The following is a 144179-nucleotide window of genomic DNA, read 5'->3' on the forward strand; positions in this document are numbered from 1 at the left end:
TGTGTGTAGGCATAGTTGGTAAAAATGTGTCCAGCCGGTGGCAGGGAATTTGCATTGGTAGTTGACATCACATTTCCATTGTGCGGACATCAGTACATTTGAAGGACAAGTCCCATGTTAACTCTGTCCATAAGACAGACATTTTCCTTACATTCCTCCAGAGTCAGAATAAGTCTAAGTTAACTTTTGGAAGAACCATGGAAAAGGATGAAAATGGATAAAATGTATCCGAAAAATAGTGCCTCGTCATGCAGGTAGAGTCCCCTGACAACTCCCCTTACATTCCTCCAGAGTCAGAATAAGTCTAAGTTAACTTTTGGAAGAACCAGAGAAAGGGGTGAAAATTGATAAAATGTATCCGAAAATAGTGTCTCATTATTCCGTGACAACTCCCCTTGAATTCCTCCAGAGACCAGTTCAAAAACTTAAAGTTTGGTAAGAACCATGATTGGGGGTCCTCCAGGCAACAATTGTATCCGATCCAAAGTGCTCATGCAGCGGATGCATTCCTCCATGATTTCTCCATCATGTGAAATAGGCCGTTTTTTTCTAAGTGCTCTCAAAAACCGGGTTTCCGATTTCGTGCAGATAGTAGCTTGGAAAAGATGAATGAATTTTTTGGACGGAGGAAGGGAGGTCTCGATTCCCCTCTCCGTTGTAAAATGCAACGGGGTAGTGCAAATGTCTCCGGGGCTTCCGCCGGAAGCGCCGAAGACTTGAGCTTGTTGCAGCCCCTTCTCCGTTGGCACTTAGCCGTTTTTTCGAGATTTTTTAAAAACTTCTTTTTTGATTATTTTAAGATATAATTGACCGTTTTATTTACATTTGTTTACTTTCCACGGGTGGGGGCGCATGGCAGGCCGCCTATGAGCTCCCAAATTCGGCCTGGAACCTCCGGGAATTGTGTCCATTTCATCCACATTTGACTACCCATTAAATGTACATGAAATGGACACGACCAAATGTACATGAAATGGACACGACCAAATGTACATGAAATGGACACGACCAAATGTACATGAAATGGACAGGAACTTCATTTTTGATTATTTTAAGATATAATTGACCGTTTTCTTTACTTTTTTTTGCTTTCCACGGGTGGGGGCGCATGGCAGGCCGCCGATGAGCTCCCAAATTTCGGCCTGGAACCTCCGGGAATTGTGGGCTAAGCTCCATAAACTGACAAAGTCACCCAGAAATGTCAATTTAATAGCCAAAAAATATATAATACAAATACATTTAAATAGTAAAAGGTACAATTGTGCTCCTAATTACCCGCAATTTGATTTATATAGCCCCATGATAGTGAATAGTGTTAAAATGCCTGATTAATATGTTTGTAATGCTGGCAGCAGGTTCACTGCTGTAAGCAGGGTCCCACACTCACAGGCAGAGATCCAGGGTGATGCACATGGCTTTCTTACCCCGGAATGAGTGTGTGAAAGCTGGGTAAAAGTACTGTGAATACATGGAGGGAGAGAGAGCAGCAGCAGCAGCAGCAGCAGCAGGATGTGACCCAGAGAGCTCCTTCCAGCACCTCGCTCTCCCACCACCCAGAGGACAGGCTGCTTCACAGCACTATGTAACCCAGGAAAGAAGCTTGAAACCTGTCCATTTCATCCACATTTTACTCATGAAATGTACAGGAATATGTCCATTTCTCATGAAATGTACAGCAGAGTCACTGCTGTGTCAGCAGGGTGTCAGCTTTGTGGACCCCAATTTAGCAGGAGATGTCCATGATATTGACAAACATATTTGTATACAGAATGATGATTATTTTACCCTCAGACATATGCATAGAGAACCCCCAAGTGTTGCATGTGTGTAGGCATAGTTGGTAAAATGTGTCCAGCCGGTGGCAGGGAATTTGCATTGGTAGTTGACATCACATTTCCATTGTGCGGACATCAGTACATTTGAAGGACAAGTCCCATGTTAACTCTGTCCATAAGACAGACATTTTCCTTGCATTCCTCCAGAGTCAGAATAAGTCTAAGTTAACTTTTGGAAGAACCATGGAAAAGGGTAAAAATGGATAAAATGTATCCGAAAATAGTGCCTCATCATGCAGGTAGAGTCCCCTGACAACTCCCCTTACATTCCTCCAGAGTCAGAATAAGTCTAAGTTAACTTTTGGAAGAACCATGGAAAAGGGTGAAAATTGATAAAAATGTATCCGAAAATAGTGCCTCATAATGCAGGTAGAGTCCCCTGACAACTCCCCTTACATTCCTCCAGAGTCAGAATAAGTCTAAGTTAACTTTTGGAAGAACCAGAGAAAGGGGTGAAAATGGATAAAATGTATCCGAAAATAGTGTCTCATTATTCCGTGACAACTCCCCTTGAATTCCTCCAGAGACCAGTTCAAAAACTTAAAGTTTGGTAAGAACCATGATTGGGGGTCCTCCAGGCAACAATTGTATCCGATCCAAAGTGCTCATGCAGCGGATGCATTCCTCCATGATTTCTCCATCATGTGAAATAGGCCGTTTTTTTCTAAGTGCTCTCAAAAACCGGGTTTCCGATTTCGTGGAGATAGTAGCTTGGAAAAGATGAATGAATTTTTTGGACGGAGGAAGGGAAGTCTCGATTCCCCTCTCCGTTGTAAAATGCAACGGGGTAGTGCAAATGTCTCCGGGGCTTCCGCCGGAAGCGCCGAAGACTTGAGCTTGTTGCAGCCCCTCCTCCGTTGGCACTTAGCCGTTTTTTCGAGATTTTTAAAAAACTTATATTTTGATTATTTTAAGATATAATTGACCGTTTTATTTACTTTTTTTTGCTTTCCACGGGTGGGGGCGCATGGCAGGCCGCCTATGAGCTCCCAAATTCGGCCTGGAACCTCCGGGAATTGTGTCCATTTCATCCACATTTGACTACCCATTACATGTACATGAAATGGACACGACCAAATGTACATGAAATGGACACGACCAAATGTACATGAAATGGACAGGAACTTCATTTTTGATTATTTTAAGATATAATTGACCGTTTTCTTTACTTTTTTTTGCTTTCCACGGGTGGGGGCGCATGGCAGGCCGCCGATGAGCTCCCAAATTCGGCCTGGAACCTCCGGGAATTGTGGGCTAAGCTCCATAAACTGACAAAGTCACCCAGAAATGTCAATTTAATAGCCAAAAAATATATAATACAAATACATTTAAATAGTAAAAGGTACAATTGTGGTCCTAATTACCCGCAATTTGATTTATATAGCCCCATGATAGTGAATAGTGTTAAAATGCCTGATTAATATGTTTGTAATGCTGGCAGCAGGTTCACTGCTGTAAGCAGGGTCCCACACTCACAGGCAGAGATCCAGGGTGATGCACATGGCTTTCTTACCCCGGAATGAGTGTGTGAAAGCTGGGTAAAAGTACTGTGAATACAGGGAGGGAGAGAGAGCAGCAGCAGCAGGATGTGACCCAGAGAGCTCCTTCCAGCATCTCGCTCTCCCAACACCCAGAGGACAGGCTGCTTCACAGCACTATGTAAACCAGGAAATAAGCTTGAAACCTGTCCATTTCATCCACATTTGACTCATGAAATGTACAGGAATATGTCCATTTCTCATGAAATGTACAGCAGAGTCACTGCTGTGTCAGCAGGGTGTCAGCTTTGTGGACCCCAATTTAGCAGGAGATGTCCATGATATTGACAAACATATTTATATACAGAATGATGATTATTTTACCCTCAGACATATGCATAGAGAACCCCCAAGTGTTGCATGTGTGTAGGCATAGTTGGTAAAAATGTGTCCAGCCGGTGGCAGGGAATTTGCATTGGTAGTTGACATCACATTTCCATTGTGCGGACATCAGTACATTTGAAGGACAAGTCCCATGTTAACTCTGTCCATAAGACAGACATTTTCCTTACATTCCTCCAGAGTCAGAATAAGTCTAAGTTAACTTTTGGAAGAACCATGGAAAAGGATGAAAATGGATAAAATGTATCCGAAAAATAGTGCCTCGTCATGCAGGTAGAGTCCCCTGACAACTCCCCTTACATTCCTCCAGAGTCAGAATAAGTCTAAGTTAACTTTTGGAAGAACCAGAGAAAGGGGTGAAAATGGATAAAATGTATCCGAAAATAGTGTCTCATTATTCCGTGACAACTCCCCTTGAATTCCTCCAGAGACCAATTCAAAAACTTAAAGTTTGGTAAGATCCATGATTGGGGGTCCTCCAGGCAACAATTGTATCCGATCCAAAGTGCTCATGCAGCGGATGCATTCCTCCATGATTTCTCCATCATGTGAAATAGGCCGTTTTTTTCTAAGTGCTCTCAAAAACCGGGTTTCCGATTTCGTGCAGATGGTAGCTTGGAAAAGATGAATGAATTTTTTGGACGGAGGAAGGGAGGTCTCGATTCCCCTCTCCGTTGTAAAATGCAATGGGGTAGTGCAAATGTCTCCGGGGCTTCCGCCGGAAGCGCCGAAGACTTGAGCTTGTTGCAGCCCCTCCTCCGTTGGCACTTAGCCGTTTTTTCGAGATTTTTTAAAAACTTCTTTTTTGATTATTTTAAGATATAATTGACCGTTTTATTTACATTTTTTTGCTTTCCACGGGTGGGGGCGCATGGCAGGCCGCCTATGAGCTCCCAAATTCGGCCTGGAACCTCCGGGAATTGTGTCCATTTCATCCACATTTGACTACCCATTAAATGTACATGAAATGGACACGACCAAATGTACATGAAATGGACACGACCAAATGTACATGAAATGGACACGACCAAATGTACATGAAATGGACAGGAACTTCATTTTTGATTATTTTAAGATATAATTGACCGTTTTCTTTACTTTTTTTTGCTTTCCACGGGTGGGGGCGCATGGCAGGCCGCCGATGAGCTCCCAAATTCGGCCTGGAACCTCCGGGAATTGTGGGCTAAGCTCCATAAACTGACAAAGTCACCCAGAAATGTCACTTTAATAGCCAAAAAATATATAATACAAATACATTTAAATAGTAAAAGGTACAATTGTGCTCCTAATTACCCGCAATTTGATTTATATAGCCCCATGATAGTGAATAGTGTTAAAATGCCTGATTAATATGTTTGTAATGCTGGCAGCAGGTTCACTGCTGTAAGCAGGGTCCCACACTCACAGGCAGAGATCCAGGGTGATGCACATGGCTTTCTTACCCCGGAATGAGTGTGTGAAAGCTGTGTAAAAGTACTGTGAATACATGGAGGGAGAGAGAGCAGCAGCAGCAGCAGCAGCAGCAGGATGTGACCCAGAGAGCTCCTTCCAGCACCTCGCTCTCCCACCACCCAGAGGACAGGCTGCTTCACAGCACTATGTAACCCAGGAAAGAAGCTTGAAACCTGTCCATTTCATCCACATTTGACTCATGAAATGTACAGGAATATGTCCATTTCTCATGAAATGTACAGCAGAGTCACTGCTGTGTCAGCAGGGTGTCAGCTTTGTGGACCCCAATTTAGCAGGAGATGTCCATGATATTGACAAACATATTTATATACAGAATGATGATTATTTTACCCTCAGACATATGCATAGAGAACCCCCAAATGTTGCATGTGTGTAGGCATAGTTGGTAAAATGTGTCCAGCCGGTGGCAGGGAATTTGCATGGGTAGTTGACATCACATTTCCATTGTGCGGACATCAGTACATTTGAAGGACAAGTCCCATGTTAACTCTGTCCATAAGACAGACATTTTCCTTGCATTCCTCCAGAGTCAGAATAAGTCTAAGTTAACTTTTGGAAGAACCATGGAAAAGGGTAAAAATGGATAAAATGTATCCGAAAATAGTGCCTCATCATGCAGGTAGAGTCCCCTGACAACTCCCCTTACATTCCTCCAGAGTCAGAATAAGTCTAAGTTAACTTTTGGAAGAACCATGGAAAAGGGTGAAAATTGATAAAAATGTATCCGAAAATAGTGCCTCATAATGCAGGTAGAGTCCCCTGACAACTCCCCTTACATTCCTCCAGAGTCAGAATAAGTCTAAGTTAACTTTTGGAAGAACCAGAGAAAGGGGTGAAAATGGATAAAATGTATCCGAAAATAGTGTCTCATTATTCCGTGACAACTCCCCTTGAATTCCTCCAGAGACCAGTTCAAAAACTTAAAGTTTGGTAAGAACCATGATTGGGGGTCCTCCAGGCAACAATTGTATCCGATCCAAAGGGCTCATGCAGCGGATGCATTCCTCCATGATTTCTCCATCATGTGAAATAGGCCGTTTTTTTCTAAGTGCTCTCAAAAACCGGGTTTCCGATTTCGTGGAGATAGTAGCTTGGAAAAGATGAATGAATTTTTTGGACGGAGGAAGGGAGGTCTCGATTCCCCTCTCCGTTGTAAAATGCAACGGGGTAGTGCAAATGTCTCCGGGGCTTCCGCCGGAAGCGCCGAAGACTTGAGCTTGTTGCAGCCCCTCCTCCGTTGGCACTTAGCCGTTTTTTCGATATTTTTTAAAAACTTCTTTTTTGATTATTTTAAGATATAATTGACCGTTTTATTTACTTTTTTTTGCTTTCCACGGGTGGGGGCGCATGGCAGGCCGCCTATGAGCTCCCAAATTCGGCCTGGAACCTCCGGGAATTGTGTCCATTTCATCCACATTTGACTACCCATTAAATGTACATGAAATGGACACGACCAAATGTACATGAAATGGACACGACCAAATGTACATGAAATGGACACGACCAAATGTACATGAAATGGACAGGAACTTCATTTTTGATTATTTTAAGATATAATTGACCGTTTTCTTTACTTTTTTTTTGCTTTCCACGGGTGGGGGCGCATGGCAGGCCGCCGATGAGCTCCCAAATTCGGCCTGGAACCTCCGGGAATTGTGGGCTAAGCTCCATAAACTGACAAAGTCACCCAGAAATGTCACTTTAATAGCCAAAAAATATATAATACAAATACATTTAAATAGTAAAAGGTACAATTGTGCTCCTAATTACCCGCAATTTGATTTATATAGCCCCATGATAGTGAATAGTGTTAAAATGCCTGATTAATATGTTTGTAATGCTGGCAGCAGGTTCACTGCTGTAAGCAGGGTCCCACACTCACAGGCAGAGATCCAGGGTGATGCACATGGCTTTCTTACCCCGGAATGAGTGTGTGAAAGCTGGGTAAAAGTACTGTGAATACATGGAGGGAGAGAGAGCAGCAGCAGCAGCAGCAGCAGCAGGATGTGACCCAGAGAGCTCCTTCCAGCACCTCGCTCTCCCACCACCCAGAGGACAGGCTGCTTCACAGCACTATGTAACCCAGGAAAGAAGCTTGAAACCTGTCCATTTCATCCACATTTTACTCATGAAATGTACAGGAATATGTCCATTTCTCATGAAATGTACAGCAGAGTCACTGCTGTGTCAGCAGGGTGTCAGCTTTGTGGACCCCAATTTAGCAGGAGATGTCCATGATATTGACAAACATATTTATATACAGAATGATGATTATTTTACCCTCAGACATATGCATAGAGAACCCCCAAGTGTTGCATGTGTGTAGGCATAGTTGGTAAAATGTGTCCAGCCGGTGGCAGGGAATTTGCATTGGTAGTTGACATCACATTTCCATTGTGCGGACATCAGTACATTTGAAGGACAAGTCCCATGTTAACTCTGTCCATAAGACAGACATTTTCCTTGCATTCCTCCAGAGTCAGAATAAGTCTAAGTTAACTTTTGGAAGAACCATGGAAAAGGGTAAAAATGGATAAAAATGTATCCGAAAATAGTGCCTCATCATGCAGGTAGAGTCCCCTGACAACTCCCCTTACATTCCTCCAGAGTCAGAATAAGTCTAAGTTAACTTTTGGAAGAACCATGGAAAAGGGTGAAAATTGATAAAAATGTATCCGAAAATAGTGCCTCATAATGCAGGTAGAGTCCCCTGACAACTCCCCTTACATTCCTCCAGAGTCAGAATAAGTCTAAGTTAACTTTTGGAAGAACCAGAGAAAGGGGTGAAAATGGATAAAATGTATCCGAAAATAGTGTCTCATTATTCCGTGACAACTCCCCTTGAATTCCTCCAGAGACCAGTTCAAAAACTTAAAGTTTGGTAAGAACCATGATTGGGGGTCCTCCAGGCAACAATTGTATCCGATCCAAAGTGCTCATGCAGCGGATGCATTCCTCCATGATTTCTCCATCATGTGAAATAGGCCGTTTTTTTCTAAGTGCTCTCAAAAACCGGGTTTCCGATTTCGTGGAGATAGTAGCTTGGAAAAGATGAATGAATTTTTTGGACGGAGGAAGGGAAGTCTCGATTCCCCTCTCCGTTGTAAAATGCAACGGGGTAGTGCAAATGTCTCCGGGGCTTCCGCCGGAAGCGCCGAAGACTTGAGCTTGTTGCAGCCCCTCCTCCGTTGGCACTTAGCCGTTTTTTCGAGATTTTTTAAAAACTTATTTTTTGATTATTTTAAGATATAATTGACCGTTTTATTTACTTTGTTTTGCTTTCCACGGGTGGGGGCGCATGGCAGACCGCCTATGAGCTCCCAAATTCGGCCTGGAACCTCCGGGAATTGTGTCCATTTCATCCACATTTGACTACCCATTAAATGTACATGAAATGGACACGACCAAATGTACATGAAATGGACACGACCAAATGTACATGAAATGGACAGGAACTTCATTTTTGATTATTTTAAGATATAATTGACCGTTTTCTTTACTTTTTTTTGCTTTCCACTGGTGGGGGCGCATGGCAGGCCACCTATGAACTCCCAAATTCGGCCTGGAACCTCCGGGAATTGTGGGCTAAGCTCCATAAACTGACAAAGTCACCCAGAAATGTCAATTTAATAGCCAAAAAATATATAATACAAATACATTTAAATAGTAAAAGGTACAATTGTGGTCCTAATTACCCAAAATTTGATTTATATAGCCCCATGATAGTGAATAAAAATCATTTTCATGGGAAAAAAGTGTTAAAATGCCTGATTAATATGTTTGTAATGCTGGCAGCAGGTTGACTGCTGTAAGCAGGGTCCCACACTCACAGGCACACAGGCAGAGATCCAGGGTGATGAACATGGCTTTCTTACCCAGGAATAACTGTGTGAAAGCTGGGTAAAAGTGCTGTGAATACAGGGAGAGAGGAGCAGCAGCAGCAGCAGCAGGCTGTGACCCAGAGAGCTCCTTCCAGCACCTCGCTCTATCCCACCCAGAGGACAGGCTGCTTCAGAGCAGGGTCACTGCTGTAAGCAGGGTCCCACAGGCACACAGGCAGAGATCCAGGCTCATGCACATGGCTTTCTTACCCATCAATAAGTGTGTGAAAGCTGGGTAAAAATGATGTGAATACAGGGGAGAGAGGAGCAGCAGCAGCAGCAGCAGCAGGCTGTGACCCAGAGAGCTCCTTCCAGCACCTCGCTCTCCCACCACCCAGAGGACAGGCTGCTTCAGAGCACTATTTAACCCAGGAAAGAAGCTTCAATACTGGGTATATCAGTGTTAAAAAGTGCATTAAACTGGTTTAATGACCCAGTAATAAGAATTGTGAAAGCTGGGTACAAATTATGTGAATACAGGGAGAGATGAGCAGCAGCAGCAGCAGGCTGTGACCCAGAGAGCTCCTTCCAGCACCTCACTCTCCCACCCAGAGGACAGGCTGCTTCACAGCAGAGTCACTGCTGTAAGCAGGGTCCCACGCGCACAGACAGAGATCCAGGGTGATGCACATGGGTCAGAAAAAGTCTAAGATAACTTTTGGAAGAACCAGAGAAAAGGGGTGAAAATGGAGAAATTGTATCCCAAAATAGTGTCTCTTAAGGCGGGTAGAGTATGGGGTGACGTATATGGACACTTGAGCACCATCAAGACCCCCACCTCCATAACCTTGTGCACCAGGCGAACCTGTGTACCCACACTTAAGCTCTCCCCCACGGACTAAACCAAGAGGGAACACGGTCAGAAGTTTGTGCCCCTGGTAACACTGAATAAAACCATTAAAACTGCTATGCATTGAGGATTTTAGTCCGAGATGAGTGCTTATCTGCGTGTATCTTGTGTCAGCTTTGTGAACCCCAATTTAAAAGGAAATGTCCATGATATTGACAAACATATTTATATACAGAATGATGATTATTTTACCCTCAGACACATGCATAGAGCACCCCCAAGTGTTGCATGTGTGTAGGCATAGTTGGTCAAATGTGTCCTGCCGGTGGCAGGGTCTTTTCATTGGAAGTTGACATCACATTTCCATTGTGCGGACATGTGTACATTTGAAGGACAAGTCCCATGTTAACTCTGTCCATAAGGCAGACATTTTCCTTACATGGCTTTATATATAAAAATGTACCAGTGACTGAGCCTCCGTACAGTTAGCGAAGGCAAACCAGCCCTTGCATACAGGGTACAGTGATGGGTTAATGCTTTACAGTTTGTCACAAATCTCAGTGCACTGTGATACGCATCATCTAACTTGACCAGGTGCATTCATATAAATCAGATCACCATAGTCCAGCACAGGTAAAAAGGTCACAGTGACTAGCCTTTTCCTGGCCTCAAGCGAGAAACAGGACTTGTTCCTGTAGAAGAAACCTAGCTGCACCCTCTGCTTTTTAAGCAGGTTATTGACATGAAGTTTAAAAGTGAGACAATCATCAAGCCAGATACCAAGGTATTTGTAACAGGTAACCACTTCAATCTTTATTCCTTGCGTATAGTTACAATATCTACAACAGGCTCTGGTGTCTTTTTAGCTTTAGAAAAGAGCATTACCTTGGTTTTATCAACATTTAAAAGAAGCTTAAGCTCAGCGAGCTGAGTCTGAATAATGTTAAAAACTGCTTGCAATTCAACAACAGCCAATCGAGGGACCTGCACAGTACATCACGTAGTGGACATTTCTTTACCTTAGCTTATATGCTAAAACCAAATGCTTCTAAAAGCATTGTCTAACACTACTGTACCATTTTCCTATTATGTGCTATTTTCTCTGCATACTCTAATGAGGGTTTTCATTCCCAAGCGCTTCAAGGCCACAGAGCTGATTTGGCAGACTAGGTTGAGACTACTCCTCTTCACACAAAGTCACACAAGAACTTGCCTATTCTGAGAACCGTTATACTATCTACAGCTCAAGGACAGGTGTCTAATAACAATATAAGAATATGAGACTGTGTGAAGACAGATGTCTGAGCTTCCCGCCCTTTCCTGTATATAAGCTTTGCTATTTTATTACTACTGCGCACACTCCTGCAGACTATCCTATACTCTGTGAGACCTGTGTCTATATATATATATATATTCAATAAATAACCAGAAAGACAACTCTGTTTGTTTCACCATTTATTGTTTGATCATTCTGACTCGTGTATCTCCAGTATTGACTAGGTCTAAGATTTCCATAACAAGTTGCTCCATCAACATTTTCACCTAAACTATTGATGTAGATGGAGAATAAAAGTGGACCTAAAACTGAACCTTGTGGTACACCATTAGAAATGTTTAACCACTCAGAAGACAGCCCATCAAAGTGAACACATTGGGACCTTTCAGAGAGGTAGTTCACAAACCACCCACTGCATGGCTGGATATGCCGATACTGAGTAGCCTCTGCTTTAAGATGCGATGATCGACGGTATCAAACGCTTTGGATAGGTCAACAAATAGAGCTGCACAACTCTGCTTATTATCTAAAATACTCGTAATGTCATTCACCACTTTCATTGTGGCAGTGATGGTGCTATGTTGCTTTCTGAAGCCTGACTGATGTTTAGACAGGATATTATTTGTACATAAAAACACCTTTACCTGTTCACTCACTAGGCGTTTAAGAACCTTAGCCAGAACTGATCATTTAGAGATGGGCCTATAATTATTTAATAAAGTGGCCTCCCCTCCTTTTAGTAGAGGCAGGACATACGCTGACTTCCACAATTTTGGAATTGTGTTAGTGCTGAGGGAGAGGTTAAAAAGAGTAGTGAGAGGAAGAGCAATACAATCTTCTTTAAAAAGAAAGGCTCTACGTTGTCCGGGCCAGCCGGTTTCTAAGGATCTAACTTGGTTAAGGCTTCATGAACAACATCAACAGTAAAAGGAGTAAAACTGAAAGGGTTTTCCAGACCACATTGTTCAGAGTCACGGATTGGGGTGTTCACAGAAGCAGAGTTAGTGACAGAATCAAATCAATTTCTTCTCACTACCAGCTAGAATGTTCCTTATGCCCATACCCTACATCTTAACCTGTATGTGAAAAGTATATTTATCAAACAATGGCATCCTTCTTTTAGGATATAACTCGTTCTTGAATTGTTATTTATTTCAATATAGTTGCAAAATCCATTCAAATCACAAATAAACTGAGCCATAAAATGATTTGAATATCTGAAAACAATTGTACAATTATAAAATTCCCAAAATAAAATAAAGATTCTCAGACTAACTGTTTTTTTCTTCAGACTTTCAAATGTGAGAATTCCCCGCTGTTGGAACTCCAAAAATCCCTGCCAAGTATTACTCAACAGTTTTTACCTTAGGACTTAGTGTGCATGTTCAATATGATTGACTATGTGTGCAGATCCAGCAGGTTCAGAATAAGAATTAAACATTAGTAACATTTCTCAAACAAGAAAAGAAGAACAAGTTGTCACATTTAAAAACAACATAAATGCAGAATAGTTATTTGGCAGTCATTTTGAACTGGTCATTCAACTTTATGCTCCAAAGTTAGTCAAACATGTTATTGTTACCCCTTATTGATTTTCTACTGTTTATCTTTTTCCACAAATTGGACCTCGTGTTTATCAGTTTCTCAACTGCTGCTGGGAAATGGTGTGTATGTGGTTGTGTTCGTACAGGTGGACAGAAAGACTAGGTGAGGTGAGGTGGTGGTGGGTCAGTGAGAGGATAAAAGGAGGGTGCTGCATAGCGACACTTCACTGACAGCGGACCAGGATCAGGTAGGAGGATGAGGAAGACTCTGCTGTGGCTGCTGGCCTCTCTGGCCTTCGTCTCCCTGACTTCTCTTGCTGATGGAGCTCCAATGTAAGTAGACATGTCGTACCTTTACCCACTCCAGCTCTGCTTGAATCATTTCTCAGAAAACAAAGATATATCTTTTTTAGTTTTTGGTCATCTTCCTGGTATCAGGGGTGCACATAACTGGTACGCAGGTACGGCAAACATCTGAAATGCGTATAACGTCACTTGTGTCACTATGCGCCTTTGCGTACCTGATAGGTCATCAAAACAAAACACTTATTTCATCTACACGTGTTTCTTGTCTACACTCAATGGAGTAAACTATAAGACATCATGTCCAATAAACCAAAAGACATTAAGCAGCCACTTCGGCTTTTTGCTCCCTGCAAAAAACGCCAGACATTCTTGGACTGATTAAAGTGGGTGCCGGCCGAGCCGTGCATCCGCAGGCCATAACCGACGGACCTGTGACGCTTTTACAGGAGGAAGAGGCTTAGAACACTGGACGACTAGGTTGGTTGCCGTGTGCACAGACAGGGTTGTTGTTAACGTCGTTACAGAATTGTACCAAAACTACACCAACTGGCTGCGGAGGGAGACACCCCTGTGCACATTCTGTGCCCCGCACACACTGGAGAACTGCGCAAAATCAGCTGATCACAACGTTCACGTTCTGTGAGACTTCTAATCGTTCTGTGGTCAAGCTGCTGCAATTTTATTTACAACAAGGTGGAGCAAAACACACAGCTGCAAACTTGTGTTAATGGAAGAGATTGAAATCAGACAGAGGTGGAAGAAGTACTCAGATATCTGTTACAAGTAAAGTCCAGCATTCAAAATGTTACTCAAGTAAAAGTAGAAAAGTATTATCATCACAATATAGTTAAAGCACTGATTTAAGAGTTGATTATATTTCAACTCATTCATCCAAAATCTGGAAAGTAACTAAAAGTATTAAATACATGTAGTGGAGTAAAAGTACACCATGTACCTCTGAACTGTAGAGGAGTAGAAGTACACAGTAGCATAAAATGGAAATACTCAAGTAAAGAAGTATACATGTACTGTCTTAGTTACTTCCCACCTCTGAAATCAGATATGAGATCAGAAGCAGATCAGATACGTCTGCATTCATATTATTACCTTAACTCGTGTCTTTCATAATGAGGAGCTACAGTCCACTCTGTGTTACACAATTCAAGGTCATGTGGTGTTTCAAATTATGCCAATAAGTTGGCATAATTTTTTGTTTAGAGTTTTCACAACGACGCAAAATGCCAGACAGAGCAAGGGTCTAGAGATATGATGAAATGTTGTGTTGATCCAGTGCTGGAGCTTTGTAATCAATAGATTACTCATTGTGTGTAATCCATGCTGGAGCTCATGATCCTTTGAAAAATAGATTTAGTTTGTTTCTGCAGTTTGGGGGAATTGAAACCTAAAGTTAAATGTTCTGCTCCGCCTCACTGTTCCCTTTAATTATGTTCTTACCAATTGGGTTCGGTTTATTTATTTGACCACTTTAAGCACAACTCATGCAGTATCCCATATATTTATTTGTATGCTCACAATTCCCAAAACACATGAATATTCTTTGAACTTTACTATTTGAAACACTTCAAACTCGTCCTGCGAATGGAAATAAACCATGGAGGCATCATTAATTCAAGATGAGTAGTTAATTTAAAAAAGGTTTTTGTGTGAATTCATATTTTGAACTCTTTTTTTTCAGTACATCCAAAACAGCATGTGGTTATTTCTGCTCGGTGACATCACATTCACATTAATATACATCTTCTTTTCCGCCCCCGCTTTGCAGCGAGGTGATGTCTGCCCCCAACTTGTTGAGGGTAGGAACAGCAGAAAACGTTTTTGTGGAGTGTCAAAACTGCACAGGTGCAGACATAAGGGTGGAAATCCATGTGTTGAACCATCCAACCAAAAACATAAGGCTGGCAACTGCATCTGTGACACTTACCAGTACAGATGACTTCCAGGCGCTGGTACAGATAATGGTAAATTATGCGCTATAACTCGACTGCATTTTCTAAGATGATCTATGAATTAAAAAATGCACATACTGTACACACCCTGCTCCTAATGAACTGTTTGTGTCTCTTCATAATGATTTCAGATCCCTGCTGGAGACTTCAGTAAGGATCCCAGCATCAAGCAGTATGTGTATCTGCAAGCTCAGTTCCCTGGCCGACTGCTTGAGAAGGTTGTCATGGTCTCCTTTCAGTCTGGGTATATCTTCATCCAAACTGACAAGACCCTCTACACCCCCAACAGCAGAGGTGAATTTATTCAATATCATTAAATCAAGCAATATTTGTTCATAAAGCCCCATATTACAAATGTGAAATGTGCCCAAAGGGGCTGATTAGGAAAATCAGTCCCAATTAATCAGTGAAAAAATTACTACTATAAAGATATGACTTAAAGGTCACCTATAAGGCAACATCCACAATGTATTGTATTATATACATTAATATGTGTTAAGAGTTTCAGGAAAAAATCATCTCTCTTTTTGTCCTGATCCAAAAACCGGTCTGAAAATGAGCTGATCAGATTTAGGCCACTTTGTGATGTCACAATGTTTGTTTTGGGTTGTGTAACCATTAGCCAATAACCAACCAAGGTGACACCCGCTCACCTGAATCTCATCCTAGAAGGTTTCCCATTCCTCAAATTTCCCTCCTCGACTCCTATCCTCGACTCATATATTTACTTTTAATTAATTGACTGTATAATGGGGCAAAAGCAGGCTACAGATGCGGGGGCACACACACACACACACACACACACACACACACGCACGCACACACACACACACACACACACACACACACACACACACACCTACACACACACACACACACACACACACACACACACACACACACACACACACACACACACACACACACACACACACCTACACACACAAACACACACACCTACAGCTGTTCTCACTCTAAACATTGCGTGATGAAAGCAGTTAATAAAATAATATCCAGGGGATGCATGCAGAGCTGTCATTGGCTGAGATAAGTCCGGCCGTGCGTCACGACTCTTTGAAACATCTCTGTTGCCGGAAATGCATCCATGAAGGAGCCGTGGAGGACCCATCAGTGTATCCTCGGTTATAGCTCCTCCAGAGAGCCTCCTCGACGCTCGATCCTTGGTCCTCAATGTTCATTTAGAGAAATGAGATGTCCTTCAACATGGCGCGCCGAAATCCATTTCCGGGTCACTACCGGAGGACCGAGTAGTCGAGGAGTGGAGATGAGAGAAATGGGAAACCTTCCTAGAGCACCATTGTGTTTTTTTGACCAAATATCCTGCAGAGGGGCGTGGCCAGCAGCAGCTCATTAGCATAAAGATAGAGGCAGGGGAAAAGAGAGGCAGTCTAAGCCTATAGCAGCATGACTAGGAGCTGGTCCAAAGTAAGGCTGAGCAAGCCCCAACTATAAGCTTTATCAAAAAGTAAAGTTTTAAGTCCACTCTTTTTCTGTCAGTTCATTACAGGATGTTTGCTGTGACACCCCGTATGGAGCCTGTGGAGAGGGATGATGCCAACCAAATGGATGTGTCTATTGCCATTGAGTTTGTGGTATTGTTTTCCAATCTTTGATAAGCACATACACCAAGCCTCTTATAACCTAAATAAAAGTAAAAACACAGCCAACCTGAGTTGTTGGGTTGTGTTACTTTAGGAACACCTGTCCTGTCACTTGCTACCCTCTAGTGGTTGATTTGCATAAACATAGCCACTTCTTTTAGTGGTAGATAAATACATTTTAGGAGTAGCTGGAAATTAAAAAAGTCTCAATGGAGACAATGACCAAGCTCATGGAGACATGCATAAAATAGTCTATAGCATGGATTTATAACATTAACTTGTTTCTGTTAATGTTTTACTTTTTTATTGTTCTTTTTTAGACCCCTGAAGGCATCTTCTTAGAACTTCATCTAGTCTCTTTGAAATCAGGGATCCACTCTGGAAATTACCAACTCGCTGAAATCGTCAGGTTAGTAGTTCATCTTGTTTATGTTGTGTTCTCTACAATGAATTTCCATGTTGCGAATGTAGTGTTTGGAAAAGAGCTAAGCAAAAAGTAATATCTTGTATGAAATGTGGAGACACAAAGAATTCTCAGTTCACACATCACCCCATACTTCCAAGATGATGAATGTAAGTGAAAAACACTGGATCAGAACAGGCGGGGGCGCGGGCGTGCGCGGGCTCGTGAACTGGCGCGCACAGCGTAAAGCAAAAACTCACAGACACTTCAATGATTTGTACGGCAGTACGGTTTGGAAACGATATCATTTCCTTTTTGGCGGGCATGCATAACACGGCAAAACACCGGAGCCTCGCTGCGGGGAAGCTTTGGCGCTGTTCTGGTTTGTTCTAATCCGTCAAAATGACAGTAGTTCCTGGGCTCTATAACACCTTACTGCACTTCATCTGGAAATTCATTTGTAAATTCATTCAGCGAATATGCTACTTTATTACATTCAGGGTCACATCTGAATGTAATAAAGTGGCTTTCTGGCCGAAATGATTAAGGATTAAAATAACTGTCTTCTTGTGGTCATTATATTTTCTCACTCTCAAATAAATAGTTTATTTATTCATTTCTTTATCTATAACAATGCAGCATTTTAATTGTAAATGCACAGATTCAATAGAAATAGGCCAACAGTTAATGCCTATGAATTGTACAGTAAAACTAATCAGCGTAAAAATAAATACAATCAAAGTACTAATACCTTGACTCCCTACTACGCTACTAACCTGAAAACGTTACATTTTAGTGTAGGGCACTAATAATTATATTCAGCAGCTAATTTTTATATATTTTATTTGTGAATTAACAAGATGTGAATACCTTCACAGAGTATGCAGCCTGATTCCTGTATTACTTTGTTACCTCTCTAAATTAGTGTTTAAATGTTGTGTTTTTGTGTGTTTCTATGTTTAGTACCGGACAGTGGGAGATCCGCGCAAAGTTCCACAGCAACCTACAGCAGAGCTTTAGTGCAGAGTTTGAGGTCAAAGAATATGGTGAGTCTCCCATTACCTGCACTTTCATTTAAAACCAATATCAACGTTTTTTAACTGGATTGGTTAAACCATAAATATATTTTTCAGTGCTTCCCAGTTTTGAGGTTAAACTGAATCCTACGAGCTCTTTCTTCTACATGAACGACCAGGAGCTCACAGTCCACATTAAAGCCACGTGAGAGAAAGTTCTTGTTCCGTGGCTTTAGAGGCTGTTTGATTGGTGGATTGATTGTAGCAATGAATACAGGTTGCTGTTTAGAGGTTGGGTTGACGCTCTTGCTCTTTTAGTTTCTTAATCATTTATTTTTACTTTGTTTAAAATGAACCTGTTTTGATTCATACATGTCCGTCTCTTCTGGATTTAGGTATTTGTTTGGTCAAGAGGTGAATGGGGTGGCCTACGTTGTGTTTGGGGTCATAAATGATGGTCACAAGAAGAGCTTTCCAAGTTCTCTTCAGAGAGTGCAGGTGAGCACATTCTACACTAACTATATTTTACATGTGTTTTGGAAGAGTCTCATACTCACAACATGCCTAGTATTTCTCCTCTAACTCCAAGATCTGCAGTTATTTCCAACAAGTCCTCCAACTCATACGACCAAATATGCCGATTGTTCAAGCGCTTATACGTCCTATAATTACGTTTTAAAGTTTTCACCCTCTAGTGCTCCCGTTGAATGCAAACGTTACAGATGTTTATTCACAAATAACCCTCTCTGTAAAATCCTAAATTGTAGGATAGTTTGGCCATTAAAACGCTTTTTGATTAGATTTCTAGCGAGAAGTGTATATTGTACTTTTAGAATCAACACGTTCTCACTCCCAACCCATCACATGTTGACGGACGGTCAGGGCCCCTCCCTGTCACCCTATTACGGACAGGGTACTCCTTGAGAGTCCGTTCTCAACGGGCAGGGCGTCCCATAGACCTTCATAGACCTCCCATAGCGTTGATAATAGACGCCATGAGAACGCTCCCCGACGGTCGGTTGTTATTGTCAATATTAATATAATAATTATTTATTTTTAAATAGGTTAATAGGTTGACACTTCTTTTAGCAGAAACAAAGGCTACATTAATGTATTAAATCCATGTTAATCCATGTGTGTGGTTGTGCTTGCCATGCAACGCCATAATTTACAAACTCTTCAACCACAACCCTAATTATATTTAAAAACATTTTAGAAGGCCTCACGAAATACTTTAATGTAAATTTAAATGTAAATGTGAAGGTATGTGTGTAATGTGGTGATTGACATTATTCACCCACGGATCTATGGGTTGGGGTATTGTTCCGCATGGACATTTTAGTTAACCGGACTTCCTGTTGATGTGAAATCCGAAAACATTTTTTAAAAATAAAATAATACTTTATTCCGAGTTTGCTTGCTTTTCTCTTTGGAGGTCATCACCTAACGGCATTGTAATACACGGTTCGGCTGCATTAAATATTACATATCTGCCGTAGTTCGCTATTTATAGAGCCCTGATGAGAAGACTTCTAGACAAACAGGAACAACTGCCGCCGAAACTGAATATGTGACGTGGATCATAAATATATATATCAGCAATTAAACAAAATCTTCAATTTCTCTTCACAATATAAGTCTCCTTGCAGTATCAACACTAATTCGGCTGACTTTTATACACTGAACAAAAATATAAACGCAACACTTTTTTTTCCTCCCATTTTTCATGAGATGAACTCAAAGATCTAAAACATTTTCTATTTACACAAAATAACCATTTCTCTCAAATATTGTTCACAAATCTGAAAGAATCTGTGATAGTGAGCACTTCTCCTTTGCCGAGATAATCCCTCCCACCTCACAGGTGTGGCATATCAAGATGCTGATTAGACAGCATGATTATTGCACAGGTGTGCCTTAGGCTGGCCACAATAAAAGGCCACTCTGAAACGTGCATTTTTGCTTTATTGGGGGGGTCTGGGGGGGTCCGAAAACCAGGCAGTATCTGGTGTGAGGGGTAGGGGTAGGGGTAGGGTTAGGGTAATGTTGTGAATCGAGTGGCCCATGGTGGTGGTGGGGTTATGGTATGGGCAGGCGTATGTTATAGACGGCGAACACAGGCCACTCGATTCACAACATTACCCTAACCCTACCCCTACCCGTCCAATTCCAGTTTTGGAAAGTCTGTCGTGGTTACATTCCATTTCATAGAGCTGTGACGCTCAGCGTAACCTTGTCGCACTGCCACTGCAACATCCAATCACAGGGCTTGATGACTAATCACGGGGTTTGTAAAGCAAGGCGGATGTTGTAGTCCCAAACGATAGCTGGGGATTCTGGGTAGTGTAGTGTCTTCGGAAACTGTAGTGTCTAAACTCCTAAAAAACTATTTGTTTCTCTGAATCGAAGGTTAAAACACAAAAGCATTGTACACAATGTAAACCAATCAATATTGTGTAATTAACAAGAATAAACTGATGTTTTTTAGTGGATGAGTAATGCAGATATCACTGTGTAATCATTTGACAGTGAGGGGAATATATCCGGTTTTATTATGAAAACTTCGAGACCCGAAAAACTGTTTTCACCCACGCTAACTTTACATGGAAGCTGCACACGTTATCCTGGCGAGACCTCAGATCATCTTCGTATATCTATCAAACTATAGATCCTACACATCCACTGGACGTGGATTCTAAGAGTACAATATACACTTCTCGCAGCATGTTGTTTCTTACACGACCACTAGAGGTGCTAGACTTTAAAACGTGGCTATGGGTCGTAATCGTCGTAATCTAAGCTGCTTAAACAATCGACCTATTTGGTCGTTTTTTGTAGGAGGACAGGCTGGTTATTTCAGTTTCATTTATATTCACAGATATTATGTATTTAGTGTGTTGAAAATGTAACATAACGATGGTGGTGACAAAACACAGTCTTTTCATATTGTTTTAATTGAGAGACCCTTAGCAGCAGGAAATACAATGTTGTATTAGCAACTGTTCACTGTAACACTAAACTACATTTTAAGACACATCTTTGAACTATGTTACATTAGATTGAAAAAGGTGTTGGAGCTGTCACGCTGAAGAGAGAGCACATCACAACGACCTTCCCAAACATTGAAGACCTGGTGACGAAATCCATATATGTAGCTGTCAGTGTGCTAACGGAGAACGGTAAGAAAGAGACTAAGACCTTTCCCAAACGACAGGGGGGAAACATAAATATATTGTATAAAGATAGGATAAGTGTTTTTGTATCAACTACAAAGTGACTGCATTTAAATAATATAATTACATTATAAACAAAAACATCTTTAATCTGTTTTGATTTGATTTGTTTCTGCATCTATTAACAGGTGGTGAAATGGTGGAGGCAGAGTTGAGAAATATTCAGATTGTTAAATCTCCCCTGTGTCCTATTCATGCACGCATTCCTTCACTGAGACTTCCCTATACGTAGCCGGCCCCCTGGGTGGGCCTACGTGAATGCGCGCGCATCCACCGCATAAGCGGCGGCCTCGCCCCCTCACTGCTATCCCTTTACTTTCTCTTCAGCTGAGTAGCATAGGGCAGCAATGCTGCATGAGTAGAGGGCTCAACTGTGCTTATATAACATGGGTTACCATACGTAACCCTACGTTATATCTCTCACAGGCTCCGCCCTCTACTGGACTCTATGGGCGCTCTGCTGTCCCGTGAGAACACCACTCCATCCCCCTGTTTCGGACCGGCTTTCTGTTTAGCAGCCGCTGCGCCTCCCTCACCTCTCCCTCGGCCGTAGCCAAGGAGAGAGAAAGAGGCTGCGGCAGGCCGCGCACACCCTGACGCGCTTACCCCCCGGAGGTGTGCCAAAACGTAGAGGATTTCCTCCTCCTGTCTTAATGTAGGGGAAAAGGAAATCCCCAGCCCCTATGGGCCCGTGTGCGCGTTACGCGTAAACGTCCCCCGGGTCCCCGGCCCCGGGGGACGTTTACATCCGGGGAGCGGGTCAGATGCCCACTGACCCACAGCCCCCCTCTCCTTCCTCACCAGTTGCCCCAGCAAGCACAGACGATGAAAAGGAGCCAGGCATGTCCAAGAGATAAAACTTAATGAAGGGACCTGGTGTTGACCAAGATGCCGCCGTGCATATGTCCTCCACACTTACTCCATTAAATAAGGCTGTTGATACAAGATACCTGCAAGATGATCACAGCGTGAGTAAGCGCATCTCAAGCTCGTCTGTTTGTCGCTGTTAAATTAGCTCTTTAAAGCTTATATCATTGATCCACATGATCTGAACTCATGAACATTTGAATAACTTAAGTACATAGTAAAGCGGCTCATTACGGTCTCTGGATTAGTGTATTTTTTTGCATTTGCAACTATGGAGGGAAACATGTCCCTGCAAACTTTGTGGGACGCGATTCAGCAGATCAAGACCGACATGCTGACTCACATTGACTCAAAAATGGATCCCATTCAAAGTAGCTTGAGTAGGATACACAATTCCCTGTCTAGTTTGGGAGACCAGGTCAATTTGTTGGAACAGCGTGTCGGAGCTAATGAGGACAATGTACACGAGTGTGTCGCTCGAGTCAAGCAGCTTGAGAAAGACAACTCCTTCCTGATGTCTAAAGTTGATGATTTGGAGAACCGGAGCCGACGTTCTAACCTTCGCTTCGTAGGAATCCAGGAGTCCGCTGAAGGCAGTGACATTATCGGCTTCATGTCTCGGCTCATCCCGCAGCTCCTGGGGCCAGATGCCATTTCAGTCCCGAGCTTACCAGAAGACGCCGGAGCTTCGATCCAGTCAAACGCAAGCTCCGTGAACTCAACATGAAGTACTTTCTCCTCTACCCGTGCACCCTCTGCGTTGTTGTTGATGGCACACAACAACGCTTCTCTACCCACAAAGACGTGGAGGCAATCTTCATGTCTACCTCAAACTCTCCTGGGTGACGAACATCCCCAGAGATGAGGCTGCTGCTAATGGTAGCATGTTGATCCACTTCGATGGTGCAGCTAAGTGACTTTCTCCTCGGTTTCCTCTCTTCTCTTCTCTTGTTTTTTATTTTTCTCATCTTCTCTAAAAACAGAGACCTGTTTACGTGACGTGTCATGACTGCTGAGATGTTGTTGACTCTCTTTTGTGTTTATTATAACTTAATATAACAGGTGGGCACCCGCCTGGCTCTTTCAGTTGTGTTGTTTGTTTACATTTTTCAGTTACGTTGACGTCACTACTTCTTCTTCTTAGAGCCCTCTACTATTGCAATACTGCCCCGAGTGGCTGTTATTGTTAAATAATGCTTGCGTTCATTCGGATGAATTTCTTTGAGCTACGACTTCTTTATCCTCTTCGTAATGCAGACTGAGCTCTGTGTAATTATTTATTATGTTTATGTTTAAGTTTACTCATGGTAATGCTCTGGGATTTGGTGTCCAGGGCTGCTGGGCCTTCTTACTGGTTGTTATGCGTTTTTCTGTCTTTTTCTTTTTGTGTTTGAATTTTGTGTATGTCTGTTTTAAATGAATGGTTGAATCTAGCAATCTTTACAATCATAAATCGCATTTATGCGTAACAAGTGACAGGAACATTATTTGCTATTATTTCCAGACTGGATGAATTAAAGGGTATACAAATCCTTCATTTGAATATCAGGAGTCTATTGCCCAAAATTGATTTACTTCGGATTTGGGTTGTTCTACATAAACCTAAAATCATCACACTCTCTGAAACTTGGCTTAGTAGTAACATTTCCGATAGTGAACTACAAATCACAAATTATTTGCTTTACAGATCTGATAGATGCAGCAGGGGTGGAGGTGTGGCTATATGTCTCTTCTGACCTTGTGACTGAGCTAATTGCTACTTCTATAGAGCCTCTACATTTTGAATGCATTTTTCTTAAAATAATTTTTCATGAAAATAAATGCTTGGTAGCATCTATAGGCCACCTTCTTCACCTGCAGAGTCTTTTAACCACATAATCAACACTATCAACTCCATTTCCTGCGGAAATGAAATAATCTTGCTTGGTGATTTCAACAAAAATTGGTTGGATAAATCATCTGATAGAGAGAATAAACTTTTCAGTAGTCTAAATGTTAAACAGCTAATTAATGAGCCAACTCGTATCACTCTTAGAACCCAATCTCTGCTTGACTGGATACTGGTGTCACATCCTGACAGAATCTTAAAAGCTGGTGTCATGTCGGATTGCTTCAGCGATCATTCAATTGTTTATTGCGTATGGAAAATCAAACTATCAGACAATATAAAAAATTGAATGTTGATTTATTAATTATGTTGTTGCCCTTAATTGGGACATATTTCAACTAATACCTTTTGTACAAGATGCTTGGGATTTTCTGCATAAAGAGCTCACTGATGTCATGAACAAACATTCACCTGTGAGAACGGTTAAGGTCAAAGGTCAACATCTCCCTTGGATCAATTCTGAACTCATCAGTCTCTTTAGGGAAAGGGATAAAGCATGGTCGATATATCGTCATTCAAGAACTATAGCCGATTGGGAAGTAGGCATCAGAAATCAGAGTAAAACCAAAACCCGAAATGCTAAATCCAACTACTGTAAAAAATCTCTCACATCAGACTTTAAGAATCCCAAGCAATTTTGGACTAAAATTAAATCTATTTTAAATAAATCAGGTAAACATTCTCTTAATAAAATAAGAACTGCTGATACAATAATTCATGACCCATTATCCATTGCCCAAATATTTAATCAGCATTTCTCTAATGTATGTCGTAAGTCGTACTTCCAAAATTAGAAAGTAGTTAAATAACAAAAACTAAGTCGTACATCAAAACAAAACTCCCTTGGCAAAAGGTATAATTCTCAAAGTAAAGTGTCAGGAGTCAAAAGGCCCAGGTTCTCACGACATGAAACATAATGAACTGACAAGGGAACAAAGAAACACAAGGGCTATTTATAGGTGAGGAGGATGGGCACAGGTGAAAACTATCAGGGCAGGGCCAAGCAATCTCAAGGGCGGGAAACACACAAAGGCAGGAAATGTGGGATCTGGAATGAGAGGGAAGGATTACTTTCAAAATAAAAACGTCCCATATTCTCATGTACCCACTTGCTGATTTGTTCAACCTGTCTTTGTCCACCCGTGAGTTGCCGACTATTTGGAAATGTGCACGCATCACTCCACTGCATAAAGGTGGTGATTTACTTGATACAAATAATTATAGACCAATCTCTATAATCGGTTCTATTTCCAAAGTTTTGGAGAAAATAATTTATAATCAACCGTCACATTATCTCAATACTTATAATGTTTTATCTCCGGTTCAATCTGGTTTCAGGCCTAATCACTCCACAACAACTGCCCTACTTACATTTTCGAATGACTTGTACTCTGCTGCAGATGATGGTGAACTCACAGGTGCCATTTTTATTGACTTGACAAAAGCCTTTGATTTTGTTGATCGATATCTGCTCTTGCATAAACGTCACGGCATTGGCCTTTCTAATAATTCTGCCAGGGTTGGGGAAAAATAGGACCCAAATGCAGAATGAGGAGGGAAGCAGGTTTCAAAATGGAACAAAAGGCGAGCTTTATTCACAAAAAGCTGAAAAAACAAGAATCCATGAACAGGTACAAGGCACGAGGTAGCATCCAAACAAAAAGGGACTGTGACCAACATGAAGGGAGACATGAATGACAAATAATGAACCAACACAGGAAGAGACAAGACTAAATACAGGGAGGGGTAATCACGAGACGAGAAACAGCCGGGCAGGGGAGGAGAAACACAAAGGTAACAGGTGAACACAATCAGACAATTAGACACATCAGGGAAACTAACGACAGGGAGGACAGAACAGCAAAATAACCCCAAAACTAGACACACAAAAACTCAAACCCTGACATAATCCCCCCCTCAAGGGATGGATTCCAGACGTCCCTACACAAAGTCAAACATTTCAAACTGGGTGGTTGGAGGGGGTCCGGAGGACGGGTCTGGATCAACAAAGCCAGCCTGCCAGGCGTTTCTTGGACAAAGCTTTTCCAGTTACCCCATCGCCGAAACACACAAACAGCTGTTCTGTGTGTCTAAGGCCAGCCGTGCGCTCTACATAACATGCCAGCGCACACACCGGGCAGAGGAGGTGCAATTTAGCCTCCCTCGCCCCACTATGGGGGATTTTTAAGATTTAGGGAAATATTCCAGAGAAATTAAGAAATATACCCGTAAAGCTTTGTGTCACCATAAACCATCTAAGTCATCATATTTAGTGAACAGAGCTAGATATTAGTACTGAGTTTTGACCTTTATAAGATGCGGTCTAATAAGACAGTAAAACTTTTTTCTGATTGTTGAACTGTTTGTGTCGGTGTTGGCAGGTCGAAGTTGTGAATCCTGACAACACTCCGGCACCAGGTGTTGCTGTTGTGGTTGAACCAGGCAGTGTGACTGGCATCACCGCAGAAAATGGCATCGCAAGGCTAACCATCAATACAGGAGGGAACCCACTACTACTGACGATCACTGTAAGTCTCTTAAAAATGCATACAGGCACCACAGGCCGCTTTTCAAATGTAAGCTTTGACCTGCAATCAATGAATAATCATTCTAAACATTTTTGATATTCATTTTTTAAGGTGAATTCAAGCAGAGCTATCAGCAGATGTTTTTGCTTCTTTATAGCTCATTGCTTTACTTCCGATTGTTTGCACATTTAATTTACAGTATGTGAAAGGTGAAGCTTATCTTAATCGTAGCCAGGATAAAGATGGAATAGGAAAGACTCAATATTTATTCAACCATATGTATGCTTATGTGTTTCTTTCATTTCAGGCAAAGACGAATGTTCCTCGTATTTCATCGGAAAGACAAGCATCAGCCACCATGACAGCTCTCCCATATATTACCCAAAGCAACAACTATATCCACATAAGTAAGAGACCAGGGGTGGGAATCGTTTTGTATACCACTATTTCATTTTGTATCTTTTGAATAACGGTTTTATTCTAAATTGATCCTCAATTCACTGCATAGAGGTGCTAATTTAGGAATAGACTCCAATCCGCCTTGCGCTTATTATGGCTGTTTGGCAAATTACGGAGTGAACGTAGAGTGAAGCGTGTATGAAATTTTGGATTTTTTATATTTGAGGAAATTATTCAAAGTTAAGATTTGCAAGACTTTGGATGGTATTGAGCCAAATACCTTTAGCCTGTTAAGCCCCATAGCCCCCGTCGGCGGGGGCAACGGGCTTTTTTTTCACGAAACTGTGTCTCAGGGCTTCTTAACATTTAATAAACTATGAATGTGTCATACTCACTTAAAGGGAAGAAACTCAGCTAACTGGCGATACGAACCATTTTCACCGAAACAAAACAGAAGTCTCACAAGAAGCGTCTAAATGAGTCCTGAGCGAAAAAATGCTTACGCACTTAGCACAGAACTCTAGGTATAAATAAATACTTTATTACTTATCGGATCTGCACAAAAAAGATATTAGCTAGCAATCTGGGATTGCACAGATTCTAGAGGTATAAGTACCATCACTGAGCGATCAGTTTTCGCGACATGGGAAGCAAACCCAGACAACACATAACGTAGCTTTAGGTAGCAAAAACGGGAGAAATGTCTTACCTGTTGCTGTTTCTGATCAAAAGTTGTGTTCAATGGCATTAAAACGAGAGAAACGTGTCTGAAGGTTAATCCAATGTGTCTGTGTCACTTTGAAATGATTACTGATAATCCATCATTCCATTCCATATTAGCTGCTATGATAGCTACCAGAGTGTATGACAGCTTCCTGTTTTGGGTATTCTGGCTACGCATCACTCTCACTCCTTATTTAGTAACGTGTAGGTGGATTTAGGAACTTCTCCTCGATTCTATTGGCTTAACAATTAAATAACGTGCTTTAACCACCAGGTGTCCCTTTATATCAGCTGTGCACGGTTATGGTGTAAATACAGCCTATCTACCAATTGGATCAAATATAAAAGTCAGCCGAATTAGTGTTGATACTGCAAGGAGACGTATTGTGTGAAAATAAATGTAAGATGTTGTTTAATTGCTGATATATTTATGATCCACGTCACGTATTCAGTTTTGGCGGCAGTTCTCCTGTTTGTCCAGAAGTCTTCTCATCAGGGCTCTATAAATAGAGAACTACGGCAGATATGTAATATTTAATGCAGCCGAACCGTGTATTACAATGCCGTTATGTGATGACCTTCAAAGAGAAAAGCAAGCACACTCGGAATAAAGAATTATTGTGTTTTTAAAAAACGTTTTCAGATTTCACATCAACAGGAAGTCCGGTTAACTAAAATAAAACCAAATCACCAGCATGCATTGCGGATAACCATCCAATCAGCGAGCTGAGGATCTTGCCTACGTCTGTTTCCGGTTTCGTTTAATGACCGATGTATTTTGTTATACACACATTCCTTCACATTTACATTTTAATGTGCATTAAAGTATTTCGTGAGGCCTTCTAACATGTTTTTAAATATAACTACGGTTGTAGTTGAATAGTTTGTAAATTAACATGAACCGAAGCTGTTGCTTGGCAACTCAATCGCACAACGTCACGTCCGTTAATTCCACATCCACACGCATGGATTAACATCGATTTAATACTTTAATGTAGCCTTTGTTTCTGCTAAAAGAGGTGTCGACCAGCTGGGGCAACAAGAAAATCGGCGTAATCGAGTGTGGCTATTAAAAAATAAATCATTACGTCGGGGTAGCATTTGCTTGGTATTTCCGGTTATTTATCCACTGGTTAACAATACCGTGTAGCTGTCACGTTTGAAGGGACGAAATCGTGACATCTTCACGTCTCCCAGCATGGTAAATCGTCACATGTTCACGTCTTGCCGTGATATCGGGTTGCATTCAACTGTAGTTTTCACTATAAGTAATGTTTTTTTTTTTTGGACGGACACTATAATTTACATTTTGTTACTATGTTCAATCTGAATTTACTTTAAAATAAAATAAATCTATATTGATTCTGACTTTTCTACATCCAACTCACAGGTTTAACATTACTTTGAGAAAAAAGATTATTAATTTGCCCCTTTTAAAAGTGAAGATAGAGTCATTCGTTCTGGGAATGTCATGTTCGAGCCTGAGACCTGAAAAACAAGCTCAGGGCTTAACAGGTTAAAATAATATGCCTGGAAAACATGCTCCTTTTATTATATTTTTCACTTTTATGCAACAAGTTAATATAGAACTCTCTTGCTCTAGAATTACTGTCCATCAGAAGCAATGTAAAATATCATTGTTGTATGGGGAGAAAATGTACTACAATGCTCTACTTTTGAAATACTTGAGATACTGCAATCACAACATGTCATGTTTGCAGGTGTGGATTCAGCTGATGTACGATTAGGAAATAACCTGAAAATCAGCCTCAACCTCGAAAGGCAGGAAAGTCATAACACTGACATCACATACCTGGTGAGAGATGTTTTAAATCTGTGCATGTGTGTTTATACTACCCTTTTTGTTGCGTCCATCAAGTTGTGTAGTGCAGTATACATGCTCATTAGTGCTGATATGTAAGTGTCCCTATAGATCATGAGCAGAGGTCAGCTGGTGCAAAAAGGCAGATACAACACAAGAGGTGAACGACTGATCTCCCTGATGGTTCTCATTACCAAAGACATGCTGCCATCGTTCCGCATCATAGCCTATTACCACACAAATGGGAATGAAGTGGTATCAGACTCTGTTTGGGTGGATGTAAAAGACTCCTGCATGGGCTCGGTGAGACACGCAATACAAAACACACACCAACTGATTTATTTATTACTGTATTCATCTGACATTTTTTAATGTAAGCAACTGGTGCAACAAATCCAAACTGTATGTGTAATTCATTGACCTCACCTTCACATTTAGCTGAAGCTAGAACCATTGAGATCCGCTCCATCCTATGAGCCTGGCATGATGTTTGGTCTGAAGGTTACAGGAGACCCAGGGGCCATGGTGGGACTGGTGGCAGTGGACAAAGGCGTCTATGTCCTTAACAACAAGCACCGCCTCACACAGAAAAAGGCAATTTATTTATATCATATTTTTCTTGCATTCATTGCATGAATACATTTCTAATGACATATCAGAACTTTAATGTGAGTTTCCAGATATGTCTACCTCTTGCCTTTAAGTCTAAGTCTATTTATTTGTGTGTGAATGACTTTCATATGCTCAGGTGTGGGACATTGTAGAGACGTACGACACAGGTTGCACACCAGGTGGAGGGAAGGACGGTATGAGTGTGTTCTTCGACGCTGGGCTGCTGTTTGAGTCCAAAACGGCTTCTGGGACTGCCTACAGACAAGGTGACACTACTTTACTCTCCCCTTCCCTGAACATAGTTCTAAAAAGTGAGCACATACACCTTTATTCATCACCATCAGTCAAGTGCTTCTTTAGAACTGAGCATATTGTGTTCAGTAGAAGAACTGCATCCTAAAGGGTATTTTTATGGCTTTTTATGGCTCCCATATCTGGGTATTTGTGTCTTTGGTTGAATTTGCCCTTTGAGGCATTTCCAAGTTTCCAAGAGCTGAATTGTCCTTATTATAAGGCGGTTTTAAAACACACCTTTAGCACTTATTCTAAAAAAGTTTATCATTTACATAAATCAGACGTTCAATATCACATGTTCTCACCCCTGTATGAGAAACTTCTGCAGCAATGGAGAGTCAGGACTCGGAGAGACACGAGGAGAGTTGGAGCTTTGATGGCAAACACTGGTGGTTTATTACAAGTATCAGCCGGAGAATTCACAAGACATGTCACGGGCCACGGTTTGACCACATGGTTGAGATGCCACAATCAATTCTGACGCGCCTCTCTCCTGCTAGACCTTTTAAATGGTTTACAGAGAGTAATCAACATATTGGGAGAGATAACGTAAACATCTGGAGACACTGAATCACTTGTCTGTGGTGCTTAGGCTCGAAGTCAGCATTCCCACAATCATAAACCATCTCGTGACCGAGAGTTGACCGGTCATAAACTGAGAAATATCAACATATGACTGCATTAGCACATTCCTTACAGGAGATAACAGAGCCAGGGTTGGTCATAAATGTCAACAGGCAAAAGGTTAAATATCTAGGAGTAAAGACAGAAATATTCCCTAACAACCCCCACACCCTGTTCACGTGTACCAGAGAAATCACCTCACTCTGATTTTAAAAGTTCCACATCAATTATACAATGCTAAAGGTAAGTTGAATATTGTTGAGTTCTGTAAAAGATTTTGTCTCTGTTGCTTTTTTTCCAGAATTGAAATGTCCGGCACCGAGCAGGAGGAAACGAGCCACCACATTCATGGATGTCAGAACCAGCTTACGTAAGAACCATAACTCTATACAAAACAATAGCCTAATTTCCTGTTATCTTCTGTCTGAAAAGTATTTCTTACAAGTTTATGTTCTCAATCCCTAGGTTCCCATTTAGAGTAAAATACATATCAAACCATGGTATGGTTTAGGTTGCGCCTATCTTTTGGTTGTCAAGTAGCTAGTATGCATTTTCCTTTGGTTTGATATTATCCAATTTCGGTTGACCATATGTTTTTGTTTTGAACTCTTTGTAAAAGTCTATTTTAAATCCATGAGTCCCTGTTCTAATTAACAGATGGCAACTGCCAACATGCCAGACCTTAGCTTTAAAGTTGTAGTTAACAAACTGATGGCCGAAATAATGGTAAATACATATATTTCTTATATACAGTCTATGCTTCCATCACACAGTTCATGTTAATCAGATACATCAATGTGTCCACCTCCTCCACTTCAGGAGGGACGGTTCAGGTAGAGTCGCACGAGAAGCCCCCTTTGTAGATGTGGAGAGCAATGGATGGTGGTGTGGAGCTCAAGCTTGAGTCTAGGTCTAGTGACAGCGGTGGATGAAGGCTTGAAACAGGGAGTACAGACAACAACTGGGAGGGGTCATGCTGTGCTGCAGGTCAATAGCACAGTTATATGGGTGGAGGAGGAGAGCTTGCCTTGACTCAACTGAAGACTTCTTTGAAGTCATCTAGGCTAGCGGGGTAAAGATGAGATAGGAAGGTCAGGGGCCGGCAGGATAGGCAACAAGGAAGCAGTCTGGAATAGTTTTGGAAAGTCCAGCATCAGTAGCATAGGACAATTTGTCAATGAGTTACTGAGCAAAAGAGGCTTTTATGCTGGCTTGAATAAGATGTGAGGTGGAGATGAGTGAAGTTACCATGGTGCAGATGGCAGGGAGAGAAGCAGACTGTGGCAGTGCAGGCTCTCCACATGTTTGTAGATGGTGTGGTTTCAGATTATTCTTCCATGCCATGCTAGAGTATGTATTGTGAAAGTCAAAAGGGAAAGCCATTTTTACTTTATTTTTCATTTAGTTAATAGTCAATGTGTTCCTTCATACTGCATATTGTTCCTTGAAAGAAAACAATGTTTTGTTTCAAGTTAACCCTTCCTGCACAAATCTTTATCTCTCCGTCTCTTCTTCAAAACCCTTTTCTTTATAGTGAGTAACTATAAAGAAAAACTGCAACGGGACTGTTGTTTGGATGGCATGAGGGACACCCTCCTCTCTTACACCTGTGAAAGGCGTGTAGAGTACATTGTTGATGGTGAAGCCTGTGCAGCAGCCTTCCTGCACTGCTGCAAGGACATGGAAAACCAGCGAGCTGACAGCAAGGTGGAGAGCCTTCAACTGGCTCGCAGTAAGAGACCGGGATAAGGGATGGGCTGAAGCCCTGGGTGATCATTTGTTGCCATAGTAGTAGTAACAAACCATTCTGAATGAAAATATGTTTGACACTCTAGGTGAGGAGGATGACGACAGTTACGCTGACAGCAATGAAATGACTTCTCGCACCAAGTTCCCTGAAAGTTGGCTGTGGTCAGATATCACACTTCCTAATTGCACTGGACGAGACGAATGGTAAGTCAACCGACATACACACACAAAACACACTAACTTCAATAGTGACGCCTACACTTACCTCCCAAAGATGTAACACTGTTCTTTGTTTTCAGTGAAACCACATCAATGACTAAAAATGTTCCACTGCAAGACTCAATCACCACCTGGCAGTTCACTGGCATTAGTCTGTCAACTACTCACGGTGAGGATTCAGTGACTGAAAGCTGTTTCGTTTAGGAATCTAAACTTGAACTTGTTTTATCCCTTAAATCTTCTCTCTCTCTTTCTCTTTGTAATCCCTTTTTATTGTCCCTCTCATCTTAAAGGAATCTGTGTTGGTGATTCGTTAGAGGTGATTGTCCAGAAGGAATTCTTCATTGATCTCAGGCTGCCATACTCTGCTGTCCGGGGAGAGCAGCTGGAAGTTAAGGCAATCCTGCACAACTACAGAGACAATCCTCGAACTGTAAGTCTGTGTTAAATACAGTATAAGAGGCAAGAGAACATTTTAGACTAAAGGGCAAAATCAACAGCAAATATTCAACTGACATACTGTATCAATAAAGAGAGTGAATAACCTTCCTACTCTAGACTTTTCATACCTGCTCACATAGTGGTTGGCCTGCGACTATCGTTTTTCCAACCCAGTTTAGATTTAATTTATAGGCCTACCTGCGTGATAAAAAGCATGACGTAGCTCTGAACAAATGCGTCATGGATGTTGTGAGACTGACCGTTGCGTGGCCCGACAAAGCAAGGAGGCAGAGAGTTCAAATATAACCCGGTGTGGGCATTTATTTCTCATGTGCACATAGTCACTAGCCTCAATATGACTGTATTCCCTGAACACAGTCAGCAGCCACAAGGATCTCACACACACTACCTGTCCACTGACAGGGAAAACAGAGCCTAAATACACACACTAATCAATCAACAAGACACAGGTGAGGGGGGAGGAGACAACGCAGGGCCCCAGGTGAACACAATCAACAACACTGAAGCTACACAACCCGTAACGGAGGCCGAGATCTATGGGCCCAGAGATCACCTCCGTGACAGATGTAAAAATAGAATATTGAGGTCCCCATCCAATCAATGCTCTAGTAATAAAAGCTTGGAAAAAAACTATAGGGCCGCTTAATCTGATCAATTCAGTGTTTATGAGAACACCAAGAAGTATTCAAAAATAGCTATTTCTATCTACTTTGAAAAGGACGCTGTCGTGGCTTCCTTCCTTGTCTTTCCACTAAGCCACTAGACGCCTTAAACAGACAGTTCTAACTCGTTTCTTTCCTTTAAATTACTCACAGTTTGAAGAGTTGCTCGGCCTCCGATGGTTTAGAAGTGTTTGCTCAAAATAACATAACAAACTTTTGCACATGCAACAAAGAAAATAGGTCTTTACAATATTCAAAAGAAATGGGCAAAACTCAAATAAAATAACAAACAACTTAGGTATTCTTTCTCTCTTGATAATACTTATAACTTCATAACTTAAAGAGTACTTGTACAATTTGTATGTACGTGTACGAGTATGGTTCAAAACTGTTCCTCGACGGCGTCTCTCAACAGGTTGCCCATCACTGTGGCTTTAGCCCAGGCGCCGTGGGAATTGTAGTCCTTTAAAGTGCGTTGACTACAGACGTCACAATTAGGTGGCCTTTCTTATAAAATCTAAATACTGGCTCTAACAGACGCTCTATGTAGCGACTGTAGCTATCAATTCCATATTTCGTGGGATGAAAATGCCACAGGTGACGCTCTGATGCTACATTAATGCTAGTGGGCACCATGTCTGAACTGGGATGGAAAAACGATAGATGCCTCAGCAGCGGGAAACCTTACTGCATTATCAACAGTGTGCCTTTTATTATTAAGATCAGATTGATCCTGTAAAAAACACTGGATATCATCAAATGTGAATTAAAATCAGGAAAGCATTATCGATGGATGAGCTAAAATAAAACTGATGTAATCCTATTGTGTCCTCAATAATAGTCTTTATCTTTGAGCAACTTCACGATCTCCAGTCCATCTTTGTCCTGTTCTCAAGGTGCGGGTTGATCTGATTGAGGAGGATAATGTGTGCAGTTCGGCTTCAAAGCGTGGAAAGTATCGCCAGGAGGTCCGAATTGGGGCTCAAACTACCCGATCTGTGCCCTTCATCATCATTCCCATGAAAGAAGGAGAATTCCACATTGAGGTCAAAGCTGCTGTTAAAGGTTCATCGATTAATGATGGAATTATGAAGATGCTGCGGGTGGTGGTAAGAAAAAGACTCCATGTCGTGTTTTTTCTTACACCATGTGGAATTGTTCTCTTATTGCAATAAAATGTTCAAGCTGCCATCAAAAAGTACTCATCCGAGGTCTGTAGCATTATGGATGTAATATTCTTGTTACTACTTTTAGTTTCAAGCAACACAGCTTGGAGCCAAGACCAAGTCGTTTTTATCTTTTAAAGACCTAGAAAGGGTTATTAACGCCTTTGTTACCTCGAGACTGGATCACTGCATCGCTCTGTATGTGGGTATGGATCAGGCGTCAATCAGACGCCTGCAGCTAGTTCAGAACGCAGCAGCTGCACGTCTTCTCACTGGCCACAAAAGCGTGGCCACATCACCCCAATTCTGGCCTCACTGCACTGGCTTCGAGTTCGGTTCAGAATTGATTTTAAACGTATTTTATTTGTTTTCAAAGCCCTAAATGGGCTGACTCCGGCCTATATAGCCGAACTCCTCCATCGCCACACCCCAGCCAGAGCCTTAAGGTCGGCTGACCAGCTGCTGCTGATAGTGCCCAAGACCAGGCTCAAAACCCGAGGGCACTGAGCCTTCGCAGCAGCTGGCACCAGGCTCTGGAACACTCTGCCCCTCCATGTGAGGTCGGCCCAGACCCTGGGGGTTTTTAAATCCACACTTAAAACACACTTCTTCTCCCTGGCCTTCTAGTCAGAGCGGAGCACGACTCCTGACTTTTCCCTGTGTGTGATTTTTTATTTTTGCTGTTGTATTTGTTGTAAAGTGTTTTTATTGTAAAGTGTTTTTATTGTAAAGTGTATTTATTGTAAAGTGTTTTTATTGTATGTACAGCACTTTGGCTCGACCACATTTTTTTTTTTTAAATGTGGTAGATAAATAAAATTTGATTTGAAAGCTACAGTTACAGGTATGAGAGATATAGTCTGGTAAAGTCAGTTTCGTAAACTGTCATGTTTATGAAATGCATCTTATTGATATATAAAAACCTTATTTAAATTTGGACCATACTTCACTTTGATAAACAACAGCAAACAAAGATTAGTCAAAAAGTTAAGCCAATAATTGTAATTTCTAATGTTTGTCCTAACTGTTGTTTTTCCAGCCTCAAGGTGTACTAGTAAAAGATCCTAAGATTATAATTCTAGACCCCTCTAATAAAGGTGTAGGTGAGTTGCCTTGATGAAGGACATAGCTGCATTTTACAGTATAGTGGTTTATCAACGTTATGTTTTTATCTGTTGCTAATTGATGCTGCAACTTGCTGCTGTTTCTCCCTTTAGATGGTGAACAAGTAGTAATTATCAACAGTGGAATTGCCAAAAAAGATTTGGTTCCAAACGCACCAACAAGCACACAGATCTCTGTGACAGGTGGGACATGATGCCATGTCAGTGCATGTACAATGGAAACTATTCATACAATTGGTATAAATTGTTATTGTTCTTATTGGAAATATCTACCTCACTGGTCGTTGGGGAACTTTGTTGTTTGCTTAGAGGTTTCTTCTTGTTGATTCATAACGTGTTGTGTTTATTTTCTGTCTGTCTGTGTTCATTCAGGGAGAGAACAAATGTCTGCCCTCGTGGAGAACGCTGTTAGCGGGAACTCTATGGGTACTCTAATCAAACAGCCCGGTGGCTGTGGAGAGCAGAACATGATCGGCATGACCCTACCTCTCATTGCAGCCACATATTTGGACAAAACCAACCAGTGGGAAGCTGTGGGCATTGAGAAACGTAATGAAGCCCTCCAACACATCAAGACTGGTAGGCTCACTGATGTATTTTTAGTACAGATAGCAGAATCTTATTAATGCCACTGTGATTTTAAATTGTCTGACATTGTAGAAGAGGTTTGAAAAAGAAAATCAATCCACACCACCCCTGTCCAGCCCTCATTTGGGTTTCCCTTTTTAAAACAAAAGCCTATGCCAGCAGAATCATTTGAAAGAAGCTCTAAGGACTGAAAAAGATTCAGGACTCCTTAAACTGGCTTCTAATCAATAAGATTAGGTAGAGCAATGATATTCACTTTTTAAAACGGTTGTATGTATATGTTTGTGTACAGGCTACAACACACAGCTTAACTACCGGAAAACAGATGGGTCTTTTGCTGTGTTTCCAAATCACCCAAGTAGCTCCTGGTGAGGCATTCAAACATCCTTGAACTCACACAATGATGTATGTCACGTATGAAACTATTACACCTTCTTCTCTCCTCTAAGGTTGACAGCCTATGTTGCCAAGGTGTTTGCCATGGCACACAATCTGGTGGCAGTGCAAAGTGCACACATCTGTGAGGCCATCACGTTTCTGATTCTCAACGCACAGCAACCTGATGGCTTATTTAGAGAAGTTGGAAAGGTGTTCCATGGAGAGATGATGGTGCGTTCACTGGTTTCATAGAAATCTGTTTTTCATCTATGTGCTACAAAAATTGCTAATCTGTTTGAAAACAATAACGTGTGTGTGTGTGTGTGTGTGTGTGTGTGTGTGTGTGTGTGTGTGTGTGTGTGTGTGTGTGTGTGTGTGTGTGTGTGTGTGTGTGTGTGTGGTGTGTGTGTGTGTGTGTGTGTGTGTGTGTGTGTGTGTGTGTGTGTGTGTGTGTGTGTGTGTGTGTGTGTGTGTGTGTGTGTGTGTGTGTGTGTGTGTGTGTGTGTGTGTGTGTGTGTAGGGTGATGTGCGTGGCTCAGATTCAGATGCCTCCATGACGGCCTTCTGCCTCATTGCTATGCAGGAGTCACGAACGCTATGTGCTGCCAGTATTAGTGTGAGTACTTTACCTCCACACAATGTTTTCTCTTTTTCCCTCATCTGTTTCATTTATTTATTTACCGTCTATCCAACATGCTCCGGGTCCATAAAGTGAAGCCAATCCGGATGTGCCTTTAAGCTGCATCTAATATCCAGCAGGGGGCGACTCCACTGGTGGCAGAATCAAGTCAGATTGTATAGAAGTCTAAGAGAAGATAAACCAACTAATTTTCCAAATTAGTTTATGGTCACAATCGCTAGATTTGAGTCTTCTTTATTGAAGCATGATGTTCATTTGATAAATGATGGTCCTATTTAGAGTAAATAGACTATTAATCAGTGTATATGCTTTATGGTGTGGCCACCATGAGATTGAATAGTAGCTAAAATAGCGTTATCCGGTTGGGATGTTGTCCATGTTTTAGTTTTCGACTCTCTAATAGTCTGTTTTTAGTTCAAGAAAGACATTTTTTTCTTTACGTTGCCTAAAAATGTCTATCTGACTGTTCTCGCCTTATTCTCTTTCCTCCCTTACTTTTTGTACAGAGTCTACCCCGCAGTATAGACAAAGCGGTGGCCTATCTGGAAAGGCGTCTGCCCAGCCTAACCAACCCATATGCTGTTGCCATGACATCATATGCCATGGCCAATGAAAACAAAATGAACCGCGAGATCCTCTACAAGTTTGCTTCCCCAGGTGCTGTTACTATTCTTAAACTATTATTTGGAAACATAGTCTATGTTTTGGTGATTAGATTCAAAACGATTTCTCATCCACAACTACTAAGAGCCGGACCAACACATTGGTATTATGGGATGATTTTTGCTCAGTACAGAAATGTCAAATGTTTGAACTAATTTAGAAACAGTCTCTAATGGACATAAATAGTCTTCCAGCCATACGATGTCCTGTAACAAATACTGTTAACACTTTTTGAATAACAGATATATGGGGATTTGTTAAAATTCTTAAGAGCGAGCACATTTTAATATTTCCTAATGTATTTTATTTATACATTATTTTCTAAGATGAAATATCCTGGATTTATAAGTAAATAGATTGATGTATAGAAAAGTAATGGGAAGATATTTCTTTGTCGTCATTAGAGTTGAACCACTGGTCGACACCTAAGGGAGGTATCTACACACTGGAGGCTACGGCGTACGCTCTTCTCGCTCTGGTCAAGGCCAAGGTGAGCATGTCGCATTTATGTGTGTTCCTTTCATGCTACAGACAACATTCAATTTAGTCCTTATCCATGCCACCTTAATATAAAGGTTTGTATTCAATTGTCAATGAAATGTGTCAGTCAGTAATGTCACAGCCTTAAAATATAAGTGAAATGTTACCCTTTTAAGTATCCAATATTTTAAAGGTGGGGTAGGTAATGTTGGAGAAACCAGCTCGAGTATTACAATTATTAAGTAACCAATTTGATTGTCTTTTTTTATATTTGTATGTTTTTTTTATAATTCTAATGAACAGTGAATGACAGAAAAGTTCAACCATGTACCTTCCTTCTGTGAATAAAGGCTTTTGAAGATGCCAGACCTGTTGTGAGATGGTTCAACAAACAGCAGAAAGTTGGCGGAGGCTATGGATCGACTCAGGTAAGAAGAGACTCCTCTCTCCATCTTGATCCCTCCATCCTGTTTTAGATTATCATTTATTTTGTTCTGATTCATTTCCCCCCACCTCCCTCTCTTAAGGCCACCATTATGGTGTACCAGGCAATATCAGAGTACTGGTCCAGTGCTAAAGAACCAGAGTACAATCTGAACGTGGATATTTTGTTGCCGGGCAGGTTAACGCCTGAGAAGTACAACTTCAACAGGGATAACCACTATGCCACAAGGACATCTAAAGTAAGCACAGACACACACTCACAAACAGTGGCTCATTAAGGTGGCATATGTTTGTCTCAACACAGTTTGTGTGAACAGATTGAAATCATGCATGTGTATAGTGTGGGTAGTCTCCTGGACTACAAACACATCTGTAAACTCTCAACAAATAAATTGAACAATAAAAGTGATTTGAAAATAGAGAAAAAAACTAATTTCAGTTTTACTAAAAATACTAAAGAAGCACATTTGAAAACCTATATTCTTAACATATTTAACTTTTGAACTGAATTTAGTTTTATTTATGAATTCTAGAGTCCCTTGAGGATCTCAATTCTTCCATGGAGATTTGCCAGATTAATCAGATATTTTTGAAAAAGTTGTAAATGTACAGATTGCATATTTACACACTGATCATTGATTTCATCACACAAATAATAAATACTTTAATATCTGCTTATCCCTGACTGCTTGTGTTTGTGTTCATATTTAAACTCTGACAGATCAATGAAATAAACCAGAATGTGACAGTGACTGCCAGGGGTTCAGGAGAAGCAACAGTGACAGTGAGTACAATATATTTGTATATGTTATACTCTGAGTTTAAATAACAGTTAATAACTGATCCGTCCTTTTTTTATTAAGATTTTACCTAATACCCTTTTAACCTTGTGAGGACTCATATCAAATATTACACCTTCTCTGTGACAGATGGTGTCGCTGTACTACGCTCTGCCTGAACAAAAGGAAAGTGATTGTCAGAAGTTTAACCTGTCAGTGCAGCTCATCCCAGGTGATTTAGTGCCTTCTGTCTCTTCTTCGGTTGTTGTACCTTACTCTTGAGAAACAAATGAACTAAATATGAATATAATATTTCACTCCTGCAGAAAAATTTTATGAGAACGAGAAGATCTACAAGCTGAGGATAGAAGTGTTGTAAGTACAACCAAGGCAACACACTGCCACATGGCTTTATTCATAACATTTTCTAACCAGCTATTTACAATATTATTATATTTCACAATCTGTATTAAATATTCTGCTTCTGTTCATTACCCTTTTCACTATGTTCTTAACACTTTCATTTCCTTCAATCTATTCTGTGTACAGGTATAAGGACAAGGAAAGAGATGCAGCAATGTCAATTTTGGATATTGGCTTGCTAACCGGCTTCACCGCTAACACAAAGGACTTGGACTCAGTAAGAACTCATACACAGTAACCCACAACAAATGCACTGTCACGGTTCCTGTTAAGAGAGAAAAGTGTGTGTGTGTGTGTGTGTGTGTGTGTGTGTGTGTGTGTGTGTGTGTGTGTGTGTGGGTGTGTGTGTGTGTGTGTGTGTGTGTGTGTGTGTGTGTGTGTGTGTGTGTGTGTGTGTGTGTGTGTGTGTGTGTGTGTGTGTGTGTGTGTGTGTGTGTGTGTGTGTGTGTGTGTGTGTGTGTGTGTGTGTGTGTGTGTGTGTGTGTGTGTGTGTGTGTGTGTGTGTGTGTGTGTGTGTGTGTGTGTGTGTGTGTAGTTGTCCACAGGACATGGGCGCACCATTGCAAAATATGAGATGAACAAAGTCCTGTCAGAAAGAGGCTCACTCATCCTCTACCTGGACAAGGTAAGATGTCGCTGTTTCCTTCCTCCATACTTTTCCTCTCTGCCTTGCTCTTTGTGTTTGTATCTCTATCTCACCTTTATCTACAGGTTTCTCACACACAACCAGAAGAAATCATTTTTAGGGTTCATCAGACAATGAAAGTGGGCGTCTTACAACCAGCGGCTGTATCTGTCTATGAATACTATGAGCGTGAGTCTTAGAGAAACCTCCATGTCTTTAGTTCCCAATAGATGTCAGAGAATATAACACTGTCTAAAAGCAGGCATTATTATTTGTTGAAGTATTTAATATATATTTTATAAAGTACCGGAAGAACCTGTTTCAATATCTTTCTCTTCTATTGCAGAAACACATTGTGTGCAGTTCTACCATCCAGAGAGGAAAGGTGGACAGCTACTGCGGCTCTGCAGAGGTGATGAGTGCACATGTGCTGAAGGTAAACAGGTCAAAGCAACCTTACCCATCAATTCTAAACTTGTATTTGTTCCATTTTTTATTCTAAATAACACAACACTTAAATTGTGCTTTGTAGAGGTAGACTGCAGGTCTGAGGTCTGTAAACTGCAGCAGTGTATCACCATACTTTGAAAACAAAGACTCAGAAGCTATACAGCAATGCTAGTAGCTGAGAGTCGTACCTATGGACAGCAGCACTAAATGCTATTCCCCAATCATAGTTGTTGAGATATTTCAGTGTTGACCCAAGTGTTGGAGCCACTAAACGACAGACAGACGTTGTCCCCATGAAAGCCACACTGCAAGCATCGAATCATAATGATATCACCAGGAATTGTCTCTCAGATTTACAACATAAATCATGGAGTTGTACTCCTTATGAGGAAAGCACTTAGTTTCACATCTGGTAAAGGAGAATGCTGTAGAATTGAGTTTGCAGTAAATCACCAGATTGAAACATAAGCACCTGAAGTCTAAAAGAAACCTCACTAATAATCTAAATGGTGACGTAAATACAGCTGCCTTCATCCATGCTCATGTACTACTATAAACATTTGATCGGATGTGTTATAACTTTATGCTAATTGTGTATTTCCAGAGAACTGCAGTATGCAGAAGAAGGAGAAAATCAGCAATGATCAGCGCAAAGATAAGGCTTGTGAGAGTACACCAACCAGCAAAATAGATTTTGGTAAGAGAGCATAAATGGATTGAATTTACTCAATATAGTACTTTTATACACCAAACATGCATTTGTTTGATTGTGTGTGTCTAAGAGGTTGGGAGAAGAAGTGAGCAATGAAACAGATGAGCTAACAATCTACAATGTGTCTGTCCTCAGTGTACAAAATGAAACTGGAAGTGTTTGAAGGTGGTTTGTCCACAGACATTTACACAATGCATGTTCTGGCTGTCATCAAAGAAGGTGGGTATCTATTAACTGCCTAAAATGGAGTAGCCCCTGATGTTTCTAGGGTGCCGTAAAGGGTTAGGTGACTTAGCAGTGGGTTTACCTCCTTTTACATTTTGTGTGCACATTTAAACTCAGTCAGACAATAACATACAACTTTTAAAATGTTGGTGAATGCATTTATGTCAGGCAGTTAGATGTCAACACCGGTCATTTTCATGTTTCTAGGCAAAATAAGATGTTCGACTTGTTTCATGTATTAGTGCAGCTAGCAGCTTGTTGGCTGGATAATTATTATACAGTCGTGAGTGGGATACATTGAAAGGGGCCCTATTATGCTCACTTTTATGATTCATATTTATATTTTGGGGCTCTACTGCGACATGTTTACATGCTTTAATGTCAAAAAAGTGCTTTTTTTAATATTCTCACTGCCTGAGCTGCTGCACCTCTTTTCACCCTCTGTCTGAAACCAGAGCCCAGTCTGCTCTGATTAGTTAGCTGGCCGGCTCTGTTGTGATTGGTCAACCACTTGGAGTTGTCCCGCCCCTTAGCCTCTCATGTAAGACGTGTTGGGGGCTAGACAATAGAAGCGCAAGTGTTATATGTAGTGATGTCACTATGTCGCAGTAAACAAGCCGTCCAATAGAAGAGTTTCGAGCAGGGGGTGGGAGTGTGTGTCTGAAACTCCCTCTGGAGGGAACACGGGGATTTCAGCCTTTGCAGACCATTTACATGCACAACAACCCATACAACTGCAGGAGAGGGAAACCCCAAAAAGCAGAATACAGCCCCTTTCACTTTTGGACAGAAGGCAAATAAGTGCGTTTCCAGAAACGTGTGTTCCTTTCAGAATGATTCCACTGGAAATATGTAATAATAAAGTGCTTTTGTTTTATGATGAATGATTAGCTATCCATTTGATCCTCACCTTTTCTTTGTTCTCCTCATTTTAAACAACAGGAACGTTTGATGTGGGTCCCCTGAATAACCTTCGCACATTCCTCAGTTATCCGCACTGCAGGGAGTCTTTAGATTTGGTTGTTGGCAATACGTACCTTATCATGGGAACATCAGATGATATTCGCAGAGATGAGGCACATCAAACGTAAGTTAGATCTTTCTGTTTCACCGCTTTTTATACTAAATCAAGTCAATATTTGTTGTACTCATTTACTGTTGCCATTGATCAAGTAATAAAGTATCCAGAAGGAGGAAGGAGGCTTTCTTATGTTATGTTTGAATGTTACAGATAGCTGTTCACATGATGAAGACCTAACGTGTTTTTCACTCTGCTCTCCTTAGGTATCAGTATGTACTTGGAGAAAGTACCTGGATCGAGTACTGGCCCACAGAAGCTGAGTGTAAAGCTGATGAACAACCTACCTGTTTGGGCATGGAGAAGATGACCGACCATGCCCTTGTATGTCAGCATTAGTGAAACTCAAGAAAATTAATTGTTTTTGGAATTGTTTATATTTGGACATTATTCCCATCTTGTACGACTTTCACTGCTATAAGATGTATGGGCTTACAATGTTGCAGTGTATTGATTACAATTAAATGATCTCAATCTCATTTTCTGTATCTTATATTCATATTCACTTTTAGTTAATGTAGAAAATTAGACAAATATGTAACTCTTGTGTTGGTTATAGTAAACGTTGATGAGTTCTTACCATTTAAACTGATAAATGATATTTTTTTTAAGTCTTTAAAGGTGGGGTAGGTAAAGTTGGAGAAACCAGCTCGAGTGCGCTAGAATTTGAAAATACACAGTCGGAAAAAATCTGCCCCTTCCTTACAGAGCCCCTCCTCCAACACACATGAACGCGCACATGACCAATGAGGGCACGAGATCAGTTTGTGCCCAGATGGAAGGCTGACAGGCAGGTAGGCCATCCAGTTACTTTAGCCGGCTCAGATGATTGGTCGTGCTTTTTACAGCGCCACGGCTTCCACTGATGAAATGTTGTTATAGAGCCAGGTGTGGTGATGTTGGTCCCCATAAATGCCATTTATTTGTAGTAGGACCTTTTTTAAACTGATCCGGGATATTCACAGACTCATGAAACTTTACTAAAACACACTACAGATTGAGGGCTTTCAGAGGCGTATTACTTCCCTTAGTGTAATGTCAATATAGTGCTTTTTGAGCAGTAAAAAAACACATTTCTTGAAGGAAACTCCACATTTTAGAAGTGTTTGAAGCCATACACAATATGATGTTTCCTTTAGGTTCTTGTTATTTTGTGAAGGGAATTTAAAGAGCAACTTGCAGGTTAGAGACACCAGTGAATAAATGTGTAGGAAAATGATGAATACACTAGATTTTCAAAAAATATATACAGAAATATACACCACAGTGACATCTGGCGTCGTTTTTGTAAGACATTTTTACTTCCACATAAAAAAAGCCTCCCCACGTGACCTCCCGCGTGTGACGTAACATGGGGGAGAGAGGCCGGTCTAACGTATGAATAAACATGGATCACAATGCTAGTTTTGACACAGAAGAGGTTGAAAATATATATTCGAATGCATATGATTATAATTATGAGCCTGCTAGGCGTCCAAGAGACCAGGAGCAGCCAAGGATTAGAAGAAATAACGGCCATCGGAGAGAAATGGAGCTGTGGTGTGAGGAGAACCAGTGGAGAACAGGGCAGCTGTCTTGGTGAGTGACCGGCGTTAGCTACAGTTAATGTTAGCTAATGTCAGTCACATCACAACATTGTAAAGTTAGCTATCATATACAGGGTCGGCTCTAGAACAAATCGAATGGGGGGGCAATCATTTACCAAGGGGGGGCACACACTGCCGTCAACAACCAACACACAAACACCAACGCAACTTCAATTTAAAAAAACATGCTGTAAAGTCTATTGTCTTTCACACACATTGCAGGGGTGTAGTGCTATTGTATAGTGCACCTATGACTTGTGCATACATGCACGGTTGTGGCACGACCACCAAAACAGAAACATATAAGGACAGAGGGTGTCGTTTTCTCATACTGATATTCTGCACAAACTGTGCTGTTGTATTTGTTGTAAAGTGTCTTTACTGTAGGTTATTTTTTATTATATGTACAGCACTTTGGCTCGACCAAAAATCGTTGAAAAATTTGCTATATAAATAAAACTTGATTTGATTTGATATGGACATAGGCCACCATATAAAAGTGTGCAAATGTATTTAGTATCCTATCCATGTGAACATGTTTTAGGTGGGAGTGGACCTAACCTCTAGGAGGGTCTGGGGGCATGCTCCCCCGGGAAGATTATTTTTAAAATATTGAAGTTAAAAGCATCAATCTGGTGCACTTTGAGAGCAAAATGAACAGATCTATGGATAGCCTACTTCTCTCAGCATCCATATGAAACAGAACTGTACACAGATTTACTTTTTCTTTATGGATATTTTACTAATCATTCCCCTTTTAAACTGTATTCTTGTGTTACTGTCCAATAGTATTTCATACCCGTTTTTCATGTATTCTCTCTTTAACAACTATAATGATCATATAAAGGTATTCCTCGAAAATACTTACATAAATGGTGACCAAACCGTTTGAGACCCACTGAGATAACTTAACCTACACTAAAGTGAACTATCTAAACACTGAGAGAGTCCTTACCTCACTGAGCTGACGTTATAAGATCCTCTCAGTCTGACAGGAGAGGACTCTCCTCCACCTTGGTGTAGAAACAGCCCTTTATATCCGTTAGCATAGCTAGCTAACCAGATGCTAACAACATTCCACGTTACCACTCGCACACTCACAAAATGCGCTCGTGCCACACAGAGAGCCGAGCTTGAATGAAACACAGAGACCCATGTACTTGTACTGTACTGTACTGTATATCATATTATTTTCGATGGCTTTACTGTATAATCAGTGTAACAGATGGACAGATCGCCACTGGGCTTTCATCTAAACACACAGCCACGTAATGATAACAAAAAAAAGGTCGGGGGTCATTGGTCAAGCAACACACCAATCAGAGAGCAGCAGTGAGCACACCTCAGGCTGTGTTTTATATTTGTATTCTTTATTTCTGATGTATTTCACACAAAAAACCTTTAGTTGAAACGTTTTCACTTATATGATTAAAAAAAGAAAAAACGGCAAAGTGGCAAGGCTTGCCAACCCTGCGTTGGGGGGGGCACAGTGACTCATTTGGGGGGGCATGGCCCGCGAATGACCCCCCATGAAGCCGACCCTGATCATATATCAGGCTATAACTAAAGTAGAATTGATAATATAGTAACGTTACTGGCAGGACTGTTGATACTGATCCATAACAGAAACTAATGCGCAAGTATCAGCCGTATCTCGCGTTACCTAATGCAACTCCACACTAGTGATGTTCAGTGGCGTTTTCTCCCGGAGGCCAAGGGAAGCCAAGCTTCCTCTGTTTTTTCGGATTGTAGTTATAATTTAAATAAATAAATAAAAACACTTTGTTTTGTTTCGATAATTCTCCTTTACTGTGTGTTGCTGCCGGCCCGTCTCTCCCCCATTCTCATTGAGTATTTTACAAAGAGTGAAACAAATAGCGCCCCTCTAGATGTTATGGTGAAACAGTAGATTGCACTCACTGTTGCGAGAGGAGGCCAGCCGAATCTGGCTTCCTTTGGTGAAAAAAAATGGAGGGATTGACCAATCAGATGAGGCCCACGTGATGCCCCTGCCAACCTGTGATTGGTCAGGGCCATGCCAAGGGAAGCCAGCCGCCTCTAGCTTCCCTTCAGGGGCGGCTGGCGGCTGGCGATTTGATTGGACACTGCCATCCAATCAAATCACATCAACATCAGTTTTAATACTGTAACTGTCATCACCGCCGTTAGAAATTATCAAGCAAATGAAGCATTATGGAGGGTGGAGATTTGGCGTACTTAATCAAACATAACTTTACTAAACTTCCGCTACAGCAGCAACTAAAAATTAAATCAGATGACAGGCCAATGCCCGCACTCGAGCTGTGTGTACACAGAGGAAAAAGGGAGAGAATCGGACGTTCAATGAGGACAATTATGTCCGCACAGAGTGGCTAACTGGAAGCGCTAAACTTCAGCGTCTATTTGGCTGGCCATGTCTTCTTTTTGACAAGGATTCGTGCTCCCTGAACAATACTTGGGCAACTTCAGGATTCATCGACCTTGCCAACCTGTCACGGGCAATTGAGAGGCACGGTAAATCCAAAAATCACATAGATTGTGTGATTGTCTGCATACATTAATAAGTAAAATGCTTAAATTAATAAGAAGAGAGTTTCAGCTGGAGAGTGCGTGCGGACCTGTCGGTTAGATAACAGGCGTGTGCAAGTCCTGCATCTGTGTGATACAAATGTGTGTAAAATGATACCGGGCGCTGTAATCACTCATCTGGTTACGTTATTGACCGCCCCCCGACCCAAAAAATGGGCTTCCCCTACATTTTTCCCCACGCCACGCTACTGGTGATGTTACGTATTGCGCCGAGGCTTCGGAGTGTGTGTCGAGTAATCCCCGAAGCTTTTTGTGAACCTTGTATCGAGGCTTGTATCGTTTTGGGCCAGTGACGTCATCGATGACAAACGAAGCCTTGCTGCCTGTCAATACCACGTGACTGCTTCACAAAGCCATTCAGATCGGTTGAACCACAACGCCCATATTACCAGTGGCGACTGGTCATTAGGGGCAGGTGGGGCACAGCCCCACCTAGTGTCAGCAGAAAGTATTACAAATAATGATTACAAACAAATGCAAAAAATAAACAACAAAATATATAAAATATATTTTAAGATCATGGTTAATCATCTGATTCGTCCGTACATTGCTGTTTTAGTCTGTGTTCTTCTAATTAGTGGCTACAGTGTGTGCTTATTGAGCTGTTTAGAGCCATGTGGGACAAAACCCGATCATGCCCCTCCCTCTCACTGTCTAAGTGAACGGTGACTATAAAAACTACACTGCGCATGCTCAGAGTATTGTCCTATTTAGGCCCAATCCCAAACCACCCCCTCGACCCTACCCCTCCGTGATGGAGTGAACTCCGTCTGTGGCCACACTCGCAGCTCAATGAGGCTCCCTCCTGTCAGATGGAGGGAGTAAATACAGCAGCAAGCTTTGGGACGGCCTCCCCTCTCTCCGGCAGAAACAGGAAATGCCGTAACTGTATGTAACAACGGTTTCAAATCAGCATCTCTTAGACAAAAAGTTTAAATGAATAACTCAAATAAAACTCCAAACATCTTTCATTGTGTTTCAAAGCTCTTTTAGTTTTAAACCTGATGTTTATAAGCTTCTTAGTTTTTGCAACGGTCTGTAAATATACACAACTTTATAATAAAATGCACACATTTACCTTTTTCTAGACTAAACACAGGTATGATCCTAAATTAAAAACAAAGTGAGGTTATCATGAGGTTGTTAACATCGCAATTTATCAGTGGATGTTTGCTGGAACTAGGCTACTTGTAAACAGCGTATTTCCTGACGGACACACACAGCGTGACTCCGGTCAGGTGGAGACCGGTCTCAAGTCAGCACCGCTGCAGACTCGCTGTTTGAGGGCTTGATAGCCCACTCCCCCTCCACACTCGTTGCTTTGGAACAGCCCTCAATATGGCAGACCCTCCGCGTGAACGCGCAAACGGAGGGGTAGGGGTAGGGTGTAGTGGTAGGGTGTAGGGGGCGGTTTGGGAATGGGCCTTAATGTGTGTGGCAAAAAAATAATGACCATAGGGGCATAGAGCTGCCATCCCCACCATACGTCATCTCACATAATTCAGAGCTGATTGGCTGTAAGTATGCGTGCCGCGAAAAGTGTGGTGTGTGAAGAGGAGGAGAGAGACGCGTCCTAAAACCAGGAAGTAAGCTGCGCATGGCTTCCCTCCACAAAAAAGCAATGATATTTCTCCATGGGATTTTAGAAAATAGCCCCAAATAAGAGAGAGATGTAATCCTGCATTAACTTTTTTAATTGTAATTTTCAGGCAAGGTTAAAAAAATAAACCTGCAAGCTGCTCTTTAAGGTAAACTAAATTACTTTCAGGACCTTTGGGGCATCATAATCCTGCATTATACATACTTATTGCGGGTAAAAAATACTATTAACTCATGTAAACTCATTGCACCACTTAAATAAACTAAATAGAATTCCATCACTATTTTTTTCAAGAAAGTATCTTGTGCCCATAACATTAAATTAGTATATATCTTTCAGGACCTTGTGTGCCGCATAGTCCTCCTGCATTATGACGAGTTCTCTTATTTTGAAATCTTTAAGTCTGTTTTGCTGTTAAAATAACTTTGACTGAAGTATTATTTTTTAATTATCTTGTGCTTCTGCTAATTGTGTTTGTATGAAAAGGTCTTGTTTTTCTACAATGAATTATCTGGTATGCATACGATTACATATAATACACCTCTTCCAGGACCTTGTGATAACACTGCGTTATGACTACTTTTATTTTGAAATCATTCAATTTTTTAATTGCAGGACTTTTCTTAAGGTATTTCTATCTCAGTACTTGTTTAGTAAATGGTGTTTAAAGGTGTACCATTTATATTACCACTCTGTTTCACAAGTCTTAACTGGTGTATTTACGACTTAAAAAATACATCTTCCAGGACCTTTTAACACTCCTGCAGTATTACGAGTACTTTTATTTTGAAATTGAAGACTTTTCTGTTTTTTAATTACTCTTAATCAATCATTTAATGAACCATTTTAAATCCTGGAATATGTAATGGTATTGCTATCTCAATACTTGTTTGATAAGCGTTGTTTAGTGCAAGAAAACAGATCATTTTGTAAGCTAGGCTAATTGTTTTGCTAGCTTTATTTATTTTGTATCAGTTGGTGACGTCAGACGGCCGGAGCGCGTGCGGCGGAGCTCCGTATCTTGAGCTCGCGACCCTGGGGCAAACCAGGCAAACCAACCGCTGAAGATCGTTGGAGAAACTATTCAGACGAACCAAACAAACGGATTTAAACTTAAAAACAGCGACTTTTTAACCCATTTAACGCATCGACAGCTCATTAAACACCGAGCCGAAGTGTGTAACTGAACCCTGGAGGTGTTTTCGGGCTGTAAAGTTGTCCTTGTCGGGGTGAACTGGATGGTAAAGACGGTGACACGGGAGGAGGAATGGTGGTGTTTCTGTTGTGACCCGGCTCCATTTTCTCCTCAAACAACCAGGAGGAGAAAGGAAAGTTAGAGGAGAAAGAAGGAGGTAAATAACAAGGAGAAATGGCCGAAGCAAGGTCAGAGGAAGAGGAGGAAAACATAATGAGGGAAAACCGGGAACAAGTGGTCCGACGGCAGCCCAACAGCTCCGGAGGTAAAAGAGCGAAATTACCAACTTAATGTGTGTATTATTAACTGTTTCCACTTGATTTAGCTTCACTATATTAATACCTGTGTGAATGATTAACTGTCATAAGATGTTACTGCAAATATAATCCTTAAACTGACTCTAAATGGTCAGATATCCGCACCCATTTCTTACGAGATAACTCAAAACACCTGTATCTAGCTGCCCAGTGGTGTAAAGTAACTAAGTAGATGTACTCACTTAAGTACACGTCTGAAGTACTAACACTTTACTTTAGTATTTACACACTTTTTTGCTACTTTGTACTTTTACTCCACTACAGTTCAGAGGTAAATGGTGTACTTCTACTCCACTACATGTATTTAATACTTTAGTTACTTCACAGATGTGGATGAATGATGTGAAATATAACCAAGTGTTGAATCAGACTTTAGTTCCACCTGGAGTAAATCCACCAGCTACCCTGCAGTATACAAAGTCATTCAAACTAGCTGCACCTTTACCAGCTTTGAGAACACTTTCATGATCAATCATTATAAAACATATCATATATATTATTCTGAAATGGTCCAATCAAACAACGACTACTTTCACTGTCTTTCACTATATTTTGATGAGAATACTTTCCTACTTTCACTTGAGGAACATTTTGAATGCAGGACTTTTACTGGAACAGAGTATTCCTACACTCTGGTACTTCTACTTTTACTCAAGTACAAGATCTGAGTACTTCTACTTTTACACAAGTACAATATCTGAGTACTTTTACTCAAGTACAAGATCTGAGTACTTCTACTTTTACTGAAGTACAAGATCTGAGTACTTCTACTTTTACACAAGTAAAGAAGAGTAGCCTACTTCTTTAACTTTTGGTCACAACCTTGTATATCTAAAGTATTTGAATACCTGTGGGAATGATAAACTATCCCAAGCTGTTATATAATCCCAGCTGACTCTAAATGGTCAGATATCCACACCCATTTCTGACAAGATAACTCAAAACACATGCAGCTAGCTTTCGTAATACTTTCTGTTGCATTGCAGTACTTTTGCTGAGCTCCATAATACTTCCACAGAGTGTTGATCTTCTGTGATATTTGCAGTGTCCCTGTTAAATCTCTCATAGGACTGATACAGCTGTTTGATCAAGTGTAAATACTGTACTGGCAGGACATACAAAGTACTAGTAAAACATGCAAAATATGAACTTTTAAGTATGTACCCTTTTAGAGCAGTGGTTCTCAACTGGTGGGTCGCGACCCAAAAGTGGGTCGCAGATGTGAGTGAAGAAGAAAACATTGGAAAAAGTTTGACTTTTTTCTTTGTTTGTTTGTAGCCTTTATTTAACCAGGTGAAAGCCCCTTGAGATCAAAAGATCTATTTTTCAAGGGTGACCTGCAGGACTTTAGTTACACATGTAACATAAAAACAACAGAACAACAATAAGGATGACATACAACATAATGTACAGGGTACAGTTTACAAACTCTATTTACAGTGACAGGTACCATGAGTATCAAACAGCATGTCACCCAGCTGAGTTTTAAAATGATGCAGGGGAACCAAAGTGCTCAGTTTTAAACATGTTTGCAGACTGTTCCAAGTTAGTGGAGCTGCACAACTAAAAGCTTTCTTCCCTAAGACAGTCCTAGCACTTGGCACATTTAATAAAACAACATCATGAGATCTCAGGCAATAAGTACTTTCAATTCGTTGAGAGATCAGGGAGCAGATATAAAAAGGTAGTTTACCCAACATGGCTTTGTAAATGAACATGTACCAATGACTGAGCCTCCGTACAGTTAGTGAAGGCAGACCTGCCCTAGCATACAGGGTACAGTGGTGAGTAATGGCGCGTTTCCACTGCAGGCCTCGCTCGCTTTGGTTAGGCCTTATTAGGCCCGGCTCACTTTAATGCTGCGCTTCCATTACAGTTTAGGAACTGGAGCAGTTACTATAGTAACGCAGTGTAGGCGGAGCCGTGACGTCATCTTCAATGAGAGCCCCAGAAAAACAACACAGCCGTTAGCTGTTAGCACTCAGAGCTCACAGCTCTTCATATCTGTTCAGAAACTAGATAAAAGTTAAACAAGTACAAACCACAGACTGCCTGTGTCATGGAGAATACAGTCGCTGGTTTATTTATGTCTGTAGGCCGTTGTTGTGAGTGTGGACGGTCGGAGCATTTACAACGTTAGCTTAGCCGATCTCCATTCAGAAAACACGCATTTTAAAAGGGTTTTTCGCCTGCCGTCTGTCTGCAGACTTGTCAAAGCATTAATTCATGGTTTTTACTAACCAGTATCAGTATGTTGTTACTTCGGCATCATTTTGAAACGTGTATTACAATTAAATCACGGTCAAATATGTTCATTGTGTTGTAGTTGTAGCCCCCTTGCCAGCGATTCTCTCTCTAGTTTAGCATACTCAGCCCGACTCAGCCTGGTTGTTCCTGGCCCTAGAACCACGATTTTATGGGGCCAGAACAACTGTGAATTAGGACCCGCTAGCCGGTACTAAGCCAAGTGGAAACGCAACCAAAAACGGGCCCAGCACGGCTCGGCACGCTTAAAGCGAGCTACCCGCTGCAGTGGAAACGCGCCATAAGTGCTTTACAGTAACAAATCTCAGAGCACTGTGATAGGCGGCATCTAACTTTTCCAGGCAATGGTCAGGTGTATTCATATAGATCAAATCACCATAGTCCAGCACAGGTAAAAAGGTCACAGAGCCTTTTCCTGGCTTCAAATGAGAAACAGGACTTGTTCCTGAAAAAGAAACATAGCCTAACCCTCAGCTTTTTAAGCAGATTAATGACCTGAAGTTTAAAAGTAAGACAATCATCAAGCCAGATACCTAGGTATTTATAACAGGTAACCACTTTGAGTACTCATCCTTGCATAGTAACAATATCCAAAGCAGTGTCTGTAGTCTTTTTAGCTTTAGAAAAGAGCATTACCTTGGTTTTATCAACATTTAAAAGAAGCTTAAGTTCAGAGAGCTGAGTCTGAATAATGTTAAAAACAGCCTGTAATTTAACACCAGCCTCCTGAATGGAGGGACCTGCACAATACATCATGGTATCATCAGCATAAAAATGAAAAGTAGCTTCATCCACATTTTCACCTAAACTGTTGATATATATGGAGAATAAAAGTGGACCTAAAACAGAACCTTGAGGAACACCATTTGCAATGTTTAACCACTCAGAAGACAGCCCATCAAAGTGAACACATTGGGACCTTTCAGAGAGGTAGTTCACAAACCACCCACTGCATGGCTGGACATGCCGATTCTGGCTAGCCTCTGCTTTAAGATGCGATGATCGACGTTATCAAACGCTTTGGATAGGTCAACAAATAGAGCTGCACAACTCTGCTTATTATCTAAAGTACTCGTAATGTCATTCACCACTTTCATTGTGGCAGTGATGGTGCTGTGTTGCTTTCTGAAGCCTGACTGATGTTTAGACAGGATGTCATTGTTACATAAAAACTCCTTTACCTGTTCACTCACTAGGCGTTTAAGAACCTTGGCCAGAACTGATCATTTAGAGATTGGCCTATAGTTATTTAAAATAGTTGCCTCCCCTCCTTTTAGCAAAGGCAGGACATACGCTGACTTCCACCATTTTGGAATTGTATTTTAGCTGAGGGAGAGGTTAAAAAGAGTAGTAAGAGGAAGAGCAATACAATCTGCTATCTTTAAAAAGAAAGGCTCTACGTTGTCCGGGCCAGCCGGTTTCTTAGGATCTAACTTAGTTAAGGCTTCATGAACAACATTAACAGTAAAAGGAGTAAAACTAAAAGGGTTTTCAGGGCTCGACATTAACGATGGCCCGGGGCCATCTAGTATTTAGCTCGGGCAATGAAGCCTCACCTGCTGGTTGCCCGATCGGGCAATCTATTATGCCAGTATCATGCAGCTCGTGGATCCAGTAATGAGTGACCCGACAGTAAAACTAAACATATCTATAACTAGTTACGGTAGTTTGAGAGGTCATTAAAATAGCTACGTGTGATATTCTAACCTGAAGTGTGTGTTTTGTTCCGCTCACCGCTGCATGTGATCATGCAGAGCTGCGTGTCGACTCGTCAGCAGCAGCTGATCTCTCCCGTCAGATTAGACTCGCGTTTATGTCCATATCGATCAGATCCAGCTAGTTCTAGCTAATGATAGGACTACCTGCTTATTAAAAGACACCTAAACAATAAGTGTCGCTATGCAACCGGGTGAGGCCGCAAAGTATAGCGCAGCATTATGCATTTGTTTACATGCCCACTGGAACCCCGAGGCATTACCAACAGATCAACGCACAATCAACCCATACAGGACATCTCTTTCTCCACATTAAGTGTTAGACATTAGAATCGACTCTTCTTGTCTGTCACATACTCTTCTTGTCTGTCACATACTCTTCTTGTCTGTCACATACTCTTCTTGTCTGTCACATACTCTTCTTGTCTGTCACATACTCTTCTTGTCTGTCACATACTCTTCTTGTCTGTCACATACTCTTCTTGTCTGTCACATACTCTTCTTGTCTGTCACATACTCTTCTTGTCTGTCACATAAGTGGCGCAACTGAAGCGGTATTGCGCTAAAGGGAAATTATTTTGACCGAAGAGTTTTAGATTTGCCGGCTAACAGGAACTCTGACGTCGCCATTTTGTGTGCTTCGCGGATGCGCTCGGCTTCTCTCGACTGCTGCTCGGTCGGCTTCCGGATGAGGAGGCATTCGACCAACTTACAGTAGATAACATTACAAACATTTTTAACAGGGGCCATAATAGTGTAAATAATGTTTGTTTTGGCAGTTATAACTGAATGTATGTTTTCTACTTTTTTACATCTGGGATGGCATTTGCCTTCATCAGATGGAAAGTGTCTTCACCAACAACTTAAGTATTTCTTAAAGCTATGCAGGGCGTGCAAGCGAGCAAACACAAACAAGAACAAACAAACAAACAAGTGAAATGAAGAATACAATTGAAATTGTACAATATAATATTGTGGTGGTTCATTTTATAATTTCAGGGCAATCTCTATTGGGCTCAGGGCCATCTGTAAATTAGCTTTGATGGCCCACAGGGCCATCTCCCAAAATCCTTAATGTCATGCAATCAATCAATCAATCAATCAATCAATCAATCAATGTTTATTTATATAGCCCAATATCACAAATGTTACATTTGTCTCAGTGGTCTTCACAGTGTGTACAGAATATCAGTATGACAATACGACATCCTCTGTCCTTAGACCCTCTGTCCTTAGACCCTCTGTCCTTAGACCCTCACATCGTACAAGGAAACACTTCCGGAGAAAACCCACAGTTTAAAGGGAAAAATGGGAGAAACCTCAGGGAGAGCAACAGAGGAGGGATCCCTCTCCCAGGACGGACAGACGTGCAATAGATGCCGTGTGTAAATTGAAAAGATAATACATTTGCAACATAGGTAGTCCAAATGTTTGGAAATGCATGTGTGTATAATAGGAAGATGAATCCACGAGGATATCCATCCAGGACCTATGATCCAGGACCACAGCCACGACTCAAGATCCAGGGCTCGCGATCCAGGACAGAGGAGCGCAGGATCATCCATGACTCCGGATCCCGGCGTATACAGACACCAAAAAGAAAGACATTTAGGGAAGCTGGGTTAATCGGAACATGAGAGTACACAGGTATAGACAGAGAGAAGGAAGAAGTAAGATGTCCCCCGACAAACTAAGCCTATATCAGCAAAACTAGGGGCTGGATCTAATCAGCCCTAACTATAAGCTTTATCAAAAAGGAAGGTCTTAAGCGCACTCTTAAAAACGGATAGGGTGTCTGCCGCCCGAACACAAACTGGAAGCTGATTCCACAAATGTGGAGCTTGATAAGAAAAGGCTCTGGCTCCCATTTTACTTTTAGAGCAGTGGTTCTCAAACTTTTTTCAATAATGTACCCCCTTTGAAAAAAAATGCAGCCACGTACCCCCTGATCAGCGCAAAAACAATTTGTTAAGGAAAAAAAGCCTATATAAAGAGGTACAGTACATCGCTGCACCATCAGTGTCTGATTTATTAAAACAACAACATTGTAACTGAGAAACACTTAAATGCTACATTTCAAATGTTTACAATCCATCACTAAATTCATGGCAAACCAATTTTAACATCAAGCAATAACACTGAGACGACATTAGTTGCATTGAACTGATCTTTTGAATAAGTTGTACTTAATGTAGTGAAACATGGGCTTGAGCTTCACTGAGGATCTTTGTCATTCTGACAGGGAGGCAAACTGCAGTTATTACACTTCGCGTTTTGGAAATATGTGAAACTCTGTTCATATAAAACCCACACTGCTCAAACTTTGTTACTTTTCCTAAAATTGGTATATTTATTTATTTATTTTGGGGCTTGGGGAACGAAGAGAACAAAATATATGAGCATTTTATGAGCATGGGATTTTGACCCCTCATATAAACACATGCATAATGCTGCGCTATACTTTGCAGCCACACGCCGTTGCCAAGCAACGCTTATTGTTTAGGTGTCCTTTGATAAGCAGGCAGTCAAATAATAAACTAGAACTAGCTAGATCTGATAGATTTGGACATAAACGCGAGTGAAGTCTAACCGGACGCGAGAGAGATCAGATCTGCTGCTGACGGAGAACACGCAGCTCTGCATGATCACAGCTCCCCCGCTGTGACGGACCGTTGAGCTGAGCAAAATACACTAAGAGTTAGACCTAACACACTTAGCTAGTTTATCTACTCTGGAACTAGCTAAACTAGTTATAAATATATGTATTCTTTACTGTCGGGTCACTTATTACTGGTTCAGCGAGCTGCACGAGACTGACGGGCTGTAAACCTTTGAATAAAGTTGTTAATCTACTATTAGTAGTTTGTTTAAATGCATTACGTATGTTGTTTTTTTTCATTAACATCAAAATAAATCTCACGTACCCCCACCAGTACTCCAACGTACCCCTAGGGGTCCGCGTACCCCCATTTGAGAACCACTGTTTTAGAGACTCTAGGAACAACCAACAACCCTGCATTCTTGGAACGCAATGCCCTAGTAGGACAGTAGGGTATAATGAGTTCTTTAAGGTAAGATGGCGCCTGCCCATTAAGGGCTTTGTAGGCGAGAAGAAGAATTTTAAATTCTATCCTGTGTTCTATAGGGAGCCAGTGTAAGGCAGCCAGAACAGGAGTAATGTGGTCCCTTTTCCTAACTCTGGTTAGTACACGAGCCGCAGCATTTTGAATCAGCTGAAGCGACTTGACTGACTTCTTGGTACACCCTGATAATAAGGAGTTACAATAATCCAGCCTTGAAGTAACAAATGCATGGACTAGTTTCTCTGCATCGTTTTGAGGCAAGATATGCCTGATTTTTACAATGTTACGTAGATGGAAGTAGGCGGTCCTTGAAATTGATTTTATGTGGGCGTTAAAGGATAAATCCTGATCAAATATAACACCAAGATTCCTTACAGTCTCACTGGAGGCCAAATTATTGCCATCCATAGTTAGTATATCCTTAGATAATTTGTTTCGTAGATTCTTCGGGCCAAGTACAATAACTTCAGTTTTGGTCGTGTTTAACATCAAAAAGTTTAAGGTCATCCACGTGTTTAAGTCCTTAAGGCAGTCTTGAATTTTATTTAGATGATTAATTTCATCAGGCTTGATTGATAAATATAGTTGAGTATCATCCGCATAACAATGAAAGTTTACAGAATGATTCCTTATAATATTGCCTAACGGAAGCATATATAATGTGAACAGAATAGGTCCGAGCACTGAGCCCTGTGGCACTCCATGGCTAACTTTGGTTTGCGTGGAAGATTCATCATTGACACGTACAAACTGAGAGCGTTCAGATAGATAGGACCTAAACCAGCCTAAAGCAGTTACCTGTATGCCAACTAAGTGCTCTAGTCTTTGCAATAAGATATCATGGTCGATAGTATCAAATGCAGCACTGAGATCGAGCAAAACAAGAATAGAGACAAGTCCCTTGTCTGAGGCTATTAGAATGTCATTTGTGACTTTAACCAGAGCTGTCTCTGTGCTATGATGTGTTCTAAAGCCAGACTGAAAAGCTTCAAATAAATCATTGTTTTTTAAGTAATCACACAACTGTTTTGCGACCGCTTTCTCAAGAATTTTTGAGAGGAACGGAAGATTAGAAATAGGTCTATAGTTGGCTAAAACCTCTGGATCGAGGTTGTGCTTTTTAAGAAGCGGTTTTATCACTGCTACTTTGAATGATTGTGGAACATAGCCTGATAATAAAGACATATTCATAATATTTAATAAATAAGTGCTAATTAATGGAAAAACTTCCTTCAACAGCTTAGTTGGAATTGGGTCTAACATACACGTTGATGGTTTAGAAGAGAGAATCATTGAATTTAATTGTTCAAGGTTTATGGCTGAAAAGCATTCTAGTTTACTATCTAGTGTAATATTAGAACTTACGTTTCCGGGAGCTGTTGATAACACTATACTGGTCAAAGGCAAGAGGTCATTAATTTTGTTTCTAAGAGTAACAATTTTATCGTTAAAAAAGCACATCAAATCATTACTACTGAGTGCTATGGGAATAGAAGGCTCAATCGAGCTGTGGCTTTCTGTCAGCCTGGCTACAGTGCTGAAAAGAAATCTTGCATTATTCTTATTCTCATCTATTAATGAAGAGTAGTAGGCTGCTCTCACTTTACGCAGTGCTTTCTTATATTCATTGAGAGTAATATGCCAAATTAAACGAGATTCTTCAAGTTTAGTGGAACGCCATATCCTTTCAAGTTGTCTCGACTTTTGCTTTATTTTGCAGGTTTCGGCATTATGCCATGGAGCTAATCTATGTTGTTTTATTTTCTTCTTTTTCAAAGGAGCAACAGCAGTGCATGACATTAAGGATTTTGGGAGATGGCCCTGTGGGCCATCTAAGCTAATTTACAGATGGCCCTGAGCCCAATAGAGATTGCCCTGAAAAATGCGCGCTGACGAAATGACGCACGAAGGGTTTGGGGGGCCTCCCCCTAGAACATTTAGATTTGTGCAGGTCTTAGATGTTGTCTGGTGCATTCTCTAGACTGAATTATAAGATGAACCACCACAATACTATATTGTACAATTTCAATTGTATTCTTCATTTCACTTGTTTGTTTGTTTGTTCTTGTTTGTGTTTGCTCGCTTGCACGCCCTGCATAGCTTTAAGAAATACTTAAGTTGTTGGTGAAGACACTTTCCATCTGATGAAGGCAAATGCCATCCCAGATGTAAAAAAGTAGAAAACATTACATTCAGTTATAACTGCCAAAACAAACATTATTTACACTATTATGGCCCCTGTTAAAAATGTTTGTAATGTTATCTACTGTAAGTTGGTCGAATGCCTCCTCATCCGGAAGCTGACCGAGCAGCAGTCGAGAGAAGCCGAGCGCATCCGCGAAGCACACAAAATGGCGACGTCAGAGTTCCCGTTAGCCGGCAAATCTAAAACTCTTCGGTCAAAATAATTTCCCTTTAGCGCAATACCGCTTCAGTTGCGCCACTTATGTGACAGACAAGAAGAGTATGTGACAGACAAGAAGAGTATGTGACAGACAAGAAGAGTATGTGACAGACAAGAAGAGTATGTGACAGACAAGAAGAGTATGTGACAGACAAGAAGAGTATGTGACAGACAAGAAGAGTATGTGACAGACAAGAAGAGCATGTGACAGACAAGAAGAGTCGATTCTAATGTCTAACACTTAATGTGGAGAAAGAGATGTCCTGTATGGGTTGATTGTGCGTTGATCTGTTGGTAATGCCTCGGGGTTCCAGTGGGCATGTAAACAAATGCATAATGCTGCGCTATACTTTGCGGCCTCACCCGGTTGCATAGCGACACTTATTGTTTAGGTGTCTTTTAATAAGCAGGTAGTCATATCATTAGCTAGAACTAGCTGGATCTGATCGATATGGACATAAACGCGAGTCTAATCTGACGGGAGAGATCAGCTGCTGCTGACGAGTCGACACGCAGCTCTGCATGATCACATGCAGCGGTGAGCGGAACAAAACACACACTTCAGGTTAGAATATCACACGTAGCTATTTTAATGACCTCTCAAACTACCGTAACTAGTTATAGATATGTTTAGTTTTACTGTCGGGTCACTCATTACTGGATCCACGAGCTGCATGATACTGGCATAATAGATTGCCCGATCGGGCAACCAGCAGGTGAGGCTTCATTGCCCGAGCTAAATACTAGATGGCCCCGGGCCATCGGGCAGTCCTTAATGTCGAGCCCTGAACAGAGTGCACTGGTTTTCCAGACCACATTGTTCAGAGTCACAGACTGTGGTGTTCACAGCAGCAGAGTTAGTGACAGAATCAAACAGAGAGCCACAGGACACAAAATGCTCATTAAAGCAATTTAACATGGTAGCCCTGTCCGATATAGAGCCAGATGCTGTGGTAAGGCACGGAGGCAGCTCATTACGGATATCACCGGTGGATATCGATTTTATGGCTTTCCAACATTTCCTTGGATTATTCAGGTTTTCTGTGGAAACTGACAAATAGAACTTCGACTTAGCACTTTTGACATTTGATGTGAAGCTATTTCTTAGCTGCCTAAAACGCAGCCATTCTACCTCTGAGCCTGATTTCCTAGCCTTTGCCCAGGCCGTGTTTCTCTCATGCAGGAGACTAGACAGCTCAGCAGAAAACCAAGGATTGTCTCGTCCCTTCACTCTAAATGTACGCAGAGGTGCATGTCTATCTATGATCTCCATAAAACCAAGATAAAAATAAGACCATGCGGTTTCTACATCAGCACACAGATCGATTCTTCCCCAATCAAACCCAAACAGATCATGAACAAAACCCTGCTCCACAAAATGTGTTATGTCTCTCTTAATGATAATACCAGGTTTAACCTTTTGAACCTTAGTGTCCCTAATTGTGGCTACAACACAGTGATCACTCACATAATTTGCAAATACTCCCACAGATGAGTATTTATGGGGAACATTAGTTAAAATGAGATCAATTAGGGAGGATTTATTAGGGGACTTAATGTTAGGGCGAGTAGGACTGTCAACAATCTGAGTAACATTTAAAGAGATACAAAGGTTTTTAAAATCCTCTGACACTGCAGTTAACCAGTCCCAGTTAAAATCACCAAGTACTATTTCCTTGTAGTCTAGTTGTGATAAAAGATTTGCTAGCTAAGACAAGGAGTCCTTGACAGCTGTCTGTAACAGCCCACCACCATGACCTGTTGACCCTTTGCCACTTCTATATTTAAGGCTAAAAATTCAAATTGCTTACTGATCGATTTGGAAACTAATTTGGTTACACTGAACTTATTCTTAACATAAATGGCAACGCCACCACCTTTTATTAGGCCGGTCGGAACGATACACATTATAACCATTTAAGGCAATGTCAGAGGCCAAAATAGATTTGTTTAGCCATGTTTCTGATAAAACAATGACGTCAGAGTCAGTCGAGCTCGCCCAGATGCGAACAAAATCTAGTTTACCTAACAGACTGCGCACATTCAAGTGGATGAAACCCAACCCAGATCTAGCTTTAAAATCAGCAGGAGTAGCGATCTGACTACTACTACTGGGCGGACCAGGGTTAGGTTGTACATTTGACCGATTATCGGTATTGGCCTTTTTTTTATCAAATTGCCGATAAAACCTTGGCTCTGATGCGGCCGTTTCTCTGGCTGCAGTCACCACTCTCTGTACACGAGCAATGTCCCGCCCACAGCGCTATCTGATGAAGATTTTCCGGGCGGGAGCCAGCCAGAGAGGCGGGACCTTCTCAGATTACAGGCAGGTGCGAAGAACACAGACAGAGGCGAGCAGCAGCGCTGAGCGGCAGAGCCATACATGTGTTTCGAAGGTAAATCAGTTGAAAGCCGAAGTTCAATAAACATCCCAATCCCCTATGCTGAAGTTGCAAAAACACCACGATCTTATGATCCAATTCTATCAGTTTCCCAGTTACACAGGGACGCGGGAAGTCAGTCAGAGTTGGGGGTGCGTGCAGCGTCTCACAGCGGAGTAATAACTGTGGGGGGGGGGGGGGGTGCGAGTGGAGCCTCGCAGTTTTTCAGATTGATATGTGAAGCTCATTAGCTAGCCAACATGTATCTAGCAAATGTTTAGCAAAATATTAGAAGTGAGGCTACTACACTAACGTTAGGTCTACTGTAATAGCGTTTTACAGTTGCTAGCAGCTTATTGGGATGTTATGCTAGATAGACAGGCATTGTTTTGATATAATAAATTAAGCATTATTGTTAGTTAAGCATGTTAGCCTGCAGCCCCACTTTTAACTCTCTGTCTCTCTCTAACTCATTGCAGATGACTGCACTAAAGAAAAGGGCACGGAGAGGAAACCAGTTGAAAGATGTTTAAAAGTGCATTAAACATAATATATGCTTAAATGCATTTCAAAGAAATTGTGTTAGAGTTTATGTTATTCTACATTTTGACACCAAGATTTTCTGATTTTACTGCAAATGTATATCGGTTCCAAATATCGGTTATCGGTCTCCTTGATTACTACACTGAACAAAAATATAAATGCAACACTTTTGTTTTTGCTCCCATTTTTCATGAGATGAACTCAAAGATCTAAAACATTTTCTATAAACACAATATAACCATTTCTCTCAAATATTGTTCACAAATCTGAAAGAATCTGTGATAGTGAGCACTTCTCCTTTGCCGAATTCTCTGAAACGCCTTTGGAGACGGCTTATGGTCGAGAAATGAACATTCAATTCACGGGCAACAGCTCTGGTGGACATTCCTGCTGTCAGCATGCCAATGGCACGCTCCCTCAAAACTTGCGACGTCTGTGGCATTGTGCTGTGTGATAAAACTGAACGTTTCAGAGTGGCCTTTTATTGTGGCCAGCCTAAGGCACACCTGTGCAATAATCATGCTGTCTAATCAGCATCTTGATATGCCACACCTGTGAGGTGGGATGGATTATCTCGGCAAAGGAGAAGTGCTCACTATCACAGATTCTTTCAGATTTGTGAACAATATTTGAGAGAAATGATTATTTTGTGTTTATAGAAAATGTTTTAGATCTTTGAGTTCATCTCATGAAAAATGGGAGCAAAAACAAAAGTGTTGCGTTTATATTTTTGTTCAGTGTAATAATCGGTATCGGTATTGGTCGATCCCGTGTGTGTGTGTGTGTGTGTGTGTGTGTGTGTGTGTGTGTGTGTGTGTGTGTGTGTGTGTGTGTGTGTGTGTGTGTGTGTGTGTGTGTGTGTGTGTGTGTGTGTGTGTGTGTGTGTGTGTGTGGTGTGTGTGTGTGTGTGTGTGTGTGTGTGTGTGTGTGTGTGTGTGTGTGTGTGTGTGTGTGTGTGTGTGTGTGTGTGTGTGTGTGTGTGTGTGTGTGTGTGTGTGTGTGTGTGTGTGTGTGTGTGTGTGTGTGTGTGTGTGTGTGTGTGTGTGTGTGTCATAACTTCATGCATCAACATGTGTGTCAAAGTTTACACACGCAGGCGTAAATACATAATGGGGTTTCAGTGAGACTAGCTGTTTGTAGTGTTAGCTTTTAAGATGTGACTGTCACAAATACTCTCGTGATAAAAGCATAAAATAACTTGAATTAATAGTCCAAATAATGAGACAAAATCTACATTTTAGTATCTATTTTACAAGCCAAATCTAACTGGTTTCTGAATATTCAACCCTTTTTTTATAGCTTTCGATGCATTATAATGATCCTTTGTTCCAAATATTTGTCTCCTTTCTTTTAAGGGTTTCTATAAGGGAGATTTGTTCTTTGCATTTTGGATGTTTGGAAACCAAAACTACGGGCAATTATTAGCTTTCTGTCAATTAATAAATCCTCCGTCAGCTTTCATAAAAAGGCAAAACGTTCCCAGATAAAAAGTTCCTTGACTAGATGTCTTCAATATGTGCTATATCATGATTTAATTAGCTTTAATTGATATTAAATGACATTTATAAGTTGTATCTGTATCTCCCACTTATTTCCAACTTATTTAGAATAAACAAAAGTAGTAGAAATGGGAAGTTCAAATTCAATCAATAGGAGACAGTTAATCTGACGGGGAAGTGCGTTACAGAAACACATTTTAAAAACATCCAACATCACAAATAACATCTGTCCTTCTCTGTGGCAAACAATAAACACATGTTCATATGTAAAGAAAGAGTGTTAAAACATTACATTACATGTCACTTGTTAGACGCTTTTATCCAAAGCGACTTACATACTCAGTACTGTGGGCAATCCCCACTGGAGCACTTTGGGGTGAAGGGTCTCAGGGACACAACGACATGCTGACTGCAGTGGGGTTTGAACCTGTGACTCCCTGATCCCAACACCAACGCACTAGTCCACTGCGCCACACGTCAAGATTAGGAGCATGTGTTGATTTGTCAGCTGTGGTTGTGTAATAGATGGGATCATTTGGAGTGACTTTTCATCAGTTCATCTTTAAAAATTGGACATCCAATAGTCTTTGATTGGAACCATTTGGAAGCATTTAATGAAGCCTCACATGGGAAAGTATTTAGTTTTTGTGCAGCGCTCCAGCTCTGTGGTTCATGACTTAACCCCCCGGTATCACTGTGGACGTTTTTGTCCATATGGGTCATTTTTCACTTTTCATTTTGCAATAACTTTGGTTGTGTTGGTGCAAATGGCCTGATTTTTTGTAACAAGGCTATTTTCTCGATCTATTTTGGAATTCCAATTTCAATTTTTCAAATCGGTCTTTAATTCACTGTGTAACAAATCGACTACGCAGATTAGTCATTCGAGACAAAAATGTCCAAAACACATTTCCCATTATAACCACATCTTTTGATCTCTCCGCCATACCGGTATAAAATCATGCATTTTGTAATGTCAGGGGATTGGAGGAAAATAGTTACATTTGTCCTTGTGTGAGTTTTTTGTTTAATCCGATTTTGTGCAAAAACTAATAATCAACCAAAATCAATGTTGTTGCTAATCTTTGACATATCCAAGACTGTGTTCAAAAAAAAAAGCCGACCCCCCCCCCCCAACATTTATTATATGGAAAATAACTGCCTTTTTGTGCATGTTTTTCATAGAAAATGCAAATTCATGTTTTCAAACTGGCAGTTCAAGGGTTAAAATCCTGAACATAATTTAACATGTGGTGTTTTTGATCAGGACTGAAGTTGATTGAAAGATTTAACCCCAAAAAGTGTTACAAAATATTAATCTGTCATTTTAGAACAGTTTTTGGAAGTGGACATTTTTGTCCCGAATGACTAATTTGTAACTTTTTTGTTTAATCTGATTTTGTGCAAAAACTAATAATGCAAAAAAATCAATTTTGTTGCTAATCTTTGACATATCCAAGACTGTGTTAAAAAAAAGAGCCAATCCCCAGATATGTATGTTTTGGAAAATAACTCATTTCCTCTGTTTTCATCATGAATAAAAACAGCGGTTTCATGTATTCAAAATGGCATTTAAAGGGTTAAAATCCTGAAAATGATTACATTTTTGGTATTTTCTATTAGGGCGGAAGTTGCTTTAAAGATTGAACCCAAAAAAGTTGTGAAAAAAACCTTTTAATATAATGTTTTTATCAAAGTCTTTTGCAGTGGACATTTTTGTCTCGAATGACTAATTTGCGTAGTCCAATCGAATGATACCGGAGGGTTAAATGTAGTGGTGCACGATAATTATCGGTCAAATATTAGGAATTATGACGTCATCCCGATAAACCCGATACCAGTATTAATAGCGCCGATAATATACAATATATTTTTTGGGTAAAAACAAAGAAAAAAATACTGCGGTGGGTGGATTGGGATGAGGGGCGCTTGTTTTTCACTCGGCTCCTCCCGTTTTGCCAGTACTGTGGTATTAGTGGTTTAGGAAGAGGGGAGTTCTTCACAAATCCAGCGCTCCCTAACTCATGCCTGGCTGTGACGTAAATGGTGTGCGGCCGTGAAGCCAGGACAGTAAACAAACATGTCGCCGGTAGTATGGGACTATTTCAAAGTTTCAGAGTTAGATAGTTCGCTTGCTATTTGTATTAACAAATGCAGAAGTTCCACGAGGAGGGAAAAAGGCAACGAGCTATAATACTTCCAACCTGATTAGTCACCTGAAACATCGCCATCGCTACGATGGTGTGTTAAAAGCGTACGAAGACGCCTGCGCTGCTAAACTAGCGGCGAATCCAAAGCCAGCTGCAAAGGCACCGGGGCTTTTACCTATCCACGAGGCTTTTGGAAAAGGCAAGCAGTTTGCCAGAGACGACCCCAGGGCTAAAACGATCTCTAACTTCATCATAGAAATGATGGCGCTTGACGAGAGTCAAAACTGTTCTTGGCTTTGTTTTGTTCATAGTAGTAATGCTCATGTCATTTGCTCACTACTAGTCTTTTTTTTACCACTAGGTGTGCAAAAACTACAAGTACATTTAATATATATATATATATTATATTATTATCGGTTATCGGTATCGGTCTTGAGAAGCAGGAAGTTATCGGTATCGGTTTAAAAAAAACAATATCGTGCATCCCTAGTTAAATGCAATGTGTTCGCCCCTCCCTGTTGCAGTTGGGAAATGCAGTTCAGCTTTGTTGTTATTTAAATATTTACATTTTTATGAGTCAACAGAAAATATGTTCTCAGGTTTAAAGGAAGGAGAAAGATGTTTTGGCTCGTGGACATTTTGAATGAATTATACAGCTTTCATTTTCAAATCAGTTGTAAAGGTTTTATTATAATAGTACCTCATAGTATTTTTCATATTTTTGGTGTTATCTCCTATTTTATTTATGTTTTAGGACTTTTACACTTCTTGGTTTTTATCTATTTTTGTATCAACTCTTTCTGTTCCAAAACGGACAAACACAAACTTACATTTCTCTAAAAATGAGTATTTATGTTTTGAATAGTCATGTCAAAAGTTGTGTCTTGACGGCACAAGCAGAGAAATATTAGCCTTGACATGAAGTGGCGTTACGTGCTAAAACAATAAGGTTAGCATATATAATAATGAAGTTATTTATTGAAGTAAAAACACTGCTTTTCTTGTTTGTAAGTCGTAATCATCTCAGTGTCTTTGGGTAAGGAAGTGTAGGGTTAAGAACATTTTTAGGACATTTTGATGGTCAGTTTTTCATTATTTTCCACCCTTTTTACAGACAAATCAATAATGAAAATAACCATAAAGCCCGAGCGGTGTACCTGTCCACCTGATACATGCTTAACTCCAATATTCACAATCTTTTTGCTCCGTTTCAGTCCCTTCCTACATCCATAAACGTCTCTTTAGCTGCTAAATGTCCAATTTCATCATCTTTGTACAGCTTTGTTCTTGTAACCATCTGGAAACCAGTCTAAAAAGTCAAGTGAAGAGGAGTTGAAAGACATTTAAACCCTTTTTGAGTTGATAGCCGCGTACTCTTTGGACCCATTACTCATATAAAGTGCCGAAAAAGAAACCCAACCGATGACGTTGAGCGTTAAAGGAAAATCTGCTGCGCTGTGCATTTGCTTGTTTGAACGCTGCTCCAGCCTGCAGCAGAGCAAACATCTGGAAGTGTTAAAAACTCCTGATGACTGCAGCAGAATCCCTCAGCAGCCAATCACAGCGCCACTTCCTGGGTGCTCTCGGCCAATCGGGAGGCTGGGACGGAACACAGGAGGTCCAGTCAGAGTTTATAGAGACGGAGAGAGACTGGAGGCAGAGAAGAAGGACTTTTTTGCTTTTTTAACAAAAAGACGTGTTATTTTCCAAAACCGTTCGTATTTTGTTTCTCTGGAGACTACAGGACGTAAAGCCGACCTGATTATCACTAAAAGAAAAGAGGTAGGAGATGACTAAATGCACACGGATGCAGAAAAACAGCTTAAACTATTTACTTATGCATCTATTTTCTCACTATGAGGCGAGGTTGAAGACAAAGTAATTTACCTTTGACTTTTTGATTGTCGCTTCTTAATGATACTGTTAAACTACACTTCCCAGAAGTCACCTGTGATTCAGTGCCAACATGGACAGTGGCATCGTTCTCTCCTGGGATTATTTTTGGATTGTAGGTGGTGCTATTTTGCACCACGACTCTTACTGTAAATTAGAACAAACTGGAAACACAGGACGCATCACTTCCTGTCCGCAGAGGACAGGAACAAACAGAAGGGACACGTTGCTTACAAACCTTCCTTCAAACAACATTAAAGACAAATTCTCATTTTATTATGTGTATTATGTCATTTCAATTGTAAACTATATAGATTTTGATGTTTTGTTTACTTATTTGTTATAATAATAATACATTTAATTTGTATAGCGCTTCTGGTGCTCAAAGCGCTTTATTTATTATTTATTTATTATGTCTTGCTTTTATTTGTACTGGTGCCTCTTGTTGTTGCACGATCCCCTATTTGACTCTGATTGAATAAGTATTTGATCTGTGTAACCATCTCTTGTGCATAGCACAGAACATATATTAAATAGTTGGAAAACAAGATGGATCAAAATACAAGTAAAAAAGTCCAGGAAAATTGCATTTGTAAGTCCTTGAAGCATTTTTACACCAAAACAACCACATTTAAAAAAACATAATGTTCAGGCCTTTTATTAACAATCTCTTTCTATTCCCAGGTCGACGTAAACCAGAGCATCGTCTCAGGTACGTTTCTCATCTTCTCTCCTCTGACTCACCTGGCACTCGATGCGAGTTTAATTTGACGCACATGGACAGAGCGAGGTTGAGCCAGCGAGATGCGCTTGATGTTGAAACTCCTCGTGATTCAGAAAGAAGCAAGTTTACTGACGGATAAATCAGCTGTTCTGTTAGAGTTTAAACATGTGAAAGAACACAGAGTAGGTGAACTGGTTCTGCTCGTACAGTCCAGCTTGGGACTATTTTCTGCCGGATCTACTTTCCTCCCGTCTGACACACTCCTCTCTCTCTCTGTGTGTGTGTGTGTGTGTGTGTGTGTGTGTGTGTGTGTGTGTGTGTGGTGTGTGTGTGTGTGTGTGTGTGTGTGTGTGTGTGTGTGGTGTGTGTGTGTGTGTGTGTGTGTGTGTGTGTGTGTGGGTGTGTGTGTGTGTGTGTGTGTGTGTGTGTGTGTGTGTGTGTTGTGTGGTGTGTGTGTGTGTGTGTGTGTGTGTGTGTGTGTGTGTGTGTGTGTGTGTGTGTGTGTGTGTGTGTGTGTGTGTGTGTGTGTGTGTGTGTGTGTGTGTGTGTGTGTGTGTGTGTGTGTGTGTGTGTGTGTGTGTGTGTGTGTGTGTGTGTGTGTGTGTGTGTGTGTGTGTGTGTGTGTGTGTGTGGTGTGTGTGTGTGTGTGTGTGTGTGTGTGTGTGTGTGTGTGTGTGTGTGTGTGTGTGTGTGTGTGTGTGTGTGTGTGTGTGTGTTAAAAGAGAGTCAGAGACGATTTAAAAGACAGAAAGTCAAAGCCTTCTGTCTCCTGGGTGAGTCTCTTGATTCCTATCCTGCCTAGCAACTGCTGGACACGTTCGGGTAGTAGGCAGCAGGGAATTTCAGGGCAGTTTTCCAAAAAATCTCTCTGAGGATTCAGCTAAAGATGCTAGCAACAGATGCTATCCAGGAGGGGGTTAACTGCATGTAGCAAGCGATACAAAACAGTTAAACCATTCATAATATATCTTACAAAAAGGCCATGAGATGTGCTTATCTTCGAACAGTTAACATCTTTCAAAGCTCGGTAATCCTCTTCATTAGCCCACTACATGTTTGTCTTCAGAAATCTTGTACGTCAAAAGCTTTTATTTCTGGACGTGTGATTGTCTCTCTGGTCTCAACATGTACATTGTTGTTATCAGATGATATATAAAGGTATTAAGGGTGCTTCTGTACCACTCTATGAATATATATTTGTGAAGATACTGTCTATGAGTGTCTCCTCTGGGATGGAAAAGGATGTTCACAGCAGTTGTTTGTGAAAAGGATCGGTCCTTTTTCCAAGAGAGCTAGAAATAAACATATCGGGTTTCATTAAACTGCAGTCGGGTCGGCTGAGGTTAAACAACGTGACTCATGTTTTCCTCTTTCTCTTTCTCTGCAGTCAGGGTCCTCTGTCGTCCATCAGAGCGGCCATCAAGAGAAGTGAGTATATGCGTTTTGAGTTCTTGTTCTTTATCTTGTTCGTCTTTGTGTGCTTTAGTGCAGATTTAAACACAAAGAGAACCATGTCGCTGAAAATCACACTGTAATCACGGTGCAGATTACTTTAGGGGTTTACAAGTACATAAAGACAATCTGGGAAACTAAACGGAAACTATGATGGCATCGGGGTTTAATCAGAGACGCTGCGCCCTCTTACTCAAACCAAAAATGCCGATTTCCCCGTTAAAGTGATTCCAGAAAACAATATTTCTGTTCCTCAAAAAACGGTGTAATGACTCCAGGAATCTGAGTATAGAGCGTCAGACGGCGGAGACAGCTTTGTCGCTTACGTCCGCGCCACCATCTTGTCTCTCTCGAATGTATACATCTTATAAACAAGATCAGCGCCTCAGTACTCAGACTATATCTTTCTATTAAGACACAGTCCTAGAAAGACACAGGTCAACTTAGCTAAAGTACTTTTAAATAGTTTGTGGGTCAAACTAGAGGCCAGTTTTATTAGTTTCGGAAAAAACTAAAGGGTCTTATAGTTCGAGGACTTTTGGGTACATTTTCTTAACTATTGTGAGCTTTATAGTAGGATACAAGGTACGACTATTTTATAGTGGGTTACTAGGTACGACTGGGTATTTTCTTAGTTTCGGGGAAAACTTTCTTTTAATATCTTTTACTGTTTTTAAATGCCTTTGTCTGAATGTCTTTCATTGTTGTAAAGCACCTTGAATGGCCTTGTGCTGAAAGGTGCTATATAAATAAACTTGCCTATTAAAAAAACCCTGATGAGCGTCAGACTCTTTCTGTACCAAAATATTACAAGAACATGCACTGCGGAAACTCAGGAGAGCAATCTGATAGCGGCACTTTTTTTAACTTATTAAAGGCTTTATCTGTAAGTATTTGTTTGTCAGTATTGTTTTATATGAACTGTTTCCTGTGTGTCTCTCAGCCTCCACCAGGACGACGTCTCTCTCTGAGTCGTCCAGAGACAGAGAGAGGGAGAGAGACAGAGAGAGAGAGAGAGAGAGAGAGAGAGACAGGAGGTGAGATACACACACACACACACACACACACACACACACACACACACACTGAAGCTAAAAGTCCATAGGGAGCATTTTCCCTAAAATCGTATGAGATTACTGTTTGATTTTGTATCTTTGCTTTTTAAATATAGCACAGATATCTAGTTGTCTCCTCTGTCGTATGTTGATGCTCTTTAAGTTATTTGTCAAGTCAGGAAAACGGGATATTTTAGTAAACAAGCAAGCGTGATGTTTGGTGTTTACAGTCCATATCTTCGTGCGAGGAGTTTTAATGGATTCAATATCAACCTCCTGCTGGATTTGGAAGCTTTTATAAACTTATTTTTAAATAGTTTTACAAAGTCTGAACTAAATTCCCTTTTCAGAAACTACCCGTGTGCATCACTCAGGGCAGAGTTGGGCTTTTTGTTTGTGTCGTTTCATCCTTTTAGCTGCATCAGATCCTGTGATAAAGGGTGCACTAGGGGTGCAACAACTAATCCACTTAATCGATTCAAATCGATGACCAAATTAGTTGCCAACTAATTCAGTCGTCGATTCCTTGGTGACGTCATCACGTGGTTTACGCCGTTAAGCTCCGACGTTATCGGTCTTTTTATCGGTACTGGAGACATTTAAAAAAGATATGTCATGTCTTAGTGTCGCCAACTCGTTTCTAATACGCAAAAAGACAAACAAATGCGTCTATGATGTATTTTCGATCTTTCCAATCCAGACGACAGAGCTCTCTCCCCCGTCTGTGTGCGACACACACACTCTGCTACATGCATGCAACACACACACTCTGCTACATGCATGCAACACACACACTCTGCTACATGCATGCAACACACACACTCTGCTACATGCATGCAACACACACACTCTGCTACATGCATACAACACACACACTCTGCTACATGCATGCATTTTTGAATCAAGTATTCATCTTTATTGTCTTCATTGTTAGTTTCCACATGCCTAAAACACCCTCAAGCTAAATCTAAAAGTTGATGGCTAAATAAGAGCGTTTGAGAAAGGCGTAATAGTCGATTAATCGTTTCCTTAATCGATAGATTCATCGATTATCAAATGAGTCGTTTGTTGCAGGCAAAAAACATAAAGTACAAAAACATTGGGTAAAGAAAAAGGTGATTTCCCTGGTTTCCTGCACAAAGAAATCACAATGCATCACACATAACATGTTGATTCTCACTGACTTATATGTCCGACTGGTTACAAATATCCCTTTTCGCATTAAAGTACACAGAAAATAATACTTTTTGGTGGTTTTAAGCTAAAAGGATTAAAAGTCAGAAAACTAGAAAATATCTACTAGTTATGTTTAGAAATGTGTCATGTCATGAATTTCTCAGTCGCTGTTATTGTCATTTGTAGTTATGTCAATAAAGATCTGAGGTCCCAGGCTCCCCCAACAGTGCAACACAATAAAACTAATACAATAGAATAGAAATATGTTGTAGCTAGGCGTGAATTTAAACCAGGGGTCGGCAACCCCTGGCACGCGGCACCGTAACCAGTGGCACACTAGGTAAGTGTGCAAAATATTTAAATTGTATTTTCGGATCCTGAACGAGACAGAGAGCGTCTCCCCATTACCTGCAGAAGGAAGCCATGCACGCAGCGCAGCCCCGCTCTCTTTAACTCCAGGTGACTTTCTGCCGCTTTCCTCCGTGGTGCTGGTCGTTACGAGGAAAGCACTTCACTAACTGCAGTACCCACAAGGAGCTGTACAAATGCTGCAGTGTTTGCGTGGCTGTGTCTTTAGTGGAAAGCCCAGGGGCGATCTGCTCATCTCTCATCGAAATCACATGCTACAAAGGGGCGGACTGGCCGTCTGTGTGTTGAACTTCCCTGTCGGCTCCCAGACCGTAGTCGAGGAGGGCAGAAGCAACAAGCTTCAGGTTCAATAACCCACTTTAGCTTCAATGACTGGAGAGAGGCGAGCTCTTCTTGGGAGGCCGTCGCATTTATTCAGCTGTTCTTCTGTTTCACAAAATACATCACAGACCTCTGTTTTTCTGCTTCCTCGTTTCACTTCCAGAAACATCCACACGTTCCCTCCCTGTCGCTCTACCATCCACACACACACACACACACATGCACACGCCACACCCCTCTCTCTCTCCCTTAAAGGGGCAGCGATCTCATCTCACTCTGCGTGACCCTAATATCATAACATGTGTGTTCTGGAGAATCACAGAACGGACGATCGTCATTATTATGCCGTTTAAACCAATTATTTAAATGTGTTAAATTCGGCATCATACGTTGCGCTGACAGGTCCACACACTGCTTCCCCGCAGCGAGGCTCCCCCGCCCTCCTGCTAATAGTTTAATAGTTGACGAGCGTCAAGCTCCTCAACCCCCCCCCCCCCCCCCGTTGATAATTCTCGATCGTTGGCACGCTAATAACAATTTTTTTTTTAATGGCACTTCATATCAAAAAGGTTGCCGACCCCTGATTTAAACTGACAGTGACATATATATATAATTCAATTAGACTTACCTTATATTTCTCAGTCGCTGACTTCCTGTTGTTGTTGTTGTTGGTGCTTGTTTCTAGACGCCCGGAGATCACCATCCTGTGTGCGGAGCCTCTGTCCTCCACTTCCTGGTTCCCCGGGGCCTCTGCAGGATTCCCCCCGCCCCCCCCTCCTGCCGCTCAGATCTGGGGTCCCACCATCCCTCCGTCCATTCAGGTGAGTCTGTGATCTGGAACTAAACAAAGGAGGCGTTTCAGACAGAGATGATTGCCTTCGCAGACCATTCACATGCACTACAACCTATTGAACACATGCATTTCTCCTTCTCAGCCTCCTCCATCCTATGAGGAGGTGATCAGGGAGAAGACACAGGAGCAGACCCTTCCTCTTCCTCCTCTTCCATCCAGCTCTTCATCATCATCATTATCATCACGTCTAGCTTCTACAATAACCATCGCCACGCAGACTGACCCAGGATCTGCCCCCGACCCCCAGGGTGAGAGGAAGCTCAATTATTTTCTAGTAAATATATACAAGTAAAGTTCATTTAACGCTTTAAGAGATCAAGAAGAAACATGTTCACTTATTACTAGATAGCTTCGGGGTTTTTTTCACGAAACTGTGTCTCAGGGCTTCTTAACATTGAACAAACTATGAATGTGTCATACCCACCTAACGGGAAGAAACTCAGCTAACTGATGATATTAACCATTTTTACTGAAACAAAATACAAGTCTCACAAGAAGCGTCTAAATGAGCCCTCGTGTTCAATGGCATTAAAACGATAACAACGCTGCTGAAGGTTAATCCAATGTGTCTGTCACGTTAAAATGATTACTGATAATCCATCATCATATTTACTAGTTTTCAGATTTCAGAGCGTAACATAGCTTTCGGTTCATCACTCTCACTCCTTATTTGATAACGTGTAGGTGGATTTAGGAACTTCCCTTCGATTCCATTGGCTCTAACGGTTCAAAAGAGGTGTCAATCATCAAAATCGACCAATGGGTTCCAGAGAAACGGCAGATGCACCCAAATGACCCCAGAGTTTATTTTTGTTGCTAAACCTCTCTAAAAAGGTCAAATGTCACTTGTTTTGCATCAATCTTGATACAGGGTACTTATTATATGTTGTACTTTGGATTCCTAAAGCTTGAGTCTACCATCCCATCATCCAAGGTTAGTTTTCACTACAAGTAATTTTTATTTTGGACGGACACTATAATTTACATGTCGTTACTATGTTCAATCTGAATTTACTTTAAAATAAAAACATCTATATTGATTCTGACACTTCTACATCCAACTCACAGGTTTATCCTTTGAGAAAAAAGATTATTAATTGACCCCTTTTAGAAGGAAAGGAATTTGTTCTGGGAATGTCATTTTCGAGCCTGAGACCTGAAAAATCAGTTAGGTAAACAACACATAACATCAATCACCCTCAGAATAGTAATACACATAGTAATTATATATATTCTTGTAGATTTAACTGTATCTCATTTGATGTGTGTGCCAGTTTCTGAAAATGCAAATAAGATAAGATAGGGCTTTATTTATCCCAAAGGAAATTGTTGTGCCAGAGTTACAAAAATCCAACACAACAGCGTAATAATAAAACTGTACACTAACAATTATAAATAATAATGTGTCTACAGTGAGACGACCAGTAAGACCACAACGACCGCCTTTCCCCAGCCCTCCCAAACAGTCTCACATTGATGACATCACCATCTCAGCCAGCCAATCAGCACTCAGCGTGGCACCAAGCACACACCTTCCCTCCACTCCTGATTCTCAAACGGACCAATGGGATCGGCCTGTTGAAGTAGAAGCTCCTCCTCCTTCCACTTCTTCTTCTTCTCGCATCCCATTGGAGCGTCCTAAGCCCCGCCCCCGCTCCAGGCTCAGCGCTCCTCCTCCAATCAGCAGTGAGGTCAGAGTTCAGACTCTGGTGAAGCTACGAGACGACGGCGCGGCTACGCTAGCTGCTCGCACAGGAAGTGACCCGGCTAAACAGGAAGTGAGTCAAGGGAAATACCTTCAGGAGCTTCTCGAGGCGTTCAGCGCCGACGATTGGGGTTTCCCCGATCACCGTAGCGACAGCGGCAGCGGCAGCCAATCGGAGAGCGAGGAGGAAGAGGAGGAGGGAGAAGACGACATGGCGGCGCTAAAAGCGAGGATACAAGCCTTTGAGCAGCAACAACAGGTGGCTGATGGGAGCTGTGGAGATTTTCCCGCCACAAAAAGACCTGAAACCCGACCTGAACTTCGACCTGAACCCAAGCCACGTCCTCGTCTCGAAAAAAACAAATCCGCGCCCCCTACTGTCGCCCCGAAACCCAAAAATGTTGCACAAGCAGCAAAACCGTCCTGCAAGCGATTCTGGGAGGAGGGTGCCGAGACAGATTTAACCCCTGAACCTGATTCCTGTGTCCTGAAATCTGGACCTGTTGTGGTTCCTGTGAGAAACACGGAGAAACCTTCAATTTCCCCAAAACCTCAGACCACTACGGACCCCCCTCCACCTTCTGCTGGTCCTGTTCCCGCCCCTAGACCTCCTCCTCACCCCAAACTCACCCCTTCTGTCAGTGAGACGGCAGCCAAACCTCCACCCAGACCTCCAGTCGCCCCCAGGGCCAGCGTCGGAGCTCCTCCGCAGGAAAAGAGCTCCTCGACTGGGCAAAGAACCCCGACTTTACCCCCCAGACCCTCTGTGGAGCTCAGCAGTGGATCTCACTCTGAGACAGGAAGTGAGGAGACGCAGGACGCTGCGAAACAAACTGGTGAGGGTTATTAACGTCAAAGTCAACTTTATTGTCAATCTTTACGTTTGTGTGTACAGACAGAGAGATCGAAAACCGTTTTCCACAATCCCCAATACAAAAAATACATATATATATATATATATATACAAATAAGTATAAGAAGATGAATATATACACAGTCAACAGACACATTTATACATATGCACACATTAAGACATAAATAAAAGCACAACAATCAATATACAAAATAACAGTCACTTATAATAATACATTGGATTTTTATAGCGCTGTTTAAGCGTGCCGTGCAAACCCGGCCCGTTTTTGGTTGCGTTTCCACTAGTCGTAGTTCCGGCTAACGGGTACCGTTTCACAGTTTTTCTGGCTCTCCAAAATCGTGGTTCTTTCTGGGCCAACAACCGGGCTGAGTCAGGCTGAGTATGCTAAACTAGAGAGAGAATCGCTGGCAAGGGGGCTACAACTACAACAAGATGAACATATTTGACCGTGATTGAATTGTAACACACGTTTCAAAATGATGCCGAAGTACCAACATACTGACACCGGTTAGTAAAAACCATGAACAAGTCTGCAGACAGACGGCAGAGAAAAACCCTTTTAAAATGCATGTTTTCTGAATGGACATCGGCTAAGCTAACGTTATATATGCTCCGACCGTCCACACTCACAACAACGGCCTACAGACATAAATAAAGCAGCGACTGTATTCGCCATGACACAGGCAGTCTGTGGTTTGTACTTGTTTCACTTCTGTCTAGTTTCTGAACAGATATGAGGAGCTGTGAGCTCTGAGGGCTAACAGCTAACGGCTGTGTTGGTTTCGCATTGAAGATGACGTCACGGCTCCGCCTACACTGCGTTGCTATAGTTACTGCCCCAGCTATTAAACTGTAATGGAACTGCAGCATGAAGTGAGCCTGGCCTACCAAGGCCTAACTATACCGTACTAAGCCGTGCGAGGCCCTGCAGTGGAAATGCGCCATAAGAGGGAGGGAAACAAAAGCATATAAGTCAGGTAGCTAGCTGCTCTCAAAAACAGACCCTCCAACCGAGAGAGCGAGCACGACTCTGGCTGGAGCCTGTCACTCTTCAGTTACCGGCGGCCAGGTGCCATCAGTCAGTGCTGATAGGGAGGAAGGGAGAATCCTTAAAGGGACATACACATAACAGGGACACGGGGGTCGTCACAGCGGCTCATTTTACAAATATTTACTCGAGGCAGGGGAAAACGTGCTGCTTATCTCCCAGTTAATAAAGATAAGCTCTCTGTTTAGTTTGGAGTCATTGACTGAACTTCAGACTTGCTCACAGCTGATATGCCGGATATTAGTTTGATGGATTTCTCAATGGGAGGCTTTGTAGTTCCTTTACCAGCTACTGATATCAAACTGACACTCAGATCAGATTCTGATAAACTAGGTTTAATAGGCTGGAAGTAACATGTGGAAAATAAAAACTGTTTTAATGTATACGCTTGTGGTTCTATAACAGTGGGGAACATATTTTATATTATATTATTCTATTTAAATGTGTTTATTTAGCAAGATGCAACAATGATCAATTGTAGGTCACAATTACAGAAAAAAAAAAAGTTTTTAAAAAATGTCTTTTTGATAATTCTTTTAATTTGTAAAGCAAAAACGAGTGCTGTAAAGTCTAATAAAATATAAATACAAATAAATACAAAAACTACAAACTAATGAAATAGTAGTGAGTAGTAGTCTAAAAAAAAAAATGATAATCTTAATTTCTTCTGAATTTTGTTGTTATAGTGAAAGTAGGAAGTCTCCGTCCAGACGTCCCGACCAAACCAGCAACTCTGACCGCACCACGCAGAGCCAGCGGTAAGTGTGTGAGAGTGTGTGTGTGTGAGAGAGAGGGAACACTAGCTCCATGTAGCTTTAGTACAATTAAGTGTTTGAGAGCTCAGTGACACACATCGTGCTCATGTTGTTGCAAAAAATATGCAAACGTGTGTGTGTGTGTTCCATGTAGCTTTAGTACAATGAAGTGTTTGAGAGCTCAGTGACACACATCGTGCTCATGTTGTTGCAGAAAATATGCAAACATGGAGGGTGTGTGTGTGTGTGTGTGTGTGTGTGTGTGTGTGTGTGTGTGTGTGTGTGTGTGTGTGTGTGTGTGTGTGTGGTGTGTGTGTGTGTGTGTGTGTGTGTGTGTGTGTGTGTGTGTGTGTGTGTGTGTGTGTGTGTGTGTGTGTGTGTGTGTGTGTGTGTGTGTGTGTGTGTGTGTGTGTGTGTGTGTGTGTGTGTGTGTGTGTGTGTGTGTGTGTGTGTGTGTGTGTGTGTGTGTGTGTGTGTGTGTGTGTGTGTGTGTGTGTGTGTCAAAGAGAGAAAAATGCAGTGATTGTGCCAGAAGAAAAAAGGCTCCACTGTTGTTGTGTGCTCTCAGCTGTTGCTTAATGTGTGTGTTTGTTTGTGTGTGTTCAGCCTAGCCATGTGATTGGTCGACTTCTTCAGAGAGAATTCCCATTATGCAACTATCCAGGCTTATTTTGGCTGCTTTATGAACATGTGGGAACCAGGGAGCTTGTCCAGTTGTTTTTTAATTAGATTTATGTTCGTCACAGCTCTTGGGTGTGAGTTTACAAAATCAGCCAATTTATTTTAATGCTTTGTCGCAAAGAAAGAAAATCTGCAGGCTGTGCAATAGTTACCCTGTTAAGTACATCTGACACCAACAAAGAAGAAGAGACGATAACTACATATCAGAATCAAGTGTATTGCCAGGTACATTTACACATACGATTAATTTGCTTTGGTGTCTGGTGGTGCGAACATAAACAACAGCAAAGTAGGTAAACAAAGAAATGTATAGGATAATAAACAACAAGTATTTTTAAGAAACAATTATCATTAAAATAAGATGCTAAAGACAAGTATTTACACCAAATGTAAATGTAACAAATAACCTTAAAAGCTAAAAAACAAAAACTCTTAGGACAATGAGTGGATAAGATAAGACGAGAAGTATTGATCCCAATTTGGGAAATGTTTGCGTTGCAGCAGCATCAAAAGACATGACATTGTACAATAGAGAAATTAAAAGACTAGAAATAAACAATCCAAAATGTAAACATCTCAAATAGAAATAAAATAGCATTTCAAAGTAAAAAATGTACATGTGGAAATACAAATGTACAGTAACGGCAAAGTGTAGCTCCGTCTAATCCAAACATTTATATTATATATCCACATAAGCTTGACTCCAACACAAATACGTCTCAGGTAAGTTTGGTTGACCCTTTACTTAAAGAAAAGGTATCGGTACAAAACACATATTTTCAAAGTTCAAAAAACGATATTGCTCCGTGATTCTTTTCTCCTTCTCATTGCAGCAGCTGCGGTCGGCTACGACGTCAATTTTACAACAGCTGGTTTAAATAAATGATATAATGATACTAATAACAAAGAAATTCAATGTTCAAATATATCACACATAATATATCAAATTATACATTTTAACATATGGCTTCTACAGTTATTGTCTACCTTTAACCTCTGATATGAACACTAAGAAATAACAATATATTCTGGGATCTACTCTCCACCTCTAGCTCCAAATCTGGCCCCGAGACCCTCAGGACCTTCACCGGTTCCAACTCCCGCGATAAAACCTCCAACTCCCGCTCCCGCTCTGAGGAAAGGCCCTGTGATCCAAAGCAAACCAGAAACCAGCGTTACTGCAACGTCTGACCCCCCTCGTCCTCCACGGTAAGAAGCACATTTGTGATCAACAGTCAAACTGAACTCCACGGTACAGATACAAGTGAAATTAAATGAGTTTTCTTTATATTGTTTATTTAAGATTAGAGAAGAAGTACTTTATTGACCCCAAATTGGGTTATGTTTGCGTTGCAGCAGCATAAAAAAACATGGCATTGTACAATAAAAATTAAAAGAAATAGAAAAAACATCTCAATAGAAAATACGATGGCATTAAAGAAAGTAGAAAATATATATGTTGAATTACAAATGTACAGTAACAAGAGAAGCTATGGAGCATAATAATAATTCTCACTCTTTCCCGTCAGGCCTTCTGGTGTGAAGCTCCTCCCCCTTCGTCCTCCACCAATCAAATCCACCCCCGGGCGTCCGCCGCCTCCAGCCGTCAGCTCCTCGGCCAATCAGACTCCTCCCGCGTCCAAAACTAGTCCCGCCCCCTCTGTTTCCACCGCCAACCAGTCAACCAATCAGGTGCCGCCTCAACGAGCGTCAAAGAGAGGACCGCCTCTTCCCCCCCGCCCTAAACCTGGACACCCTCTATACAACAGCTACGAGGTATACACACACACACATATGCACACACACACACAAAACACCATCATAGATCTTCGTTATAACGTCTTAATTTTCAGAAACAGGAAGTGCTGATCGTCCTGGACGACCCGAGCCCCTCAGAGGACCAATCAGATGAGGGAAAGAGTCAAACCGCCGTCATCGACCAATCACAGAGTCTCCTGGACCTGGACAGCCAACCAGAGCCTGCGCTGGATCAGGAGAGCCAATCAAAATCTGACCTGGAGGACCTCAGCCTATCAGACTCACAGGTACTAAAACACACTTTGTTTATTAGAACTAATATAGAAAAATAAAATGTGTTTTCCACAATTGTTTTACAAGACTTAATTTTCCTTTGTCCGATAGTCCATTATTCCTGTGGAGTCTTCGGAGCAGAAAGAACAACTCAACCCTCCTCCTGTCAGGTAACACACAATATTGATACACTACTATATCATAAGTAAAGGAAACTACTAATTTATAACTAAATATGAACTATTTGTATCTAATTTTGTGTTTATAATCCTCTCTCTGTGCAGCGGTCCTCGGTGCGTCGCCCTGTTTGACTACGAGGGAGAGGAGGAGGACGAGCTCACCTTCTCTCAGGGTGATGTCATTGCCCTCTTGGAGCTGATTGGTCAGGACTGGGGGCGGGGCCAGATCCATGGACGAATCGGAATCTTCCCACTGAACTTCGCCGAAGTGTTGGAGCCTCCAGAGAAGAAACCGACGACAACAGAGAGCACCGTGACAGGAAGTACTGGTGAGCCTTTATAGCCCAACATTAGCCGCCTTTAGCTTAGCGGTGGTGACGTGAAGTCATGTGACCGTGCTGTAGTTCCTTTATAGCCCAACATTAGCCACCTTTAGCTTAGCGGTGGTGACGTGAAGTCATGTGACCGTGCTGTAGTTCCTTTATAGCCCAACATTAGCCACCTTTAGATTAGCGGTGGTGACGTGAAGTCGTGTGACCGTGCTGTAGTTCCTTTATAGCCCAACATTAGCCACCTTTAGCGTAGCGGTGGTGACGTGAAGTCATGTGACCGTGCTGTAGTTCCTTTATAGCCCAACATTAGCCACCTTTAGCGTAGCGGTGGTGACGTGAAGTAATGTGACCGTGCTGTAGTTCCTTTATAGCCCAACATTAGCTTTAATGTGTTAATATGTGGAGATTATCCTGCTGAACTAAACCTATAAGTATCATAAACGTTTGAATAGAGATTATTTTCTGCTATATTTTTATGTTCCAACACAGAAATACGTCATCCCTGCACCACCATGTATATTTCATGGTTAAAGTACTCTGTAAATAGTAGTTTTATTTATTATTTACTGTGTCCTCAGCAGCACCAGAGACCTCCTTGGATCCAGACTCTCAGACTGCAGTAAGAAAGATCCCTTCTGTTCAAAAGTTGTTTTTATTTAGGATTAGTGATCATTTATGTTTTAAATATTACACATTATCACACAATTTTGTATTTTGTAATAAATAGATTTTATGTCAGATTTGCACATGTTTCCTGTCCAAATGTCACTAATAGATCCATTTTGTGTGTGTGTTGAGGTGGAGGAGTGGGGCGAGGCTCTGTTTGATTTCCCCGGTCAGACTGCAGAGGACCTGTCCTTCCAGCAGGGGGCGCTCATCCTGGTGATGGAGCACATCGATGCGGATTGGAGGAGAGGGAAGCTGGGGGGGAAGGAGGGGGTCTACCCTGCTGCCTTCACACAGCCCTGCAATGGTAACACACACACACACATTCCCATCAATATAATTAATATATGACTAAATTAATAGACAAATGAATACAAAATTAAATCTATCCAGATCAGAGAATCAATTATAAATACTTCCTCATCACACACACGTTCCCATCAGTAGACATAATATATTAAAATGTTGAATGCTTTCTGTTTCCAGCTCAGCCAATCACAGGCCAGCAGGCAGAGGTTAGAGGCGTGGCCAAGTTCGACTTCACAGCAGAGGGCGAAGGCGAGCTCTTCTTAAAGGTGTGTGACTGACTGTGTGTGTGTGTGTGTGTGTGTTTGACTGTGTGTGTTACTGTGTTGTTAGGAAGTATATGTGTGTGTGTTGATTCTCTGCTCAGAATAGATGCTATTTTGTATTCATTTGTCTATTATTTTAGGCGAATTAATCAGTTAAAAGACAACAATACATTTGTGTTTATTGGGTTTTGATTAAAATGTTTGTTGCCTTTAACAATAACTTAATTTCTTACCAAAATTAAAACAAAAATAGCCTCATATTTTTGTTTTGTTTACTAAATAATGTGCTCTCTTTGTGTCTCCCCCGCTGCAGGTCGGTGACGTCATAACGCAGGTGGAGTTTGTGGATGAGCAGTGGATTCTGGGAGATGTGGGCGGGAAGCGTGGGATTGTTCCTAAAAACTACATTTCCCTTCTCTGATGAGGAAAAAGGGAAATCCTGAAAACTAGGAATACTTTATTTTTTTTTCTTGAATTTTTCTGACAGCTGAAAACGTATGGAGTAATGTTCCAGTGTTTCAACATTTTCCCAAAACTTTTCAGGCGGTTTTTAATTTAAAAAAAGCCGCCTGTTCAGTTTTTATTGGCATTTTTGGGAAAGTGGATATCGTCACGTTAACAGGATGGACTTTTGCCGCCAGAGTAAATCTGATTTAATGCTTTGTGTTTTCAAATGTTTGACTCCGTGGACTATTTCCCACCTGGACTGGATTTGACTTGTTACTCCTCTCACTGGCTTTTGTCCAATATTCCTGCAAAAAAAACAACTTTTAAAGCTCCTACGGCCTCAAACGCATCTCCCTGCATCCGTTTCAAAGCTTAAAATCGATCTCCATATCGGGAATATGATCTCTGTCGGACTTCTGCTTCTAAGAACAACCGTTAGATGACATTTCCTCCTTTGTATCTGCATCGAGAGACATTTTCAACCTGCAGTATTTAAACGGGAAAGTAGTAGAAAGACACTTTACTGTAGTATCCAAATGACTTATTTGAAACTATCTGAATGAAGTAAGAGATGAACAGTATTTTACTTAATTAAAACCCTAGTTTGGTTCAGATCCACCTAAAAAAATCACACCATTATCATTTTAATATATAATTGAGATGATGATTTAATTAAAATAATTCCCTTTTTTATATCATGCGTCAAATCGTTGTTGCAATATCAGTCAAAATATTCACAATTTAGTTATGTTTGCCCAAATAGTGCAGCCTTACTGGAAGATTAATTAACTTTAACTAACTCAGTTTAAACTTGTATTTAAATATGCTCATCATGGGGCGGAGACGACGAGAAAACTGGATAGAAACTGAAAAAAATGTATTAAAAACTGAATAATGTGGAGCTTTACGAAGAGGCGAGTCAAATTGTAGTCAGGCAGCCATTTTGTTTTTGTTGTCCTCATGAACGTTTTTAACTCGTAGCGCTCGTTGCCACTTTAGTGAGGAAATAACGACGAGTTTTATTTCATAACGGTAGGTACCTTTTTAGTTATTTATAAATGTTTCTTTTGTTGCACACGTTTCCACTGGTAGACTCTTGAAAGCTTTGTAACACTATCACATGCCTTAAATGCATTGTAAAAATACCTATAATGTGCTTTTATCACTGTATAATATTAGTTATAAGCACTCTTAAATATTCAGAGCCTTTTTGATCATAACTATAAGGTCAGTTACCATAACACTTAATAATCACTGCGGGTATCATCGTTTAAATGCATTTTAATTAGGGATGCACGATAATTATCGGCCCGATAATCCCGTTTTGCCAGTACTGTGGTATTAGTGGTTTAGGAAGAGGGGAGTTCTTCACAAATCCAGCGTTCCCTAACTCATGCCTGGCTGTGACGTAAATGGTGTGCGGCCGTGAAGCCAGGACAGTAAACAAACATGTCGTCGGTGGTATGGGCGTTGGAGCTATGTGCAACTCAAGGCATATGCTCGAACCGGAGCTGCCTGGACGCTGCAATCATGTTGTGCACTATCCGTGCTGAGTGTGCTGACTTCTCGTACAATGTCCCACTGTCTGGCTTCCTGCATAAAGTCAAGTGCTCGGCGCAGTTGTGGCGAAATGTCGCTCCTCTGTTTTCATTTAAGCAGCTCCTTATATCCGTTAGCGCAGCTAGCTAGCACCAGATGCAACAACAACAATGCACGTAAGGTCTCTCTCTCGCTCACTCGGGCCACACATACACACACCCTCCCGGTCCTCCAGATGGCCAGTCGGTGCCTGCCGGTGAGCGTGGAAGTGTGGTCTGCCACAAGCGGGCGGCAGGAGCGGGGCTGTCAGCATCAGCTTGTAGATGGTATTTTAAACTCGATGCGCTCTGAAACTACGGGGCGGCCGAGGAAAAAAAATACACATGCGTTAATCGCGTTAAAATAATTAGTGGCGTAAACATTTTTTTTATTATCGGTCTTGAGAAGCAGGAAGTTATCGGTATCGGTATCGGTTTCAAAAAACCAATATCGTGCATCCCTAATTTTGATCACATTATATTGCATCAAAAGCACTGTTTTTAATGCAATATTTGTAGGTGAATTGGTCACTGGGTGCTGTTAAGAAATGTTTGTGTGTTTGAAGGGATTTAAGGATAATTTTCACTCATATCTTTGAATAAACACATTAAAATGCATTGTAAAAATATTAAATGTAACTATAACAATTCAAATTCACAATGATCTCTGCGGGAGTGACCGGTAATTATAACGTTATATGATATTTGACCTTATATGTTATTATAAAATGCTTTAAAATGTGTAACACTAATGTGTGTGTTTTAAATTAGACACACACACTGAAATATTTAGGAATCGCTTTGTGAGAAACACTTAACTAAAACATTCCAGCTTTTTATTACAAATAAAACTCAGACATTTCAATATTTTAATTTGTATTTGTATTCTTTGTTTTCTTTTTAATTGTTGCTCTGACATACACCTGATCATCAGCAGGAGAGGACTCTTTAAAGTAGAGACACTACATACTGATATACACCTGAACATCAGCAGGAGAGGACTCTATAAAGTAGAGACACTACATACTGATATACACCTGAACATCAGCAGGAGAGGACTCTTTAAAGTAGAGACACTACATACTGATATACACCTGAACATCAGCAGGAGAGGACTCTTTAAAGTAGAGACACTACATACTGATATACACCTGAACATCAGCAGGAGAGGACTCTTTAAAGTAGAGACACTACATACTGATATACACCTGAACATCAGCAGGAGAGGACTCTTTAAAGTAGAGACACTAAATACTGATATACACCTGAACATCAGCAGGAGAGGACTCTTTAAAGTAGAGACACTACATACTGATATACACCTGAACATCAGCAGGAGAGGACTCTTTAAAGTAGAGACACTACATACTGATATACACCTGAACATCAGCAGGAGAGGACTCTTTAAAGTAGAGACACTACATACTGATATACACCTGAACATCAGCAGGAGGGGACTCTTTAAAGTAGAGACACTACTTACTGATATACACCTGAACATCAGCAGGAGAGGACTCTTTAAAGTAGAGACACTACATACTGATATACACCTGAACATCAGCAGGAGAGGACTCTTTAAAGTAGAGACACTACATACTGATATACACCTGAACATCAGCAGGAGAGGACTCTTTAAAGTAGAGACACTACATACTGATATACACCTGAACATCAGCAGGAGAAGACTCTTTAAAGTAGAGACACTACATACTGATATACACCTGGACATCAGCAGGAGAGGACTCTTTAAAGTAGAGACACTACATACTGATATACACCTGAACATCAGCAGGAGAGGACTCTTTAAAGTAGAGACACTACATACTGATATACACCTGAACATCAGCAGGAGAGGACTCTTTAAAGTAGAGACTCTACATACTGATATACACCTGAACATCAGCAGGAGAGGACTCTTTAAAGTAGAGACACTACATACTGATATACACCTGAACATCAGCAGGAGAGGACTCTTTAAAGTAGAGACACTACATACTGATATACACCTGAACATCAGCAGGAGAGGACTCTTTAAAGTAGAGACACTACATACTGATATACACCTGAACATCAGCAGGAGAAGACTCTTTAAAGTAGAGACACTACATACTGATATACACCTGAACATCAGCAGGAGAAGACTCTTTAAAGTAGAGACACTACATACTGATATACACCGGAACATCAGCAGAAGAGGACTCTTTAAAGTAGAGACACTACATACTGATATACACCTGAACATCAGCAGGAGAGGACTCTTTAAAGTAGAGACACTACATACTGATATACACCTGAACATCAGCAGGAGAGGACTCTTTAAAGTAGAGACTCTACATACTGATATACACCTGAACATCAGCAGGAGAGGACTCTTTAAAGTAGAGACACTACATACTGATATACACCTGAACATCAGCAGGAGAGGACTCTTTAAATTAGAGACACTACATACTGATACACACCTGAACATCAGCAACAGAGGACTCTTTAAAGTAGAAACACTACATACTGATATACACCTGAACATCAGCAGGAGAGGACTCTTTAAAGTAGAGACACTACATACTGATATACACCTGAACATCAGCAGGAGAGGACTCTTTAAAGTAGAGACACTACATACTGATATACACCTTAACATCAGCAGGAGAGGACTCTTTAAAGTAGAGACACTACATACTGATATACACCTGAACATTAGCAGGAGAGGACTCTTTAAAGTAGAGACACTACATACTGATATACACCTGAACATCAGCAGGAGAGGACTCTTTAAAGTAGAGACACTACATACTGATATACACCTGAACATCAGCAGGAGAGGACTCTTTAAAGTAGAGACACTGCATACTGATATACACCTGAACACCAGCAGGAGAGGACTCTTTAAAGTAGAGACACTACATACTGATATTCACCTGAACATCAGTAGGAGAGGACTCTTTAAAGTAGAGGCACTACATACTGATATACACCTGAACATCAGCAGGAGAGGACTCTTTAAAGTAGAGACACTACATACTGATATACACCTGAACATCAGCAGGAGAGGACTCTTTAAAGTAGAGACACTACATACTGATATACACCTGAACACCAGCAGGAGAGGACTCTTTAAAGTAGAGACACTACATACTGATATACACCTGAACACCAGCAGGAGAGGACTCTTTAAAGTAAATACACTACATATACACCTGAACATCAGCAGGAGAGGACTCTTTAAAGTAGAGACACTACATACTGATATACACCTGAACATCAGCAGCAGAGGACTCTTTAAAGTAGAGACACTACATACTGATATACACCTGAACACCAGCAGGAGAGGACTCTTTAAAGTAGAGTAAAGGACAGCAACACACACACACACACACTTCAGGATAACATGATGCCTCTGCACCAGTTTTTATTTTCACAGTTGAATTCATCGTTTCTCCACATCAGGGTTTTTATTTTTCTGTGAATGCCGTCACCCTGATCCCACAAACACACGTTTCATATCAACACACGTTACACATCATCGTTAAAACATCTCCTTCCACTGCAACACGGGACTAGTTTTCCTAAAATGATCCCACAACAAACACTCAATTTAAATGTTAAAATACTCAGAGCATCCTTGCTTCATTTTCCAGATGAAATAACACTTTTTAAAGCAGCAAAACTTCAGTCTTTAAAAGTTCACATTTTATTATATTTTGATCATATTGAGAATCCCTTTAGGAAAACCAGCCCCGTTTAGGTTTGAAACCCTATCTCGCAATTCATTTAAAAAATCAGTTCTCGTCTAAAATGAGGCATGATATGAAATGATCGCACACACACACACATCCTGCATTTAATAAAAACACACAAAGGACCAAATAACTGCAGCCCCCCCCCCCCCGGGTCAAAACACCCTGAAATATACCCAATAATTCAAGTTTATGCTTAAAAGACAATGGCAATAAATGGATTGTCTCTGAAATTATTCATTAATCCAAGTTACCTGTAAATTAAAGCTGCATTCAAGTACCAGGAAAGATAATTGGAAATATCTTGGGACGTTTTTCCTTTACTTTTGTCAACAATTGAATGTTAATTAATACAGTCAATTCTGATTTCCCAGAATCATTGCAACCTGGATAATAAACAAAAATGTCACTTAAATAAGCATAATTATTTGTATGGGACTTGAATGCAGCACGTAACGGGAAAAAAGTTTGCATGGTGCGTTCAATGACCATCGTTAGGTAGTTTAATGAATTTTTTCTTACCATTTTTTTTAAAGGGAATTTGGAAACACTTTGCTAAATCTTTGTATTTTCTTGGATACAAACCCTACATGTAAGAAAAGAAACAGTTACTTGCATATTTAGCATTATTTAATTGACGTAAAGTGATGTTTTTAAACAATTCTTTGCCAGAAATCAACCAAATGATATGTCGAAAGCCAGTTTAAAAACATTTGGATGTGTTTTTAGTATAACTGCCAGCCACTTCTATCTTATCTAAAACATATTTTTAGAAGTGCAGAACAGAGATATTTCAGCTGTGTGTTGACCCGGGTGTTGCAGTGCATCAACAGAAGGCTCCTCATGGTTTGGTTTAAAGCAAAGAGAAATTAATTAAGACTAAAGGGTTCATCACAGGCAAGAAGGTGGAGGCTGAGCCGCTGATTAACAGAGCTTTACCGGAACATTTTGTAACATTAAGTGTTTCTTTTTTATTCAAACTAATCATATATATATATATATATATATATATATATATATATATATATATATACACACAAGCCCAGTGCTCTGTTGTGATTGGTCAACCGCTTAGAGATGTCGTGCCCCCTTATCACCTGACCTACAATGTGTTTGAATTTGGACTGTTTACCTCGCTAGCATCCCAAAAATAAGCTCATTATTTATCAGTGTCATAAGTATAACGCTCCCTCTGTGATTTGGTGTTTAATACATATTTAAATGCATTAATTTGAACTTTTTTGATAACAATTTGACTGAACAAAATATAATTTGTGATGCTAATCTTAGTTTTGTTTTTTAAAGATTTGTTATATTTTGTGGATTTAAGTGACAGAATTCCTGTGAAAACTCTTAATCAGCGGCTGTGGCCATAAGGTCAAGGCCATGGAGAGGTCGTGCTAAGGTCAAAGGTCACGGTAAGGTCACAGCACTGCATCGAGTCGACGCATTTATCCCAAAAAAAAGACAAATCATTTCATGTCTTTGAAGTAATATTCAAACTCATACAAGTTAATTAATTCACACACTTATTTACTCACACACACACACACACCTTTCTCTCCTCCAACAGACAGCATGACGGATGTGTGGATGGATGATTGACATTGTGACCATATAAGGAAAGAGATCCATCCCATAATGCCATAACATTCCTTTGTTGCCGGGCAACGGTTGCTACAGGATGGACTTCACAGGTAAGAACTCTTTCATCACGGCTGGTCAGCATCCCTCAGAAACCTTGATTTTTTAATATTTAAATTAGGAGATAAAGTACTTTTTCCACATGTCGAGTATTCAGACACTCTTACAACAGTAAAAGTACTAATAGAAATAATAAAAATACTCCATTACAAGTTAATTTGTTAGTTTAGGAAGTAAGTGTATTTAGGAAGTACTTAAAGCAGTAAATTGTTCCCTGTGAGTTAATATAGTATATTTAATGATATGCTATTATGTCATTTAATATATACTATTGTCAAACACTCAAAACTTCAAATTTATTTAGGTTTCTGTAATTCAAGACAAAGAAAAGCAGCAAATTGTCACTTTTTTAAAGCTGATATCAGTAAATATTTGGCAGAAAAATACCTAAACATACACTGATTAATATTTGTTAAATTAAAATTCATTCGGAAATGTTCTTCAAAGTTTGGTAGGTAGATTTATTTTGTGTTTTATTAGCATTTGTACTTAAAATTCTACTGAAATACAGCTGTCCGAAACACGTAATGGAGCAAAAAGTATAATATTTCTCTCTGAAATGTAGTAGAAGTATCCCATTCTACTACTCAAGTGAATGTACTTAAATAACTTCCGATATGTACATTTTAAAACGCTATAAATGTGAGTTTTTTGGGGGGTATAAACAAGGCTTTCTTCAGGTTGCTGACACACGTTTATGATGAGATTGTTTATTTTCATTGTAGTATTTTTTGTTTTCAGAACTGCTACTGTTTCCCTACTTCAACACGGACTCACACAGACAGACACCAACAGACAGAGAGATATTTACAGTATTTACAACATGTTTTATCCCCCGCTCGCTGCAGGAGGGACGAGCCGTCAGACTGCAGCTAAAAACCTTTAAAAGGTCTGTTTTTTTTAAAGTGTGAGGTTTAGAAGTCACTCATTAATCTGAGTTACAGTACGAGGACAGGTGATAAGAGTGGAGTCTATGTAGAGGAGGCTCATTATTTTTAGGTTTTTTTCTGACGTATTTCCCCCAAAACACATCCTTTAAATATCAGTTTTTGGACTAATCTTTACAACCATAAACCAAGTGTAAATTTGTCTGTAAAAACCCTTTTTTTGTTAAATGTTGGGCACATGTTTTGGGGAAATACAGCACAATTTGCCAATTTGTTATGCCTTTAAGTCTTTTGATTAAACCAATGAACCTAAAAGCAATAATTAGTGACCCTTAGACATTTCCGGAGCTTTGGATATAGTCTTCTTTAGTCTTTTGGCAGACATTTTCCTATATAACTCTTTACAAATGGCAAAAATCCCAAAACTATCCCATTAAACCAATGGTTTACCTTTTCAAAAGACAGCAAAATTATGAAAAATCCATAAAAACAATGGGCCTTATCTGTCTATACAGCCAATGACGAATGCTAGTGTCTGAATGGGTGAACTTATGGAAGGTAAGAGCTGAGATTTAGGATATTTTATCAGCAGCGTAAACAGGCACAGTACTCAGAAATCTCCTCAGGTAAAGGCAGGATAAATGGGACGTTTTCCAGAACAAATGGAAGACATCCTGGTCATACTGGGAATGTGATCCCTAAACCAGAGGGAACGTTTGTCAGTAAATCAGTGGTTCATATCCCAGAAGTAAGGGCCATTTTTTCAGGAAATGGGTCCAGTCCCAAGAGACACTGGGTATTAAAACAGGAAGTGTCCAAAAGCACCTTCATGGTGTCCCAAAGTTAATATGGAGTTATCCTTCAAGTACCCGTTAGTGTCCAGACAGAAGAAAATAGGCCCCTATTCCATGATAGAGAAGTGATTCAAATAAATACTTTCCAGTACAGCAGCAGAGACGGGACTTGTGAAAGTCTTCAGGAGATTAAAAGAGAGTCTACACCAGAGGCAGTTTCCACAAGATGAACTGGAAATAGCAACTGAGACCTTGGTTTTGTTTCCAGTTGAGCGATATGCGTCCTAGACGAGAGGTGAAGAAACCTGTTGATAGTGGAACGTCTTTAGGGATACTTGAGTTTAGCTTAAGGTGAATGAAGAGAATGAGCTCTAGACCAAATTTGCTCATTGTCCAGGAGATGAAACGGGAATTTTTCCTGACCAAAATCATGGATTTCATGGGTTCAGGAGTTCGATTGGTTTCCTTGACCTAAAACCGGATGGATTACAACAGCAGAATTGGGGAAACTTGCTATTTATTACATTTATAGAGGAATGTTGGAATATGTTTCCCAGTATAAGAAACAGGGAGATGTTCTAGTTCAGATTTAAGGGTAATGGGACTAGTTCTAGATTTCTCTGGTTTTCTGGAACATTCATAACTAGAAATGGGGATGATTTGGGGTTTTCTAGTTGAGATTCAAGAGAAGTCATTGGGGTAAAGACATATCCTAAAAAGGTGGTCGTGGGATTGTTTGGGTTCCAGAAGAAACACTTATTTAGTTTCCAAAACAGGACGAGATGTTTCCTGGACAAGTCTTAACCAGAACTGGGAATCTTTTTAGGGTTTCCAGTAGAAGAAACGGGGACTTGTTCTAGTTCAGATTGAATAGCAATCATTGGGTTCCCATCAGGGGTAAACTGGTCCTTTCCTAGACCGATAATGGACTTGTCAGTCTTCCAGAATATAAAACTCCTTTAGTTTCCAAAACAGGACAATTTCTAAACCAGATTTGTTCGAAATCCTCTGGTTTCCTGGACGAGTCTTGACCAGAACTGGGAATCTTTGTGGGGGTTTCCAGTAGAAACAGGGAGTTGTTCTAGTTCAGATTAAGGAGAACGCATTGGGTTCCCATCAGGGGTAAACCGGTCCTTTCCTAGACCGATAATGGACTTGTGAGTCTTCCAGAAGATAAAACTCCTTTTAGTTTCCAAAACAGGACAATTTCTAAACCAGATTTGTTCGAAATTCTCTGGTTCCTGGACGAGTCTTGACCAGAACTGGGAATCTTTTTGGGGGTTTCCAGTAGAAACAGGGAGTTGTTCAGATTGAAGAGAAATCATTGGGTTTCCAGTTAGGGTAAACCGGTCCTATCCTAGACCGATGATGGACTTGTGAGTCTTCCAGAACATACAACTCCTTTATTTTCCAAAACGGGACGATTTCTAGACCAAATGTGTTGGAAACCCTCTGGTTTCCTGGACGAGTCTTGACCAGAACTGGGAATCTTTTGGGTTTCCAGTCGACCCATCAAGTGGTGTTTCGTGTGGTTCCAGTCGATGAGATGTGGTGTGTTTTCAGACCAGAGGGGAGGGAACCTGTTTGGTTTCCAGTTCGGCGGATTCCTGCTCTGGTTCCAGTGGTTCCAGAGCGTCTCCACTGGCTTGTTCTTCAGCAGTGTGAGGGTCATCCTGAACAAACACACCAATCACAAGGAACAAGAGTGAGTACTCGGATTACTTTTTTGCAGTTGACTTTACATTTCAACAATGTACGCTAGAGGGGGTCGGACCAGAAATGTTTTTAAGCTTCTTCTTGCCCCTTTTGAACATGACAGAAACTATTTGAGAATTATTATTTTTTATATCTTGAAAGTTTTATTTTTATTTTGCTTCTGTTTGAGATAATTATTATTATTACTATTATTATTGTTTGTTTTGTTTCGAACATGTTCAATAAATTGACAAATAAATACATTAAATGTTTTGCACTGTTACTTTTTAATGAGTAACTTGATTAGAGACAACAATTTCCCATTATTTTCGTCGTTAACAAAGTTTTTATAAGCTGCCGAAATGAATGACTGACAGGCAAGTAGACAAAAGTGCAGCAAGCATTTTGTCCACATGTCAGTTTTTGTTTTACTATCCTGTATTTCTGATTGTGTGTTTTAGCCCTTAGTTGCATATTATGGCACGGATTGATATCTCCTACAGTTTCCACAAATGTAGCTTGCTTTCAAAATAAGCTCCAGCTTTTTTTAGGAACAGAATTTTCTGACATTCATTGAGAAGAACTCCCTTTAAACTCACCTTTAAAGGCTGAATTGAACGTGTTTAACATCATGTGCTGCTCTTTAATAAGTCATTGCACCTGTAGTATTAAGCTCTGCTGTCTAACTGAGAGAAACAGCCGTTAAACCAGAGTCCGTTCATAAAATTAGTCGTTTTAATCCCGATATTTAACATCAGATACAAAGAAATAAACTGGCGATTAAAATGATTTCACAGCTTCTTTATAATCAGGAGGAGGTAAAGTTAACTTTGGCTTTATTTAAATCACTCAGAGCTTTTAGATGTGTTGAGTTCTGACAGATAAACGCGTTAATGTCTGAAATCAACGGGATTTTCACAGCATGTTAGTTCCCCTCTTGCAGTTTGTGTGTGTGTAAAATGTGTGTGTGGGTCTTACCGTCACCCAGGGGTGAGAGAGGACTTCCTCTGCGGTGAATCGAGTGTCAACGTTCACCTGCAGCATCTGACTAATCAGCATCTGAGGAACAGGTCATGTGACTGTTACCAGGAAGCAGTAAATGTTGAAGCAACTAATTTATTACTCGAAAAACACCATTCAACCTTTATTACTCAGGGTTTTTAGTCAACCAGACCAACCTACAGTACAGCATTATTTATTAACATAAACGTTGACTTTATTTAACTTTCTGTCTGTTTGAGTGATCCGTACCTTGGCTGGGAGGCTGATGTCGTCCCAGTCCGGAGACGGAAACTCCAGCTTCCCTCGGAGGATCTGATCAAACAACTCCTCCTGCACGTTGTTCTCACTGAGGAGCGGACGTGGAAAAATAACAACCAAATAATTAGTCAGCAGCATTAGAAACACATCACATTTGTTTTAATATATCAAGGTTACATTCTGGGGGAAAGCAAACCAGAGCTGAACCAATTTCTAACAAAATAACTGTAAATTATCAACGTCTATTATAGCTAGACGATATGGATTATCAATTATCACAATATTTTTGACCAAATACTTGATTTTGTAAAGATATTATAGGGTTGACTATAAGTGCTTTTGTAAATATTTAGACCCAGAGAATTGTTATCAATCGTCATCAGTAACGCGGAGAAAATAACAATAAATATAAGAAAATGACATACTTTTACTGCAATTCAGCTTTAAAAACCAGAAGAATACAACACTTATGATTAGGGATGCACGATATTGGTTTTTTGAAACCGATACCGATAACTTCCTGCTTCTCAAGACCAATACCGATAACAAAAAATGTTTTACGCCACTAATTATTTTAACGCGATTAACGCATGTGTATTTTTTTTCCTCGGCCGCCCCGTAGTTTCAGAGCGCATCGAGTTTAAAATACCATCTACAAGCTGATGCTGACAGCCCCGCTCCTGCCGCCCGCTTGTGGCAGACCACACTTCCACGCTCACCGGCAGGCACCGACTGGCTGTTGGGAGGACCGGGAGGGTGTGTGTATGTGTGGCCCGAGGGAGCGAGAGAGAGACCTTACGTGCATTGTTGTTGTTAGCATCTGGTGCTAGCTAGCTGCGCTAACGGATATAAGGAGCTGTTTAAATGAAAACGGAGGAGCGACATTTCGCCACAACTGCGCCGAGCACTTGACTTTATGCAGGAAGCCAGACAGTGGGACATTGTACGAGAAGTCAGCACACTCAGCACGGATAGTGCCCCTCATCCCAATCCACCCACACTGCAGTATTTTTTTTCTTTTTTTTACCCAAAAAATATATTGTATATTATCGGGGCTATTAATACTGTTATCGGGTTTATCGGGATGACGTCATAATTCCTAATATCGGACCGATAATTATCTGGCCGATAATTATCGTGCATCCCTACTTATGATACATACGTTTTAAGACCTATGTAGTTTACTCCCGGAACACGGTGACATCACTATGTAACACTTGCGCTCCTATTGGCTATAGCGCTCCAACACATTGTACGTGATAGGCTAAGGGGTGGGACATCTCTTAGGTGTTAACCAATCACAACAGAGTCGGCCAGCTAACCAATCAGAGCAGACTGGTTTCAGACAGAGGGTGAAAAGAGGTGCTGCAGCACAGGCAGTATGAGAACAAGAGCTTTTTGAACATTAAAGCATGGAGACATGTCACAGTAGAGACACTGACTTTATTTAAACTGACCTTCTGAAAGGAGGGAATCCACACAGCAGGATGTAGGTGATGATCCCCGCCGCCCATATATCCACCTTCAGACCATAACTACACACACACACATACAAGATGTGATATTTAATTTATAAACCTTTATTTCCACACACTAACAAACACTAACATCTGTCTCTGTCTCACCCGGTCTCTGCGATGATCTCTGGAGCGACGTACGTTGGCGTCCCGCACACCGTGAAGAGCGGCCCCTCCAGGACCGTCGCTAACCCGAAGTCCCCGAGCTTCAGAGACTTAGTGCCGTCTGGGTACTCACACACCTGAGGCACACACACACACACACACACACACACACACACACACACACACACACACACACACACTGTAAGCACACAGTACACGCACACTGACGCTGAAGCAGATAAACAACCTCAAAGAAAACAGCTGAACAGGATTTACTATGCTAATGCTCAAAGAGTGTGTGTGTACCAGCAGGTTCTCTGGCTTGATGTCTCGGTGCACGATGTTCATGCGGTGCAGGTACTTCACGGCTCCTGAGAGATTAAACACCATCGCACTGGAATCCCTCTCGCTGTACTTAGTGGAGGAAGTGATGGCGTCGAACAGATCCCCGCCCTGAGAGAGAGGAGGAGTTTAAATAATGTAATTTTAATGTTGGGCTATAAAGGAACTACAGTACGGTCACATGACTTCACGTCACCACCGCTAAGCTAAAGGCGGCTAATGTTGGGCTATAAAGGAACTACAGCACGGTCACATGACTGCACGTCACCACCGCTAAGCTAAAGGTGGCTAATGTTGGGCTATAAAGGAACTACAGCAAGGTCACATTACTTCACGTCACCACCGCTAAGCTAAAGGTGGCTAATGTTGGGCTATAAAGGAACTACAGCACAGTCACATGACTTCACGTCACCACCGCTAAGCTAAAGGTGGCTAATGTTGGGCTATAAAGGAACTACAGCACGGTCACATGACTTCACGTCACCACCGCTAAGCTAAAGGTGGCTAATGTTGGGCTATAAAGGAACTACAGCACGGTCACATGACTTCACGTCACCACCGCTAAGCTAAAGGTGGCTAATGTTGTGCTATAAAGGAACTACAGTACGGTCACATGACTTCACGTCACCACCGCTAAGCTAAAGGCGGCTAATGTTGGGCTATAAAGGAACTACAGCATGGTCACATGACTGCACGTCACCACCGCTAAGCTAAAGGTGGCTAATGTTGGGCTATAAAGGAACTACAGCAAGGTCACATTACTTCACGTCACCACCGCTAAGCTAAAGGTGGCTAATGTTGGGCTATAAAGGAACTACAGCACAGTCACATGACTTCACGTCACCACCGCTAAGCTAAAGGTGGCTAATGTTGGGCTATAAAGGAACTACAGCACGGTCACATGACTTCACGTCACCACCGCTAAGCTAAAGGTGGCTAATGTTGGGCTATAAAGGAACTACAGCACGGTCACATGACTTCACGTCACCACCGCTAAGCTAAAGGTGGCTAATGTTGGGCGTGATGACGTTTAGGGAGTCATTCCCTGGTTTTAGGACTCATTCCTGCACCACTCTATTCCCTAAAGGTAAACAGGAAGTAGAAGAGGACGCACCTTAACGAGCTCCATGACGAGGAACAGCTGACTCGGCGTTTCGTCCACCTCGATTAACTCGATGATGCTCGGGTGGCGAACTCGCCGCAACACCGACACCTCGTTTTCTATCAGGTGCTCCTGAACACACACACACACACACACAGTTATAGTGACATTTACTCTGTCTTATTTTGAAATACAATCAAATATATAAACATATTAATATAAATGAGTGTTACCTTCCCGCAGCAGCGAGCTTTATCAATAATCTTCAGGGCGTACTCCTGTCCCGTCGCCCTGAAAATCAAACAAATGTACATCAATCTTTACAAAAATTCAATTTACATTAAAGTCACTAGGGTGATATCAACTCATTTATCACATATCTGTTGAATTTTTAATAATAATTTGTACAGAAATGGAACGATGCGATTATTACCGTCTACTTTCATTTTGTGTTTGAATGAAAAATGTGAATTTAAGTGTTAAAACATTGACTATAACACAAGTTACGTTAATCCTCTGCATCTGATTTCGAAATGTGTTTTTGCTTTTATCACCTACCATATGTTAGGCGAGTCAGTGTAACCTTTTTTTACAGATAAACAACGACTTCCTGGTAAAACACCTCTGATTTCACGTGTTTTTAATAACAAATTGAAAAGCCATAAATGAATACAGTAAGTTGGATGTTTATTTATTTTTAAACGCCCCTCTTGTTGCTCTCACCTCTCGACACACTCCTTCACCACGGCGAAGTTTCCGTCTCCGATCACTTTCCCCACTTTGTACTTGTCGTTGATGACGGACGAGGAAACGGAGCGATTACCGTTCACTGTGAGGAAGAGACGGCGACATTTTCAGTCTTTAATATCTACTTTTATATTCCAGATTTTAAAAAACACACTAATATTGAACACTGGCTTCCAACACACTTCAGATTCAGGATCATTCAAGGTCATTGAATACAGATTTTCAAGGCCCCCATCTACACTTACGGAGCGTCCACACAGCAGCGTGCGTTGACGCTTGGAGGTGGGCGTATCTGAAGCTTGGGGATTTTTTGCGAGCAACACGACCAACAACCAATCACATGAATCTCCCGCCCCCGACATACAAAGCAATAGCAATGTTAAAACGAAGTAAACTGGATATAAAATCCCCAAACAGGCGAAAACCTACCAGATTCACCCACTGTCTCTGCCACCTCCCTCCATGCCTCGCTCCTCCGGTTTGTATCCCGGTAGATGAACAGAGACTGATCATACAGCACCGGGTGATTCTCTACCGCTATAATGAATTTTCCCTCAATTTTTTTGAATATGAGGAAATGACCTGCGTAGTCTCTCCCAGCATACACGCGGTTTGATTGGCTAGCGCTTGTACTGTCAGATTTGAATAAACGGGATTTCATTGGCTGACGCCTCCGTCGAGGCGTCAAAAGTTGAACATTGCTCAACTTTTGACGCCAGCTACGCTCCACGTCGCTTCCCAAAATGAATTTCGGCTAAAAGTGACGTCACCCCATTCAAAGTGAATGGGCAGAAGCGTTGGAAGCTTCAACGCACGCCGCTGTGTGGACGGGCCGTTACTGATTGTAAGAAATCACCAAACACACACACTCAGATGAACACACACACACTCGCACACACACCTTCCAAAGTGTTGTCTTCAGGCTGCTCAGATTCTCCGTTAACGTCTGTGGAGGAAGAACGACGAGGCGAGACCTGGAGAGGAACATCAAGAAGATTTTTTTTTGAGTGAATTTTGATGATAGAAAATAGTGTATTTTTATAGCTTAGACGTCTAAAAATGTATGATTTTACACCAATTAATAATAAGTAAATGACCTTGAGGCTGCGTCGGGCCCCGGGGCTCGTGGGGGAGGGGCTTGTTCTGGAGGACCGCCCACTTGGCGCCTCATTGGCTACACACGAGAAGAGGAAGCATCTGATTGGTTAACATAATCTTTAATATATAAACAAACGGAGCATTTTAGGAGTTTATAAGAGAAGTGTTTGGTACCTGGAGACGTAGCCCTGGGGAGGCCTCCTCTGGGGGGGGTCTTAGGGGAGAAGCCCGAACTGCTAGGGGTCTTGGGAGTTGTAGTTTTTGGAGGGACAGGGGGACGTGACACCTTTGTTTTGCACTCTGGGGAGAAAGAGAGTTATCATATTGAATGGTGGTTAGTTTCTGTTATTAAAAGTATAAAGTAAAGTGTGTGTGTGTGCGTGTGTGTGTACGTGTGTGTCTCACCGTTTACAAACGCTGGTGTTTTGATGCAGTGTGTGAGCACAAAGTCGTCCTGAGCGTAACGAAACTTCTCCGGCCCGCAGGCCATGAACACATCGTCGTCCCCGAAGAAATCCTGCAGACAGGTCAGCTACACACACACACACACACACATATTTGAGTACATGTGACATTTACTATTTTCTCCTTCATCTCGCACTTTAGTTTGTCCTTGTCTTCACCTCTCACTCCTCACATATTTACTCAGCGCTTCCAGAACGTGTGTGTGTGTGTGTGTGTGTGTGTGTGTGTGTGTGTGTGTGTGTGTGTGTGTGTGTGTGTGTGTGTGTGTGTGTGTGTGTGTGTGTGTGTGTGTGTGTGTGTGTGTGTGTGTGTGTGTGTGTGTGTGTGTGTGTGTGTGTGTGTGTGTGTGTGTGTGTGTGTGGTGTGTGTGTGTGTGTGTGTGTGTGTGTGTGTGTGTGTGTGTGTGTGTGTGTGTGTGTGTGTGTGTGTGTGTGTGTGTGTGTGTGTGTGTGTGTGTGTGTGTGTGTGTGTGTGTGTGTGTGACGAAAGATCTTGTTACTAGATGGCTTGTTACCATGGTAATTACACTGAATGCAATGTCAATGTGTAAGTGTGTGTCCTCCCTTCGTCCTTTCAGTTTGTGCAGCCACTTCAAGCAGCGGGACAGAAACCCCATCACACACACACACACACACATTGTTTCATTCATTGAGTCTGAAAGCCGTCAGAGGAAGACAGACAGAATAAAAGCCCTCGTTCTGATGCACTGCCTTCAAAATAAGAGCCTTTATTTAGAGTACACCCTTTTTTTTACACGGTCTGTTCTAATAATTAATGTTGTTCTTAATTAAATATTAAAAGGGTGGAAAGATAACATTTTCATGCATGTGTTGAAGATAAAAAGATTGTAATACACTCAAATTAATGTTATAATGTAATGAATGCTTTTATTTTGAAGGCAGTCTATGCTAAAAATGTCTTTCACTTTTTCAAGGCCGATTACACGGCAACATCCGACATATGCAAACAGGATTATTGTGTATTTGTGTGTGTCTCTCTGTGTGTGTGTGTGTGTGTGTGTGTGTGTGTGTGTGTGTGTGTGTGTGTGTGTGTGTGTGTGTGTGTGTGTTTTAATCTGCGATGCATTCACTGCAACAGCCAAAAATCAGTCACACCGATGCCCGAACAAGCGCTCTGCTGTCTCTTCTTCAGCTCAACACCGTCATTGTGTCACAGCCGACAGCCTTATCTGTAACTTCAAAGAGTTTGTGTGTGTGTGTGTGTGTGTGTGTGTGTGTGTGTGTGTGTGTGTGTGTGTGTGTGTGTGTGTGTGTGTGTGTGTGTGTGTGTGTGTGTGTGTGTGTGTGTGTGTGTGTGTGTGTGTGTGTGTGTGTGTGTGTGTGTGTGTGTGTGTGTGTGTGTGTGTGTGTGTGTGTGTGTGTGTGTGTGTGTGTGTGTGTGTGTGTGTGTGTGTGTGTGTGTGTGTGTGTGTGTGACGTTTAAATCCACAGTCCTTTTTACAGCTTTAAAGACACGTTTCACTAAAAGTACCAAAGATTAATCTTCAAAAGAGACTGAACTCAGTGTCCGAACACTTCAAGATGAAAATTACATCTTAAACTCTTTTAAGGAAATCAGCCTGATATTTACAAATAATCCAGTAGGAACTTTTCAAAAAGTGAATTTATATGTAATTGATTTGCATACCTATTGTGTGTTGTCTGATTCTACTTCACGGTCTACTGTGTATTTTCTACTTTTAATTCTATTTTGTGATGTTTAAATTCTAGTATTGTTTATTTCTACTCTTTAATGTCTACGTATGTGCAATGCCTGGTTTTGTTTTGTTGTTTTTTTTGCTGCTGCAGCGCAAACATTTCCCAAATTGAGATCAATGAAGGTTATTAGTCGTATTGCCTGCTTCCCGTCCAGCGTGTAGAGCCTCTTCACGGTGCCAGAGTCCAGTTTGATGGCCTCTGTGATGTCGGCGAGGACCTGATTGAAGCTGTGCGCCGTCTTCTTGTTCAGGAGGATCCTCACGGCCTTACGAGGCTTCACTCCGCTCCGGATCACCGTCACCAGCTTGGGTTTGATGAAGTCTTTGCTCTCTCTGCTCTCTCGGCTCTCTCTGCCCTCACGGACATCCGGACGGTCCCTGGAGGGGCCGGCGCCGCCCGCTGAGACCCCCGCGGACACAGTGGAGGGTCGAGAGGAAGAGGAGGAGGGGCCGGTGGCCACGCCCGGTTTCCAGCTCTGGACGGAGATCTTGGTGTAGTCCACTTTGCGGTACGGCTCGTTGGAGGCGCACACGTAGCACTCGCCTGAGGGAAGGGGGAAGACGTTGTATTAGTGGAGATTTGAAAAAAGTAGAAAGACATAGACTAAACAAAAAGGTGATAAATGTATCAAATGGCAAAAGAATTGTAAAATAAACAAAAAAGGGTACAATTTGCAATAAATATTGTAAAAATGTAATACAAAAAATAACAAATAATATTCAAATGATACTGTAAACCAAAGAGGTAAAACTTTAATACATATTTAAAAAAAGAACATATGTTATAAATAGCATAACATATAAAGAAATATGGTAAAAATAAGTTCATTTTCTTTTATTACAAATAAAACACAAACTGTATAAATGAAGTTAACAAAAATAGGTTAGAAATTATACATATTAATACATTGAAAGCTGAATATTGTAAACCGGTAAATTAACTAAAAATCCGCGAAATATGGAAATAAAATGGACCAAAATCTTGAGTTTCATAGCCCCAAAGATGTCTTTTAATTACCTCTTGTAAATGTATTACCAAAACATTTGCTTTTAATCTCCTTTGAACGATAGCAGTGGTGCCTCTTTAATATATAATAAATGATGTATATTATTAAAACTATAAATCATGAGATTTCCCTGCAGCCGATCACGCGCACAGTAACTCAGTCATTTCCTGTTTTACCTTATATGGTTACAACGGCTCACCTTCAGTCGTTCCTCTTTTCACCTCACACTAACCTGTCAGCCTGTGTAAACCTCAAAAACACACACACACACACACACTCTTTATCCCTCACACACACTCTGCAGGTAATGTGTGTGTGACCTTGTCTCTCCATGAGCTGACTTTCACTTTGCTATTCAAAACAGCAGGACGGCACTGCTCTGGGTTTTCATTCAAATACCTGACCGACTAGATAAAACACGTTCTGTGTCGACAAGCAACGTGGATACAGGTTCAAAGACAAAGATTGCATTACAAAATGTCCCCAACAATAACACCAGGTATTCAAAAGGGCTGCAACTCAATCTTAGTTTCATTGTGCCAATTACTTCCTAGATTAACTATAATACTAATTATAATAATATATGTGTCCATCCCATCTTCTAAAAGTCCAAAGCGATGTCTTTAAATGCCATTTCGTCACTCAAAACTCAATGATCTTTAGTGTAAAGTGATATAAAAACAGGAAATACCTAGATTTTAGAGGCTGGAAAATCTCACTTCCCCATTTACTCAATAGGACTGCAACTCAATCTTAGTTTCATTGTGCCAATTACTTCCTAGCGCAGTGTTTCTCAAACTGTTTCATACCAAGGACACTTAACCTATACAAAAACACTCACCTGACTCCCCAGATATCCAGAAACAATAGGCCTGCTCTCCACTCCAACAGTACATAACAGCCTACTAATGACAGCTTAACCTTCTCTACATCAAGTTTAGTTTAGTTTAATGTTCACACAATAAAACAATACAAACACAACTACAGGTTATATAAGCATTTAGTTCAAATGCGATTTAAAATGCTCTCAGGTTTTACACCTCTTATTACGGAGTTTATGTCCGAGCCAACAGACTCACAGATCGTTGGCTATAGAGAAATGCAAAATACACCGCATGTAGTACGACACAAACCTCCACTGTGGATTTTCAAAACAAAATACAGTGAAACGTTGGTCGCAGGCCCAACTCGAACTCTCTGAGGTCTAAGCCCTTTTTTCACGTGTTAGGCTCGCCTGGGCTTTTTTGTTGTAAATGCTATTAAAACATGAACCTTGGTGACCATCGGGCTGCCTGCATGGTCTGCCCCAACAACAGCCTCTGATCATCAACAGACTTCATGCAATGCTTCATCTGATGCATATATTACATAATAATCTCTATCTCACTCCTAAAACATCTAGATCTACTTCCAGCACGGATAAATGTTCATAATATACATCCATTGTTTGTTTTATACGCTTCTTGATATCTAAAAAAAAAAACATTGTTTTTCTAGAACAGATTACAAATCGCCTGAAAATGGTACAAACAAGTGGCAACATGTGTGACGAAGGTGTTGCGCTGGGCTTTATCATGCAATCGAACGTGAAACTTAAGCTCGCTCGTTTGCGGAGATATTCCCGCGAGAGTGCGGAAAACTTTAATTACTTGTTTAAAAATGTGAAATATTACCAATATACTCACGGACCACTAGGGGGCGCTCACGGACCACCCTTTGAGAAACACTGTTCTAGACTAACGATAATAATAATAATATATTTGTCCATGCCATCTTCTAAAAGTCTAAATAGATGTCTTTAAATGACGTGTTTTTCAGTCAAAATCCCAAAGATCTTTAGTTTAATGTGATATAAAAAAGTACTAAATATCTATATTTTAAAGCCTCAAAACTGCTTTTTCTGACATATTTGCATGGAAGTTAGTATTAAATGAGTTACAGATTATTATTCTGACAATCCACACAACGGCTAATTGAACAAACGTCTGCAGGAGTTTGTTTAAATCGCTTAAAACATGAAATATTCAGCAAGAAACCCCCAATCTGTCGGTTAAACCTGTCTAAACCCCTGCAGGGGGAAGTTGTAAATGACCAGTTTCCACTTCACGGTCCACTCTGAGTTTATTAATTCCTTTCAGAGCGACGCATCCGTCTTTATTACGTCGTGCAGCTTCCTGGCGCTGATGATCATTAGAGGAAGCAGTCTCACATCAACACTGAGAGTAAGTGCAGTTACTCAGACTGGTCGGACAGCGGGATACCAGTGAAGGAAGGGAAAGACGGCAGGGGAGATAGAATATTTGATACAATGTAAACTCTGCTCGTGAGTCCCTGACTGTCCACATCAATAAGTCATTTAAGAGTGTTTGCCCAACAGAGACGGAAGAGAGGAAGTTTAAGGAGGACGGATCAATCGATAGATAGATCGATGGAGAAAGCGGCAGGAAGGCCTTCAATAATTCAAGGATTCCTTTTTATCTCATTACCCCACAAAGAAGATCCCCTTCCTGTTTCTAGAACTGCATCTTTATATATTAAAAAAAGCTTCTTTTGTGAATATATAACTCCCACTCCTGAAGCATAAAGACTGGAGACAGATAGCAAGACTCCGAAGATATTAACACATTTAGGCAAGTGTATCTTAAAAAATCCAATATTTTAAGCAACAAACTGGCTTTTTTGGAAATAACGTGACCCTTATAAGAGCGGCAATGATTAATCGATTCATCTTTAAGCAAGAAAGCTGATACTTAGCCATATGGATAATTTCTGGATTTAGTGAATTTCTTTGGTTTGACTTGGAAAAAAACAGAGATTTAAAGACATTATCTTGGAATTGTTAACAATTTCCCAACATTGGACCAAATGAAGCAATTAGTCTAGAAAACTAAGTAATAACCAATTAGTTGCAACCCTACCCCTTGATGTAGCTTCATAGTTAGCATACAGATAGTGGTTTTAATCTCAACATGAACAAAAATAAACATGTTTCCAACAAATTGTTTCTGAGTCACCGGTTACTCAAAAGGGCTGCAACTCAATCTTTGTTTCATTGTGCCAATTACTTCCTAGATTAACGATAATACTAATACTAATAATATATCTGTCCATCCGAGTTTAAATAGTGGTTTTGATCTTCTACATGTAAGTAAGAGCAGGAGTACAAATACTGTACAAATACTTTGTTACTGTACTCAAGTACATGTTTCTGGTATCAGTACTTTACTCCACTATTTATTTTGACGACTTTTTACTTTCTACTTCTTACATGTTGAACCCAAATACCTGTACTTTCTACTTCTCACATGTTGAACCCAAATACCTGTACTTTCTACTTCTTACATGTTGAACTCAAATACCTGTACTTTCTACTTCTTACATGTTGAACCCAAATACCTGTACTTTCTACTTCTTACATGTTGAACCCAAATACCTGTACTTTCTACTTCTTACATGTTGAACTCAAATACCTGTACTTTCTACTTCTTACATGTTGAACACAAATACCTGTACTTTCTACTTCTTACATGTTGAACACAAATACCTGTACTTTCTACTTCTTACATGTTGAACACAAATACCTGTACTTTCTACTTCTTACAAGTTGAACACAAATACCTGTACTTTCTACTTCTTACATGTTGAACACAAATACCTGTACTTTCTACTTCTTACATGTTGAACTCAAATACCTGTACTTTCTACTTCTTACATGTTGAACACAAATACCTGTACTTTCTACTTCTTTCATGTTGAACTCAAATACCTGTACTTTCTACTTCTTACATGTTGAACACAAATACCTGTACTTTCTACTTCTTACATGTTGAACTCAAATACCTGTACTTTCTACTTCTTACATGTTGAACACAAATACCTGTACTTTCTACTTCTTACATGTTGAACACTAATACCTGTACTTTCTACTTCTTACATGTTGAACACAAATACCTGTACTTTCTACTTCTTACATGTTGAACTCAAATACCTGTACTTTCTACTTCTTACATGTTGAACTCAAATACCTGTACTTTCTACTTCTTACATGTTGAACTCAAATACCTGTACTTTCTACTTCTTACATGTTGAACACAAATACCTGTACTTTCTATTTCTTACATGTTGAACTCAAATACCTGTACTTTCTACTTCTTACATGTTGAACACAAATACCTGTACTTTCTACTTCTTACATGTTGAACACTAATACCTGTACTTTCTACTTCTTACATGTTGAACACTAATACCTGTACTTTCTACTTCTTACATGTTGAACTCAAATACCTGTACTTTCTACTTCTTACATGTTGAACACAAATACCTGTACTTTCTACTTCTTACATGTTGAACACAAATACCTGTACTTTCTACTTCTTACATGTTGAACTCAAATACCTGTGCTTTCTACTTCTTACATGTTGAACCCAAATACCTGTACTTTCTACTTCTTACATGTTGAACACTAATACCTGTACTTTCTACTTCTTACATGTTGAACTCAAATACCTGTACTTTCTACTTCTTACATGTTGAACACTAATACCTGTACTTTCTGAGAGTTTCTGAGTCCTACCTTCCATCAGTTCGTCCATGCTGGTGATCTTCTTCCCGCCATCTATCGTGTAGATCGAACGAACCCCTTGTGGAAGATGCAAATTATCCGCCAAAGAGCGCGTTAGCTCCATCAGCAGCGCATCGAAGGACCTGAACCGATCACTGGACACCGCGTACACCAAACCCTTGAAGTACCGATCTCCGTTGCGATAAAACCTGACTTTTTTGGCTCGTTTCTCCGAGGTTAGCGTCTGCAGGGTCCTGGTTCTGTAGTAGCTACAATTAGCGCTGTGGGCCGGACTCGGGACCAAACTGCTGGCCCGGGAATTTGGACCGGACCCTCCTCCTCTTCCAGATGTTGTATCATCTCTTTTGGTTCGGGTGGATCGTCCTCGGCGAACTTTGTCGCGTTCGTCAAAGTGCTCCAACTCGAGGGTCTTGCTCAAAGACATGGTGGTGACAAAACTGACCAGAAACGTTCAAAAAGAGTCTCGGCTACACAGGATGCATCGTCCAACAGCGGTAAACAATGACTCCTGTCTTCTGGAACTGCTTTCTTTACACCAAGGGTTTATAGTCCTGGTTCTCCGGCTGGTTGTTGGTGTCACACTTTGTCCCTCAGCGTCCTCTCATCCCTCCATCACTGCCAACAAAAGAGATTACAATCAAATGGCTATTGGACATGATTTCCCTGCAACAACATACACATGTATATCTCTAAATATATTGAATTCAGTATTTAGGAGTACTGAACACATGCTTGCATTTAGTGTACCATCAATTTCCTGCAGGGCCAGCATGAGAATTGTCCATTGATTTTCTGCAGTCAATTAAATGTATCTGCAGCAAGAGACCAAATAGGAGTTTATGCATCACATTATATATCACCTATGTGCTTTTTGTGTCCATCTATATATGATATATTACATATATTTGACATGATAGACCTTCAAATATCTCTAAATATATTGAATTCAGTATTTAAGAACACTGAACACAAGCTTGCATTCAGGTTTACCATCAATACATTTGCTTCCTTAAGCTTTTGCATGTACATTATTAATGTTATGCATTCAAAGCATCATGCAAAACGTGTTTCAAGTGAAATACAACCGTCTTGCTTTAGTGAAATGAAATGTCCTGCAAGGCCAAAGTGAGAAGAATTGTCCATTGATTTTCTGCGGGCACATAAAATGCACCTGCAGCCACAAGCAGAACAGGATCTTGTTCATTCAAATACATAAATAAGTCGATATTTATATGATACACGTTTTTACTTTATCCATCTATCCGCCCTTATAACGCTAAGCTGTGCTGACACACGGACAGGGAGGCACCTACCTAGCAATAATGCCGTTAAACCGGTTTGTTGCTATGGAGGCTTTCTCCTCTCTTACCCGGTGTTGCGTTTAGGTTCCGGTGGATCCAGACAGCTACAACCGAGCCTGCTAACCCGGGATTCAGGGATGATGTGGCGGGGAGGAGAGAGACACCGGACCGGGATGCACGGAGACCGACAGCAGCATGGCGGCTGCAGCAGAGGGAGGAGAGACCGACAGACCGGGTAAACCCCCCCCCTTTCCCGGCCCTCCCCTCTCCTCCCCGGCATACGTGATGATAGACTCCCCCCCCCCCCCCCCCCCCCCCCCCCCCCTTCCTCCATCTCTCTCTCCAGGTCTTTGTCTAGCTCTCTCTTCCTCTCGCTGTCTTTTGTCTCTCCCTCAAATTCAAATTCATTTAAGTTATATCGTCATAATGCAGATAATCAAATATCTTAACCCTATAAACATACAATAATACAGTGTTGGACTACATTAAATTAAATAAAAACAACTATATCTTAAAGTTATTTGTTTTAATTTTTAAATGTAATCAGTGATGGAAAGTACAGTATTTGGAATTACTTTCATTTAATACTACTTTTTTACTTCACTGCATTTATAAGTTACTTTATAAATGCATGTGGTGAAGAAAAACTATTACAATATGATTATTTAATATAGATTAAACCATCCAACATTATACATAAATAACTAAATCCATGAGTGCGTTAATAGATAATTAATTAAATGTGAAGATTTGCTGCTTTTGCTTAAAAATACTTTTTTTCCAGCAAGGAGTCCCTCCTAGTCATTTTAGTCCTTATCCTTTACGGTCATTTTCATAATTGTACTTAAATACTTTTACTGAAGTACCATTCTCGATGCAGTACTTGAAATTGAGTATTTTTACACTGTGGTATTACACATTTTACTCAAGTTAAGACTCTAAATACTTTTTCCACCACTGACTTCATTGTAGAATAGATGAAGCTTTATCCAGGAGATAGTTAGCTTAGCCTTGCTCTCCCTCTGAAGCTAGTAGTAACCGAAACTCTTTACGTACCATTACAAAATAAAATGTGGTCATTGAGCTTAAGGTGACCAGATTTTCTAAATTAAAACCGGGGACATTTTGAGTTTTGCGGTCAATATACCATTAACATATCCAATTTTCTTCACTGTTAAATAAAAAAGGGGGACAATTCTGGTTTAATGTAATTCGAACATTTGAACTGTGGGATACAAACAGAAGGACGATAGCTCATATATGAGACTTCAAAGGTATTTTATTTTGAAACTCTACATCAGATTGTCCTGATTCTCTCTGAGTGACTAGATGGGGTGTCCTGCTATCACCCTGAAGTGAAATAAGTCTTTGATAATTTGACAGTTTTTTATTTATTCTTGTACAAAAACAGAAGGAAGTGAAATAAGTATTTTATTGAAATCCATGAATTGATACTTTCCAGGAGGTAACAGCTAACGCTACTTAGCACCCGGCTAGGAGACAGTTAGCTTAACACAGCATTAAGACTGAAACCAAGAGGAAACAGTAGACGTTGGCCAGGAAATCAGATATGGGCCAAAGCTTTTACTTTAGTTTAAAACGAATCTTGATTTTCTTCACACGATAGCCATAGCCTTGTGAATTCAACTCTAAATCTAGTCCTATTGCCACCATTACTTATATTACTGCAATTATCCATACTTACTCCAACTGTGAGCACAGTACTTCATTATGTTAATACCACTACTACTGTGCTGCTTTACCATGGCTTTATTCATTTGTAACAGTAACAACATCATTATTAATGATTTGAAAATATGTATTATGTTAACAAAAGATTTTAGAAACGATTGGGGGAAAACCTAATAAATAAATAATGACAAATTACTATAATGGTTGAAGTAATAAATAATTCTCCCCCGTTAGTGGACTACATTTTTTATGAAGTTGTGGTGGGCGTAATTCAATGTTTTTTGATGACACCGCTCAGGTTACGGTTTTTAAATGTTAGTTAAATATTGGCTATATTAGATCATTGCAGATATGTATATGGCAGTATTAGTAAATATTTACGTTGACGTAATGTCAAATTTGGTTGTGAAAGGATTCCGTTTCAAGGGACTTTTTAAATATGACAAGAAATAGTCTGGCGCAGAATCGAAAAAACACAATTTGTCATTTTTACTCTTTTATTTAACAAGATATATAGATATTATGTTTATTATAGTTAACATTTTTGACAGTCATCTTAACACAATTGTTTGCGTTATGTATGTGAACACAGTTTATTTTGACCATAAATCATGTATACAATCCAGTTTTTACTCGACGTTTCACCTGCATCCTTTTCTCTTTCTTCTTTCTTTTATATACGTTGTTGAGACACATGGAAGAAGAGACCCCACCCTCCCTCAGTGTATCCAGGGTGGGTGGGGGCGACAGCTGGGACACAAAGCTGCCAAACAGCCCCACCCTCTGCTGTCAAACCAGTCAACCATTCATCCCAACATGACAAGGTGCACGATCCATGATGTTATGTACACACGAACCGTCATAGCATATGGGGGAAAAAATATATAAGCATTAATTCAGACATTCCTGTTACTCATAAGGTGTTTTTAAGTTCTCAGTTGGTTTAAAAGGTTTGGATGGGTTATTTGTGTCTTAATGTTTGTAAATAAATAAATTACTGCATTTTTTTAAAGTCTTATTGAAACATGGCCAGTGCATTATCCAAACCTAACACCAAAAATGATTGATTCTTCTCAACGACTTGTAAAAAAGGTAATTTCCTTATTTGCTTTCTGAGCTATAGTTAACCCAGTTAGATGTTTCCCTATGGTAGCTTTGGTGCAGTTCAACGTCTCACAGAGTGAAGTCAATGATGACTTCCCAAACACTGATTGTTCTTGCCTTTTCCCCCCATAATGATCTCTAAATGAGGATATTATCTGCCAAACTAATATCACTATTGATGTGAGAATCTAGATTATTCAGTCAGTGAGTCTGTAGTGCTTCCTTGTTTGCAGAAAAAATGCAATTGAAGATGTCTAGTGGAGAAAAACACATATGAGTCATTCCAGCATTCGGTGCCATTTAGGTCCCCAACACATTATATCATATATGTTGCCTTTAAAAGTTCTAATGCTTATTTTTAAAAGCTTGGGTTTACATGTGTATTCCCCTCTACCATAAAACAACAATGTTATTTACCCAGGATATTCTAAATTCTAAATAATTACTCTGATCTTAGCACAAGTAGGCCAAATTGCTGCGTCCCAAATCATGTTTGCTCAACTTCTATACAAAATAAATCAAACAAATTCTACATTTTTTTGTTGTTAATTCATTTTTATTGTTTAAAGTTTTATAAAAAGTGTGTGTCCCCTGTTTGAATGTCCCCCCTGTTACTCTTGATTTGAATCCCTCTGGACACGCCCCTTTACTATTCTACTATTTGTATGACTCAAGAAGAAGGATACATTTTGAGCGGGAAAATCATCTTCAAGAAGCAGAGTAGGTATGCACTCTTCCTTCAAGGTTTTTTAAATGTTTTTAAAGAAGTTAACTGTTGTAGTAAAGCATAACATGGCCACCCTGTTATGTTCATTTTGAGTGGAAACTGATAAAAATGCTTACATTTAGAAAATATGGTGAATATATCTATAAAATATATGTTTCTGTTGTCACCAAGAGCTAGCTTGATTATCATCACACATGTAGCAATAGCCAAGTTTAGCATAACATTTCCACCCCGTTACGGCCTGTCCACACGACGGCGTGCGTTGAAGCTTTAACGCTTCTGCCCATTCACTTTGAATGGGGTGACGTCACGCTTTGCCAAACTGCATTGTGGTTCCGTCGCTTCGCTTTGCTCGCTTCAAAAGTAGAGCAATGTTCAACTTTTGAAGCTTCGACGGAAGTGTCAGCCAATCAAATCATATGCCAGTACAAGCTCTAGCCAATCGAACCGCGTGCTTGTGTGTCCGGGGCGGCAGATCCATGTGATTGGTTGTTGGTCGAGTTTCAGACACGCCCACCGGCAAGCTTCAACGCACGCCGCCGTGTGGACGCTGCGTTACCGTCCACCCTGTTAATATTGTTCACAGTAACAGGACACACAGTAACGGGGGATGTTAAATGGCTAGATCAGGGGTGTCAAACTCGAGCCCTCGACTTCATTTTATGTGGCCCTGCAAGAGCTCTGAAAGAATATAATATTTAATATACGGTTATAAGCACGTTGCCCATAAACTACATGTCCCACAATGCATCTCATTTTGTGACGTGCGCACTGAAGAGACTTGCAATTATTTGCTCTAAACTTCTGCTTTTCAGACGTATTTAATTATGAAGTTATTACCCTATCAGATAATAATCCAATGCAGAGGCAATAATGTAATATAATACATTATTTTATATATGTGATATATTTATATATAGTCTTAAAGTTTTGCAGTGGCTTTTAATACTAGTTGAACATAACATTTTGATATTTGTATGTGTTTTACATGTTTCTAGTTATTGTGCTTTTTATCTTGTTTTAAATTATTATGTTATTTTATGTTTGTTCCCTGTGCAGCGCTTTGATCAACGGAGGTGGTTTTAATTGTGCTATAAATAAAGATTGAGATTGAAAGTTACAACCGGCCCTTTGAGTGCAACCATAATGCTGATGTGGCCCACGATGAAATTTAGTTTGACCCCCCTGGGATGATTAACTATTTCCAGCATGTGTTATGTATTGTTTGTTTAATATGCATATATGTTATATATAGTCTTAAATGATATGATATAATGGTATGAATGTATTTATCAGGAAATGGCACCGTTGTCTAATGCAGAAAAGCAGCGACGCTACAGGTCACGAAGGGATTCAGACAATGAAAGAAGGACAAGTGGAAGAAGGGAACAAAAGAAAGTGTCAGACCTCAGTGAAAGAGGAAGGAGAGTACAGAGAAAGAAGTGGCAAGAAGGAAGAAAAAGCTTAGGGATAAAGCAAGATGCAGCGTAATGACCACTCCACCTCGAAGTCGAGACAATCCCCTGGATGCAGCACAACAAGGGCCCTCAAGGTTAGAATAAAGTTGAGGGTTAAATGCTTTGGGCTTTGACTCCTTCACATGCAATCTAATTGGGTACATAACTGAACTGCATGCATAACAAAATGGATGGTCCTACAAGGTGTATTACATTTCTTTGTGTTTTGTTTTCTAAACACAGCTTCCTGTGGCACATCCAGACCCAAAGGACTGGTGAGTACAATTCAGTTTTTATCTTGTATTTAAAAAAAGATTCTTAAAAATAAATTGTAAGAAAATGGCACCATGTAATTTCTGTGTGTTTCAATTAAAAGATAATCACAAACTGTTCATGAATATAAGCAGATTAATTAAAGGTATAGGAAGTGTCCACCAGTGTTACAAATTGGTTCAAAAACAGCAGCTTATTTTATTAAGTGTTGAATAATTAATATATTTTTTAACGTATTTTATTTTCCATGTATTATACTCAACTGGTAGCAGCAGTAATGTTTCGTATCATCACCCACATGGTGCTTTAGAAAAGATCATTCTTGAACATCTTTTACACCAAATATAATTTAAAAAAATGTGATTTCATAAAAAAAATTCCCACGGTGAGCTTAAAGAGTTCACAACCTGTTTATCGATTATCGTGACGTCTTTAAATGCAACATCCAGAAACAGATCTTTCTTTATTGATGTTTTATTGATATAGATGACGGTAACATGAAAACATCCAACATTTACTGAATGAAGCCAAACCAACATGAAGGTAAAATACATGAAGAGTGAATGAGCGAAAACATAGGTTGCCATGGTTATTAATTAATCTAAATCACGTTGTTTTTATTGTCCAATTTAGGGAATATTAATTCAACGGGTTTGGGTGGTTTTAACAATGAATGGCCTTTATCCGTTTTTGCACATTAGCTCTTCACATGTAACATGGGATATTAAATCTGCATTTTGTGTATGAATACTTCAGATTATATACATCTGAAATTCTCAAACCTTAACTGATTTTTTAAACAATATTCAGTATTTCTAGTGATTCATTGAGTACTTATTTGAAAAAATGCTTAACGTGATTCAACAGTTTTTGTAATACCTTCTATACAGTATAGCTACATTTAAAAAAAAAAAACGATTAAAAGTGATGCAGATAAACAATTAAAAGTCAAAAAATACACTTACACGTCAAAAAAAAATTACGATCACAGACACATTTTCAAAATTCAAGACAAACAATTTGATTATGGAATAAAGACACATCTAATGCTAATATGATTAATGATTGCATCCCTACAAACAATTCCAACCTGTGCACACGCGTTACAGCATAAAGGAGACGCTGCAGGAAGCTCAAAACACGACGGAGACCAGGGGACACTAAGAGTGACGCACACAGCTGGGAGACCAGGGGACACTAAAGAGTGACGCACACAGCTGGGAGACCAGGGGACACTAAGAGTGACGCACACAGCTGGGAGACCAGGGGACACTAAAGAGTGACGCACACAGCTGGGAGACCAGGGGACACTAAAGAGTGACGCACACAGCTGGGAGACCAGGGGACACTAAAGAGTGACGCACACAGCTGGGAGACCAGGGGACACTAAAGAGTGACGCACACAGCTGGGAGACCAGGGGACACTAAAGAGTGACGCACACAGCTGGGAGACCAGGGGACACTAAAGAGTGACGCACACAGCTGGGAGACCAGGGGACACTCCACGGTCCCTCAGATCCACCGCAGCCGGACTCCTATCCATTCCCACATCCACACTCTGCAGCTTTGGGGACAGAGCCTTCTCAGTGGCAGCTCCTCGGCTCTGGAAGTCCCTCCCCCAAGATCTCCGTGACTCTGAGTCCCTCACAGTCTTTCAGTCCCGCCTCAAAACACATCTTTTCAACTCTGTCTACCCATAAGCCCCCCCCCCCCCCTCTCAATCAACTTCCTCTTGACTGCCTTTTTATTTTTTACTTACTTGTTTGCCTGTCCTTGTTTGTCTACCCTCCCTCATACTGTAAAGCGTCTTTGAGTTGTGAAAAGCGCTATATAAATAAAATGCATTATTATTATTATTATTACTAAAGAGTGACGCACACAGCTGGGAGACCAGGGGACACTAAAGAGTGACGCACACAGCTGGGATGGAGCGCTTGGTGACGTTCAGGATGATAAAGCCGAACAACTGTCTCTGTTGTTGGAAACTTCCCTAAAATGTTTTATGGTCTTATTTTAACAATGTGATCACATGACTCCTTCTGATGTCACTGCAGATCTGCTGTAATCTGAAAGCTTAGATACAAGATATCTTGTTACGGTGGATATATGTATATGGATGATAGTGTTGAGGATTAAAGAGTAGATGAAGGAAGAGCAGCTAAAGTCTGTAATGCATTATTTACTTTTTCTAAAGTTAAGGCCAACTCAGTTTCTCTGTATTTGGTCATAGCTAGAATCTAAACACACAGATGTAGATAAAGGAAAGAGCAGCTAAAGTCTTTAATGCATTATTGCATTTTTTTCTAAAGTCACGGCACACACAAGCTTAGTTTTCTCTGTATTTGGACATAGCTAGAAGTCCTGCAAAACTACACACGACATGAAATGTTGAACCTTGTTCACCCCTCCCCCCGAATACAGGTAAAGATATTAAATCATTTAAAAATCATAGTGAAAATAATAAAAGTTAATGCTTTAAACGTAACTGAAAAAATACAACCTATTTACAACCCAAAAACATATAAAAACGAAAAGGCCTGGCTTCAAATCTAGTCGATTTTAAAAAAGCGCTATACTCTCGTCTCTTGAGAGTTGGGAATGTTTCTAAAGTCGTAGCATGTTTTTGGTTGTTTTGTCTTTATTTGTATTTGTTATTTTTTTCGTAAAAATAACAAGCATTTCTTGTGGGAATTACGCTTATATTACAGAAGCTAGGTTATACTGTACATTTACATATCATTGAAATTATGCCTTTGTCCAAAGCGACCTACAATAAGTGCAGTCAACAACCAAGATACAAACCATTGTTAATGCAATTGGATTAATAAGCAGCCATTCTATGTCAGTGGCAAGTCTTTTTTTATTATTACTTATTTACTTATTTGCATATTTAAGTCTTTGTACTGAAGTGACAGGATATTTCCGTCACAGTGCTTGCGTTGACGACCCTTCGTCAATAGAAAAGGCAAAGAAACTAAACTTCATCATGCGACAAAATGACTTCTTTACAAGGCTGTAATCGATCAGCTGTATCACTGTGTACCTCTTGACTGGATCAACATCACATGTCACTTATTGGACACTTTTACCGAAAGCAACTTACATACATCAATATACATCTATACTGTGGGCAAACCCTACAGGAGCCATTTGGGGTGAAGTGTCTTTCCCAGGGACACCACGACATGCAGACTGCAGTGGGACTCGAACCTACTCTCTCTATTCCACCTCCCACATGTCATTAGCAAAACAAGGCAAAAGACTGTGAGTTCTTGGGGACAGTGTGAAGACCAACTGCGGGATAGAGCGGCGCGTTGAACGTTGTTTTAAAGGTATGGAGGCGGGTCCGAATGTCGGAGGAAACCCTGTAGAAAGACAGATTGCCGGCCGGCCAATCCAGATACACCCCCACCCGACTGGAGCGTGAATGATGTGAAGTCACACTGACTTTCTCTCCATCGCCCGTAACAAAACAACCATCATTGGAGCAAAACAGACACCAGGACTTGTCGTTGCTTTCCAGTTTGCCATCATGCCCTTCCCTGCCAATGGATTTGTACGTTAATCCAACCATGAAGGGCTCCAACACCTCCATCTCCCAGTAGGAGCGCCCGTCGAGAGCTTGTTCACACAACACCTGTTGGCAGGTAACAAACCTTTCCTCATGATCGGGATGCGGCTGCTCGACTTCAACCCAGGTCACCTTTCTGTTCCCTTCAGAGAGAAGGAGGTTCTTGTGGACTGTGTTGGGGTCCAGAGTGAGCTCACAGGCATCTGAAGGTAAGAAAACACTTTACTTTGGTAGTGTAGATTGCAGAATAAGTACCTTACCTTCAGGACTATTTGCAATATATTACCGTGATCAGGACAATAACCAGATATCCAGGTTTTTCACAAATACTTACATTTCTTTAGTCCATCTATCATCCGGTGACTTCCACCATGTTCAAGACTGTAAAGAAACATTTGGGTTCAATCTTTCAGACAAAGAACAACCATTACACTGACACCTTGTTGCCTAGTTTTACTGTATATGACGCAGTTTTACTTGAATTTAGGGTAACCTTGAGTCGTTTTCCATACATCTCACTATTGTATTTGTAAAGGTATGCCACCATGATTCCTCTCTCAGTTCAGTAGAAAAGATATCTGGTGCTCTTACGGGAGTTTGCTGAGCTTGTATTGTGTATTTTCCTTCAGCTCAGACATCAGCTTCTCCCCAGAGTCTCCCAGATTGTTGTAGCTCAGGTCCAGCTCTATGAGATGGGAGGGGTTGGACTTCAGAGCTGAAGCCAGATCAGTGCAGCCTTTCTCTGTGACCTGACAACCTGACAAACTGAGAACACACAGGGTTTGGTTTGTTAGCATCCAGGTTTGATACTGGTCGGTTCACATTCCTTGCTATTAGTCCTGAAGTCAAATCTAATGGGAACAGGGTTCTATTCATTATACTGCCACGGGTTTGCCTTAACATGCATTTATTCCACGGCTTAGTTGAATACTCTATTCTGATTGGTCAATTTGGACATTTCAGAGGTTAACACTCGATAATGACCATTGCTAAGGACGCTATCGGTCCCTTGCAGACAAACGGACGCAGAAGGTATGAATTGTCCTTTAGACAGAAGGAAACATTAGAGCACATTTCTTTGTAAACTTCCAGGAAATACCTCAGCCTTTCGAGTCTGCAGCCTGCATTGGACAGTCCGTCACAGAGCAGCTTGACTCCTGAGACTTTCAGGTCATTGTTGCTCAGATCCAGATCTCTTAGAGGCGAGTAGGGGAACTTCAGACCAAAGGAAAGATGTTTCACCCATTCTTCAGTCACTTTGCAGTCTGCGAGGCTAGCGGTGGACAAAAGGGTTTCAATAATGCAAGAAAAGTTGCTACTTTGTGAAGGAATACGTAAAAAAAAATAGATAAACTTACATGGCCTTCCTGCTGATCCTCACTGCTGGTATCAGCCTCCTCCTGCCTTCGTCTGATGTGTTGAAGCTTTTCAATTCTAACAAATCCAGCTGGTCTTTTGATACCTGCAGCATGTAGGCCAGCGCAGAGCAGTACAGAGGAGTCAGCTCTGTTTTTGAACGATCGGACTTCTTGAGATATTCCTGAATCTCATCTTTGACTTTATTGTCTCTCATCTCGACCATGCTCTGGAAGAGGTTGATGCAACTCTCCGGAGAAAGGGCCTTTCTTCTGAGGGCTTTAAGATGCGTCAAGATCTTCTTGTCGGTATCTTGGCTCAGGTCTGGCGATGTCAGGAGACCCTCGAGGACTCTGCGGTTTGGTTCTACCAGAAGGCCAAGGAGGAATCTCAGGAAGAAGTCCAGCTGGCCGTTCTGCTCCTCCAATACTTTGTCGACTGTCATCTTCATAAGATCGTATAAGGTATGTTGTTGGTCCTTCCAGTCGAGGAAGTTGCCCAGTTCTTTTGTATTCTTGCTTATGAAACATTCATAAACAAAAAAGGCTGCGAAGAACTCCTGAATGGTCAGGTGCACAAAGAAGAAGACCTTTTTCTGGGAAATGACATCTTCTTCCCGAAGAACCGTGGAGCAAAATCCAGAGTAGATGGTCGCCTCTTGTAGGTCAATGCCACAGTCTTTAAGGTCTTCGTCATAGAAGATGATGTTGTTATTCTGCAGCTGAACGAATGCAAGTTTGCCGAGTTTCAGAAGAAATTCCTTCTGTGTCTTCAGAAGTCTCTCTTTGTTTCTCTCTGTCTTCTTGTCATACTTTCTGCTGCTGCGTTTTGTTTGGGCAAGCAGGTAGTGCGCCATCATCTCTGTCAGGGTTTGCGGAGTTTGTGCTTTCTCGTCTCCCGCAAAGATCTCCTTGAATAATATGCCAGAAATCCAGCAGAAGATGGGGATCTGGCACATGATGTCGAGAGTCTGCGAAGAGCGGATGTGCGAAATGATCTTTTCAGGAAGGTTCACGTCATCTCTAAATCTCCTCCTGAAGTATTCCTCTTTCTGCGAGTCATTGAAACCTCTTATCTCCGTCACCATACTGACATACTTTGCAGGGATCTGATTGGCTGCTGCTGGACGGGATGTTATCCAGAGGTTCGCATTGGGAAGGAGGTTTCCCTGAATGAGGCTTGCTAGGAGATTACCAACAGATGTTTCTTCAGTGACCGATTTAACCGGCTTGTTCTCAAAGTCCAGTTTAATTCTGCTTTCATCCAGGCCATCCAGGATCACTAAAACCTTGGCTTTGTCTAAAACCTCTGACTCTTTCAAATGTTGAAGTGCAGGGTTAATATCAGTCAGAAGCTTGAGCAAGCTTTTGTTACCTCTAATCAAATTCAGCTCTCGGAAAGCAAGACTGAAAACAAACTCAAAGTCCTGGTTTGCTTTTCCCTCGGCCCAGTCAAGAATGAACTTCTGCACAGAGAACGATTTTCCAATCCTTGCGACGCCCTTCGTCAGGACTATTCTGCGGGTCGTGTCTTGGGGAAGAACATGTCTAAAGATGTCATTGAGATGGACTGTATTTACAGAAGACGGTTGTCTTTGTCGTCTGAACGAATGTTCTTCATGTGGCCCTTCACTCTCTCCGGTGCTGATGATGAGTTCAGTGTAGATGCTGTCCAGGGAGCTCTCTTGGTCGCCGTTACCTTCAGATGTCTTCGCAAATTTCCTCAGCATTTCATTTCTATGATTAGTCTGTATTTTTAAAAGATGGCTGCCCCCTGTAACAGTAAGATAAATGTGCAATTCCAGTACCGATGTTGACATATTAATCTAAGTAGGGCTGCACGGTTAAGGACAAAATGCTAACAACAATTGATTCGACCAATATTGAGATTACCAGTAATTGTCAGGATTATTCATTGATTTTAGTGACAGAATATTTTAATTGCACTTTCACATTTCTATATATACAGAGCACTGCTTTCAGTTTCACATTGCGCTAGGATCTTGATTTTTTTTATACATTTAACTTGTTTGTTTAACTTGATATGCAGCTGCGTTGTCTCTGAGTAAACCAAAGTATTATATTCAGAATCAGAATACCTTTATTAGTCCCACAGGCAGGGGATTGTGTTCCAGGAAGCCAAAATCCTATTTGTGATTAGTTGCGATATAGTATTTTTTCATACATAAGTATTCAAACTTACCAGGGTCTTCCTCAGCTTCTCTCTGTGGTTCAAGATCTTTTTTAGGTTTCTTTCTAACTGGCTCCTCGGTTAGCTCGCTGTAGGGTGAAAGTGTAGTATCAGATACGGCGAGGATGTGTTCAGAATCAAAACAAAAGCATATTTTGAATGCAGCTCTAGTGCAGTGACCAATTAAACAAAAGAAGACATGGTGTGATCAGATGAGTCAAACTGAACAGAAATAACATACAGAGGCTAGCCGACTATAAGTCATTAAAATGGCTAAGTCACCTGTCAGCCATTTTAATTGATATTGCACAATATTTGAATTACCTTTTTTTCACATTAAAGCTTAACGGCTGGCCCATGGATCGATAACTCAAAGCATCACTTGGAGCGGCTGACTCGCTCGACAGTGAACTAAAGAAAGAGAGAAAATCTTGAACTTGTTATACACATTGCTGAATGTAAATGTATTTATGAATATTCAACAACATGTAGGATTACCGTTTGAGCCCTTTACTAAAGTATATCATCTTGTCTTTGGATCGATCACTGGCCGAGATACTTGGAGCTGTGGACTCATCTTCATTCATCTGTGAACTAATGAGAGAAGAAATACTCAAAATAGTCTAAAAATAAATAACTAAAGGCCCTCTACGTCTGCAGGAACATTCTCCCTGAACTAGGAATCTTTGAAGGAACTCGTTATGTTTTGGACAAGGGTCTAAATTAATTTCATGGTACAATATTTTACCCTGTGACAGTCAAGGGGTAAAACTTTCCGGCTGGTCACTTTGGGATTGGGTTTGCCGTGCAGAACATTTTGTATTGGTTAATACTCACTTTATTAAGTTGTAATAATGTTTTCAGACGAGAAAGAAAGCTTTAAGATTCCCAATATGTGGGCAATTTATCCAAAATATCCCTTTTAGGAAATGTCTTTAGACTTTCAGAAAGTTGCTTGCAAGGTACTATAAAACTGTATCTGTAATGGTAGTTGCACGCAGAAAATACATAAAACCGCCCTCGCATTGCCAGAACAATTACCAACATCTTAATAGGTCTGAAGACTGAGACACAAATAATCTTATAGTTCATTTAATAATAAAGTCCCTTTTAAAGCTGAAACCACGTTTAAGAGTCTACAGCCATGTTACTGTATGATGTTATAAAGTATTGTGATTATACATAAACAAACATGTGGAGGAGTTGAAGTGATTAAAATACATAGGCCTGCTGTGTTATCTGTGATAGGGTAGCACATTACCTTTGCTCACTGCTGATTGGCTGATCAGAGATGGAACTCTTCCTTGTTTTTCTCTTCTCTGACATTTCTGCAGCTGAAAAACAAATACAGGAAGCCAAAAAATAACGTTATTAACGGTCAAATCTCAGGATAATATCACTTTTCCCTCCTGTTTACGTTAATTGTGGCTAATTTACGGTGCGTTGCAACAACAGTCATTGATCATCAAGGACGGTCTGCAACAGTCTGATTTCTACGTGACATTAACGTGGCTTTTCTACAAAACAACTTCAAGTAAATGCATTAAAGCCACATAAGAGCGAGATATTACAATACAGGTGCTTAGAAATATCTATGGTTAGATGTACTTTTTTATTACAGCTATGGTTTCAAAAAGTATATTTTAACATGTAAAAAGTCCCAACTATAGTATATTGATTTAACATTTGAATGTAGGAAACCATTGCATCATAATATACCACATGATAATACTAAAATATAATGCAAATTTGACATTGCAACTTGCAAAATTAGCCAATCGTGTTTTTTTAATATACTTTTATTATTTCCTGTAAAACTACATATTTTAATATAATCAAAATAACATGTAAATATTGGCTATAATACGTTAATTATAGGGGAAATGCGTTTGAAATAACATTGTTTATGTCGTCTGACTCTGGACTAACTTCACAGTACAGTTTACCCCTTTTGTTTACCTTTTCTTTGTTTCCGGAAATGACCGCAAACATATGCCAAACCTCGAGATCAAAAAGAGGAATTATGTACAAAGTCCTCAAATAATAAAAACATCGCGTTTACTACGAGAGACTTTACAAATAACATAGTTTGTGGTCGAAAAGTCTGTTGAAACATGGGCGCCACCCTTATCTGTGCAACCGTTTTTAACAGCTGCGCCATTACAGAAACATGTCGTCTTCACGCACACACCAAAACCTAAACACGCACAAATGGCACACAGCGATCATTGCAGCAAATACTTAAAGTAGCCTGATAAAAACTGAACCCCCAGCTGTGGTGTCCTTGTTGCTATTGTTCCCAAAAGACAGTTTGGAAATCCTCCTCAGATATTAACGTTCGGTTTCCTTCAAAATAAACTCCCATAATAACCCCCCCACCCCCCCCCCCCCCCCCCCCCCCCCCCCCAACTGATGGGATAGAGCAGAATGGATGGTGTCAGTTATTACTCTCACACTCTAAAGTATTATTATAATGGCTGTATTTCAGTTTAAAGCCCTGTGATCCTGCTGAACTTGAATGCACCTTTTGGGCAGAATAATCATAACAAGTAGTCAGAGGTGGAAGAGTTTTAAACTAACACAGGGTCCTTGAATGCACCGTGGACTGTAAACAAGACTAGTGTTAGACGCTTTAGATTAGATTTAAGCATGTACTCTTGCACATAATAGATTTTTATTTAAACGTCTTTACCTTCCTATATTTGTTTAGCTATATATTTCTATCTGTATGTCCTTTACATTTATCCCCTTTATTGCTTAGTTTGAATCGGAGCTGGAGTTTAAGTCCTTGATCAAACAGAGCAGATGTTTCACAGGTGTTTTATGGGTCATTCCAGAATTGGAGGACAGTTTAGACATCAACACTTTTGAAAAATGAACCTTTTATTTTATTATGTATTTAGGAAAAACAGATAATAAACCATCAAAAAAAGTGATGTATTTGTTATGTGTTGTGTGCCCTGCTTTGTGCAACCCTGTTACAAATACTCCTTAAGCAGAAACAAGTATTTTCAAAAATATTCTTCAATACAATTCTTTAGTATTAAGTAAAGAAAGTCACATTTACATTAAATACTCATGTAGTTTTTGGATAAAACTGGTTTAATTGAATTATTTTTTATAGAAAATGATAGTAACAGGGTTGCGTAAAGTAACAGGGTTAAATGGCTACATTACTTTTGATTGTAGATAATGACAGAAATTAGACAAATAAATACTCAGGACAACAGAAATGTTGTCTGATAATATTTTCCAATGAAGAATCAACCCTGTTATATTATATATTATAGTAACAGGGTTGCAAATCAATGCTAATTTTAGCTTTTACCTCAGGAATTAATGCTAGCTGCACAATGTAATGCTTTTGTCAAGGAATGGACACACTTAGATATTTAACTAAAGATACATTTGAAATTAATTTGTTTTAGTCTCATAATGTGAGTAACAGGGTTGCGTTTGTATGAGTGCCACACTCCTACAAGAGTGACAAGATTGGAAATATATGAAAAATAAAAGAGTCGACTTAGTTGTGGTCTACCCATGGCACTAGCACATGGCTTGCTGTCCTTTCCTGTGTGTCATCTGACTTACGGTTTGTTCACTTCCTGTGCCAATCTAAAAAGGTTTGGGTAACAGGGTTGAACGCATGTTGAGGGACACACCTTCTGTGCAAAATTACAAGTTGATTTGACCATTACAAGAGACATATATCAATAGAATAACACCAACAAAAGTAAATACAAATAAAACCCTATTTTAAATGTTATATTTGACGCAAGTTGGTCACCAAGAAGCGGAGACAAGAGAAAAATGCCATTTTAGGGGATGTTCGAGAGCTATTTGATCATTTAAATAATATTTTGAAACCACTTTTTCTACAACTTTATATACATGTTGTCTCAAGACAAGTATGTTTAACACAACAAGTGCATGTTTTAGCTTTTTGGATTATTAGATTTCTATATGGGGGACATGAAATGTCCGCCAATTCTGGAATGACCCTTATCCTGTTAAACACACAGAAACTAAGCAATGGACAGTTTTTAAATGTTTTCTACATTGTAGATTAATACTGAAGATATGGAATGATCTCGTTTTAACCCTTTCTTGTTCACTAGATCATTCCATATGTGTTTTTTTGTTTGGATGTCTTCAGTATTAATCTACAAAGTAGAAAACTAATTTAATAAACAAAAACCATTGAATAGAAGGTGTGTCCAAACGTTTGACTGGTACTGTACATCACATCAACATTTATACAAATTAAATGTACCTTAATTCATAAACATCTATGTTTGTCCAAAAGCCTTCAGGTCGTTCCGTGTTCCGTGTTTATAGGCCTACGTGTCTCTTTGTTCAGGTGGGCGGGCCATTAGAAGGAAGGAGAACATCCTTCCTGTTTTTATTAGTTTGATTTAGGCCCAATCCCAAACCACTCCCTCGACCCTACCCCTCCGTGATGGAGTGAACTCCGTCTGTGGCCACACTCGCAGCTCAACGAGGCTCCCTCCTGTCAGATGGAGGGAGTAAATACAGCAGCAAGCTTTGGGACGGCCTCCCCTCTCTCCGGCAGAAACAGGAAATGCCGTAACTGTATGTAACAAAGGTTTCAAATCAGCATCTCTTAGACAAAAAGTTTAAATGAATAACTCAAATAAAACTCCAAACATCTTTCATTGTGTTTCAAAGCTCTTTTAGTTTTAAACCTGATGTTTATAAGCTTCTTAGTTTTTGCAACGGTCTGTAAATATACACAACTTTATAATAAAATGCACACATTTACCTTTTTCTAGACTAAACACAGGTTTGATCCTAAGTTAAAAACATGAGGTTATCATGAGGTTGTTAACATCGCAGTTTATCAGTGGATGTTTGCTGGAACTAGGCTACTTGTAAACAGCGTATTTCCTGACGGACACACACAGCGTGACTCCGGTCAGGTGGAGACCGGTCTCAAGTCAGCACCGCTGCAGACTCGCTGTTTGAGGGCTTGATAGCCCACTCCCCCTCCACACTCGTTGCTTTGGAACAGCCCTCAATATGGCGGACCCTCCGCGTGAACGCGCAAACTGAGGGGTAGGGGGCGGTTTGGGAATGGGCCTTAGTTTGACTTCACGGGGATCATGAGTGCTGGAGCGTCTGGTGAACCTGTAGAGTTTGAATGGTCTGTTGCTGCTCCCTGCTGGAGGAAATGCTGATAACAGGTGTGATGTGATCAGTAGGAGAGAGGCAGGAAGAGTCTCTTTGCAGCAGAGGTGTAAAGTAACTAAGTACATTTACTCAAGGACTTAGACTTTAGTTCCACCTGGAGTAAATCCACCAGCTACCCTGCAGTATACAAAGTCATTCAAACTAGCTGCACCTTCACCAGCTTTGAGAACACTTTCATGATCAATCATTATAAAACATATCATATATATTATTCTGAAATGGACCAATCTGCACAACGACTACTTTTACTGTCGCTACTTTCACTATATTTTGATGAGAATACTTTTCTACTTTTACTTGAGGAACATTTTGAATGCAGGACTGTTACTGTAACAGAGTATTCCTACACTCTGGTACTTCTACTTTTACTCAAGTACAAGATCTGAGTACTTCTACTTTTACTCAAGAACAAGATCTGAGTACTTCTACTTTTACTCAAGTACAAGATCTGAGTACTTCTACTTTTACTCAAGTACAAGATCTGGGTAGGCTACTTCTTTTACATGAGGAACATTTTTGAATGCAGGACTTTTACTTGAGAACAAAGTAGATTAAAATGAAGATAATTAAGTAAATCACCTCACTTATTGCTATTCAAGAACAAAAGGCTACTTGAATAAATGTAGGTCTATACTTTCCCCCACTCTGTATAATTCAGTAAACCTGTTCATTGTTTACACCGGAAATCCCCATAACACTTTCTAAATATTTACCCCCCCTCGACTATTTTCATTTCCTCGCTCCTCGGTCCTCGGTCTCACCGGAAGTTGATTTGCCTGCGCCATCTTGAGTACCGTCCCATGGCTCTTATTTCTGCCGGAGGACCGAGGATCGAGGAGCGAGGAGCGATAATCGAGGAACCACCAGACCATCCTCCGATGAAATCCTCAGATACTCGCCCCGCCCCCTTACTGTGTATCGCTCACTGATTGGACGATGCAGTGCATGCACTGATCTGATGCTTCTTGACATGAGAGCAGTTTCCCAGCGGAGTGAAGAAAATACATGAACCTCACGGGACTCACTCCTCAGTTTATACCGTGTTTTGTTTCAATTCATGTTTCATTTAGTTACAAATATGTGATCTGAACAAAAGTGGTCAAAAATCATTTTATTCATTTTTTGGAAACATTTTCATGATCGCTTTTTTCGTTTTACATTTTCATTTATTGTCTCATTTCCATTCAGTCAGTCATTAAGTGCTATTAAAATGTTAATGTGCTACATATCCACACAAACACACAAAGTGTGCAATCCAATGAATGTTAATCTAACTGGGTTTTGATAGATAACATATCTCTTTTTCTTCTCTCAATTATGTTATTTCTATTGTGCACTCTAATCAATATTAATCAAACTATTGTTCGTTTATACATTTTAAGAATGGCGTTTATCTTTTTTGAGAATTAGTTCTTATTTTATTTTATTTATTTGGGTCTACAACAGATGATACAAATGTTTGTGTCAGTAAATGTGTACTAACAGAGGCGGGGGTGTGTGTGGAAATAACGGGGACAGAGCTGCTGTCAGACGATCAGCTGTGCGGCGTCATCACAAACGGAAGTCGCTTCACGTGACGCTCCGGAGGAAAGGACGTCCCATTGCTCTTAAAACTCATTTCCCTGCTTCTCGTGGTTTCCTTGCGTCTCTCCTTGCTTCCCTGGAAGGAGGGACTAGAGGCAGGGAAACGACGCAAGTGAGGGACGCAAGGATTTCATTTAACCGACCTGAGACGGGGCCCGTGTCTTCTCCACGCTCACACCAACACTTTACACATCATAAACTACATTAAATACACACTCTTGCATTTATATTCAATCCTTAGTCTTGCAATTATAATTTGTATTTAAGTATTTGCACTTTAAAAATCCCCACGATCTTTACTTTCGGTTTTAAAGCAAGTACTTTCCCTTACCACTGCGCATGCGCATTCTGTTTCCTGGTTTACATGGAATGAGCGCGACTGCAGACCATGCTGCAGACCCTCGAGACGCAGTTTAGAAAGAAATTAGTTTCTGATCATGGTTATGTCTTTTTATCCGTCATGGTTCACTTGGTGCCTGGCTCTGGCTGTATTTCTGAGCCTGTTCCCCTGGATGGAGGAGTCTGAAGGTAATTTTGAGGATATTGGTGATAGCTGTTTCCTCTTTAGCATGATAGATGTTTCTGAAAAACATGTTGACACAGTTTAACCTGAATTAGGATGCTAATCTTCAGCTTTGATAACTAATTACATAGAAATAAATAATGTTAATTTATTTTCTGTTGCACAGTGGACCGTCTCTCAGTCACCTTTCAAACAAGTAAAATATCTGACTACTTCTACTTTTACTCAAATGGGTGATTCTCACGAAACCACCTTTGGTCATGTCTGTGAGGAATTGACAGACACAATTAATCAATTCTATATCAAACTGCATTGTGTATTGTATGTGGTACTATTGCAATTTTTGTAGTTACTTGAGGTAGTAATTCATATTTTTTTCACCATTTTTCCATGTAGAAATTCATTACCGTAATGCGAGTTACTTTTTTACATTTAACCCCAAAATATCACAATAAATCTGCACAATTTAATACATACATAAATACAACAAATTGTTGAAATGGTACATTCTTACTGGTAATATAATTATTTTGGGTCTAAGATTTATGAATTAAAATAGTTTTGGATTAATATGTGTGTCCGGAGCATGTGAAGTTCATTACAGATGCACTGCCTATTTGGCCCCATTACAATTCCTATTTGTTTAAATTAGTTTTTGTGTATACCCATAATGCATTGCATGGAAGAGAAGATGCAAGATGGCTACAAGGTAAGATGTCCTTTCAAGGTCAAGCTATAGATATGTTAAAGATTCCATTTACTGACACCCCAGTGTACACTACTAACTGTCATTACCATAATGGGGTATTATATAATGGGTTTTTTAAAGTTATTGATTCCAAAATCAATAGAAAAGTAGCTTTTATAGAGCCAGAATGATAGTGCAAATATTTCTTTTGGAGCATCATGGCTATGCTAACTATTATCATTATCATTCATTACCGTAATGCTCTGCATTCATTACCATGTCATATAGGAGGCTGTTACGGTAATGAACAAAATTGTTGCGGTAATTAAATAAATGTGTGCAGCTATGTATGGTGAGCTTTAACTATAAAGAAATAATTTATATATATTATTTGAATCTAATTTATTTAATGAATACTGAATCCCTCTTGAAATTAAGTTCAGACAAGGTGGAAAGGAAAAGGGCAGCTTCCAAGGTGAGGGTGGTGAAGCACAGAGAGAAAGTGTACAGCAACCCAGAGCTGCTGGAAGAGTACAGAAGGAAGGAAAGAGAGAGGTTAGAACAGGACATCTTCACATTGTGTGTGAGAGAGAGAGTGAGTGAGAAAGAGGGAGAGACAGAGAAAGAGAGAGCCTGAGAAAGAGAGACAGAGAGAGAGAGACTGAGCCAGTGTTTCCGCCAGGGGGCCGTCTTGCCGTCATTGGATGCCCTTTTTCAGCTCGGAGCGCCCTCAACTCGAGCCGAGGCAGCCCAAAAAAAAAAGATGTATCCGAGAGAAGATCGACCATTTTTATCGTTTAAATCAGGGGTTCCCAAAGTGTGAGGCGTGCCTCCCCTGGGGGGCGCCAGAGAGCTTCAAGGGAGGCGCAGCCGCCAGAAAAAAATAAAGAGAAACAGTGAAATCTAGCTAGTTAACTTCAGCTAAATGTATGCGAGCGGCGAAATATGGATAGATTTTTAGTGAAGTTACCTAAAGTGAGAGAGGAGACAGCGTCTGTCAGAAAACGGAGGAAGTATGACAATGATTATTTGAAGCTAGGATTTTCATGGACCGGTCCTGATGACACTCCACTGCCACAGTGCGTTATCTGCAACGAGGTGCTAGCTAATGACAGTATGAGACCATGTAAACTCCGGGTCATATTGAGACGAAACACCCATGTTTGGTGACCAAGCCACAGGAGTTTTTTGACCGGAAGCTCAAGGAATTGCAGTCACAGAAAAATGTCATTGACACATTTAGCACTGTGAATACAAAGGCAACCGAAGCATCATACCGAGTGGCGTTACGGATAGCTAAGGCAGGTAAACCTCACAACATTGGTGAAACGTTACTCCTCCCTGCTGCTAAAGACATCTCCGTCTCAACTATTTCTCTCCGAGTGCAACGTATGAGGAAGCTGCCATCCTTAACCTCAACATGTTTAAAACATAAAGAGGTTTAAAAAAGCTATTGTTTAATGTTTTAAGGAGGTGACGCTCAGCCAATCAAAAAATAGGAAGGTAGCGAAAACAGAGCATTTTATGACATTTTCTCACCTTACATTTTCTCTTTGAAATGCAATTGAATACCCCTGCATTATAGCAACAACAACAATAATAATAGGGAGGGGGGGCGCGGCTGTGATTATGTTCTCTGAGGGGAGGCTCACCTTCCCACACTTTGGGAACCCCTGGTTTAAATGACAAAAAGGAAAATGACATCCCTCTGTTGGAGGGGCAAAGGAGGCTGGTGGGATCTTTTTCGCCGCCAGCAAAGCCGGTTCCTGTGACGGAAAAAGTGTACTGCCAGCGAGCCTTGCCGTTGGCTCTCAGCCCGAGCCTGAGTTGCCGCCATCCTAGTCTCCGCCAGCATCCCCCGCCCGTGCAGGTGCCCCGGGGCCGGAGTTGTCGTCATCTAGCCTCCCACCCCATCCAGAGCCTACGCCATCTGACAATGTCACTTCTACACCCGTAAGCCACGAAGCGAAACCGGTCAGCCACAACAAAAGGAAGTTTGTCGGAACCTGGAAAATGAAGTTCCCGTGGTTGTGCTATAACAAACAAAGTCATAAAATGTATTGCACACTATGTGTAAGGGAAAAAAAGCACAACGTGTTCACCGCGGGGACGTCCAACTTCAGGGTGAAGACTATAGAGATGCACATAAAGGGGGTGGATCACAAAGCAGTGCTAGATGCACAGCATTTACGAAGAAACAACGTTCAAGTTGCCGTTAATCAAATGGTCTGTGCCAGATCAAAGGCGGTAATTGCGGCCAAGAGGAACGTGTATTACCTGGCAAAAGAACTGTTGCTGACACACAAACACAAAAGCTTGAATGAACTGTGCATTCTGCAGGAACGCTCTCACAACGACATAGTGCAGGACATGCAGTGCGCCGTAATGTGCTGAAGGAGGATTTCATTGCAAAGTTAAATAACTCAACATTCTACTTTTACTCAAGTACAAGACTTGAGTACTTCTACTTTTACTCAAGTACAAGATCTGAGTACTTCTACTTGTACTCAAGTACAAGATCTGAGTACTTCTACTTTTACTCAAGCACAAGGTCTGAGTACTTTTACTCAAGATCTGAGTACTTCTACTTTTACTCAAGATCTGAGTACTTCTACTTTTACTCAAGTACAAGACCTGAGTACTTCTACTTTTACTCAAGTACAAGACCTGAGTACTTCTACTTTTACTCAAGTACAAGATCTGAGTACTTCTACTTGTACTCAAGTACAAGATCTGAGTACTTCTACTTTTACTCAAGCACAAGGTCTGAGTACTTTTACTCAAGATCTGAGTACTTCTACTTTTACTCAAGATCTGAGTACTTCTACTTTTACTCAAGATCTGAGTACTTCTACTTTTACTCAAGTACAAGACCTGAGTACTTCTACTTTTACTCAAGTACAAGACCTGAGTACTTCTACTTTTACTCAAGTACAAGATCTGAGTACTTCTACTTTTACTCAAGTACAAGATCTGAGTACTTCTACTTTTACTCAAATACAAGATCTGAGTACTTCTACTTTTACTCAAGCACAAGGTCTGAGTACTTCTACTTTTACTCAAGTACAAGATCTGAGTACTTCTACTTTTACTCAAGTACAAGATCTGAGTACTTCTACTTGTACTCAAGTACAAGATCTGAGTACTTCTACTTTTACTCAAGCACAAGGTCTGAGTACTTCTACTTTTACTCAAGATCTGAGTACTTCTACTTTTACTCAAGATCTGAGTACTTCTACTTTTACTCAAGTACAAGACCTGAGTACTTCTACTTTTACTCAAGTACAAGATCTGAGTACTTCTACTTGTACTCAAGTACAAGATCTGAGTACTTCTACTTTTACTCAAGTACAAGATCTGAGTACTTCTACTTTTACTCAAGATCTGAGTACTTCTACTTTTACTCAAGATCTGAGTACTTCTACTTTTACTCAAGTACAAGATCTGAGTACTTCTACTTTTACTCAAGCACAAGGTCTGAGTACTTCTACTTTTACTCAAGATCTGAGTACTTCTACTTTTACTCAAGTACAAGACCTGAGTACTTCTACTTTTACTCAAGTACAATATCTGAGTACTTCTACTTTTACTCAAGTACAAGACCTGAGTACTTCAACTTTTACTCAAGCACAAGGTCTGAGTACTTCTACTTTTACTCAAGTACAAGACCTGAGTACTTCTACTTTTACTCAAGCACAAGGTCTGAGTACTTCTACTTTTACTCAAGTACAAGACCTGAGTAAATGTATGTGCATAATGAGATGTGTAATCCCTGTGGAACTGTTGCAGCGGCGACACCCCGTACAGAGTTAAACGTTTAAATGGGGAACAAATTAATAAAAGTCCATCTTACTTGTACTCAAGTACAAGATCTGAGTACTTCTACTTTTACTCAAGCACAAGGTCTGAGTACTTCTACTTTTACTCAAGATCTGAGTACTTCTACTTTTACTCAAGATCTGAGTACTTCTACTTTTACTCAAGTACAAGACCTGAGTACTTCTACTTTTACTCAAGTACAAGATCTGAGTACTTCTACTTGTACTCAAGTACAAGATCTGAGTACTTCTACTTTTACTCAAGTACAAGATCTGAGTACTTCTACTTTTACTCAAGATCTGAGTACTTCTACTTTTACTCAAGATCTGAGTACTTCTACTTGTACTCAAGTACAAGATCTGAGTACTTCTACTTTTACTCAAGCACAAGGTCTGAGTACTTCTACTTTTACTCAAGATCTGAGTACTTCTACTTTTACTCAAGTACAATATCTGAGTACTTCTACTTTTACTCAAGTACAAGACCTGAGTACTTCAACTTTTACTCAAGCACAAGGTCTGAGTACTTCTACTTTTACTCAAGTACAAGACCTGAGTACTTCTACTTTTACTCAAGCACAAGGTCTGAGTACTTCTACTTTTACTCAAGTACAAGATCTGAGTACTTCTACTTTTACTCAAGTACAAGACCTGAGTACTTCTACTTTTACTCAAGCACAAGGTCTGAGTACTTCTACTTTTACTCAAGTACAAGACCTGAGTAAATGTATGTGCATAATGAGATGTGTAATCCCTGTGGAACTGTTGCAGCGGCGACACCCCGTACAGAGTTAAACGTTTAAATGGGGAACAAATTAATAAAAGTCCATCTTAAAACAAACAACCAGATATTTCAGAGCAAAGTCCCACCCTCCTCTTCGTCAAACACAAAACCGGCGTGCAACAGGTGACCTAAATACCAAATAAACCACACCTGTGTGACAATTGCCGTCAGTGATAAACAAATACAATTAAATGTGGTGTAAACAAATAATGATAATAATATAAATTATAAGCAATGGCAATTTAAGGTGTGTGTGTGTGTGTGTGTGTGTGTGTGTGTGTGTGTGTGTGTGTGTGTGTGTGTGTGTGTGTGTGTGTGTGTGTGTGTGTGTGTGTGTGTGTGTGTGTGTGTGTGTGTGTGTGTGTGTGTGTGTGTGTGTGTGTGTGTGTGTGTGTGTGTGTGTGTGTGTGTGTGTGTGTGTGTGTGTGTGTGTGTGTGTGTGTGTGTGTGTGTGTGTGTGTGTGTGTGTGTGTGTGTGTGTGTGTGTGTGTGTGTGTGTGTGTGTGTGTGTGTGTGTGTGTGTGTGTGTGTGTGTGTGTGTGTGTGTGTGTGTGTGTGTGTGTGTGTGTGTGTGTGTGTGTGTGTGTGTGTGTGTGTGTGTGTGTGTGTGTGTTTCATTCAAGTTGACGTATCCCTATATTTCCACAGGTCGGCCTCAGTTGGTTGGTTCCTCTGAGCCAATCAGGGCTCCTGTGGGTGGTGATGTCCTCCTGCCGTGTGTTGTGCAGCCTCAGATCAACATGGAGGATTTGAAGGTGATGTGGTGGAGGCCCGACATCCCTGTTGACCCAAACAGGTACTGCGGCGGCTAGATTACCATTCAATTACGCTTCGTCATGACGTGTACACATAATAAAAGTCCGTACCAAAGTTAAAGTTTCAGGATATTTAATAAAGCAAATAAACCAACAACAGAAGCATCCAGTCAACCACAGATCTCAGAGCTCAACCATAATGTCTCCTACAGGTACGTTCACCTGCACCTTGAACACCAGCATCAGGAGGCCCAGACGATGCCGTCGTACGCTGGGAGGACGGAGATGTTCGCAGACGGCCTCAAACTCGGGAACGTTTCCCTCCGGATCAGAAACCTGAAGCCCTCTGATGACGGGAGTTACAGATGTATCATCTCACACCTGGGGATTGCTACCACCATAAAGCTGGAAGTCTTTGGTACGTTTGTGTTTTTACAAATATAAAATCTATTGCGTCATCATTCGTGTTTTTGGTCGACTAAAAGATGCAAACTTGTCCACATTCTTCAAGCCCTTGCACACACCGTGTAGCAAATGTGTTATCCAGCATGGTTTGTACATATGTTTAATGATAATTCATTATAATGAACAACTGTTGCTTTTTCAGAACCGATCTCTGATGACACTTTGACGACCACACAGTTTCCAGGAAATCTCCAAACTCCAGATCCAAAAAATGAGACTGATGTCAAAGGTAAGAAGGAGAGAACAAAGTGAAGAGTTTTAAGACGGTCTGTTGTGTGGCAGTTACTGAAGACGTTGTCTCTTTGGGTTTTAGTTGGTCAGCACAATTGGAGCTCGTGGGTCGTGGTTCTGTCTATCTGCGCCTTGTTGGTCGTGGCTGTTGGAGCTGGTGGATGTTTCCTGAAACACAAGTGTCAAAGACGACATGTAAGTCAGAAGGAAACATGTGTTGCTGCTTCTTGAGTGTATTCTGACTGAACGTCTCTAGAGGGAGACAGTTTAATAATTATTATTAATTGTTAATTATTGTAAGTCAGAAGGAAATTAGCATTTAGTTTAGAGTTTGTATCTTCATACCAAGTGTTGAGCACAAAACAAAACAACTAGCACAAACAGATAGTGAAAACAAAGCGGCAATGCTATAGGAGCCTAACGGTGTACTCTTAGACTCATTTTGTTTTCTTTGTACTGTTTCTGTTTCTGATTGTATGTAAAGCGTCTAGTTTGGGCATTAGGAAAAGCGCTATCAAAGTCCAATGTATTATTATTATTATTGTACTTTTTCTTATCACAGTAAATGTAGCGTGTGTGTGCATTAAGAGCTTTGATACCCCACAGATTGATCACTAAAAACTAACTCACTGACGGTGATCTACCAGCACTAATGAAGTTAGTCCGGATATCACTAATGTTAAACGGGATCAAACTCGCCGTTACTTGAATTACTGGACAGTTTTCTGACGTTAGCTATGTAGCCAAGTTAGCTCAGTTACTCTCCTACACTGTAAACGTCAGCAATAAGGTGCGGACGGTGCCCCCCCCAATGCTGTCAGTGTCTTATTTTATAAAATGATGTAAAAAGTATGTAATGTAATACAAATATATATTTTCTCCTACCTTGTGAGTGCCTTCTTCAAAAAGTGTTAAAAGTATAAATGAATATAATCTTTAGTCCTGTGGTGTTTAGATATGGCATGTTTATTTATTATGATTAGAACAAACCGTAAAGGACCGTTCAGCGCGGAGAACCTCGTGATGAGAACACGTTCTCCCCTCAGACACAAAACATCTGCAGACACCAAAATACACATCTCCAACATTTTAAAAACGTGACGTCACAGAGCGTGGGTTCACGGAGAGGATTGGGGCAACGAGAAAAGGGGATTTTACTAAAAGTATGTTTTTCTCGAAACAAACACTTTCTAAAAAAAAAATGTTTCAGAACATTTTTTGATTTTTCTGAGGAATTCTCAGAATTTTTACTTTAATCCCTGAATTACTAAAACATGTGAGAATTCTGGGATTTTATTGACAAAAAAACAATTTTTTTCTTTTCAGAATTCTGAGTTCTGATTTTCTGGAGAAAAAGAAATCTGAAAAAAATGCAGTTTTCTTTTCCGGGATAAAACTAAATGTATACCTTATTAATTGTGATTTTCCCCTGACTTTAATTTCACGATTCACTCTCATCTCCGTCTTCCTTTGATAACATATGACGAGTGTGCATATGTTCATTCAACCTTGAAAGGCGGTATATACATTTAATATATTATTATTATTAATAATATTATTAGAGGGTTCACTGGTCGCTGTCTTCGTCCCAGGAGGAGGTGAAGCCTTCGGCTCCCCAAAACGCCTCGTTGGAGATTTCTCATCTTCCTGGGTATCGTGACATATCGATACCCAGTAACCACGCCCAGAGCTATGGCAGTTCAAAACCGTATCCAGTCATGCCAACGAGGGTCTGATCCTGTATTGTGAGGGGAAATCTTCAATGTATGCCTTACCGAGGGCAGAACCACGACGAAGTCAGTGGTTGACATTTCTTGTTAACGCAGTTCCTTCAGATGTTCGAGTCGGTATTGTACTGTGTGCGCGGCATTTCACGGACCAAAGCTTTGCAAACATTGCAGCGTTTCATGCCGGATATGCTCAGCGTAGGACACTGAAGGACGATGCTGTTCCTACTTTGTTTGGACCAGCGGGAGATTCGGGTACACAACCTGTAAGTATTCATTGTTGTTTGTGTATTTATGATGTTTAAAACAAACAAGGTATCTACCACGACTGTTTAAATGGGTAAGCGTTTTTCGGGCTGCTAAGCCATTGACACAGTGCTAACTGTGCTAACTAAGTTGCTAGCGTTTCCATGATGGTTTCCATATATCAACTCCAATGCCAGGATATGGCCTTACATGTATCTCATATAGGGTTGCCAACTGTCCCGTATTAGCCGGGACGCCCCGTATTTGAGCCAAAAGGGGCGTGTCCCGTACGGGACTTTGTTTGTCCCGGTGTCAGTACCAGATATGTTCGGGCTACCAGATATGTTCGGGTGTATTTCCGTCGCATCCGTCATATCCGTCATATACTCACCTCCCTCTGCTCCCAGCGCTCTGCTGCCACACACCGGCCGTCTGCGGAACTGCAGCCGGAGGAACTCGGGACAGCTTGTTATGTGTGGGGTGCTCTGGTGGGGTCCCATGTACTTGTGCACATAAATAATGTTTCTAATTATTTACAATTAAAAAATAAATATATTCTGCGTTACTTTAGCCAACACTTTTATAAGGCCACTAGAGTAGATAATTACGAAATGTGGAGATAGAATACATATCTTTCAGGTTGTTATTTTGTCATTATGTTTAATGTTTTATTTACCTTTTAGTATTTTTATATAGTATCTGAACTTTGGAGAGGAGTTGGGAGACACACGACACATCAAATCACAACTACAGATCAAGGCGAAGCGAATGGAAGTACTCCCATACTCCTAGCGTGAAAATGTTTGTGAAAACGTGTGCAAAGTCTCCGAAAATCCTAAAAATAAGCCCATATTTGAATTCATCATAAAAAATGATGGCCCTCTTGAGTTGCCGTAAAATATGACGAATATGACACGGATGACGGATGCGACGGAAATACACCCGAACATATCTGGTAGCCCGAACATATCTGGTACTGACGTGTCAGTACCAGATATGTTCGGGCTACCAGATATGTTATTTCCGTCGCATCCGTCATATTCGTCATATTTTACGGCAACTCAAGAGGGCCATCACGGTCAAATTCTGAACATTTAAACATAGCCGACACTTCATTCTTTAGTTTGTCCGTTATTATATGTAGAAGATTATACTTTTTCCCCGTCATGTTGTTTCCATAGCAACAACTTCAAACAGGCATAGCCTACACTTCATTCTTTACTTTGTCCGTTATTATATTATGTAGAAGATATTAATTTTTTCTCCGTCATGTTGTTTCCATAGCAACAACTTCAAACAATAACAACTAACCGCTAGCCGCAAAGCTAGCTTCACAGCCACTGCTCCGTTTTCGGAGACTTTGCACACGTTTTTCACAAACATTTTCACACGCTAGGAGTACTTCCACTAGCTTCGTCTTGATCTGTAGATGTGATTTGATGTGTCGTGTGTCCCCCAACTCCTCTCCAAAGTTCAGATATATAATAAAATACTCAGGGGAGTTTCCTGAATTGTCATGCCAAGCACTAAGCCCTGGGTAAATTAAGAGGCTGATCTCGGGCACTTTTGTCCACTTTCCCTGGTGGTCGAAACTCAAGCCATACATCCCTGGAATCGTCTCAGAGAGTAGATGATCAGTGGGGCCTTTTTTTTACTGAATGATGTGTTTTTTTATGATGAATTCAAATATGGGCTTATTTTTAGGATTTTCGGAGACTTTGCACACGTTTTCACAAACATTTTCACGCTAGGAGTATGGGAGTACTTCCATTCGCTTCGCCTTGATCTGTAGATGTGATTTGATGTGTCGTGTGTCTCCCAACTCCTCTCCAAAGTTCAGATACTATATAAAAATACTAAAAGGTAAATAAAACATTAAACATAATGACAAAATAACAACCTGAAATATATGTATTCTATCTACACATTTCGTAATTATCTAATCTAGTGGCCTTATAAAAGTGTTGGCTAAAGTAACGCAGAATATATATATTTTTTAATTGTAAATAATTAGAAACATTATTTATGTGCACAAGTACATGGGACCACACCATAGCACCCCACACATAACAAGCTGTCCCGAGTTCCTCCGGCTGCAGTTCCGCAGACGGCCGGTGTGTGGCAGCAGAGCGCTGGGAGCAGAGGGAGGTGTGTATATGACGGATATGACGGGCGACGGAAATACACCCGAACATATCTGGTAGCCCGAACATATCTGGTACTGACACCGGACTCCCGTGTAAAGGGAAAAATAAAAAATATTTTTCTGTTTGCGCGCAATACAGTGTGTCTGGCTGCGTGCTTGTGTGTTTGTGTGCTATATGTGAAGGGCGCTAGGATCGCTCAGTTGACCGGGCAGGCACAATGCTCGCACGTGTGTGTGTGTGAGATTTTCTCCGGTGGGCCGCGGGCGCGGCATCATTGTTTGTGTGGCGTGTGTGCGTGTGTGAGAGTCAGTCAGCTGATTGCTGGGTTGGTTGAAGGATAACATTAAGTCTAATAATGATGTACCGTGAATGTTCACATCATGTATACTTTGCATTACTTAATACAATTTTTCAAATATTTAATTTTGGACAAAATAGCCAATTGTACATCGAGGTGCCCAGATGTCCCTAGTGCCCACCTATCCGATTTGAACATGCTGATGTACAATGTGATGTAGTAGCCTAATGCAGGTGTAAGACCATTGTGTTTGTATTGTGTTATAGGTATGTATAGGTTTCTATGCATTTTGAGGGTTTTGGGGGGTTTGACCCCCAAAAACATTTTCGAACCCTAGGGGCTGGCTCCCCCAAAATAATTAAATAACATAACCCTAACCTAACCCTAAAACCGAAATAAACAAAAAAAAGTAACTAAATCCGCCAGAAACCCGAAAATCTTCGCGCGCTCGCATGCCTGTGTCCCGTTTCTCCATTTCTGGAAGTTGGCAACCCTAATCTCATAGCAGGAGAACGTCTTCATTCACACACGAAATACTCATAGACAGTATACTCCGGGTGATTTACCGTACGGTCAGTCGCGTTCCTAGCGTGTATGCTACCGAGCTAAACAAGAAGGCTACCTAGAGCGAGCCAGCTACAATGAATGACCGAACGTATCAGACTACCCGTATAAGATTGCAATTGTAAACATGTTCTTGCTAGCCTAATATGAACCACTAGCTTTTGTTCATAGTAGGTCAGCATATTACACTGAACAACTAGCAAACGTAGGTTAGCATATTAATCTAGCTGGCAAGCTAACGAACATAAAACAACTAAGTTTCTCTAATATTTTGTGATTTCCATTTTATTTCGTTAGGAAAGTGTTGCTTTTTAGGAAATTGACTGTTTTCATCGGATACAAAATGAATTGTATGAATATTATGTGTATCTTTCTTAGAGTACATCACAGCAGGACCCCGGTGCCCCCCACCGCTCCAGTACAGTCGGATGCCAGGCCGTACACAGACTGTTTCTGTGGGAACACAGACTGTGAAATGTAAAGTGTCCGCCGTTTCAGTTGCTACACAGTTGTCCTGGGGAACACTGAAGTCGGCACACGTGAGAAGCAAAGGTAGACTATAACACTGACTTTTTTTTATTTGAGATACATTACCTTAATTGTGCTTTTATTACATGTACAGCACTTTGGCTCGACCAAAAATCGTTTTTAAATGTGCTCTATAAATAAAACGACACATTTGATATTATTGTATATCACATAAATACTGTTATGTGGACTACAGGAAATACAGTGCTGTGTGTAGGTTTTTCTAAATATATCATGAATTAATTTGTCAGGTGTACACACGTTGTGTTTGTATTACAAAATGTATTAGTGTATTATATAATGTACAAAGTATTTATGCACTTTTCCCTTTTATCAACAGGCATCCAGGCCACGGTGTCTTTCAAAAGTGTTGGCACTGAAACTTCCACCTACCCAGAATTCGTGGATTAGTGGAGCGCTAGTGGAGCGCATAAAGCTTAACAGACTCTTCACGCTAACGAAGGATCACTTCGAGGCTACTGTCCCTCAGCTCCTGCCTCTCTGTTGGACTCTGTCACAGCGGGCTACTGCTGCGGAGCGCATAAAGCAGACTCTTCACAACGAAGGAACACTTCTTCAGGGCAGGGAAGGGTACGCAGTCTACTGTCCCGCAGCTGCTGCCTCTCTGTTGGACTCCGGTACTGCACATTACTCACGAGACGTTGTAAAAGGTGGGGGGCGAACGCACTAACGCCACAGTCACTCCCGTCGTGCGGGCCGGATGAGAATGTCTGGCGGGCCGGGTGTGGCCCGCGGGCCGCCAGTTGATGGTCACTGATATACAGTGTATATTTACACATGTTCATTTTGTACATTTCTAAAAATAAATGTTGATGGAAATACTTGGTAGCCTTTCTTCCCTGAATTATTTGCTCCTATAACAAATCATGATTTGATTTTTCATCAAATACAGTAGTAGTTTATTGCAGGTAAGAATAACTTACTCTTCTTCCGTTCTACGCCTCAAAGGTCCATAATCAAACCTGTACATGTTATGGAGGTTCTGCGGGGTGTATGGGTTGAGACAGTTTGGCTCTAGTCCTGGGTGCTGTACCATGCACATAATAGGTGCTGGGACTTGGTTCATTCGTGTTACAACCTATAGAAAGGTAAGATATTTGTAACATAACACGTTTAGCAATTAAACCAACTATGGCAAGGTTTACAAAATAAACATTCAATTACTAAGGAAGAAATAAAACGGCATATAAAGTCTATTAACTTGACAAATATGTACGCTGTATATAATGTTGTGCGCTACTGTTGGTGTTTTCAGCTAGCTGGCTACATAATGTAACTCAGCGAGGCTACCTTTCTAATTTCTTTGCAGCAGACGTTTTCCTCTTCGGGAGGCATCATGGCGCAGTTTCCACAAGTGCACCTAAATCACAACAGTTGTAGGTACAGTTCGGTTAGTTAGCGGGACGGAGGGAGGAAGGGGTGAGGAGGCCCGTGTGCTCCGTGTTCTCCGGAGGAACCGCAGAGCCGAAGTACGTCTCGTTGGGACCGAGGAACGTATGACCTGCCGCGGTGAGAGAGATTTACTATGCATTGTTATTATTGTTTTTGTTTAAAGTAGTGAGTGTTAAATCTCTTTTTTTCGAAAATATGTTTTTTTTATTTTAGATTTAAATCTGAAAATGTTTCCCCATGTCATAAATTCTCAAGACACTTAATTATGTGTCAAACCAAAACCAGGCTTATATTTACATGATAGTCATAGTGAATTCAAATATTAATTAAATGTACAGACATTTTATTTTAAGTTTGATTTTCTTTTTTAACAATTATGATTTATAGTTTAATATTTACAGATTCTGATCTATGAACTATGAACTGACGGTTGGCCTGTTTTCCATCATCATTATTATAGAAAATAAGTCAATATTGTAAAATTATTAATATATGTTTTAATATATTTTTACTTGAGTGAAAGAAGTTATGCAACTTTTGAAAAAAGTCTGTTATAAGTCATTATTTAGAATATTTATTTTTATAAATAGATTATCAAAATAGTTAATCTGATCATCTCCTTATATATAAAATATAAAACTACATTCATATACCACACATGTTTTCAAAGGCTTTGAGAATATAGCTTTATTGATAAATACAAATATATAATTTCATATAATAGACACAATATAGGTTTCTCAGGTGCAGTGGGAGAAACGGGCTCTCAGTGGTCGGTGTGTTTGTACTGCAGACTGGTTCCATGGTTCAGAGGCAGCATGCTGTTGGAGAGAGAGCCAGAATAACACCAGCAACACAGACAGGACTACAGACAGACACA

General features: G+C 40.6%; 6 protein-coding genes across 9 annotated transcripts; 4 read left to right on the plus strand and 2 right to left on the minus strand.

Annotated features, from left to right (window-relative positions):
* Nucleotides 1–12916: 12916 nt before the first annotated feature.
* Nucleotides 12917–21919, plus strand: LOC117555671 (complement C3-like). Its single transcript, XM_034230618.1, has 10 exons — nucleotides 12917–13012; nucleotides 14769–14964; nucleotides 15084–15246; nucleotides 16471–16565; nucleotides 16895–16983; nucleotides 17941–18023; nucleotides 18111–18198; nucleotides 18389–18491; nucleotides 21052–21172; nucleotides 21355–21919. The coding sequence occupies exons 1-10, from the start codon at nucleotides 12936–12938 to the stop codon at nucleotides 21456–21458; spliced, it is 1119 nt and encodes a 372-aa protein (XP_034086509.1). The 5' UTR covers nucleotides 12917–12935; the 3' UTR covers nucleotides 21459–21919.
* A 4443-nt stretch (nucleotides 21920–26362) lies between these two features.
* Nucleotides 26363–44329, plus strand: LOC117555669 (complement C3-like). The gene is made up of 33 exons (XM_034230614.1): nucleotides 26363–26509; nucleotides 26817–26916; nucleotides 29353–29447; nucleotides 29565–29756; nucleotides 29892–30047; nucleotides 30202–30331; nucleotides 31285–31353; nucleotides 32518–32715; nucleotides 32819–32936; nucleotides 33032–33120; nucleotides 33245–33384; nucleotides 34972–35184; nucleotides 36281–36344; nucleotides 36459–36548; nucleotides 36738–36944; nucleotides 37246–37321; nucleotides 37403–37562; nucleotides 37852–37947; nucleotides 38478–38628; nucleotides 39039–39124; nucleotides 39465–39542; nucleotides 39642–39797; nucleotides 40280–40342; nucleotides 40488–40569; nucleotides 40664–40712; nucleotides 40887–40977; nucleotides 41296–41385; nucleotides 41472–41574; nucleotides 41732–41821; nucleotides 42440–42532; nucleotides 42683–42766; nucleotides 43715–43859; nucleotides 44057–44329. The coding sequence occupies exons 2-33, from the start codon at nucleotides 26868–26870 to the stop codon at nucleotides 44187–44189; spliced, it is 3636 nt and encodes a 1211-aa protein (XP_034086505.1). The 5' UTR covers nucleotides 26363–26509; nucleotides 26817–26867; the 3' UTR covers nucleotides 44190–44329.
* Nucleotides 44330–50530: 6201 nt separating this feature from the next.
* LOC117555670 (SH3 domain-containing protein 19-like) lies at nucleotides 50531–85822 on the plus strand. Of its 2 annotated transcripts, none has more exons than XM_034230617.1 (17): nucleotides 50531–51085; nucleotides 69755–69782; nucleotides 71182–71222; nucleotides 72190–72283; nucleotides 74853–74988; nucleotides 75103–75268; nucleotides 76434–77561; nucleotides 79334–79405; nucleotides 81136–81292; nucleotides 81613–81859; nucleotides 81937–82128; nucleotides 82226–82284; nucleotides 82399–82622; nucleotides 83207–83244; nucleotides 83424–83598; nucleotides 83778–83866; nucleotides 84177–85822. In XM_034230617.1, exons 1-17 carry the CDS (start codon nucleotides 50995–50997, stop codon nucleotides 84282–84284), a joined length of 3045 nt encoding a protein of 1014 aa, XP_034086508.1. In that variant the 5' UTR covers nucleotides 50531–50994; the 3' UTR covers nucleotides 84285–85822. The 2 variants fall into 2 exon arrangements, with proteins under 2 accessions (XP_034086508.1, XP_034086507.1); XM_034230616.1 differs by having other exon boundaries at nucleotides 50534–51085; nucleotides 83204–83244; nucleotides 84177–85821.
* Nucleotides 85823–89264: 3442 nt separating this feature from the next.
* LOC117555668 (serine/threonine-protein kinase DCLK2-like) lies at nucleotides 89265–110197 on the minus strand. Of its 2 annotated transcripts, none has more exons than XM_034230612.1 (16): nucleotides 110016–110197; nucleotides 108638–109261; nucleotides 103198–103601; nucleotides 101281–101407; nucleotides 101050–101175; nucleotides 100875–100951; nucleotides 100679–100751; nucleotides 99754–99859; nucleotides 99264–99321; nucleotides 99043–99162; nucleotides 97893–98039; nucleotides 97590–97723; nucleotides 97422–97499; nucleotides 95956–96052; nucleotides 95683–95763; nucleotides 89265–94682 (listed from the first exon to the last, which is right to left on the minus strand). In XM_034230612.1, the coding sequence occupies exons 2-16, from the start codon at nucleotides 109068–109070 to the stop codon at nucleotides 94569–94571; spliced, it is 2175 nt and encodes a 724-aa protein (XP_034086503.1). In that variant the 5' UTR covers nucleotides 109071–109261; nucleotides 110016–110197; the 3' UTR covers nucleotides 89265–94568. The 2 variants fall into 2 exon arrangements, with proteins under 2 accessions (XP_034086503.1, XP_034086504.1); XM_034230613.1 differs by having other exon boundaries at nucleotides 109960–110197.
* Nucleotides 110198–117465: 7268 nt separating this feature from the next.
* Nucleotides 117466–124623, minus strand: LOC117555672 (NACHT, LRR and PYD domains-containing protein 5-like). 2 transcript variants are annotated; one of them, XM_034230620.1, is made up of 10 exons: nucleotides 124586–124623; nucleotides 123579–123651; nucleotides 122816–122911; nucleotides 122642–122728; nucleotides 122330–122406; nucleotides 120130–121900; nucleotides 119871–120044; nucleotides 119363–119536; nucleotides 119106–119152; nucleotides 117466–118974 (listed from the first exon to the last, which is right to left on the minus strand). In XM_034230620.1, the coding sequence occupies exons 2-10, from the start codon at nucleotides 123641–123643 to the stop codon at nucleotides 118442–118444; spliced, it is 3024 nt and encodes a 1007-aa protein (XP_034086511.1). In that variant the 5' UTR covers nucleotides 123644–123651; nucleotides 124586–124623; the 3' UTR covers nucleotides 117466–118441. The 2 variants fall into 2 exon arrangements, with proteins under 2 accessions (XP_034086511.1, XP_034086510.1); XM_034230619.1 differs by lacking the exon at nucleotides 124586–124623 and adding an exon at nucleotides 124277–124579.
* Nucleotides 124624–129508: 4885 nt separating this feature from the next.
* LOC117555673 (myelin-oligodendrocyte glycoprotein-like) lies at nucleotides 129509–137260 on the plus strand. Its single transcript, XM_034230621.1, has 5 exons — nucleotides 129509–129640; nucleotides 135574–135721; nucleotides 135893–136098; nucleotides 136288–136374; nucleotides 136459–137260. The coding sequence occupies exons 1-5, from the start codon at nucleotides 129550–129552 to the stop codon at nucleotides 136605–136607; spliced, it is 681 nt and encodes a 226-aa protein (XP_034086512.1). The 5' UTR covers nucleotides 129509–129549; the 3' UTR covers nucleotides 136608–137260.
* Nucleotides 137261–144179: the final 6919 nt, after the last annotated feature.

This window comes from Gymnodraco acuticeps, unplaced genomic scaffold (assembly GCF_902827175.1).
Source record: "Gymnodraco acuticeps unplaced genomic scaffold, fGymAcu1.1, whole genome shotgun sequence".
Taxonomy (NCBI): Eukaryota; Metazoa; Chordata; class Actinopteri; order Perciformes; family Bathydraconidae; genus Gymnodraco; species Gymnodraco acuticeps.

Excerpts from the sequence above, each read along its gene's own strand:
- LOC117555673 (XM_034230621.1), top strand. The coding sequence starts at position 129,550 with ATGGTTATGTCTTTTTATCCGTCATGGTTCACTTGGTGCCTGGCTCTG. Across the intron at positions 129,641-135,573 it reads CTGGATGGAGGAGTCTGAAG|GTCGGCCTCAGTTGGTTGGT; the intron begins GTAATTTTGAGG and ends ATATTTCCACAG. Across the intron at positions 136,099-136,287 it reads CATAAAGCTGGAAGTCTTTG|AACCGATCTCTGATGACACT; the intron begins GTACGTTTGTGT and ends TTGCTTTTTCAG.
- LOC117555671 (XM_034230618.1), top strand. The coding sequence starts at position 12,936 with ATGAGGAAGACTCTGCTGTGGCTGCTGGCCTCTCTGGCCTTCGTCTCC. Across the intron at positions 14,965-15,083 it reads AGGCGCTGGTACAGATAATG|ATCCCTGCTGGAGACTTCAG; the intron begins GTAAATTATGCG and ends TAATGATTTCAG. Across the intron at positions 18,492-21,051 it reads GTTCTCTTCAGAGAGTGCAG|ATTGAAAAAGGTGTTGGAGC; the intron begins GTGAGCACATTC and ends ATGTTACATTAG.
- LOC117555668 (XM_034230612.1), bottom strand. The coding sequence starts at position 109,070 with ATGTCTTTGAGCAAGACCCTCGAGTTGGAGCACTTTGACGAACGCGAC. Across the intron at positions 99,860-100,678 it reads TGAAGACAACACTTTGGAAG|TGAACGGTAATCGCTCCGTT; the intron begins GTGTGTGTGCGA and ends TCTTCCTCACAG. Across the intron at positions 99,163-99,263 it reads AAGCTCGCTGCTGCGGGAAG|GAGCACCTGATAGAAAACGA; the intron begins GTAACACTCATT and ends GTGTGTGTTCAG.
- LOC117555672 (XM_034230620.1), bottom strand. The coding sequence starts at position 123,643 with ATGTCAGAGAAGAGAAAAACAAGGAAGAGTTCCATCTCTGATCAGCCA. Across the intron at positions 119,537-119,870 it reads TGCAGACTCGAAAGGCTGAG|TTTGTCAGGTTGTCAGGTCA; the intron begins GTATTTCCTGGA and ends GTGTGTTCTCAG. Across the intron at positions 119,153-119,362 it reads TACAAGCTCAGCAAACTCCC|TCTTGAACATGGTGGAAGTC; the intron begins GTAAGAGCACCA and ends GTTTCTTTACAG.
- LOC117555669 (XM_034230614.1), top strand. The coding sequence starts at position 26,868 with ATGACAGCTCTCCCATATATTACCCAAAGCAACAACTATATCCACATA. Across the intron at positions 33,385-34,971 it reads ACAGAGACAATCCTCGAACT|GTGCGGGTTGATCTGATTGA; the intron begins GTAAGTCTGTGT and ends CCTGTTCTCAAG. Across the intron at positions 40,343-40,487 it reads CAGGAGAAGCAACAGTGACA|ATGGTGTCGCTGTACTACGC; the intron begins GTGAGTACAATA and ends TCTCTGTGACAG.
- LOC117555670 (XM_034230616.1), top strand. The coding sequence starts at position 50,995 with ATGGCCGAAGCAAGGTCAGAGGAAGAGGAGGAAAACATAATGAGGGAA. Across the intron at positions 71,223-72,189 it reads CAGAGCGGCCATCAAGAGAA|CCTCCACCAGGACGACGTCT; the intron begins GTGAGTATATGC and ends TGTGTCTCTCAG. Across the intron at positions 82,285-82,398 it reads CTCAACCCTCCTCCTGTCAG|CGGTCCTCGGTGCGTCGCCC; the intron begins GTAACACACAAT and ends CTCTCTGTGCAG.